This window comes from Rattus rattus, chromosome 5 (assembly GCF_011064425.1).
Source record: "Rattus rattus isolate New Zealand chromosome 5, Rrattus_CSIRO_v1, whole genome shotgun sequence".
NCBI classification, from domain to species: domain Eukaryota; kingdom Metazoa; phylum Chordata; class Mammalia; order Rodentia; family Muridae; genus Rattus; species Rattus rattus.
In genome coordinates this window covers 9,410,936-9,552,419 of record NC_046158.1, presented here as the reverse complement: position 1 = coordinate 9,552,419, position 141,484 = coordinate 9,410,936, and the positions used below count along the sequence as shown (strand labels likewise).

Here is a 141,484-nt window from a genome sequence, read left to right as displayed (position 1 = left end):
CTCTGAAATGGATAGGTTACAAATCCAAATCTTGAAAGTCCAAGGGCTCTGTGGGGCGAGGCCCCAGTGGCTGCCCTTCTTAAGCAAGGGTTCTTCTACACACACACACATACATGCAAGCACTCACACACACAGACACATGCACACACACACACATGCATGCACACATACATGCATACACATATACACACAGACACACACATGCACACACACATACACACGCACGCACTGTAGTATCTACCAGTGAACATCACCACCAAGGTAAGAAGGAAGAGAGGTAGGCTGTGGCTGCCTAGAGGGTGCACAGCAGTGCTTGAGGACCAGCATCAGTAGGGGAAGCAGGTAGAGAGCGACTCATGAGGGTCTCTGGAGTGAAGGTCCCCTCTGAACTGACTGAGCCTAGCCAGTGGTCTGGTTGTGGCCTGGGGAGCCCAATGACTCATGTACTTTAAGAACACTGGTCTCAGGGTAGCTGTGTGGCCAGAGCCTAGTAACTCTGGGACCATCTCGGGCAATGAGGAGGAGAAAGAATAAGGGGGGTCCCCAAAGTAGCCATGAGGGAGGAGTGCTTCTCATATTTCCCTGATGAACAGAAGGAGCAGACTGGAGCACATGAGTGGTGGACATGTGGGAGTCCGTCCTTTCTGTCCCTGGTTGGGGCAATGACATTCTCTACACTCAGTGCTTTCCCCATCCAACTGCTCTGCTCCATGCATTTGCCAGGGACAGACAAGCAGGTGCCAGGACCTGCCAGGAGCCCACACATCTTTAGGGCATCTGCAAAGGGCAAAGGATCCACTCTGCCTGTGCCAGCCTCTCCTCTTCTCAGGGAGGGTGAGCAGTCGGTGGCCTCATGCCAGCCTTCATTAGCTCCTCTGTGTCTGGTAACCAGACAAGGGGTGAGCCTGGGGCAGGGGCCTCCCCATACCTCAGGCCCAGGCATGCCTGGGTGATGTGGGGTCACCACATCAGGGAACCACTGCCTGCAGGATCTTGGCAGGGGGGTAGCTGGGTCACTGGGGTCAGCAGATGTCCCTGGTATTCTGGGTAGCTCAGCAGGCTTTCTGAGGGGAACATCTGGACTTGGAGTGGTGGCTCTGGATGTTGCATCGATTGGTCCATGGCAAACCCTGTGTGTCACTAATCTGAGACAGATGGGACCTGGGCACTCAGCCGGTCATAGTCGGCACAGGAGGGGCCACCCTCTCACGGTGAGGCTGGGAAAACTGAGGCACAGTAGTCAGATGGCGCCTTTCCCTTCGCTGCCTCTACTCTCCACTCAGCCCCAGCTCAGGCTCCAGGTCCCAAGGAACTGCTGTGTCCTGGCTAAGCTATGGGTTGGTTATGGTGCAGAAGGATGAGTCCTGGGTGATGAGATTCCCTGTCTCTGTCATTATGGGGAGCCTCATTATGCACCTATTTGTCTGTCTGTCTGTCTGTCCGTCCCACACCAGTGCACCAAGACATGTGGGGTAGGTGTGAGGATGCGAGACGTGAAGTGTTACCAGGGAACCGACATTGTCCGTGGATGTGACCCACTGGTGAAGCCTGTCGGGAGACAGGCTTGTGACTTACAGCCGTGTCCCACAGAGCCCCCAGGTGAGAAAGACGAGTCTGGGCATAGGGCATGGGGTGTCTAGAGGAGTTGTGGTCAGAGCCAGGGTCTAGAGGACCAACAGACATCCATCAGGGAAGCATCGAGAGACACAGAGGTGTGTCTATAGGAGGGGTCTTCTCTGAGGGGGATGGCCTACCTGAGGCTCAGGGAACCTACACAGAGACCTGTGTATTGGAAAAGGCACTGACCTAAAGCATGGTTGGGGAAGCTGTGGGACCAGGGACCTGGTCTGCGCTACAGGTATTGACTCTCAGGAGGCAGAGAGGTCTCAGACACGACACCTGGAAAGATGGTCAAAGTCCAGTCTTCAAAGGTGATGCCACATGTAAGGGAAAGTGAATGTTGGGAATGCTGAGGGAAGGGGAGAGGAAGTCACCGGCCCTGGAGGTGTTGGGACTTTTCAGAGGGGATCAGGGACTCTCCCAAATTCTAGGTTTTTGCTCCTCAGGTGATCAGATCAAATCACTTAATGGAATCCATCTTTTCCACAAGAGGGGCTTGGATTAGATTAGCATAGGGGTGGCTGAGATGGAAATGGAATCCTCTGGACCAAGACCGAGGCGCTTTTCTGTTGACCTGCTCATAGTGGGACAGCTGGGCTGCCCTTAGTGAGCTCCTGCCTTTGTGAAGATGGTATGGCAAGGGTTGGGGACCCTGGGAGCGCTTCTCCTTTGGTCGTCTGGCCTTTCACCATTCCCTTTTGCACTGTGTCCCATCTCCAGATGACAGCTGCCAAGACCAGCCCGGCACCAACTGTGCACTGGCCATCAAAGTGAACCTCTGTGGCCATTGGTACTACAGCAAAGCCTGCTGCCGCTCCTGCAGACCTCCCCATTCCTAGCTGCTGCTGTAGCCCCCAAGACATGAGCACACCATCTGGGGCTTTCCTTGGACACCCGCCCTGCAGGGGATTCTGGACTGTGAAGACTTGGAGCACAACTGACAGGAAGGGACTTCGACATTGTGGCCTTGTCTCTGCCCTGGGTGAGAGCCTCCAGGGCCCGCAGGCCCCTTCTCAGATGGAGCCACCCTGCTGCGGGAAACTGTACATGCACTCCCAGGATCCTGTGTCTGTGCCCATCCCAGAGAGCTCAGAGGACGGAAACCAGAGTAGGCAGTACCTGCCCATTCCCCAGACCCAACTCTGATGTGACAGAACCCTCTCAAGGTGATTTGCAGGTGACACAGGAAGGAGAGAGTCTCTCTTCTTTGGCTGTCTTGTAAGGAGGGCTCCTGGGTCAGCTGAGGAGCCCAGGCTGCCCTGTCTCTGGAAGTACTGAGGTACCCCTTCCTATGGCATTAGTGCCACTGTTCCCCTCCCAGAGTTCTTGTGCTAGCTGGGAGGGACAGCCCGTGTTCCTGGTGTCCCTACCAGCCTCCTCACTACTTACTGTGCATGTTAATAAAGTGCCTGTATTTATGGCAGCATGCTGGGGTTTCGGTCACTTTTGGAAAAAATGGGGGGTAGCCTCAGGGACTGTATGGGGTTCTTTGCCGGGCAGCAGGTGCAGAAGGGATGGGTAGGAACAGGGCAATCAGGTACAAAATGTAGACAAAAGGCTACCAGAAGAGCAGGGAGTGCAAGGGAGAGGCTCTGTGGGCAGCAGGACAGGGTTGAGGTAGACATTGGCACGGATCTCTCACCATCTTTAGCTGTCCTGGGTCTGGGGCTCATTGTGAGGATGGAACACAGGGCCATAAGAATGCTGGTGGAGCAGACGGCACAGGAAGGCTACGAGGTAAAGGCGAGGTCTTCCAAGAGTTCCTGCAGCGTGGGCGACTTTGGGCTTCTGGTACTTCATCAGGTTTCACCTAAGGCCATCTACTACTCTCAAGGACCATCCTCAGGGCTGTGTGTGCAGAGCCACACGGGGCCTATTGGGGGATGCTGCTGCGGACTGCCTTTTCTAGAGCGAAAGAGAACAGCACATGGATGCACATGCACATACACACGCACATGTGCACACGCTCATGTGCACACATGCACATGCACACACTCACACACATGTGCACCCATGCACATGCTCACACAGTGCACACACACACACACATGCACACACACACACATGCACACACACACACACACACACACACACACACACACAGAGCCCCCGGGGAGGCAGGGAAGACAGAGCTGAATCTGAGATGACCAGGGTTAGGGTTAGTCAGTCTCAGCACCCTGGAGAGTCCTTCAGGCCCAGGTTGTAGGGAGGCTGGTGGCTGTCTCCTGTGCTTTGTGGTCAGTCTGTCCAGGACAGGTCTGACAAAGAGCTTTGTCTCTGAAGGGCTTAGTGTTTGGAGGGAAACTGAGGCAGCAACACAGTCCATTGCGTTTTTCCTTCTGTGTGAGCCTGTACCACAGGGGCTGAATCAGGATGGCTGTCCCTAGAGATTTTATTTTAGGCCCTTAAATCCAGGAGTCAGTGGTTTGGGAGACAGTTGTGCTTCAGGTCACCAGCTGGGCTCAGACAGAGCCGTGTCCACGTGTCTCAGGGGCTGAGGCCTCAGGCACACCTGAGTTCACCACTACCTCTCCACGTCCCTTCTCTCCCCGACTTTCTCCATCTCTACTTCATCCCACAACCCTTCCTGTTAGCCTTCAGGGTGAAGCTCTTACGCCAGGCTCTGTGTCAGGTGTGCCACCAGCAATGGCTGTCTCATCTTTCTGAGGTGGGTATCATCAGTCAGCAGCTATGCTGAGGAACCGGCAGCCACTTGTCCCCAAGAAAAACAGCCCATCGTGCTCAATCCCTTCTTCTGATTGGTTAACAGCAATCATGAAAGCCCCTGGGCCCTGGAACAAGGGTGGCTTGTTATGACGCCCCTTTGCCTGAGAGCTGCTCCCAGCTCTGGATAGAGCTTAGCAGCTTGGGCTGAGAAGGTGGACTCCATCTGTGCCTGAAGGTGCCCAATGGGTAGACAGACAAGCAGCCACGCACCGAGCTGTGGGAAACAAATTTATTGGCTTTTGCTTTTTCCAGGGTGCTGTGCAGATCCCTGGCAGGTCCCGTGGTGGTGCTGATTGATAGGGACAGATGTTTAATCCACTTTGAAAATGTCTATGGATCTATACAGAGATGGTGGAGGTTAAAAGGGAGGGGTAGGTAGGAGGCGAAGACAGAACAGCCCAGAGCACCCCTCCCTACCTCACCCATACCCCAAGCAGTGCACAGGACGATGCCACAGGATGGAATGGGACGAAGGGAGCGGAGGGGGAAGAAGTAGGTTGGGGACGTCTGTGAGTCTAAGGGTGGATTCTGTTAGCAAGACCAAACTGAGGCAGGAAAAAGAAAAGGAGAAAGAATTCAGAGTGCCAAAGACAGCAGGTCCTCACTCGCATGGTTCAGCTGCCTGTAATGAGTGTGGAGGTCTCTGCTGTGGGATCTGGCTCAGGAGTGGCCACTGTCCTACAGGAAGGCACCTTCATGGGGACACTTGCTCCGTCTGGAGCTCCATGGCAGGGCCTGGGGATGAAAGATGCCCCGAGGGGAAGGAAGCTGAGGCTAGGCCGCCAAGAACAGTTGTCTCTTTTTGGAGCAGGAGAACTGCATTCCTGATGGCTAGGGCTCTGGGCTTGGAGCATCTTGGTCACCTGACACTGATTTCTCAGACAGTTGGGAGCTTGGAGCAGCACGAGTGGAGACAGGACTTTCATACAGGGGCAGCAAGCTCTGGCTGGCTGGGCCTGTGGTGCCTCATTCTGAGCAGGAAACAGGAAGTAGATGGTCTATAGCTCAGCTTCCCCAAAAGACCTTAGTACCCACTGAGGACCAGAGTTCAAAGGGCTTTCTGCAGCCAGTCCCCCACCCCCCCAAAACTTACATGCATGGGGAGGGAAGCCCGTGGATGGGCTGGTCTGCCTAAGAGTCACGGTAAGTCAACACCTGAGACCTCTAGTGCATAGCCGGGTCACCTCCAGTGCTTCTGCAACCTCACTGGATGTGTCTGTCAGATGTATGGGTTTTAGGGCTAAGCGCCGGATGTGTAAATTTTAGTGTCAAACCCTCCCAGAGCAGGGGCCTCTGTGCGTACGCCTCTTCTCTCAGGAAAGAGCAGACTGGGTAGAGCAAGCGTCCACGTCCACTATGACTCCTACACTCTCCCTCCTCACAGGGAGACTTGTCCATCTTGAGGAAGCCAGAGCAATGGGCATCTCAATCTTGGGGCAGATGCTTGGTATCTAGGTTCAGGGGCCTGAGGCAGAGAGGCTCGGAGAAGGAATGAAGAGAGGGTGGGGAGAAGGATGGGAAAGGGGAGAAGATGGGGTGAAGGAACAGAATATTTATTTGGTCCACAGTCTCTAAGGAAGGTTCATGCTTGTAGGGTCACTGGCAACCGGTGAGACCACTGCTCCCTTAAGCAGGTAGGAAGCCCGAGGCCTGGGGAGGGACTGACAGCTAAGACCATGAAGCCAGAGACAGACAAATTGTTAGAGACAGTATCCATCTTCTCACTTCCTGGAAATAGGACCAGGCCCCTGGGCCCCAACGCAGCCTTACCTTACCCTCCTGTCCCTTGCCTCCCTCCTTGTGACAGCTGTCCCTACTCACAGCTGCCACATCTGGCTTTATCCTTGTAGAGGGCCCAGGGGTTCCTCATTCCCGGAGCCCCTAGGACAAGGATACAGGGAAGACTGGCTGAGCAGAGGTCTGGAGATGGGGCTGGGGTGTGCCGCGGGTATCCTGTCATGATCTCAGGACCCAGGGCCTGGTGCCTCAGCAGGATAGAGGCCCGTCACACGTCAGTGCTTACGCTCCGGCTTCGGGAAAAGGCCTCCCGCATGGCAGAGAGGCGGTTGGGGTTGAGCGCCTGCAGGCCCCCGAAGCTCGCGGACGGCAGCTCCACATCTTCCTGGCTGATGCTTTTGTAGGCCACGCGGCCCCCGCCGTTGCGCACGCCCTCAAAGTCGTCATCCTCTGGCTCCTGCAGGAAGAAGGTGGGCGGCTCGTAGTGGGAGCAGCTGCGGCAGAGGGCACGGGCCTGCGGGGACTTTTGGCTGAAAGAGGTGGTGGCAGCCGGGTAGAGAGCTGGCCCGTTGGTCAACACGAGGTTGCGGTTGGAATGAAGGGGCGGCAGGTGAGAGTGCACAGCGAAGTCGGGCTCCTCCTCGTCCTCCTCCGATTCGTCCTTCTTGCAGCAGTAATACTGTGGGCAGAGGGCCAGGTGACCACAGTGCACTTCCCACCAGTGTCCGCTGCAAGGTGGCCCTTCTCGGTCACCCCCACCTGCTCCAGCACCACCCGGCGTCTACCCCCACCCACTCAGGGCTGAGGTCCCTGCAGTAAGGTGACCCTGTGAGGTCACCCTCACAGCTGAAAGTAGCTCTAACTTCTGATTCGCAGGCAGAGAAACCAAGGCACAAATGGGTAAGAAACCTAAAGGCGGGCAAAGATGGGTAAGCCACGTCCTATCCTAGAGTTGAGCCACAGGCACTGGGTGTGCCTTGCACACGGGTTTCTCCCCTGCCCTTGGGAAGACATGGGACCTCGAGAACCTCTACAGCTCGGGTGGCGAAGGATATGCAGACAACACACTGTTCACTGTTGCCATCCTGGAGGGCTGTGTGTCCCTGGCTAAGTCCTTGGTGGTCTCTGGACCTCAGCCAAAGCCTTCAGTGAGTTGCATAGCTGGGCCACTGAACAGCACAGACTCCGACCCCACTGCAGAGTGTCTCCCTTGAAGTCTGGCTGTATCCTCCTGCACTCTATCCTGGATCCTGGCAGATGACTCCCTCTGCAGAGTCACCCTTCAGGCCCCGCTCCAACCCGGTCTCCTTCCCCACCCCTCGGGAGTACCCGGTCTCCTTCCCCACCCCTCGGGAGTACCTGGTCTCCTTCCCCACCCCTCGGGAGTACCTGGAGTCGACAGTAGCACAGAACAGCGATTATGCAGAGGAGGATCACAGTTGCCAAGATGCCCCCAGTGATGACCACAGTCCCGGCTGTCATCCGCCCACTTCTCCATCAACAGCCTGCAACAGACACCACAGGCACCGTGCTTAATGCCTCTGAGACGCAACAGCCACCTGTCTACCGCCCAGGACCATCCGGAGGGGAAAAGGCAAGAACGTGCTCACCACAGACACCAGCCTGCAATGGGGCAGACAGGAGGAGACTCCAAGCCTCCAAGCCCTGCGCCACCTCTTAGCCCCAGTTTCCCCGCTTGCAAAAGGTGAATGCTAATGGCCTGGCATTGAAGTTTGTTTAATTTTTATTTGTATGGGGTCTTGCCCCGAATGTATGTCTGTGCACAATGTATGCTGTGCTGATGGGGACTGTAAGGCTTTAGATTCCCCTGGGACTTGAGTTATAGACAGCTGTTAGCTGCTGTGTGGGTTCTGGGAGCCAGGGTCCTTTGGAAGAGCTGCTCACGCAGCTGTCTCTCCAGCCCCTGACCCAAAATACACGCACTGTCTGTCCATCCACCTGTCCATCCGTCTGCCTGTCTCTCTGTCTCTGTGTGCAGTGTCTATGCGCACATGTGTCCACGACATGTCAGCATGGAGGCCACAGGTCAGTATCAGTATTAGCTGTCTTCCTTCGTCTGTTCCTACCTTACTTTTGGAGACAGCCCACTTACTGAGCCTGAGGCTCACTGATTGGCCAGCTGCCTGGCCAATGAGCTCATGTGTCTGACTCCTCAGTGCCGGGGGTCCCAGATGTGTGCCACCATACTGAGCTTTTCCATGAGTGCTAGGAAGTGGAACCTGGGTCCTTAGGCGTGCAAGGCAAGCATTTTTCCGACTGAGCCATCCCAAGTCCTATGGCAAAACTTTCCTGAGCACATCTTCAGCATTAGCCACAGTTCTCTCCCTTCCAGACTAGCCTGACACCCCCATTTTTTTAAAAAAAAAATGCAGGACACAGTGACATGTATCTGTGACCACAGCAGGGAGACGGGGGCTGGAGGGTCAGAATTTCGAAGTCATCTCCAGCAACAGAGCAACTCTGATATCACTCTGGAATACGCAGACCCTGTCTCAAAACTGCAAATAAGTGGCAGCCCCAGTCCAGCCGAACGCTGGCTTCGGATCCGGTGTGTCTGGCTCTCCGCCTATCTTCCCACATTCATACATTTTCTTCCATGGTGTAATTCTTGACATATCGCACCACTCAACAGAGCCAATTCCACTTACATATTTAGTGGTGGTAAAATGCACAACACATAAGTTCACCATTTTTACTGCCTCTGTCTAGCTGTGCATGGCTCCGTGTTGGTTTTGATACATGTATGTGCTGTGTGTGAGGTCAGGGGTCCACCTGCCAGTCTTTATTGGAGCTATCCATCTTCCTTTGTTTTCTGACTTAAGTTTTTTATAACATCGATTTATTTGTGTGCATTCATCATTTGGGGATCCGAGAGCGAACTCTGGGAGACAGCCCCCTCCTTCAGTGCGTGTCCCGGGATGGAACTGGGGTTGCCGGGCTTAGCCACACGTGTTTCCACCGCCTTCAGTGTGGGGGGGGATGCAGGCGCGGTGGGGAGAGTTGTCCGGTTTTATCTTGTTTTAACAGGTTCTGGCACTGGCTTGGCACTTACCAAGTAGTTGAAATGGCTGGCCAACACGTCTTCTCCCACCCATCAGCTTCTCCCCACCTCCCCAGCGCTGGGATTACAAAAGCACACCACCTCTCGCTTTTTTGTTTCCTTTTGTTCTGTGTGTGCATATGTGTGCATGTCTCTGTGTGTGTCTGTGTGTGTCTCTGTGTATATGTGTGTGAGCATATGTGTGCATGTCTGTGTGTATGTGTGTATATATGTGTGTGCCTATGTGTATGTATCTGTGTGTATGTGTCTGTGTCTGTGTGTATGTGTGTGCATATGTGTATGTATCTGTGTATGTGTATATGTGTGTATGTGTGTGTTTATGTGTGTGTGTATATGTCTCTGTGTGTATATGTGTGTGAGCATATGTATGTGTGTGTGCGCATATGTGTTTGTACCTGTGAGTGTGTATGTGTGTATGTGTGTGTTTCTGTGTTTCTGTGTGTGCCTCTGTGTGTATATGTGTGTGAGCATATGTGTGTGTATGTGTGTGTATGTATGTGTGTGTATGTGTCTATGTGTGTACGTGTGTGTTTGTGTGTATGTGTTTGTTTCTGTGTTTCTGTGTGTGTCTGTGTCTCTGTGTGTATATGTGTGTGTGCATATGTGTGTGTGTGCATATGTGTACATGTGTGTGTGTGTGTACAGCAAACAATGACTGAGCCATCTCTTCAGTCCTACTCTCACCTACGTGTCCAGTTTAATACCACAAGTAGATTTTCTTTCTAGAACTTTCTCATCTCATGAGACTGGAAAAAAACCAATTCCTTTTTATTTAGAAAATGTATATATTAGAAAACTATATTCCCAGTGGTGCTGTAGGAGGTGATGGGGAGACACTCGTGTTGCAGAACCAACCTCCATGACTTTCTCAGGACAAATTCTTAGAAGACAGATCTCTGCTGCCCTGGTGGCCTGCATCATATGTGCCACTTGCAGGTCTCGTCCCAATGGGCCATGCTGATCGACAGCCCCACCCTCAGGACACAGACTCTCCTTCCCAGTCTCCCCTTCCTCATCTGCAGGGCAAGCATTCCCGTCTTGGCCAGTGCCATTTGAAGCCAGGCTTCACAGCTTCCCACAGCCCTTCCGTCTTCCAGGGCTCCTCCCTGACCAGCCCCGGTACCTGGGCAAGCCCAGTCCTCCCACCACTAACAGTCGCTGGTTTCCAGAGGGTGTGGGTTTTCAGAGGTGACACTGAGGGAGTGACCAGAATATTTTAAGGGAAAACAGCCTATCTCAGTGCACCCATAAACATTTCTGTACAGATGACAGAGGGCACTCAGAAAGCCTCCCCTCTGCTTAGCCTCCCCGTCCTTACAGTGGGTCTGCTTGAGTTATGACCCGCTTGTGTTAGAACCTTTTATTCCAGAGTTCCCAACTGCCCTACTCTTACCTCCATTCCACATCACCTCACAGGACTTCCTATGTATTAGAGTTGGCATGTTTTCTCATGTGGCAGTTAATAGGTTCTTCACGGCCGCTTGGAACTCTAGGCTGGCCTCCCGATGCATCAGGAGACGCCTGCAGTGGGTTCCCCTCCTTGTGATGTTGCGTGGACAATGGCTCTGCCTGGTTCTTTCATCATGGGATTCCCTCCTAACTGCCACTGTTCCAGCAATATCACAGCAAATGCAAAACAGCCATTTTCCCCAAAGTTCATTTCTCTCACTTTATTTACTGGGGCTCTCCCAGACAAAGTTAAATGAGTTTGCTGACCTGGCAATGGCAAAGTCTCACCTGAAGAGGGGAGGACACCCAAGCCCAGTTCTTACCCCATCACCTCCTAGAGGGGACCTAGCTCCCTGAGGCTTGAGGCTGTGTCTGAGGCTCACTGCAGCATGGCTGACTGGGACTGTGTGTGCATTTGGAAACCTCTCCGTGGCTACTGCTGTGCCATCCTGGGGACCTCACGAGCCCTTGGTGCCATTTTACAGGCGGTACTCACGGTCTCAATGTTCACAGCAACCAGAGCTTGGGCTCTTTTACTGTGAATGAACTCATCAAATCATATGTGTGCATGCCTCATGCCCTTGAGACAGGGCTGCTCACCGAACCTGGAGCTCGCTGTGATTTGCTAGGCTGGGAACCAAGACATAGTGATCTCCTGTCTCCAACCCAGTGCCAAGGTTACAGGTGCAGGGCCACGCCCCCAGCACGAGTGCTGAGTTCCTAACCCCAGCTCTCACCCACTGAGCCATCCCCTTTTATCTTACTGTTTTCAAGACACAGCCTAATGTAGACCAAGACCCCCAAGCCTCCTGACCCCACTTTCCCAGTGCTGAGACCGCAGGCGGGTGTCTCCTGCCAACATGCTCCATACTTCCAGAAGTGAGGACCTAAAAAGCGAGTATTTGCACTTAAACTCTGGGATTCTGTTTCTTGGTTTGAGTTTTTCATTCATTAAAATTCAATCCTTTACTTCTCTTTTAATAACCTAAATTTGCTTGTTCTCCCCCTTGTATGGGCAGCAATTTTGAAATGGCACTGCTAAGATCCCCACTGAAGCCTTCTGCAAGGCCCCTGCTTGTCTCTCTGCGTCTGCTCCCATGGGGATGGAGTCGAATCAAAAGACTTTCGAAGTCACCACAAATGATTCTCAACAGTGGCCCCACCGACTCCACACTCAGGCTCGTTTTCTTCTTACTTGTTTTTAACCTAAAAATTAACTAAAAATTGCTTTTCAGTTATGGAAAGTGCTTGGTCACAGCACAAATCCAGGTGCACGTGAAGCCTTTCCTTCCTTCCTTCCATTCTTCCTTCCTTCCTTCCTTCCTTCCTTCCTTCCTTCCTTCCATTCTTCCTTTCTTCCTCTGCTCTGCCCTGGAAGCAACAATCTTTCTTAGCTCTGCATTTCTCCTTCCACAGTCTCGTCCTAAGCACATGCACGTGTGCACACACACACACATGCACACAGGCGTGCACACACACATGCACATACATGTGCACACATGCACATACGTGCACACATGCACACACACAAGCACACACATGCACACATGCACAGACATGAGCACACATGCACACACACATGCACACATGCATATACAAGCACACATGCACACATGCACATACATGAGCACACATGCACACACACGCACACATACATGCACACATGCACATATGCATATACAAGCACACGTGCACACATGCACACTTGCACACACACACACACACACACACACACACATGCGCATTAACACTTTCCCCTTCTCAAGAAGCTGCCATTAAGACATGTTGCGCTTTCCTTTGCTTTGTGTGGCAATCTAGCCCTGTGCTGGTCTTAGGGAGCTCTCTGGATCCACTGTGGAACTTCCTGGTCTCTTCACACCCAGGCCACATTCCTTTGGGCCAAAGAGCCCACGCCCTCCCCACTGGGCCCCACAGACACAATTACCTACCCTTAACCGTTACAGAAATGTGCAAGGAAACTCCCTGTGGAGCATGTTTCTAAATCTCTGCTAACCCTGGGCAAAAACTTGCTGGGATTTGGTTGCCAAATCCTCTTCCAGGGGAGTATGAGAGTAACTGACAGACCGGTGTTTTGCTTCTGACAGACGTGTACTTCCAGGGAGAGTCTTGCTCAGACCATGCTTTGACACAAGGCTGGGGCTGGAATTCAGATCCGGAAGACAGATGGACAGACAGACAGATGACAGGCAGGTCCAGACTGACCCAGAGGAACAAGGCAAGAGATACAGACAGACACAGGGACAACTCCAAACACAGGCAAATCCAGACAGCCCTGAAGTGTGAGACAATGGGGTACAGACATGCTGGAGAGACAGACACAGAGGGAGCCCCAGGGACCCTACACATTCCCGGGCATGCTGCCTGGCATCTCTGCCCCCCTCAGTCTCTCAGGAGGCTGGGGCCAGCTGGCTAGCTGGCCTTGCCAGGGCGGTAAGCCTGAGGAGAAGGAGCTGGGAGCAGGCAGGCAGTAGATGTGGCTGCAGGGCTGTCCAGGTACACGGCACGCACATTCTCACAATAGGGTGAACCCAGACAGGCCGTCACTGTGCCGGCAGAATCAACTGTCCTGCTCTCACCCTCTGTTGGGGTGCAGGGTTGGTTTTTCTGGGGTTACTGAAGAGATCCAAGAAAGCGTTTCTCAGGGGTCAGAGAAGCCGGGAAGGGTGAGGCAGCTACTGCAACTCTGATTCTCTAGGAGGAGGACTGAGAAGGGTCCACCCGGGGGGACCCAAAGCGAACCATGTCCCAATTAAGGTGAGGCTGTTCTGTGTGTGCTAGCCTAGCACACAGTGGTGTCTTACGGTTGAAAGACACGACACCAGGGACAGGGCCTGGTGGTTATAAGAGGAGAGAGGAAGAGTAGCCAGGGTCTCTCATGCACAGAGGCTGCCTTCGTCCCTCTCATCCCACCTGCTTGTCAGACAGACGCTTCCCTCTGAGATGACGGAGTCCCCATGGTTGCTCACTTGTGACAATGTACAAACCGCAGCATGGAAACGGGGAGGTGACCTGTTCTACACCAGCCCCATCAAGACGAACACTCAGGGCCAGGTTAGAGCCAGATCTACGGACGTGCTCAGGGATGTGTAGGGTCTGTGGGACCCCCTCCATCTACCTCAGTGCACTATGTCCTCTGCTGCCCTCATGACTACTGAGACACAAATCTCTGTGCTAATGCCCTAAGTCCTACAGCACCTCATGGAAACATGCACTGCGGCAGACAGTTTGGGGTACAGTCCAGCCTTGCCCTGGCTCCCACTCTGGGCCCTGCCTCTGAGCCAAGAGGCTCCGGTGGCTGCATTTATGTCCTTCTTGCTTGTCCTTGGATTATAAGATGGATATGAATGGGCTCGAGGTGGACACAGACCCTAGGGTTGGAAAATCTCTCCTGGGAATCAGACTGGCATTAGGAGAGCCGCTGCTCCCTGCTGGTCAGTGTGTAAAGACACCTCAGGCACGGGCTGGCATCCTCAGGTAAGTGTGTGGACAATCAGAATGAGCTGCAGACAGAGAAATAGACACAGTCGTGGAGCTGTCCTAATGAAGTCTCCAGGACCCTCTGAGACTGTAAAGACGACATTTTAAGTGGGTTTCTGCTGTTCACACCCAGGACAGATGACTAGAGATAGCCCCAACAGGCCACCATACTGGTGTGAACTTGCTGCACTCAGACGTCAAAGAGGAAGTTGAACTTCAGTGCCCCGAAGGTCAAGATTCAGTGTCCTGCAATGACCCTCTACTGGCGTTCACATGCAGGCTCCCTGATGGCCACAGGAACTGGGGCTGGCTTATACGGACAGCATATGCCCTCATGGATGCTGGGCTGGAGCTGAGGGGAGGAGAGAGCTCACAAGAGTCATGGCGGGGTTGAGGGAAAGATGTGCTCTATTCAATGTCCACAAACAGACCTGGATACCAGCCTAGCGCCTCTCCAGTCAGTCACTGGCCAGGCCCAGATGCCTTTGTTTTTCATGCCTCAGTTTCCTCCCTTGGAAGATTTGAGAAACACTGAGAATCCTGTGAGGGGCAGGCTGACATCATCTTATAGGCATTTGTCCTTCCTCAAGTCTATCTGGCCACACTCACAGTAGAGCCTCTCCCAGGTCTGAGACACGCATCCCTCACTTGGCCCTCAGGATCCAGGCTGCCTTTTGCTGCTTCTTCGGGCCTGGGTCCTCTCCAGCGGCAGGCAGCCTGGCGGCATGATGGGAAGGGTGCCAGCTCAGGCCAGGTGCCCAGGGCTGTCAGCAGCCCCTGCTCCAACACCCAGGCCATCCAGCTGGAGCATCTCAGCATCACTTTGCAGATACATACACACCCGAGATGGGCGCCAGGTCCCAGGGCTGGCCCAGCGCAGCTGTACAGCTGTGCCACCGGCAGCTGTGCTCAGATGCAGCCGGACATCATCTCTAGTTAACCACCAACTGTCTCGGGGGGGGGGTGACCAGGCTTCCCTTGGCTCTATCCACCTGCCTTCCCTCAGGGATACCCTTTTCCCACACTTCCACTGCCATCAGAGACGAACATATGTTCGCTTAATCCAGAAAGCCTTCCCGAATTCCTTCAGTGTGTACCACGCACTTGGAAAACACCACGGGAACCATGTGGCAAGCTTCTAGTCAATGGAAGGAGAGTAAAGACCAGAGGTCACTTCCTTCCACCTCCTTAAACTTCTCCTCAAGGGCTAGGACATCCACGGCCGCTCCTCGGCCCCCAGCTCAGGTCAGAGGCCTCTTCCTGGGTCCCAGCTCCCTCCTCTGCAATGTGGATTTGGTCCAGTTTACCCATCTACTCCACATTGTTGGATTTTTAACCAACCCGCAAGGGGTCTTGGTGACCTAAATGAACAACCAAACGTGAGGGTCATAGATGTGAACAGGGTCTGGCACCGAGCCAAGGTAGCAGGGAGAGGGCTTCTGATTCATTTGTCCTCGCCTGAGGGAGATCTTCCCGACAGGTTCTGAGAAAGGCTAACCTGAGTGCCCAAGAGAAATAGGAACGCTTTGCTGCGGCTCAGGGAGGAAGTCGGGCTGCACCCACTGGGAGAAGAGGCTGGGGAGCTTTTTGGAACAGGCTGCTATGCTCGTCCTTGAGGGATGGAGTAGAGAGAGAGAAAGAGCCCAAGGCGCCCAGGACAACCTGGCAGAGACCACCCTACAGCCTGTCTGCAACCCTGAGGCAGTTCTGCAGTCTTCTTGTGCCAGCCATCACAATTTGGCAAGGCTCTTGCTGAACTGTTAATTACCCCCCTGGGACCATAAATGGGTTTACTGCCTTATAAACCCGAGCTCTCCCTCCTCATCTCTATTTCTTCAAGGGCAAAGAGTAAGACGGAGGCACTCCGTGGACCCTCCACCCGCTGGATTTTGGGATCCGTACGTATGCTGGGGGGCGGGGCGGTGTTCTGGTGAGTGACAGCATGTTTCCCATACCCATGTCTAGGCAGTCAGCCTGGACAGTGGCCATGTTACAAGCTCCCGTTGTCTCCTGTGTAGAGGCCCAAGCGGCAGGGGCAGGGACAAGGCAGGAAACACCTGGCAGCAGAACCAGACGCCTCCACCTGCCTCCTCCAGTGAGCTCCCTCCTCTGGCAGGAGCCCCCCACGTAGCTGCCATCTGGACTGTGCATCCTGTGTTTAACCCTCTCCTTTCTCTGCACTCCTCACTGTGCCCACTTTGCTCGCTAGCCTTAGAAGACTTGCACCCAACTTCAGCCCCTGCCAGGGCCCCACAGAGTTCAGGGCACATAGAACGGTTTTGTGAAGGCCAGTGCTCCAGTGCCAAGGGGAAACCCAGCTGCTTCACTGCACCCAGGGACTTCCAACGCCACAGGGCACCAGAACTGAGAGCCTAGCAAACACAGCCACTGGGGCCATGGTGGTTCAGCGTGGGATCCTGAAACCTGCTAGTTGAATGAGGGTCTCTTCCAACCCGGTGAGGTACTACAACTGCTCACTCCAGGTGGAGAAACTGAGGCAGGGAGAGAGAGAGGGTTGGCTCTGTCTGGGAATCCAGGCTGGCTGCCTTGCAGCCTCCTTTCCTTGCCAGAGTCTGGGCAAGAGCTTACGGGGGAATCAGAACCCCCGCCCTCCCCCAAACACATCTGTCTGGTTACAAGTATGTCTGCTACCTGGAAGCCCAAGGGCCCTGCGGTCCTCAGCAAGCAAAGAGCGGCCTACAGGGTTCCTGTCTAGACCTCCTCTGCATTTGTTCCCAATTTCACGCTCTGCGGGCTCCCAGATTCCTGCGTTCATTCAATAATAAATAGATGGGAAAGTGTTCAGCAGCTCTGTGTGGCTGGGTTGGTCTTGGAGACACTAACCAGAGCCCACCACAAGGGAGGGCTCACAGGAGGCAGCTGGCTGGAGGGCAGCTGCCAGCAGCGTTAGAGTGTATCCCCCTGTAGCTCTAAGCTCCACCAGTGCCCTGAGGACCCAGAAAGGTTTCCAGGGGTTCATAATCTATAGAGGACCCCATAAAACTCCCACAAACATGGGGACTAATGCACCTAGACCTAGGGTTGGTTAGGGAGATGTTGGCACAACATCTGTCTGAGCTTGCCTGCTTGGTGGCTTACAGTCCCTAAGTGGTCCCCAGAAGGAGCAGAGGGACCATATACTCCTTCAGCCTTCCTCAAGGTGTTAATAGGTGGAAATCTTCTCAGACTCCAGCCAAATAGCTCAGCATCAACCCAGATCACTGAGCCTGGCCATGCCTGGTGGGCTGAGCCCATCTCACCCTAGGGCTCCCTCTAGGTAGATGGCCCTTCCTGGTGGCCGAGTGAACCCACCCATCAGCAGATGCACCCCAGGCCTTCTCAAATTCTTTGCAGAGATAACCTGACCCATATTCTATAGGAATAAACCAGCCTGGAGAGCGAAACCACCCACTGAGCAAACGGAGATGCAGATACACAATGGACTCTGAGACCGTGAGCCCGGAGGAGCCTTCCTGGAGCTTAATGCCTTGTGGAGTCCACTCTTGGAGGCTGCATGCTGACCAGCTCCAACTGACCCAAAGCTAAAATGTCTCACCTAGAGAGGATTCCTAAGGGAAAAGTCCTGTCCCCATCCACATGGGTATGGCTCAGAGCTGGGCAGGAAAGCCTATGGGGGGTGGGCGGTAGGGGGTGGGTGTGAAGACAGGAGAAGAGAAGAAGCCGAACTTCTCCAGGATGAGAGCATGCCCTAGAGAAGGAGCCCAGGCTGATGGGGAAGCAGGAAATGGGGGCAGGGACTGAGCTTTCCACTTCTTGAGATCCCTCCCCAGCTGGGGTTGTCTCAAACCTCTGGAGAGAGGTTCCACTCTGCCTGAAACCCAGAGAAGCAACTCCCCACCCCAGAGCCGTAGTAAAGGACCCAGGCTTGGGTATGGGGGTTGGGAACTGGAGAGAGAGAAACTGAGAGAGAGAGATTTAGAGATTTAGAGATTTAGAGATTTAGAGATTTAGAGAGAGAGAGAGAGAGAGAGAGAGAGAGAGAGAGAGAGAGAGAGAGATTGAGAGAGAACTCAAGTGAGCGAGCTTTTAGGCAGGGTACAGAGGGAATGAAGCTGCTGCCTGAGGGTTGTAGCTGGGTCCTTGGGTGGGTGAGTGGTTGCTGGCCTCACAGGCATGACTGGATCCCTCTGGGCCTTGTTTTGGTGGCTAACTCCAGAAGCCAGCAGATTTTGTCTTAATCATCAGCCTTTGCCTGATCTAGGACTCAGTTTCCTAGACTGGGGCCTGCATGCCCTCTCTTGGGTCTCTCTGAGGCACAGAGAGCTGGAGAGAACATGTGGAGGGAGGGCAAGAGCAAGAGGGAAAATGAGGGCTGAGAAGATGGTTCGGTGGTTGCTGTAAAGCTTGAGGAACAGAGTTTGGTCTCCAGTACTCATGTAGAAACCTGTGTGGTGGCTCAGTCTAGAACCCCGATGCTGGGGAGGTAACGAGTCAGATAGTCTAGTGGAATCAGCAAGCAGGATTCAATGAAAGATGGTGCCTCAAGAAATAATAGAAATTATTAAAAATAATGGAAAACAGTAAAGGAAGACATAGTGTTAACACACATACACAGACACACAAGGAAAAACATGCAGACATAGAGAGAGAAACATACATGAAGACATGGTGTTAATCACACATACACAGACACACAAGGAAAAACATGCAGACATAGACAGAGAAACACACAGGAAGACATGGTGTTAATCACACACAGACACACAAGGAGAAACATGCAGACATAGACAGAGAAACACACACAGACACCCAGAGACAAACAGGCACCCAGAGACAAAGATACACAGACACAAAGACACACAGAGACACACACATAGATATACATAGACATACACACGGACACACACACACAGAGACACAAACAGACACACAGATACACAAAAGACAAACACAGACACAAAGACACACACAGGCATACACATAGATACACATAGACATACACACAGACACACAGATACACAAGCAGACACACATGCACAAACAGACACAAACACACACAGAGATACACAGACATGCATAAAAACAAAGAAAAGTGACAGACAGAACCTACAGGGGAACCCTGGACCTATCTCCGTCTGATTCACCATTGCACACAATCAGGGAGAAAAGCTCGACAAAGTCCCCTCCTTGGGCTGAAGAACCTGATATAAAAGTGAACGCCATTGGCAATCAGGCCTGGATCTGTGGCCTCAGGCTAAAGAGGCTGTGTAGGCTGTGTTCATGTGAGGTTCAGTGCTAAGTGGCATAGGAGGGTACAGCTTACTTCCTCCTGTGTAGAGAGGGGCTTGCTCGGCCCCACTACAGAAGGAGCTTTGCTTCAGTGAGGGGCAAACTTCTTCTGTGCTCAATGGAGTAGGAGGGAAGGGAGGTGGGGAGCATAGTAAGGGACTCTCTTAGTCAATGTTCTATTGCTGTGAAGAGACCCCATGACCAAGGCAACCCTTATAAAGGACAGCATTTCATTGGGGCTGGCTGACAGACAGTCCAGAGGTTTAGTCCATCACCATCATGATGGAAACATGGTGGCATGCTGGCAGACTGGTGCTGGAGACGGAGCTGGAGTTCTACATCTGGATCAGCAGGCAGCAGGAAGAGAGTGACACTGGGCCTGGCTTGAGCTTCTGAAACCTCAGAGTCATCCCTATGACACACTTCCTCCAACAAAGCCACACCTGCCAATCATGCCAGTCCCATGAGCCTATGGGGCCACTTTCATTCAAACTATATAGACAGGTTTCTGGGAGCTGAGCTCGGCTGCTACTTAGAGTTCTACCCTTCCCGCACCCTGTGAAATAGTCACACACCTGTCGAGGAGTTTGTATACACTTGGCTTTCATCTCTGGAGTCGGCCCTTCAACTGCTAACCTTACTGATTCTAACAAAGTTGAGATAGCCAGTCTTCAACAGGAGGACGACCAGAAACATCCAAGGCATGAGCAATCGCTCAAGCCAGGAAACATACAAGGCATGAGCAATCGCTCAAGCCAGGAAACATACAAGGCATGAGCAATCGCTCAAGCCAGGAAACATACAAGGCATGAGCAATCGCTCAAGCCAGGAAACATACAAGGCATGAGCAATCACTCAAACTGGGACTCTAACCTTGCTGTCATATTGCTCCACTGGGCTTCCCAAACCCAAATCTTAACAGGTCGTCGCCTCAACTCAAATACCCTGACTGTGTTCCCCGTGCCTCTTTGTAACCCCGAAAGCACACACTCCATAGTTAGCCTCTACGCCAGGAGAGAAGTGATAACAACGCCCCCCTCAGCCCCAGGGCATCGGGCAGGGCTGTTGTTACTCTACACACAGGAGATGGCACAGGTCAGAATTGGAAAGAAAAGCACACACAGTAGAAACACGGGTGAGTGAGGGTGAGCGTGCTACTCAGAGCCGACGTCTTCTCTCATCCCCAGACCCAGATGCGAGGACACAAGTTCCCTCATCACCAACCCCACCCAGGAAAGACGACTGCCTTCCTACCTGTTGGCAGTCCTCCAGCCACAAGGGGGCAGTACTGTAGCACTCAGTGGGGCGCTGTATCAGAATGCAGTTGTGTGGGCTGGGTGGGTGGGGAGAAAACACTAGCGGGTGCTGAGTGAGTGTAGCAGTAGCACAGTGTGAGGAGAGGGTCTGCTTTCGGGAGGCCCTCCCCTCCCCTGCTGGAGAGGCCCTGAGACCCCGATGATGCACCCCCAAGGGCTCAGTGATGTGAAGCCTGCAGGGCTAGCTTCTGGAGCCTCTATATGTTGGCTGTGGAAAGGGAAGGTATCAACCTGTGGGCAGGGGAGGGTGGACCATTGAGTGCAAGCTGGGTGGGCACCGTCCAGTTAGTCTTCCCCATCCTAGCCTGAGATGGAGAGATGGTGATGGGCCAGATCCCTAGTCCCCTCTCAGCTTGCTTGACCTCTGGTTCAGAGCCCACTGGGGCCTTAGATCAGACACACCCACTCAGTCTGCATTTACCAGGCCCCTGTCTGCCCCTCCATCTCTGCCTAACAGTCCTGGGATGCAAGAGAACCCCAAACCCCAGCTGGCAGCACGGTTTAGAACTCTGAACCCAGCCAGGAATTTTAAGTTGTGGTGAGGATCCCTCTGTGAGAGGTCATGAGTGCAGAGCTGCTGACAGATCATGTGTGGAACAGGATTGAGAGAGCCACTGGGGACGGACACACACACACACACACACACACACACACACACACACACACACACACATTTTCTGTGCCTTTCAGAAAATGAACGCATCAGGACGCTGAAGGGAGCTGACTCGGGGGCTCACTGCTCTGCTTCAGCTCGTAGGCTCTCCCAGCATTCATGCAGAGCCCTGAAAAAGGTGTGAGCTCAAGACTGGGACATTATGGGCTGTTCTCAAAGGTCTGGCACTCCCTCCCTGCTCCACTCTCTCTCTAGGATACCTTGCAACACTGCATTAGCTCGCTGTCTCTAGGCTACCCTGCAGCGCTGCATTAGCTCACCCTCTCTAGGCTACCCTGCAGCGCTGCATTAGCTCACTGTCTCTAGGATACCCTGCAGCACTGCATTAGCTCACTGTCTCTAGGCTACCCTGCAGCGCTGCATTAGCTCACTGTCTCTAGGATACCCTGCAGCACTGCATTAGCTCACTGTCTCTAGGCTACCCTGCAGCGCTGCATTAGCTCACTGTCTCTAGGCTACCCTGCAGCGCTGCATTAGCTCACCCTCTCTAGGCTACCCTGCAGTGCTGCATTAGCTCACGGTCTCTAGGATACCCTGCAGCTCAGGCACCACACTATAAGAAACCTATGCTAACCAAAGAGCCCCAAGGCAAAGCCAGGCCCAATAATGCTCTCAGAATACAAGCCTTACTCCTTGGGTACCAACTCTGTCCCTCCGAGGCCTGGCTGGCTGCCTCTGCCTCAGGACAGGACAGTGCTGGACATGCAAGTGGAAGGCCCAGCCAGGTCTTTCCTTGTAGTTTTGCTGTATGCCTAGCTGATGCTGGAGCATGACTGGGCTGTCGTCCCCACCACCACCACATGTCCCAGAGGTGCCTCTGGGATAGTTCAGGGCTTCTCTCATTGAGCATAGTCACAGGTCTCTGCCTTGATACTGGGTCCAACCCTGGATATGGGTGGGGGCACTGGAAAGATGGGGTAGGAACCTAAATATATCCAGTGAGGGCTGAGTCTGGTAAGTCGGGAGGGCTTTGGAAAAGGAGTGAGCTTTGGCCAGACCAGGGGATGGTTGGGAGTGATGGCTGACAGGCAGGAATAAACACTGTCACCAGAGGCAGTCCAGCTGAGAAGCAAACCTGTCCCTTCAGTTTTGCACAAAACCATACTCCTGTGGTGTGCACCAGGCCTAGGCACTAGCCACACCTACCACATCAGGGGGCCTTGTGCTCCAGGCAGCCCATACTCGGGTCTCTGAGCATCAACTCCCCCTCATACTTCTGGACACCTTGACATCATGTCTGCCTGGGTATCAGAAAGACTCGAGCAGAAACTTAGACATCCTTCCTGTCATAGTGTCTTGTGTCCTGATAGCTTGTGTTGTTTACTGTGGCAGGATCTAACCAAGCAGCCCAGATTGGCCTCAAACTCAGGTTCCTCCGAAGTGCTGCAATGACAGGAATGTGCCACCACTCCTGGTGCTTCGGTCCCTTATCTTAAAACTCTTCAGGCAGCCTCTCCTCGTACGGCATGCTCACTGTGAGATGAACACGGGGTTGTATTTGGTGTCTGGTGACGAACCAGGACACAGTCCTGCCTGTTGAGCCCCAGGAGGCAGGGCTGTTGAGCAGGCTGGACTCATCACTAGCTCAGGCTTCCTGTGTAACTACGGTCTGGCAGTATGTGGCACTGACTTCTCCTCTCTGTTTCCTTTGCAAAGTCTGAGCTCTGGGCAGGCCTGACTGAGTCACATTCATTTCCCCTGACCCAGGCGCCAAGGCAAGAGGACAACAGGACGGGTGTTCAGTTCCCGAGGTCTGCAGGCTGGCGAGTGGGGATGTTCTGTTCTCTGTGTATAAGAACACGTGTGACAGGCAGTGGCTCACACCTTCCCGAATGCCCCCTCACCTGGGCTTTCTCTGGAGCACGTCTTCCTCTTTGGTGTCCCCACCCATCTCTGAGCATAGAACTGCTCGTTCTAGGTCTACACATCTGTGTCCTGGGCTCTCCGTGGTCGCCTTTCCTTCCCATCCCCCACCACCTGTTCTGCTTGGAGCCCCAGTATCTCCCAGGACTCCTCGAATTCATTTAGCAAAGAGCTTTTTCCCCTTGCCTGGCAATCACAACCCTAGTCTTTTTCTTTTTCTTTTTCTTTTTCTTTTCCTTTCTACACACACACACCTTTTTCTTGTCTTAGGAAATTTGACGGTCAGCCCTGAACTCCTTCTAGCTCTATTCAAAACCATCAGTCAACCAGTTCCTGGAGCAAGTCTCCCCTGAATTGCACCCTTGCTCCCTCTTTTGGGCTCCAGCGTCAGTCACTGTCTACATCATCTACCCACAATTCCAGTGAGATCGGGCACTTTCAGGGTGTTAAGGCCATAGCCATCTACTTACAATTTGGCAGCAAGTTCTCACTAAATTCTAGCACACCATGGCCCTGGACCCATGCCCCGACATGTGCTAACTGGTTTTATATCAACTTGACACAAGCTAGAGTTCTCTGGAAGGAGGAAACCTCAATTAAGAAAATGTCTCCACAAGATCCTTCTGTAGGGCATTTCTTGATTAGTGATCAATAGGGGGTAGGTATCCTAGTCCTTTCTGGGTGGTACCATCCGTGAGCTGGTGGTCCTGGGTTCTCTAAGAAAGCAGGCTGAGCTAGCCATTGGGAGCAAACCAGTAAGCAGCACCTTTCCCTGGCTTCGGCATCAGCCCCTGCCTCCCAGTTCCTGTCCTGCGGGGAGTTTCTGTCCTAGCTCAGTGGACTACAGTGTGGAAGTGTAAACCATATAAACTCTTTCCTCCCTAACTTAGACACCACCCTTCTGTGCTTTTAGTCTTGTGGGCAACGTGAGCTTTTGTTAAGACTGTGGAATGGAAGGAGGGCGCCGTCAGGGAGAAGAGATCGAGGAGAGGGTAAACAGGATGTCAAACCCTGGAGATAACCCAGGATGATGTGGGAGAGAACATCCCACAAAGAACATGGCCGGCACAACGGCCCAAGGCAGGCAGAGCATGGTGGTTCTGGTTATCAGAAAAGTTCATTCTGGGGCTGGGAGACAGCTCAATCTGGATAGAGCCTGCTATGTAAGCATGAGAACTGAATCTGATTGATCCGTAAAATCTGCTCATCATGGCTCCTGCCTTTAATTCCAGTGTTGTGCAAGTGGAGACGCTTCCAGGACAATCGGTCTAGTGAGCTCCGGTTTCGATGAGACCCAGTCTCAAGAAAAAAAAATCCCCATTACCTAGGAAGGCATGGTAATCCCTGGAATACTGGAAAGTTCTGGAGGGCTTGGACCAAAAGCTACTCCGGTCTTTCCTTACAGAATTCTCTCCTCTGTGGGTTGTTTGTTTTCCTGACAACAGGAGATTGTTTCCTGGGTACCACACGTCGTGCATGTTTACCTGGTTGGGAGCTTAGATATTTGTATATTGTGATATGTTTTTGTGCCAGCAAGATGGCTTGGTGAGGGAATGTGCTTGCGGGCAAGCTGGATGACCTGAGTTCAATCCCTGGGACCCACATGATGGAAACAGAAATGACTCTGTAAATTGTCCCTTGTCCCTTTCAAGCAAACCTAGTCTCTCTCTCTCTCTCTCTCTCTCTCTCTCTCTCTCTCTCTCTCTCTCTCCACACACACACACACACACACACACACACACACAAAATAAACAAATATTTTTTAAAAAATGGTTTCCAGTTTAGATAGCATTGATCCATTAGATCCCCGAAGCTCAACAAACTGCTAACAGGAACTTAAAGACGCCTCAAAGTTTAGTCTGGGTTCTCAGGTGAGAAAGTCCCAGTCTGGCTTATGTCAAAGTGGGGTACTGGAGACAGGCACTGAAGTCACTACAGACAGCGCAGGGGTAACGTGAACCTCAGGTCCCTTTAGGGGGTACACCTCATACTAATCAGACAGGGGTGCCCTGAGATTTCCGTCCGGCAGGACCCTGGCCTGGTGAATAGTAGGGTTGGTGCCCACCTATGTCCCGGACCCTTCCCTCCCTTTCACCTAGAGTCCCCTTGTCTGCTCCCGGTCATGGCCACTGTCTCCCTTTCTGGTGGGCCCATTCTCTCCTCCATTCTGGTCCCCACTACCTCCTTGTTTTCACCTGTCACCCCATGTCCCCAGATCCACTGCAGACCTAACCACTGGAGGCTCCTCCTCCAGTCTCAGCTCAGACTGGACCTCTGGGGGAGCTCCCTTGCATCCCCTGGGCACCCTCCCAGTACAGGGCCCTTGTACCATGTGTGATGGCCCGAGACACCATTCCAAATGCACCAGAAGCTCTGTGTCCAGTGACAGCAGGCGGGGTAGATCCGCCTAACTGCCTGTCATCTCCTTCTCCTTGTTTTTCACACACACACACCCAGGCTCTGCTGGGAAGGATATGCCTCACCCTGCCTCCTCTCCACATCACCTCCCTCCATCTCCTTCTTCCACTGTGACCCATGACTTCGGTCCTCATGTGGCTGCAGCAGCAGCACTGGAGAAGTTCTGAGCCAGCATGGGGTGAGGTGGATCCTCACTCCTCCACCTAGGCTCTCCCTCCCCAGTATCCATTCAGAGCCAGGTCTGCCAAGCCCAGGGAAGCAATGCCAGCATTCACCCCATGAGCATTTACTGAGAGCCCACTCTGTGCCAGCCATTGGTTTTACCAGCTGTGACTTCTACACTTATTCCCTCTGCTCAGGTTGGAGGGACGGTGAGGGAAAGAGGCCTACTCCCTGTTCCTTCCCCATCGCTTCTCCAGATCAGAGGACCTGGGACAGACCAGACAGCAGGTACCAGCCATGAGCTTGGATCTCTGTCAGACCTACCCACAGTATCATACCAGGAGAGCTGGAGCCTGGCCACTCTTAGGAACGATCTGAAAACACAGACCCAGCAAGCTCCCTTTCTGCCCTGTAATGGACCTTGTACTGCCATGGGCAGAGCAGAGTCTTGCCTTGGTGACCATGGCCTTGTTCATATGACTTAACCAATGAAACAAGAGCCAACGGGATCACACCCCAGTTCTAGAAAAGTCTTAAAGGAGTATGAATAATTCATCCCTGGGATCCGGAGAGTGTGCTCACAGACTGGAGTTCTGGAAGAGGCCTGAGGACCTAGAGTGGACACCCATAACGAGTAGACCAACTCCAGCTACTCATAGGCCTGTGAGCAAGAAGAGCTTTGCTTAATGTCAGGACAGTCACTATGCCAGTAAGTAATCAATACATACATGGACTGTCACCCTTGCTACTCAGGCTAAGACATGACAAGTGTTACAGTGGAGTAAAGGTGACTAAGAGATGCCCAGTGGCACTTTGTTACCTAAAAGGTGGAGCCTGATGAATTGTCCCTAACAGTTAGCTGTCAGAGAACACGAGAGTGCATGCTGTTAAACAGCCAAGTAAAAGCAGCCCTCCAGGAGGCCTAGAATCTTCCAGAAGCCGGCATCGTGTGCCTGTAGAACAGGAACTAGACAGTGTCTCCAAAGGGAGGCTGCCCTTCCCGTCCTGTGTCTGCAGAGGGCACAGGGTGAGACTGGGTATTTCTCTGGGTGTACGTCTGTGTGCACACGTGTATCTCTGCATGTGTGCTGTTTTCTTGTACTGCTGGATAGATCAGGACCTCTTGCATGATAAACAAGCAAGACTGAGCTATATCACCTCTGTGTGCACATGAGTTGCATGTATGTGTATGCATGTGTATCTGTTATGTGAGTGCATATGTGTACTTGTATGTTTCTGCATGTGTGTCTTCATGTGCATGTCTCAGTGTTTGTCTTTTGTGTGTATGTGTATCTGTCACGCATGTGTGTGTCTGCGTGTATGTCTGTGTTTGTCCTCATGTGAATGTCTTTGTGTATGAGCTAAGCACGTGCTATGTGTGTTTCATGGGTATATTTGTGAATGTCTCTCTGTCTGTCCATGTGTGTGTGCGCATGTGTGTCTGTGTGTCTGCTGTGTACTTGTCTTCCATGTGTGCATGTATGTGTTTAACTGTGTTCTCATATGAATGTCTCTGTGTGTATCTGCTGTGTGCATGTGCGCTTCTGCCTGTGTCCCCATGTACATGTCTCTCTGGGTACCACGTGTGGGTTTTTTCTTTTGTTTCTTTGTGTGTCTACTGTATGTATATCTGTGTGTACTTGTGTATTTCTGCGTGTGATCTGCATTTGCCCATGCTGTACATATCTGTGTGTGCATGTTTGTCTCTGCAAGGCTCCACACGTGCATGCTTCTGCAAGTGCCTGCTGTGTGCATGCATGTCTGCATGTGTACTTGTGTGTACGTGTCTCTGTGTGTACCCAGTGTTTGTGTCTGTGCTGTATTGCTGACAGTCATGGAGGAGATAGGAGCAGAGTGGGGTCCAGGTTCCCAGTCGTCCCACAGATATTAGCCAGCCTGCTCAGCAGTGACGGGAGGTCTGCCAGGCCTCTAACACCAAGCTGGGTCTCTAGCCACTCTCCCTGATCCATGCCCAGAAACTCCAGAATCCACAATGTTCCTGTAGGGCCCTGGGATCACCCCTGTTGACAGAACAGGGAACCACCCCTGCCTGTCTTTATTTGCCAGGAACCTGGAGCAAAAAGAGGGTTAGGAACCTGGCTGTTTTCACCAACAGGCCCTAGATAGCTTCTCAGGGTATGGCTGGCTGCAGACCGCATCTCTCCCCACGCTTCCCCACTCTTCTCTCTTCTTTTCCTCTGCCTATCCCTATTTTCTGATCAATGAAATGGGGGCCCCCAAGGAGAAAGCGAGACACGACCAGCGGGAATATGAACAACTGGGACAGTGATTTCCCAAGACTCTGTGCTGGGAAACAATCTTCTGCAATGGAGCTCTGTTTTGTAATTAGGGGGTGTCTCATGTGGGAAGCTTCATGAAGGTAAAAATCGCAGACAACTGTATTCTTTAATTCTGTAAGTGGGTTTAGATGGCGCTTCCCACGTAATGACTGTTTTAACCAAACAAACGCCAGACACAGGTAAACAGCAACAGTCCTAGCGTCAGCCACGTGGCAGAGACATTCTAGAGAAAGAGACAGCTACCTCCCCTGCCATACCCCATCGTCTTTCCAGGAAGATGTGATCGAGGCCTCTCACACAGAGAGGGCCTGGTGCCAGTTTGGGGGTAAGCCAGCCTGGACTGTGGGGCTCTGAAACGGGCTCAGAAAAAAGTAACCCTAAGTGGGTGTCTGCCTATAAACTAGAAAACGGAACATCTTTATTTCGCTTTAGGAAAGTTCCTGAATGTTCCCAGTGAGATTGTGTATGCCAACCCTGAGTGGAGAGATTTAGAAAACACGGTATAAATATTACATTTCAAACACTGCGAGGTGAGCCCCAGACACATGTTACAAGGAGTAAATGATACACTCAGTGTCTTCCTCACTGCCCCCCACCCCCAGAGCTCTGTAGCGTTTCCCTCCACAGCCACTGCTGCACCCAGCACACTGCAAACAAACCACCAGTAAGGGGGCTGCTGCCGGGCACAGTGGGTGATCCAGCAGCAAGTGAAATGGCTGGGCAGGGATACGGGGGAGCCTCCAGTAGATGGTCATTTGGCCAGTGCCAGAAGGGAGAGGTTGGCTAAGCCTGGCTCAGGAACCCCAGCTACACCCACAGACACATAAACGCCAGTGAGGCACCTGAGACCAGCCCCATCTGGTGCTTTCTTTGCCTCAGAAAAAAATTCAGGGGCATTTCAAGAGCTCACTGATTAAGCATTTCAAGTTAGCATTCGTAGATGGCCTCCCTTGCCTCCAGCGACGGCAGCAGTGTCCCTTGACTATACACCTGCCCAGTGGGCTCAGCTCTGACTGCATCCAGTATGCTTAGCCTACTACTCCAGCCTGAGGTGATTTTCATGGAAGCTAGAGTATCCGCCTCCATGCCTCATGCTGCCAACCACACAGGACCTTCCCACACTACAGTTTAATCCTCTTCACATGCCTCCTCCTACTCTCTCCTCCCCCGGCCAGCCTCTAGGGCCTTCCACTCAAGGCTCACACCTCAGGCAAGTCTATACCAGACAGAACCAGCGGATGGCAGGCCTGTCACCAACCCAACTAGGTGACTCTGTGAGTCAACAGCTGCCCTGAGAAGTCTAGACTGGGGAGTCAGGCTGGGGCTCGGGCTTTGTGACGGAGGATAAAACCCTGAAACCCATCCCACCATGGGGGCACAAGCACAAGGGAGGAACACTCATGAGCAGAAGCACTGAGGTCCAGTGTAGCCTCGGGAGAGCATGTAGACCAGAGTAAAGGATTGGAGGGCTTTTAATCTTCATGTAATTAGCCAAGGAAAACTGGATTGGTTTTCCTTTTGCAGCAAACACACATTTCTTTTAATAAAAATATTTGAATATATTATAAAAACGAATGTATATTAGGTAAGCACACACAATGCATAACATAAAAAAGACCAAACCACCAGTAACTGCTTTGTGCAAGCAGGGGCTGTTCCTAGGGTGGTGGCTGGCATGGGAGGTTGCTATCCCAGAGTCAGGGAGCCAGAGCACCCACTTCCAGAGATGGTAGCTGTTGGGTCCCTAGGTCACAGACCAAATGCCAAAAGCAAGCAACACCAAGAGACATGGACTCCTCCCCAGACCTAGATGCAGGCCCAGCTCCTGGGCATCCTGAGAAGACCCAACAATCGACGTTGTCACTGGGCAGCCTGCAGAAAGCCTTGAGCTGGATGTCAGAGCCGAGCCACAGGTGGTGATGGCCTTGTCTACTGTGGGCTTCACTGCAGTAAGAATTTTGGAATTTTTGTTTCTTGAAAAAAACACAGAAGTATTGTAAGAATACGTTGTTGTTTAACTGCAGGTGTGGGGACGTGGGGCTGCTTCACAGCAGCTGACTGTGATTTGCCTCGTACTCTAGCAGAGGCGTGGCTTTGCCAGCAGCTGATAGTTTCTATGATTGTTTGGTGTTTGGAATTCTGGGAACTTTTCACAGAGGTTAAATGCTAGGGGCCCCCAAAGGTGAGGTTGGTGGTTACTGGTCATCCAGAGACGCCAGATGTGGTTTGTTACTACTCATGCTCAAAGAGGAAACAAGAGAAAGAAATTAGATTCAAGGATCTCTCATCCCCCCCCTCTTTCTCATCTATCTAGTGATAAAGAGTGAAACTTGCAGGGGTGGGATAAAGAGTGAGAAAAAACCCACAAAATACCAAAGACCAGCTACAAACGAAGAAGAAACAAGAAAAAATTAGATTCAGAGATCTATCTCTCTCTGTCCTGTGTTTCTGTCTCTGTCTCTCACACTGTGTGTGTGTATCTCTGTCTCTCCCCTCTATCCTTTCTCTCCTATCTAGTGGTAGGGTGTGGAATGGGGGGGGGAGTAAAGGGCAGGAAAGAAGGAGAACCCACAAAGTAGCTAAGACCAGCGACACTTGACCTGTTTGACAAGGAAAACCTTGTCTGGTCTGAGGCCATCTTTTGGATGGTCAGGAAGCGACCTCCATGGGAACTTCCCAGCATATGCAGACTCTTCTAGGAAGCTGGACCTACATAGAGGGTCAATAAAGAACCCAGGGACCAAGGGGTGAAGTAACCTCACTAGGGACACATACTTTAGACAGAAACGCTGTTCTGGTCAGTTCCTAAGGCTGAACCACCCTGCCACTTCGGAAGCCACAGGAGGTGGTGAATGTGACTGTGACCCTAGGAGTCTGGCTTGTTCCCAACCACTGCTCAGGTCATTGTCTAATCCTCTTATGACTCCCAGACAGCAGTGCAACCCTCATCCCAACCAGCTCACTACAGAAGTGCTTTTAGGTGCATGCGTGTGTGCGTGTGTGCGTGTGTGCGTGTGTGCGTGTGTGCGTGTGTGCGTGTGTGCGTGTGCGCGTGTGCACGTGTGCGTGTGTGTGCACCAGAGGACAACATCTGGTGTCATTCCTCTGGCTCTATCGACTTTGTATTTGAGATTCGATCTCTTGCTGGCATGGAACTTTCCAAACAGTCTAGGGTGGCTGGCCAGTGAGCCCCTAGGATCTGCCTGTCTCCAGCTCCCCAGTTCTGGGATTACAGGCATTCACCACCATGCCTGGCCGTTCCAGATCCCCTCATGGGTCCTAGAGATCAAACTCATGTCCTCCTGCTCATAAGGCAAGCACGTTACCAACCAAGCCATCTCCTCAGTCCTACGACTGGAGAAGTTGGACACAAGCACAGGCTTGATCTGGTTAGAGCCCTTCCCACAGATGCCCTTTTGGGTAGACTGGGAGGACCCAGAAGACAGGTAGCATCCCACTGGGGTGGGATGTACAATCAGGTGCTACCTTGGTGCTGAAGGGAAAGCCCTGCTCCTGGCCCACAAGGGCTGCCTCCCCACCCACTCACATAGTCCACCCCAGATCCTAATGTAGGCCAGTCGGGGTGATGTTTGTTTAGTCCCAGTATGCATTCACATCTACTCCAACCCACCACAGCACCCAAATGCTGGAATTTGCTCATTGTCATCCATCCTGGTCCAAATGGACATGGTAAGTTCCCCTGAGTCCCCTTGCCTTTCCCCTCCAGTCAGACTCTGTGTCACAGTCCACAGTGTTAAGGCCTGGTCTGACCATTGCCCACCAAGGTTTACACTTCTGCATCAAGCCCACAAGCACAGGCTTGATCTGGTCAGAGCATAGCTTACAGCCTGGATCTGGCCCCCAGGTCATCTCCAGCCTCCTCCCCTACAAGACCCCTGGAAATCAGGGACACAGTCGCTATGTCATGTCTTAGGGATGCAAATTAGGAGCTCACACGCCAGGCTCTGTACCCAGCTTTCCTTTGGTTAAGGGTTCTGGCCATGGCATCCCTGTGGCTTGGGTTAGCAGGGCTTATCCCTTCTCAGGCCTATAGGGCAACCCTCAGCAAGGGAGACACGGCAGAGGAATGAGTCAGGGGCAGCTTCAACAACTTAAGCCTCTTCCAGGAGCCCCATTCCTGGGGGAATGGAGAGATTTGGGAGGCACTGCAGCTCCAGCCTGAATGAATTTCCTCTGGGGTGAGTCCAGACAGACGGAGACTGCAGGGACCTCACAGCAAGTGTAGCAACAAGGCAGACAGGAAGCCCCTCCTGCCCCACGACTTCCTTACAGTGTTCCAGGTCATGCCTGCACAGGTGCCACCAAACACCTACAGGGAGGCAGAAGCGCCCGTTTTTGTAGATGAGGTTTCTGAATGATTCACGCGAAGCCTGGGTCCTAAATCCGCATTCCCACCACACAAACCACCAGTTTCCTGCCATCCAGGTCAGAGCTTGAAGAGGAAGAGGGGGTAGTGGCTGGGTGGGAGCAGAGTGGACAGTCTGGGCAGCCTGCCATTCTGCCTTCCACCCAACCCTTGAGAGTTTAGAATCCAATATAATTGAGTGCGAGGTGACAAATTTCTGCTTGGAGCACTATTATCCCTCCTCGTTGGATTGCTGGGTTTGCAGGCACGGGTCCCTAAGCAGTAAGCCTCACTCAGAACCAGCCCCAGGCTTAGACTCCTAGATCCAGCCCCAATGTACAAAACCTACACGGTTAGAGGATGGGACGGGCAGGAATGGGGAGGGCGGCTGAGAGGAACCCAAGGGCATGTGAGACCATCTACTCTATCTGAGGTCTAGAAAGGGACAGGGACCGACCCAAGGTCACCCAGGAAGATGATCAGAGCTCCGGACTCCTCCATCTGTGTCCACCGACTCTTCAAGCTCTTCGTCCGTTCTATCCTTGCTGGCATGGCAGAGGCCTGGGCTCCAGGGATGTCTCCCACTTGCAAGACAGACAATGGCGGAGAACTCACAGCACACCCTGGGCTCCCTCGTCTCGTGGCACCGGCTTGCTCTGAGAGCCAGTGATGCTCTACGGCTCCCCAGCCCCAACAGGTATTCAGGCACCCAGTTTGGAAGCTGTACCTCCTCCTAGACCCCAAACCCTTCAGGAGGCATCTGCAGACTTCGCAAGTGGCTCGATATCACTTGACAGGAGCTCAGGTGATGGGGCACAGACACTCCAGCACAAGACCACTCCATCGGTCTTTTCTATGGCATAAGGCCAATGACCACCCAAGTAAGGGATGAAGGGAGAGGGGAGACAGGAGTAAGTCCCTGGCCTCAGGAGTGGAAAGAACTTCTCGAAGCTGCACCAAGTTGTATGCACCCGGCAAAGGCCGTAGCCCATGTGCCCACAGACAGTTTCAACCACCTTCCACTGGCCAGAGGTCTCAGTTCTGGCGAGTCCTCAAGAGCCTTGGCATGGAGTTTTCACTCCCAATTCTATCTCGAGAAGAGGAAGGTGGGAAGATGGGCCTGTGTGCTTTTCTGTAACTTCTGGGAGGTGTAAGCTGTTCCTGGAACCCTACTAAGAATTTGACCAGTATACAGAGGAGAAGACCACAGGGGAGCATCCTAACACTACCCTGCAGACCCCTGAACTTGAGCTTGCCCAGAAGGGGCAAGGGACCCTGCAGAGAGGCCTGGGAACTTGTCACCTAGGTTTCTTGCCCTGGAGTCATATCAGCAGAGCCATGTGCACCCATGTGACGCTGGCCTTGGAGGATAGGGGTGAGAGTGGAACCAGGGTGGCGGATGTGAACATGCTTTCAGAATTCTGGTGTTTGGCTGGAAAAACACAGCTGACTTGCCCCTCCTGCCCTCACTACCTAAGATGAGGTTTCCAACAACATGGGAAAACAGCAACAGAAGTCCTACCACCTGTTAACCGTGACCTTGGACATGAAACCAACTTTTCTAAGCCTCAGTTTCCTCATCTGTCAAATGGAACCCCCAACCCTTTCACACACAGGCTGGACAGAATGGATGCCAGCAGTAGCCCAGGGCAAGCATGCAGCACCAACATGGTGGGAGGCAAGCCTCACCACATGAAACCAAATATCTCAGCTCCAGGCAAGAAAGGATGAATGGAGCCAGGTTTCCAGTCTCTTCGGACAAACTTTCTCTCCCCACACCCTTTCCCTCAGGCAGGGCATCCTTGGAGGGAAGTAGTACCTCTCTTCTGTCCGTGGGTTCCTCTGCCTCTCGCCCAGAACCCCACTGCCCATCTCAGGCACTTGGACGGTGGATCGCAATGAAATGGGTGAAGCTGTACAGGCACCTGTATAAATAGGGCACCTGATGCAAGGTGGCCAGGGCAGGCTGCGGTAGGTACTCTAGACGAGGTAGGCACAGAGCCTGGGCTTCCCAGCCTGCGCAGCCTGCTCTCACACCGTGACCTGCGCACCCGCTTGACCCTTACCTTGAACCATGGGAACCACACTGCCCCGGCTGGCGGAGGACTTGGACACACGTGACGGGGCGGACGTCCCTCTGTCCTGGGCACAGCAAGTAGCGGCAAATGCAGCCCAGGCCAAGGCCGGTGGAGCCTGCTGGGGCCGGACTGGCAAGGTGAGCGCCAAGAGACTCCTGGAGGCCCCAGAGGAGGCAAGTGCGTGGCCAGGCGAGACTCCCTGCCAGCTGCGCGCTGCGGCCACGGCTCTGGACGCCTAGCTGCCTCTCTGCCAGCGGCACGCGCGACTCCAGCCCAGTCCCGGGCGCGGGGCGCGCGCAGGAGGGGAGGGCGCGCGCGCGCTAGCCTGCTGAGGAGTGCGCGCTGCGGCCCTGCGCGCGCCGTCGGCGGCTGCGGGGAGCAGGCGAGGAACTGTCCCTGGTGCTGACGCTGGTCCGCGATCTCCCTCCCCCCTCCCTACCCCCCCCCCCTCCATGCGGCTGAGCTCACATGCTAGGTCTAGGGACCCACACTCCTGTGCGCGCCCTGCAGGGTTCTCCCTGATCTCCACCACCAGCCCATTTCTTTCTCTTTGAGCTTTGGTCTCTGTGGCGATGGGATTTACCTGACTGTGGAAAGCACAACCTTGGAGCAATCTTTTTAAGATGAAAGGTGTAGATGTCCACAGGCATAACACACCCTAAGTACTTGACAAATGCTTACCTTTGCTCTGTTTTTGTTTCTTTTCTTTGGGTCAGTCTGGTGTAGTACTGGAGGGCAGTGTATAGTCTGTACTGGGCTGGTTGGTGACTGGGGCTTGTGGCTGACTCAGGTTTCTAGCCACTGGGAAGGAAGCAAATATCTGCTACTTTACCCACAGAACAGCATTAGGTCAGTGGTTGGAAGTTAAAGCAAGTCAGATTTGAGCTAGAAATAAAGAAGAACTTTCTGGCCTTTCCCGAGATAAGCCCCATCCTGGAAGATATTCCAGAGTGGGCTGTGGCTACAGACCTCCACCTAAGGGGAGCACGTACTGAACAAGGCTGTGAGTTAGCATACACCACACTCTGAGAACCTTCCTGGATCACTAAGGGTGCTGTGTGGATGCTTGATTGTGCCAGGAATGACTTGATGCTCTGTAAGAAGCTCTGCCCTCGTGAGGAGGGCCTATGTCAGCCCATACTGAGGGGCTAGGGATCTGGTGGGATTTCCCTCCTCTTCACCCACTGGCTGGGCATAGAAGGTCCAGCAACTCATTCCAAGACACGCCACAGGGCCAAGGAAGCAGGTGCTTTACCCAGACACCTACACATGCACGTGCACGTGCACACACACAGACACACACAGAGAGACACACACAGACACAGAAACACACATACACACACACAAGCACACAGACACACTCAAACACACACACAAACACACATACACACACACACAAGCACACAGACACACTCAAACACACACACAAGCACACAAGCACACACACAAGCACAGAAGTACACACACACACACACACATTACTACTCACTTACCTGCTGGTCCTTCCTAAGGGTCCTCACTGTACTCCTCAGCAATGATCATATCCTTGGCGCTCAAGAGTTTCCTTATAACAGACTGGGAACATCCTTTATCCCACTTAACCAGCAGGAAGAGCTGACCCCGCCTTTAAGTATCTCTGTGCCTTTGGAGATGGGTAATTAATTGTCACCTGCCTCATTTCTCCAGGGACTGGTGGCTGTGTTTGATTCATTAATTAACTGTACTCAGAGCCTGCTCGAAGCAGGCTCTTATCTCACAGTAAACATCACTTGCTATGTGCTCAACACATTTCAGATGCAGTGCTAAACACTTGCACACATTGTCTCGTTTAGCCAGCTCAGCAACGGCCAGGGAGAACCAGCCAGAACTCGTCCTACAGGTGAGAACAAACGTCAGGGTCCTCGGCAGCAGACCAGAGCTGGTGCTTGATGGATCCCAAAATCCCCCACACTTACCGAGGAGGTCACATCCAGAGACTGGACAATGGGCTCCATACGGATGATAAGAGTAGGTCAGAGAGCCCTGGAGAGTGCCAAGAGGAAACCACAGGCCGGCCAGCCAATCAACTCCTACAACCATTTCCACTCAGCTTCAATCAGGGCCGTTTGCCTTTTAGTGAATTGTCTCAGATCCTTAGATGCTGTCAAGCATGTGCCAAAATCTTTCAAAAGAAGCCTCACCATCAAACCCTGCCTCATCCACCAGCTCACCCACACTACCATTTGGTCACACAACCACATCTGCTCCAAGAAGTGGCTTGGCCTTTGACTCTGGGCTCTGAGTTACCGTAACTCCTTCCCATGTGGAGCAGAGATGCTGTCCCAGTACTTGTGATGCTCTGACTTGATTTACTGATATTTGTCTCATTTAAACTGTGACTGGCTTCAGTGACTCACGGCAGTAGACACCTTGCGTGTGTGCATACATGTGTACCAGTGTGCTTGCACGGTGTGGTCAGAGGTCAACAACATTGGCTGTCTTCTTCCGTCACTCTCCTGCTGTTTTGGTTAAACTGGCCAGCTAGCAAGTACCCAGGACCCTCCCATCTCTGCTTTCCCCGAAAGCCGAAGTTACAGACACATCTTGCTACACCCAGCCCTTAGTGGGTGCTGGGAATCAAGGCTCAGATCCTTGTGTTTCTGCAAGTGCATTACCTGCTAAGCCATCCCTCCAGCCTCCCTTACCTTCACTTCAAAACATTTACAGAAGGACAGTGTGACATTCTCAAAGCCACACAGCCAACAGAGAAATGCACGGAGCAGATATCACAATGGTCACCACTCAGCTTGCTTTTTGTGTATGAAGGCATGCCTTGATTTTATTTTTCAAACTCATTTGTAAAAACAGAAAAGGGAGGAATGAAATGCTAGTTGACTTCATAGCCACAACACACCATCAGGTTTCCTGAAACGGCAAGTTCTAGTACAAACAAAAGAAATCTAGCCTCCCTGAGTTCTCCAGGTTGGGCAGCAGCAGGCTAGGAGGCAGGACCAGCCATTCCTCTCCAGCAGGCTTTCCAGTTGCATGGCAACTTCTGTCCTGTCCTCAGCATCTTTTCACAGCGTACAGTTTAGTGGATGTAGCTCAGAGCCAACAGATGGCGGAGATGTTGAAAACTGTCCAACACACAGCAGCGTGCGGGGCAGTTTGCAAGGCTTGCTTTCCAGCCTGGGCAAATTCGGCTTTTGTAAGAGCAGTCTTTTATGCTATGAAAATGGGACCTTTGAACGTGAGCTACTTCGGGGATGAGGGATGAGGCAGAAACACCAACTTCTCTCCAGTGTTCTGCAAATATCCAAGCTCAGGGTGCGCTCTCTGGTGGGGTGTGGGGAAAAGTGAGCATAGGGGATTATGGGTACCCAGTTCTATTTACACATCACTTTGGGTTAATATCTTCAGTTAACCCAATGGCAAGATGTACAATCACTGAAGAGACAAACTTGTAAGTGTGTCTGTGAAGGAGTTGTAGAGTGGCTTAGCTGACATTAGAAAACACACTGAGTAGGAGAATACTCAGCATCCTGTGGGTGGGATCCTGGGCTGGATAAAAGGAAGATATGAGCTGGATGGTAGCGTTCATCCCTCTCTTCTTCCTCACCTCAGATGCAATGCTGGCTCATGTGTCTCCACCAGGACGGGGCAGACCCTCAAACTGTGAGCCCCCATAAACACTTCTCTCTGCAAGCTGTCTTTGTCACTGTAAAATGGGCAGTGGGTCCTCTGGCTTGAAGGGCACCCACCCAGCTTCTGCTCAGGACTGGGAGTGTCATTCTGCAGACCAGAAGGAATAAAGCTCTCCTAAAGGAAGGAGGCTTCCAGGGTCAGAAACAATGTTCAAGTCTCTTTTGGGGGAAATGCTAAGGAAAGAGACAGCTTAAGACTCCAGACAAACTGTAGTGAAGACTGGTGGGGACCTAGGAGGTTTTGAAAGGGGTGGTGTTGACTGGTTGGCAGGTATAAACAGTTTCTATTGTTGAATATCCCTGTGGTCTCAGGCTCGAGACGGGGGCGGGGAGGAAGGGTGTCAGAAGTTGATTGAGCATGTCAGGTGGCAGAATCACACATCTACCCGACTTCAAGTGATCTGCTCAGATCAAGTCCATGCGGAGAACGAATGAATGAAAAGGTTTGAAACAGAAGTTATTTTTGTGATGTTCGAGGCAGAATCACTCTCACGTCTCAGATCAAGGCCTGCTAGATTGCACAACTCTGAGGGATGGCCAAGAAAATCAAAGTGCACAAGATTGCAAAAGAGGCCAGCGTGCGCGAGGATGGGGACTGAGGGCAGGTGGGGTGCACGTGTGGAGCCCAAGGTGCATCTGCTGCTGTAGCTCCCAGCAGAAGCCTCATCTCGGCAACCACCTGCGGTGGCTTTAATTACTGCCACATCCTAAAACATTGTGACAGTGAGCTCAATGTACTCCTTCGTGAGAGAGCTGAGGAGGTGACACACAGAAATCAGCCCAGGTCTCTCGGGGTTCCTCATGTGAGTCACAAGCTGGAAAACCTTGATGTGGGTGTGGCAGGGGAAGCCAATATCAGGGGATTTATTGTTCCTAGACCTACACTGGCTCTCAGAATGCTTCACCCAGAGAAACCTTAACCAGGAGGGTCCTGATCAGTCCTCCACTTCCCCCCAACCCCCGGCAACGGGCTCCAACAATCCAGATGGAGCACTTGTTCATCTATCTATTCATTCATTCATTCATCACACACTCTGCAGACCAGAGTAGGAACCCCTGTATTCTGGAAGCTCTGAGTTGAGAAAAGCTCAAAGAGACGAGGTCTTGACAGCATGAGGTCCTTTAAGTAGGAAGTGTTTAGTGGCAGCTGGGCATCTCTCCTGTGCTGTTCTAGCTCTGAACTATGTTGACAGTGGTGAGTGGAGAGCCAGTCTTTCCTTTGACAACCTCACAGCAGGGAACCTGTCACAACAGCGAGGTCCGCTGGTCTCTGAAGTCTTTGCTGGCAATATCCTAAGCCCAGAGTGGTACCTTCAGTCTATCCTGCTAAATAAAATAATAATAATAATAATAATAATAATAATAATAATGATCAGCCATGAAAATGAGAGACTGGCTGAGTTATGCAAACCCCAAGTCAGAGCACCCCCCTGTACCTTCTTGCTCCCGTAAGCACTGCCTTGTGAGGAGGTGAACAGTAGGGTTAATAAAAGCGTGATACAGAATCCCTCGTGTGATTGACACATGCAGATCTGGTGAGTTGACAATAGAATGACAAGACAGACTGAAGCTCCTGCTCTCCAGGGAAAGACAAGGTCATTCTCTTGGGATGGAGGCTCCATGGAGTGCACCCAAGGCAGCTCTGCCCCTCTAGGACCTGCCCCCCGCCCTGACCCAGGACCCCTCTTGGGCACAGAGAATGAAAACTTGGACGCATTCCTTGTTCTCTTGTCAGAATCGATCACTGTCTGACACCTGCTGACGATCTGGATTGGGGTGAGAGGAGGCAGCATGTGGAGGGGGAGGAGGTGGAGGAGGAGGAGGAGGAGGAGGAGGAGGAGGAGGAGGAGGAGGAGGTGGAGGTGGAGGAGGAGGTGAAGGTGGAGGAGGTGGAGGAGGTGGAGGTGGAGGAGGAGAAGAAGGTGGAGGAGGAGGGGGAGGAGAAGGTGGAGGAGGAGGAGGAGGAGGAGGAGGAGGAGGAGGAGGAGGAGGAGGTGGAGGAGGAGGAGGTAGAGGAGGAGGAGGAGGCAGAAGAGGAGGTGGGGAGGAGTGGGATGGAGCAGGGAAAGCAGAAGGAAACATGGCAGACAAAGCATGAGAAATGAAGGCAGGAGGGAAGCCCAAATCCCAGCACTCTGGCTGGGGCTCTGTAACAAAAGGGTGCCAGTGTGGATTGCTAAGCTCTGGCTGTAGGGACTGTCACAGTCCTTCACCTAGGTGGCCTGGAACAGCAAGAGAAACAAGCGTCACCCACTGTGACCCACCATAGCAGGAGGGCAAGTGACACGTCTGGCCTCCCTCTTCTATCTCTCTACCTCAGTGTCTGTGCGTCTCACGACACACCAGAGCTTCCTGGGATTCCCACCCTCTGTCCTGGATGGCAGACCATCGAGGACATCTCTGCAGCCACTTCCTGGATGCATGAGAAACCTTTACAAGAGAACGCACTTGCCTGAGGCTCAGTGGTGTCCTGCGCACGTCTCCAACAAGCACCTTTAGTTCTGGGTTTCAGCCACAAGCAGTGTGAGTGGCAGAGCGTCCCCGGGGCACACTGAGGCCACCAGCCTTGGAAATGCTTCATGTGGTATTGGCAAGGACAGGTGACTGGCTAGGCATAGAGGTAGCAGGCAGCCTGGCAGTGCCAGCTGACAGATTTAGCCTTCCAGTCATTTTCTCAGGACCGGGATTACAAATGTGTGACCACTGTGCCTGGCTCTTGTGTGGCGGCTGGAGTCAAAGTTCAGCAGGTCCTCATGTTTGTCCAGTAGTCACTTTATCCACTGAGGCATCTCCCCATCCCCCACCCTGCTCCTCCTTCAGCTGGCTTAGTTCTATTTGAGCTGGGTATCTCACACCAAGGGGACAACATGCTCACACACTCGGTGAGTACCTACTGTGTGCATGTATACTGATGGGTGCTGGGAAACAGACTAAGCAGGATGCTCTCTCTGCCTTGCTCCCTCTTAGCTCATGGCCAGACCTGTGGCTGCAGTCAGGGTGAGTCTGCAAGAAGCTTCAGGACAAAGTCCCTCCTGCCAGAGTCAAATAGTGGGTGACTCAAACTTGCATTGCACCCTTTTCTCAGGAAGGCTTCTTCCCTTACTGTTGGACCCTAGTTTCCCACATGCAGCATTGAACTGCAAACCTTTCTGGGCTGGGCGGAGTGACCCTCAGACTTGCTAGCTCAGCTGGGCTCGACTAACAGGTGCTCCTGCCTTGGGATCCCTGTCTCCCCTTCTGGGATCTGCTTTGGGACGGCAGTGATGGCTGTGGAGCCTCAGTGTGCTGGAGGTGGGGGAGAGACAACCCCAGGCAAATGGCCTTGGTGGCTCTCATAAAAGTTAGGAGGGCAGAAGGCTCAGGCTAGCTTTCTCTGCCCCTGGCTTTGTCACTACCCATCCTGTGGGCTGCCCCTCCTCCCCTGGGATAAGAAGGCTTTGCCTTCTTTCCCTTGGCAACGCTCTGGTTCCTGGGAGGCTGGGGGTGGGGAGCTGCAAACAACCGAGCCCTGGAACACCTGCGTGCAGAGCCCTGAGTCACCAGCATGGAGAACACTCGTCCAGATGTAGATTTACCCACCCTAGGAGAACCCTTCAGAAAGGCTCAGCCATACTCCATCCTTTCCACCCCGACCAGCATCCCCTGGACATAGGGTCAGCATCCTCTAGAGGTGTGGGTCTGGCCCATGAGTGAGCCTCTGTCAGTGCTTCCTACCCTAATTTTCCTGGCCAAGGAGAGAGCTATGGCCCTGCCCTCCCATCCAGGACAACACCTTGCCCTGCCTTTTCCAGTCTCTCCCTTGTTTGCTTTTCTTTAGTTTGATGAGAGGCCTGGGGTGAATGTGACACTGTGAAATCAACTGCAGTGTCTTGTGTGCAGACACAACAAGAGCTACAGAGCAGACTGCCTGCCAGCCTCAAGGCTTTCTTGTGTAGCTAGGACCCCTTGGAAACTTGGGGAAATATGGGCTTACTTGGGCTGAGTTTCTATTTCTCCTCAAAACCAGGCACTGAGGACTTCACACCTTCTTTATGGTACTTGGCTTACGGGTCCTGAGAATGGGGGTTGGAGGGGTCACAAGAGTCGAGAGGTGGGTCACCTGGATAATAAAATGAAAACGGTCACTGTGGTGGTTTGATTATTCTTGGTCCAGAGAATGGCACTGTTAGGAGGTGTGGCCTTGTTGGAGGGGGCGTGGCCTTGTTGGAGGGGCGTGGCCTTTGTTGGAAGAAGTGTGTCACTGTGGGGGTGGGCTTTGAGAGGCTCCTCCTAGCTGCCTGAAACACAATCTGAAGAGGCAAGCTCCCTGAGGGACCCCCTCCCAGGAGACTGAGAAGAAATAACAAAAAGGCTCAGGGTTGGGTAACCAGACAGGACCAAGAGGGGCAAGGACCCAAGCCAGCATCCAGCCTTCTGCCTCTCACAACCTGAACAAATAAGTTGTTACTTTTCTTTTCTCTGCTGCCTGGCTGTCTGTCTTCCCTGGTGTCTGTTTGGTTGTTTGTTCATACCCCGATAAGAACTCAGCAATTCCCTAAATCACCTCTGGGGAGACTCCATCTCCCTCCTTCACCCCATGTGCTCACCCATGCCGCTTGCCGCCTGGACCACTGCTCACCCACCGCCTCTTCCATTAAAATCTAGCAACCCAGCTCTGGGTGACTGCCCCTCCTCCACAGAGATGTGCTCTCTTCCTGGCCTCCGGTGGAACCATCCCTCTGCACCTTCCCTACTGACACTGGGAATCCTTCTCACACCTTTTCTGCCCACCTTCATGTCTTATCTCCATGTTGACCCCAGATGCTGGTGCATAAAACCTTGCTGTCAGGGATGAAGTGGATGGTCTTTGCAGAATCTTCCTTTCAAATTTTTTTAATCACATTTGTTTATTTATCTTGTGTACATGTATGGTGCGTGTGTGGAGGTCAGGGGACAACTCACGAAAGTTGGTTCTTTCCTTCCACCGTACGGGTTCTAGGATGACACTGGGGTCAGCAAGATTGGCAGCCCGTAGCTGCTGAGTCATCTTGCTGGCCTGATCGCTTTTGACTCATCGACGATCTTGAGAGCTGCAGGCAAATCAGAAGTTTAACCTTTCTCCTTGGCCCTGCATGCACAGGAGCTGGCTGCGTTCTTCTTGGACCCTATGCTATCTGCTTTCTGGATGACGATGCGTTTTCTCAGCTCTGCAGGGTAGTGTCACATAGAAGGCAGACACTCCCAAGCCAGAATGACTCTTATAAATCAACCTGTGAGGTTTAGTTCTCTGGAACTTTAATTAAGATTGGGTTCAATTCTCAATTAGGCGGAAGACACTGGCAGAGGCAAGGGGCAGAGGTTCAAAGGAACTAGCCTGGGTTCTGTCTATCTCCCTCACTGTGTGATCTTGTATACGTTAATTAATGTGTCTGTGCAGCTCCTTTATCTGTAAAATGGATTAATAATATATAGATTCTTCTTGTAGGTCTGGCATGAAAAAGCCAATAGGCTAAAGCTATCACTAAGTCTATTGAATCAATGTCTTTTTTAAGATAAGCCATTGTCATCATTACTACTAGAAAAGGAAGAAAATGGAGCTGAGAAATCCACGATGCACCCCTGATTACAAAGTGATGCATTTCAGGGGTGTGCATGTGTTCAAGACTTTCCTTAGAGCCACTCTAGTGGCTGTTAACTGGCATGCTGGCACCAGCCCCGGACAGCAAGCAGCCATATGTGGATGTAGGAGCCTTTCCGTCACCTGTGAGTAAGACTTAATGGAGTCTTCACACTCATTCTCAAGGGTCTTAGGAAGGCAAAGGGATCTTGAACTCAAGCTGCTTGCAAGTCAGAGTCCTTTAATCTGGGCTTCAAGGACACTGAGGAAGCAGTTCGTCAAGGTTGGCACTCTCTGGTGGTGCAAACCGGCAGCGGTGAAAGGCTATCCAGCCGGAAGTAAACAAGCTGAGCTGTGCGTGCTCACCCCACAGCTTCCCCGAGACAGGAGGATGACGGGTCTGAAAAGACAGAGGCAGAAATGCAAGTCACAAATATCGACCCAGAAGAGGCCCAGCTCTGAAATGCAGAAAATTCCGCTTGATAAATCTGAATGGACGTACTGAAGATTTACTGGGGTAAATTATGAGTTTAGCAGGATGACAGATACGACACCTTTTTGAGATTAACTCTTTGGGCTGTTGAGAAGGTTCAGCAGTTAAAGGCACTTGCCACCAGGCCTGGCGCCCTAAGTCAGATACCCAGGACTCACACAATGAAAGGAGAAAACTTAAGTCCTGTGTAGAGGGTCCAACTGCTACACGTAAGCCACAGCAATCACCACCCTCAAATAAATAAGTACAAAAATAAATAAATAGGCAAAATTTAAAATGCAATTAGGGTTCTATGCTAATGTACATAACCCAGTTATATGACTTTGAAAAGCGGTTGCCTACCAGAGGTCTAAGCGAGGTTCGCCTGACTCTGTGATGCAGATGCATCATACGAGACGTACGCATCATCTGGAAGACAGTGAGCAAAAGAGCCTCTGTGACGTCATCGCCCACAGTGTTTTTCCTACAATTAAAGTCTTTCAAAAACACAAAGAAAGCAACAAGCTCCACCTCCAGCCGTCGAAGGGCTCCTTACGCTTGGCGCTATGTCCCCTGGGTTTTACTGTCCCCTCATACTCATCCTTGGCTTCGTCTTTTTTCGTTTCATCAGAATGAACCGTGCAGCGACTCTTTCAAAAATTAACTGAGTCTGCTTCCCTTTTCTTTCCAAAACTAGAACGCTGGGTTTCAGTGTTGCCAGGAAGAATCTGGTATGGGTCTCTCCTCTGCCAGGGCATCTCCTCTTGTACCCAGACTCTAGACATTACTTATTGGTGTGCAAAATACATATTTATAGGAATGAGGAGGAAGAGGGTGTAAAGGTCAGAGGTCAACGTTAGAGCTCTTCAGTCACTCCGCGCTTCGGTTTTCCTTAAGAGTAATTTTAATTAACTGTTAATTAATTTATTTCGATCATAAATACATATCATGTTTATTAACATATTTATCAATTTGTTTTAACTCTGTGTGGGTACAAGTATCTACGTGTGGGTATGCACACATGAGTGCAGATGGCTATAGAGGCCAGAGGCATCTAATTCTCTGAAGCTGGGAACCCAACGTGGGGCCCTGGGAAGAGCACCAAGCACTTCCTGTTAGGCCACCTCTCCAACTCTGAACTTCACCCCATTTTTTAAGAAAGATCTCCCCCTGAACCTGGAGTTGGTCAGTTGGATGAGGCTGGCTGTCCAGGGAGCCCCAGGGACCTACCCGATGCCTCCTAGTGTTAAGCTCACCACACCACAGCACCCCGCTGTTTGTTTATGTGGATGCTGGGGTTCGCACTCAGGACCTATGCCAGCTTGGCAAACACTCTGCCAGGAGTCCACTCCCCCGGCCCGCTCCTCTTACTCCCACTTAGCCTCTCCAGGACTTTCTCTTTCTGGAATCAGACTCCTAGTCCTATTAATGGGCTACTGCAGGTCCTGCAGGCCTGTTTTTTATGTTCTTCCCAGCAATGGGTTAATCAGCTTTGAAGACAAGATTGTCCTGTGGCTTGGAAATACTTGGCCGTTTTCTCCATTCTTGCCTTACCTCTCTTCCTTTAGGCATGGCTGCCACGCGATGAGGGCCTCTGGAGCTGGTCCAAGCCCCCACCTTTCCCCTTCTGCCCTTTGCACTGAACTGCTCGGCTGGCACCTGCCTGATCTTCCAGCTCACTAATTTGCTCCTCAGATGTCTCTTTCTGCTTTTCAGACCGTCTATTTTAAATCTCCATGATCTCTAATTAGTTCTTTTATATAAAAGCCCATTCTTGCTTCGTGAATACAATAACCACATATCTCTTTAAGGATAGTAATTATACTTATTTTAGAGTCTCCTTCTGCTGATTCGATCAACGCTGCTTCCTCAGGCATCGGCCTTCCTGCCTCTTTCTTAGTGGTTCCAGGCTCACACATTCGGTCCTACGGGCAGCGGGCCCAGCTCCATGGTCGAGTTTCACCATTTATCTGACTGCCACTGCGGAATCCGTTTCTGCACTTCTAATTGAAGTTAGAGAGGTATAATCCCTTATCTTATGGGGTCAACCTGGTCAAAATAATATTCAAGGGGAGATTCCAGAAATAAAAATAAGCTGCAATGACTTACGAATATGGCATGATAGGAGCTGTTATCGGCCTCTTCCTGTATTGGACATGAATTAAACTTGATCCTAGGTACAGGGCTCCCCAAACATGTGCATAGTGGCAGCTGTGCGTGTGTCCCAGTGGGATGGAGAACAGTTGCTCTCTTTGCATTGATGTCAGCAGCTACCAGGGCACTGCTCTGCCACGGTAGCCTTTCTGGGTCTTAGCCTGGAGTCAAGGGCTGCAAAGAACAGCCAGGAACAAGTGAGTCACTAAGCTGCTGGGGGAAGCAAAGGCTGAGTGACCCTGACACAAAACTCAAACAGCTACTTTTCCATTCACACAAAGATCACTGTTCAGCCCTCGTAGGTCCACTGTCAATGCCACCACAGAACCATTGTCCACCCCACCCATTGCCACTGTCCACCCCACCCCAAGACCACTGTCCACCCGACCCATGACCACTGTCCCCCCCACTGTAGGGTACAGAGTGGTCATCTGTGGGGTGGACAGTTGCCATCATTGGGGTAGACAGTGGCCATCAGTGTGTGGACAGTGACCAGTGGTGGGGTGGACAGTGGTCCCGGGATGGGTTCGACAATGGCCATTGGTGGGGTGGACAGTGACCATCATCAGGGTAAACAGTGGCCATCAGTGGGGTGGACAGTGGCCATGGGTCGGGTGGACAGTGGCTATGGGTGGGGTGGACAGTGGCCATCGATGTGGTGGACAGTGGCCATCAGAAGGGTGGACAGTAGTCATGGTGTGAAAACCCTACCCATAGCCACTGTCCACCCCACCCATGGCCACTGTTCACCACACCCCATGGGCACTATCCACTATTCTCCACAGCCATTCTCTTCCCTAAGCCCTGGTCACTGTTCATCCCACAGTTGGCTGCCAGGACTTTGTATCAAGTCCTATACCTTCCAGTTTACTGGTGAGCATCTGGAGTCAGCCGTCCTGTTACTGGGTGAATCCTGCAGGAGTCTGATCTGCTGAAGACTCTTCGTGTAGTCCTGGTTGCTGAAGTCCTGAAGCCAGCACCACCCACAGGCAAGTCAAGTGTAATGCTAAAGATAGCCTCTCTATGGTGGCACAGCATTGGCGAGTCCTCTGGATTGGTTGTTTGGGTTATACCTGAGCACTGAGGAAAACAACTGAGTGTTTTCAACCACCGGAAACCAACTAAGATGACCAGACATAAGACACAAGGCTCACACTCTTAGGCATGGTCCATGACAAGCCAGGTGCAGAGCCACATGGTGTCTGGAGAAGGAGCTGAGAGTTCTACCTCAGCAGGCAAAGAGAAAGACTGAACCTGGTTTGAGCATTTGAAACCTCAAAGCCTACCCGCGGTGACACGCTTCCTTCAACAAGGCCACACCCCCTAATTGTGCCACTCCCTGTGAGCCTATGGGGGCCATTTTCATTCAAACCACCACATTCTGTTTCCCCATTGCCCTTCAAGACACACCTCTGTCCACTTTGGAGAATAGCTGGCCCTCCCTTCCATTCCAAGGAGAGTCCTGGAGAAGAAAAAATGTTTACAGTCAGGAGGACAACTGCACAGACAGGGAAATTCTGTGAGGTGCACCCTCTTCAAGCCCTGCAATGGACCAGGAATTCTTAGCAGCAAGCGCTGGTGGCCTCGGCCATGACCAGTGCTAAAAGCTGTGACTCAAAGATTCTTGTTCCAATAGAACAGGCCTTTGGCTCAACAGTGCCTGTCCTTCTAAGATATCCCATCCCTCCAGACACCGACAGGTCGTTACCCAGAAACATGTCATCATCAGCACCCAGGCTTACACGTCTCCTCTCCACCATGAAGCTCCTCTACCCTAGTCATTTAAAGCTGCCCTTTTCCCGGGGCCTTAGGCTGAATCTCTCTTAACCTGATCAGCAATGGGGAAATTGGATCAGGACGTGCAGATCAAGGCCGCTCCTGCTGTATGAATGTCAGAGGCCCCTGGGCTCATAGACCTGTTGTTTTCTAAAGCTTCATCTTTGACAAGCAGATGGCGAGCCTTATTGAATTTGTATTTGTGGAAATGATGCGTCAGATTATCGCTGGAGGGAAGCAGTCCAAACCAGAAGCTAATGTGGCCTATCTATGAGGCTTAAATCTACTTACCTTTAGGAAGGCCGTGTGCTCCATGGGGACAGCTGGATCTTCTGGCTGGTGCCAGTAGAGTCGGAGACTAAATGTTCTCCTTGACCATGCCTTGTGACCCTGGGGACTGTCCTCATTTGGGAGCTGAGATGCAGCTTGTATGTCCAAAGTGGACATGGAAAAGTCAGCAATAAAACAAGGACGGTCCCCGGAGCTTGTCCTGTGGTGGTTTGAATGACTCCCCAGTTGGTGGCATTGTTTGGAGAGGCTTAGAAGGTGTGGACTTACTGGAGGAAATCTGTCACTGGGGGAGGCTTGAGAGTTTAAATCCTCATACTACTCTTCCTGGCTCTCTCTGATTTTGGCTTGTGGTTCAAGAACTCTCAACTTCCGGTCCCTGCTGCCATTCCTGCTGTCTCGGTCTCTACTCTACTGCCATAAGGAGACACCATGACCAGAAAAAGCATTGAATCAGGGCCTTGCTTACAATTTCAGAGATTCAGTCTGTTATCACCATGGTGCATGCAAGCAGATGTGGTACTGGAGAATACCACAGACTGAGAGTACACGTCTGACCTGAAAGTTGCAGGCAGAGGAAGGGGCAGACATGGCTTTTGAAACTTCAAAGTTCACCCTCAGTGGCACACTTCCTCCAGAAAGGCCACACCTCTGAATCCTTCCTAAACAATTCCACCAACTGGTGTAAGGTCATCTTCATTCAAGCCACTGCACTTGCTGCTTTCTGCCACAACCATCGTGATTCCTCTGGAACTGTAGACCAAAATATACTCTTCATTTTATAAGTTGTTCATGGTGTTTTATACAGTAACAGAAGATTAACTGATCTACCCCTTATTTAAAATTAAAAACCCACCTACTTCATTTCACACTATGAACCCAACAGTCGAAAAGTCGAAACAGGCAGGAGGTGACTCAGTTGGTAAAGGTTTGTTACTTGTGGTTTGTCAATTTGATGCAACCTGGAATCACCTGGAAAGATGGAGAGATTGTCTAGATCAGCTGGCCTGTGACATGTCTTGATTTCCTTAATTGACATAGTTACTCTTAGTAACTCTCTGTTGATGTGAAGACACCACAAGCAAGACGGCTTACAGAAGAAAGTTTGCTTGAGGTTCACAGTCGAGAGAGTGAACCCATGAGCATGGCGGCAGGCAGGCATGGTGTGAGGGCAGTAGCTGAGAGTTTACACCACAAAACAGGAAGAGGTAAGAGAGAGAGAGCAAGAGCCAGAGAGAGAGAGAGAGAGAAAGAGAGAGAGAGAGAGAGAGAGAGAGAGAGAGAGAGAGGACTAACTGGGAATGGTATAGGATTTTGAAGTTGGCCACAGTGACACACCTCCTCCATGAGGCCACACCTCCTAAGCCTTCCTAAACAGTGCCATCAACTATTCAAATATATGAGCATATGGGGACCATTTTCACTCAGACCAACCCTGCAAGTGAGTAATACCATCCCCTGGATTTGGGTCCTGCATTGTTTAAGAATAGAAAAATTAATCTCAGCATAAGCATGCATTCTCTCTCTGCTCTTGAGTGTGGGGCGATGTGACCAGCTAGCTCAAGCTCCTGCATGATGAACACGGAATTGTGAGCTAAAATAAACACCTTCTTCCCTAAGTTGTTTTTTTTTTTTTTGTCAGGACATTTGGTCACAGCAGCAGAAATGAAACTAGGATACCATGTAAGCCAGCAAGAGGAGCTGAGCTTGATCCCCGGCACCAAAGCCAAGCATGGTGGGACACCAGTGATCTCAGTGCCGCGGAGGTGGAGACAGGAGGATTCCCTGGGCTCACTGGTCAGCAAGTCTAGCCTACTTTTGAGTTCTAGGTTCTATGAGGAAACTTGTCTAAACAATGAGGTAGAAAAATGATTGAGTAAAGACACTGGATATGAACTTCTGGTGTCCACACCCACAAGTGCCTGTGCACACACTCATGCACGCAAGTGTCCATCCACAGATGACAGGTATGCAATGTCCCACACAGTGGGACATTATTTAGTCTTAAGCAGGGATGACTTTCTGACACCTGTTGCGATATGGATGAACGCTGAGAACACCGTGCTGTGGGAAGTAGCCCAACACGGAACATACATGTGCTGTGTTGTTCCACTTGTATGAAGGCCCAACAGTCCTGATACTTAGCACAGAGGTGGTAGAGCCCCAGAGATCTGGGCAGAGATCTGGGGGACAATTACTGGCCTGCAGCTCTCTCTGGGGCCCTAGTAATGTCAGCTCCTTTGAGGTACAGCTGAAGCCAACGAAGCCCTCTTTCCTCCTCTCCCACCCCCTTTTCCTCTCCCTTCTCCTCCTCTAGATGAAACAACAACCCACCCTACCCAGTAGGTGCTCTGCCCTGCCATGGACAGCGCTTTACAATTTTCATGTGGCTTTGACCAGCAAGGAGAGATAGAGCCAACACACAAGGACATCCAGCACACACACACTTGGTCATCTAGGGAAGACGCAGGGTTGCAGATGAACCCAAAAGAGAAGGCACTTGAAGGCACAGGTTAAAACTGTGACAGCCGTCCTGAGCGGGTTCCTTCCATGTGCCAAGCAAGTGCCCAGGACACCATCACTCATTTCCCTCTCCTGGGTCCACTGCAGGGTCACCCGTGGCACCCACAGTTCCTGTGGGTGTCTGCCCACCCTCACTCCCCAGACTACCCTGCAGACAGGCACCTGACCACAGAGAACTTCTTTTACTGGGGAGGATGAGACTGGCTCTTTGCCATCTGTGTTTGGGGGTACACTCCAGTCTGGTCAAGTTGTCCTTGGAAAACTGTTCCCAACCGTACCGTTTCCTCATCTCTCTGCCTCTCTGCGTACCCTGGGGTTGTCTTTCACATAACCATCGGATGTATCGGGTTTCTAGCCAGCATCCGTTTCTAGCCTGACCTGAAAGTGCTTAGTGAGGATGGTGCTGACTGAGTTGGGAGAGGGGTAAAGCCTGTGGAGATGGGAGGTTGGAGCATGTGACCCCACTGGTCACTGCGGTGCACCCTCAAACATGCAGGACAGGCTCGTCCTGCGCCTGAAGAGAGACTGCCTCTTCCTCATCTAGAGGTTGTCACATTCCCTGGCTTGTGATATCAAACTGGTGATGTCTCTTCCCTCTGTTGCCACATCCACGCCGACTCTGAGCCTCCATACCATTCCAGGGCTTCCCTTCCTCTTCCGGGTTCACTGGATAACCTAGGACTATCTCTCACCTCAAGTTCCTCAGACTGGCGTGGAGAGTAGACGGCTGGTAAAGTCTTTCCTGTACAAGTTCAATGCCCAGGACCCACTGTCCTGTGGCATGGTGGCTCATATTCTGAGTGCTGGGGTTCAGGCAGAAGCAGGCAGGTCTCTAGGGATCACCGGCCAGCCGGCCTAGCCTACTTGGTGACTCCAAGCCAGTGAGAGACGCTGTCACAAAAACAACCAAATCATTCCTGGCACGTGAGGAAGAATATCCGAGGTTGTTCTCTGGCTTCCACATACCCATGCGTATGCACCGCCCCCCATGCATACACATACACACATACACTAAATCACACCTACAAGGTTCCTCCGCCCTGTGACCTTACCTGTCCCTGGGATTCGATGCAGATGTTGGAGCGTGATCATTTAATCCCACAACACCCTGGGAACCAGGCAGTGCCTTGAGGGTGGGGGTGCCAGTCACGTGCCTCTCTGGTTCTCTCCTGGCCTTGGATCCCTGGCCATCCAGCTCCTGTGGGATTATGCCAGTAGATGCAACAGGGTTATCCTTGGTGAATAGGCTTCACCTCCTTAGATTGGCAGATTTGGGTCGGCAGTGGGTGAAAGACTACTGTGGAGTTGGTGATCTCTGAGATGACTAAGCTGTTGGCCTCCACGTGCTGCGTGGCCTCAAGAAAGAGGCAAAACAGTTTGGTAGTGTTGTGTGTGGTATATGTGTGAGGGGGGGATGTGTGTGGTGTGTGTGTGTAGTGTGTGGTGTATGTACGTGTGTGGTGTATATTGTGGTATGTGTGCTATGTGTGATGTGTGTGTGCTGTATGGTGTGTGTGTGTGTGTATTATATATGGTATGTGTGTATGTATTATGTATGGTGTGTGTGTGTATGTATTATGTATGGTATGTGTGTGTGCTGTGAATGGTGTGGGGTGTGTATGAGGTGTGTATAGGATGTATGTGGTTGTATGTGTATGGTGTGTGATATGTGGTGTGTGATATGTGGTGTGTGGGGAGAGGCTGCCTCCCCCTTCGCCCTCTCATTCCTTAGTATACCAGAAAAGATGGACCCTGAGGAGAGACGCTCGCTCTTGAAGGCATGTTCACAGTGATCACTCAGCTTCACATGGGGTTGCCGGATGCCCCCAGTACAAGGCCTTGCTCTCAGATGTAGATTCCCGGCCCTGCCCCTGGATCCCGCCACAGATTCCAGCACCGCTGGAGTGAGCTCCTGCTGATCCTTTTGTGGCCGCTGTTCCTGGTGCTGGACATGTCAAAGAGCAGAGGCCTCATGGGTTCATACTGCTCCATCCTGGGCTTTGTCCCCAGGAGAACATGCGTCTTCAACCTTCAATCACAGCCACTGTGCTTAGGGTAAAGGGACAGAAGCCAGCTCCCCACAGAAGACATGTTACCTGTCAACAAGCTTAATACTGGTCTGCCCCCGGGAAGTGCCAGCTTCAGCCTGGGAGAGTGTGGTCCTGTGGGGCTGCCTGCCCTGACGAGTCTGCACCAGCTGTCCAGGATAGCCTCCACGCCCCCTCTCCAGTAGCTGCACCTCTGGTTGTCACCACCCACGGTCAGGACGTAGCCACAGATGGCCTCACGTGGCAGAGCTGGTGGGGGATTACAGCTCCCAAAGGCCTCCAACATCAGAGACATTCGGGAAGGCAAGGGGCGTATTAAAACACTGAAATTGGCTCTAAATGAGGTCAGCCATCGTCAATGAGGCTTGGAGCGAAGCCAGGCATTTAGCAGCACACCAAGTCTATTTCCTTACGTGGTGACAGTGATGTCCTGGGTGCCACCCCCAGCCCACCCCCACCCGGGGAAGGCAGCTGACATAGCAGAGTCACCAGGGTGGGGGTGCAGGTGAGAGCAGGAGAGAAGGAAGAGCAACACCTCCATCACTGGACTTCCCAAGCACTACAAGGAGGTGCGTCCGGTCAGCTCGATGCTTGTAGCCATTCAGAGCACCTGGGTCATGGACAGGACAGCTGACCACTGTTCCCTTTCCACGATCAGATCACTCCTCTTCAAGATTAACAAGAGGAAGGGCAAGTAATGATATTGATAATAAATAAAACTTAAAAAACAACAACACTGAAACGTAAGGGCTGGGGAGATGACTCAGGCAATTAAAATGCTTGCTCCTGAGCACGGGGACCTGAGCTCAAATTCCCAGCACCCCGGCCTGGGTGTGATGTCACACACTTTTAAATCCAATACACAGGAGGCAGTGGCAAGGCAGACAGATCTCTGTGAGTTCAAGGTCAGCCTGCTCTACATCGTGAGAATCTGTGTCAAAAATAATACATAAATATATACACGCATACATACATACATACATACATACATACATACATACATACATACATACATACATACAAAAGTCAGCTATAGATGCCCATAGGCCCTGTTGGCCTCAACATCTGGTTTTTCTTCCAGGTTTCAGTTCTGTTCAGCACATCTACATGACTCCTGTGAGATTTTTCTGATTTTGGCTGTGTACTCCTACCCCTTATGTTGCCAAGGGAACCCAGTTTTGGGTCCCTGAATGCTGTCCTGCCTATGCCCTACCCTGCCCTGCCCTGCTACTGATGGCTGTGTGGCCCTGGGTACCTTCCCCTCTATCCCCTTGTGTGTCAGATGGGGACAAACACAGGCTGGTCTCTCAAAGCCAGCAAAGCGAGCAGGCCTGCTTCCCTCTCCTGGTAACTACCAAGACTGGGTAATTGTTACTTCTGAAGTCGGCTGAATCACTTCTGCCAACGTTCAGCCTTGTTCCTAGCTGCAGAACGGGAGTGCTTTTTGAATTTGTTAAAAATAAACGTGTGTGTGTGTGTGTGTGTGTGTGTGTGTGTGTGTGTGTGTGTGCCACTCTGCTGTTTACTAAGAACTGTGCTTCTCCTCCTCTAAGACCTGAGCACAACTGTTGCTCTCACCCTGGATCCAGGAAAGAGCTGCTGCTGTCGGGCTCCTGCCCTGCACCCCTACCCTTCTTAGGAGAGAACCTGGAGCTTCACTGCCCCGGGTGGTCCTAAGGGCTCACTGAAAACCAGGCTGTGGCTGGCTAAGCCATACCCCACTCAGACCTGTGACTCTTGTCTTGACTTGTGTAGAACAATGTGCCCATTAACCCTGGACATTCTGCCTAGTCCCAGGGCAAAGCTGGGACTATGGAGACGTCACCTGTGTGCAGGACGGAGGTCCCTTTTCCTCTGTGGAACAAAGCTTAGTGAAGGATCAGCCTTGCTGGCCAGAGGCTCAGGCTGGGCTCCTGTGTTTCTGAGAAGGAAGCACAAGGAAAGCGAGGAAGGAAAAAGAGGGAGAGAAGGACTCACAACTAGGTTGGCGGGACCTACAGTCACAGTGAGGTACAGCGGTGGATGGCTTCGGATACAAGTAGAATGTTCTGGTGTTGGGGTATGGACAGCACCGGCCCTCATCGTGACACAGACAGGGCTGAGCAATAGGAAGGTCAAAACTTCGGACTGGTGGTCAGCCTGTGAAGAGGCCCTGTGGTAGGGGTGGGAGAAATGGTGCTGGGGGTGGCTGGCCCGAGAAGCAAGAGGAAGTCCTGGCTTTGAGAGCTTTAGTGAGATGGGAACAGGTGTGTCCCCACAGCCACGAGTGCCCATTCACCCCCTTCCTGCCTGCCCTGTGCTGTCTCTGCACCCACTCCTTCTGTAGCAGCCGTGGCGCCAGCTGGAGCCCGTGGGGAAACAGGAGAAAAAGTGGGAACAGCAGGCCTCGGAGAGAGTGTCTAAACACGGACTATTTGGGGACTGTCTTTTATTTTTAGTTTGAAACTTATCCATCCTCCAGCATTGTAAAAAAAAAAAAAAAAGGATCCAGGAACCCACCACTCACTGTCACTCAGGAAGGAGCCCCTTGAACCTCAGTTGGAGCAGGTAGAGAGGCCCTGACTGCCTATGAGGCATTCAGCAGGGCCTGGCTGGAGGTGTCCTTGGGACCTATGTCTGCAGAGAGTAGCTGTTTCCAACAGGCGTCAGAGATCCATTGGAGGACATGGCCATTCTGCTTCCCTTCTCTTGATGATGTCCATGCGTCATTAGTGTCAATTAGGGGAGGATCGGAGCAAAGTGTTTGCCCCAGGGCATGGGCTGGTGGGAGAGCCACCAGGACAATTGAATTCCCCACCAGACAAATGTGATTAGGTACAGCCTGGCCCAACCCCACCGAACAGACATAAATGGCCCAGTGGGGCTGGGGTGCTCATCCCGGCCATGCAGCCTTACCTCAGCCACCAGCCTTGCTGGAGCCTCCCCAGCCCCAGCGTCCGTGAGGCAGCTTCCATGTATGGCACTGCTGTGGCCATCTTCCTGGTCATCCTGGTGGCTGCACTGCAGGGCTCGGAGCCTGCGGAGAGCCCCTTCCCTTACCACATCCCCCTGGACCCTGAAGGGACTTTAGAGCTCTCGTGGAACGTCAGCTATGACCAGGAGATCATCTACTTCCAGCTCCAGGTGCGAGGCCCGAGGGCTGGGGTCCTGTTCGGAATGTCGGATCGAGGCGAGATGGAGAACGCAGACCTCGTCATGCTCTGGACTGACGGGGACAAGACCTACTTTGCGGTGAGTCCTCTGCCATCTTTCTGTCTTGTCCTCACGCCCATACCCCGAGCTGGTTATCTTCATACAGCCAGGCCCTACGAGCAGCAAAGCAAAGTCGCCTACTGCTTCTGTGTTTGATGTCACTAATCTGAATCAAGCCCTTCAGCATCACAAGGACACTCACTAGACGAAGCGACAGTAAGTGGGCTCTTCCCGGAGTCCTTGACTGCACCCCCAAATACTGGTTACAGCAATCCCAAGGACGGTAAGAGCATAGGAAGGACCCATATGCCATGCAGCCCCCCTGCCCACCACGTGAGTACAGACCTTGCATATCCTCCAGCGTTACAAATGACAACTCATACCACACTGCCATGCATGGGCACCTGTTGTGGGCCAGGTGCACTGACTTAGTAGCACAGGTGGCACGCACACCAGCCTGGAACACAGCACACACAGGCCTTCTGTGCTATTCCTGATGATGGTTGCAGATAGCATTGCAACCCAGGTAAGGGACAACCCCACCCTCCTCACACGAGATGAGCCCAAGACGACAGAATAGCTCTGGTTCCTTCCGTTCAAAAATCTTCCTGAACACCCTATTATAGGCTAGAGGAGCAAAGGGGAAGTCTCCTACTTAGTGGAGCATCCTTCAGGGGCCTCTACAAGCCACAGGGATCAGTAGAGGAGGGGGAAACACCCACACACATATCCTCGTGGCTCTACTCTTCCTCTGCAGAGGGCTTCTTTGGGATAGACTCTTAGTCTCTGCATCTACAAGAGAAGAGGTGGTCAAAGATTTTCCTTATCAAATCAGAAAGTACTTTCTTCACCCCAGGCTAGCCTCGACTTTGTGTTAATCCCTCTGCCTCAGCTTCCCCAGTGCTGGGATCACAGGTGTGATCCACTAAACCTGACTAGGAGATGCTTTCCCGAGCCGAGCATGGCAGCCACCCTCCCTCCCCAGTCATTTGCTCAGAACTCTCAGGCGGGGTGACAGAGCAGGGCTGGCTGTACAGTGGCTCTGGATCCAGTCCATCTGAGGTGTGTGGGAGACAGAAGAGCCTTGTCGGGCCCCAGAGGGGTTGCCGTTCCTTTCGCCTTCCTGGCATAGCTTTTCCGTGCAGCAGCTCCCACCAGGGAGGCCTGTTCTACCCCTGCCCCGTTTGTTTGCACAATGAATGTCTGTGAACACAGACATCAGAAATGGAGCCCCGTGGGCAGCAGGATGCTCAGGTATGCACTGTAGAGTCCCGGCAGCAATGCCAGCTGCCTGGCTGCTCCTGCTCTAAGTCAGCAGGGTCCCCAGCAGGAGCTTCACTATGAGGCTGTCCCCAGGGGAAATTTTGCTAATTTCTTGCAGGCTTTGCTTTCCTAAGCCCTGGAGGTAGGACTAAACAGAAACAGCCCCAGCAGTCCTCACAGCAGAGGCCTGTGACGCTCATGAATTCAGAAGGAGGCCCACTTGCTGGATGCTACCCCACAGCCTGCTTCCCTTACAGAGAAGGCAGGGAGACCTGGACTCGTGATCTAGGTTCCAGGAGCTATTCTGGGGGAAATGCTCACTCTTGCTGCCAATGCAGTCTCCCCAGCCCAGACCTCAGTTTACTCCCTCCAGGCAATGCTAGCCCTAGAATGAGAGGTTCCCATGGTACAGTAGTTAAGGCAGCTTTTGCTCTCAGCGTTATGCAAGCATGGAGCGCACACCTGGGTGAGTGAGTGCCACCTTAAATGCTGCCCTGCCTTTTCCCACTCTGCTCCATCATCATCTGCCTTAATCCAAGACTCTAGTCTCAAATGTCTAACCCTGGGGTCAGTCCTGCCAGAAGCCATGGTCTCTAAGCCCTGAGAATCTGTACGGTTAACTGTCTCTGGGAGTTTCGGGTACCCGACTTACGTGTGGCAGGTTGAAAGCAAGCTGGGTGAGGGTACAACTTTAGGCAGGACGGGTAACAGAATGTGATATGGGGGTGCTAGAAAGCTTGGTTTAAGGGAGGCCTGATCCCTTTACATACACTGGGCACTGGGTTTGATCCCAACATTAAGAAGAATGAGAGAGATAAAATCCAACAGGGGCGTCGTCGATCAGCAGCCTCTTGGCCTCTCTGGGTGTCCCTGTGAAGCTGGCGACTCACTCAGTTAATGGACGTGATCTCTAGTAGAGAAGTGCGCTCTACTGTGGGTCGGGGCTCCTTCCTGCTCAGATCCTGAGCCTGTCCCTGCAGGACGCCTGGAGTGACCAGAAAGGGCAGATCCATCTGGATACCCATCAGGACTACCAGCTGCTCCAGGCCCAGAGGGCGTCAAACAGCCTATCCCTGCTCTTCAAGAGGCCCTTTGTCACCTGCGACCCCAAGGATTATGTCATTGAGGTAGGCCGCCCGGGGACTTTCCTGAACCATCCCCGCATCCTAAGGTGTCAGGGAAGCCTGAGGCAGAGTTCACACGTGAGAGAGAGCCCCTTGGCAGATGGAAGCCGTTTTGAGAGAGGGGCTCTAGCTTTGTATCCAGCAGCGAGGGGTTCCAGAAAAGCTCCCTGCAGGCATGTATCCAGTGTTCTTTCCAGATGTGACTGTTGTTTGGGGCCTTCTTGCCCTGGGATGTATTCATCAGCCTGTCATGTATGAAGACCAGCATACCCGACTTTCTACCCTGCTCAGTCCCTGATCTGCTTTGAGGCTCGGGGCTGGTCCCTTTCTCCTCCAAATCTCAGTCTACTCGTCTATAAGGCTAGGAGCTGCTGGATTCCCAATAAGGAAGGTCTGCAGTGTACTTCATGGGTGCCACATAGTTCCAAAGCACCTGAGCTTCTTGACCACTTCCGTCAGGAAAAGCCAGTCTGTCTTGCCCCTGATGGAAACCTTACGTTCTTGTTTCCTTAGTTAATCTTTCCTGATGGAACAGACAGGAGCTGGAAGTTTGTGGTGGTGCTGAGAGACAGAGTAGAGATGCTGGTGCCACGGGAAGAAACTCATTTACTCGCAGTCCCCCGGGAGGGGCCACCAGCATGTAGGAAGCCCCAGGCTCAATCACTAGGTGGAATCGAGAAAAGAACCTTGGCAATGAGCTCCACTGGGCTTATAAGGGCAAAGGCTAGGAAGGTCTGGAAAGCAGCAGGCGGGATAATTCTGACTCTTCAGGGCTTCGGGGTGCTCTCTGCTTACCAGTTCTGGCTCTGAGGCAATTTATGGCAGGGGAGATGGTGGCTTGGAGTAGAAAAGTTGTTCAAAAAGGTAGGTGGTGATTTGGGTCCGGCCGGACTGCAAGATTCGGAAGGTGGGTTGTACTCCTCCTAAGAATGGATCTCGAGGAAGGGTAAACACATTTGGCCATTTGCTTAGTTCTGTGATTGATTAATGTATATAACTCTAGATTCCAAGAAAATAAATGAGGAATTTGGCCAAAGAGGGGATAGAATAACCCAGGAGCTTGCGACACACAGGGGCTAGGGGTTGGAAATGGGTCATTTAAGTCCCCGCCCTCCTGTAGACAAGGCAAGAGCAGTCAGAGAACCTTCCAGAATGCACCACAGGGCAGGCCGATGTTTATATGTTCTGGGGCCAGAGACTTCTGTGTAGAACATGCAAGATGTCTTTCCCAAGAGCAGCCCTTGGGACTCCTACCATGGTGGCTATCTACCATGATGTGCATCCTTGGGTGCCCAGGAAAGGGCTGCTGGCATTTCCAGCAAAGTATCCACCCAGAGCTGCCAGCCTCTATCCATAGCAACCTGTGAGGAAACCAACCCATCTCTGTGGTCTGTTTGGGCTCTCCATCACAGCAATGACCTGTAGACTTTTACATGTCCAGCTTCTGGGGAAAACTCAATCACACAGCTCCCTGTCAAACTCAGAATTCCCCAGATTGTTTTTTTTTTTTTCTGCCTAGACGGTCACTGACTATTCAGTTGTGACCAATACCTTTCCCCTGCCCCCCAGTGACCTTGGGGTTCATAGAAGAAGTAAGAGTCCCTTATGGGTTGGAAACATGAATGGATGCCAAGCAAGTGAAGAGTGTGTGAGAAAGAAAAAAGTGTTTCACAGGTGGGCACAGGATTTCAGAAACAGCCTGGGGCCAGAGCATTTGCTGGCTCTGAGTGGGCAATCAACTGGTTCTGTCTGGGCTACAGGATGACACTGTCCATCTAGTGTATGGGATCCTGGAGGAGCCATTCCAGTCTCTGGAGGCCATCAACACCTCAGGCCTGCATACAGGGCTACAGCGGGTGCAGCTTCTGAAGTCTGAGGTCTCCACTCCAGCCATGCCTGCGGATGTACAAACCATGGATATCCGGGCTCCTGACGTCCTCATCCCCAGCACTGAGACCACATACTGGTGCTATATCACTGAGCTACCCCTCCACTTCCCCCGACGCCACATCATCATGGTAAACGGGGAACAGGGTGGGGGTGTCCAGCTCTACCCCCCCCCAGGGCCCAGAGTTGCACAAATCTGAGGTGCTAGCCCAGCTCCCTTAGAATAACACATATGCACTAGTCCCCTGTGCCTCCCGTCCCCACTCACCATCCGCCTCAGGGTCCCTGAGATGAATATTTTCTGTCTTACCTGCCTGGAGCAAAGCAATAATTTCTTTACTTCTGCAATTGCCCTTGAGGTTAGAACTGCTGTCAATCTTTCTGGCCACCTCCTCTCATGTAAAAGTAGCTAAATTCGGTTGCTCCAAAGCTGCAGCTAGGGACTTCGTCACAGAAGTCCCAAATGCTGCCCCTGTTCCAGAAGATGAAGCATAACCCAGAAAGGTCATGTGAATGCCCAGGGTCACACAGCAAACAGCATAGCTGTCCTTGAGGCCCAGGCTCTAGCCTGGAGTCCATTCTGTCTCCTAGTGGAGCTTCATGGGCCCAGAGTCACCCGTACACACAAGGACAGTTGACTTCCTAGTCCATCTTATCAGGAATAATCAGTGTAGGTCTCTACTTTTTTTCTGGAGCTCTGTGGGTTCTCTTACTTCCTGGCTCTGAACTGGAAACCCTCAAGTACCCGAAGTTGCCTTCTCATTTATAGCTGGTCCAGCCAAGTGGGAGGGTTAGGCAGGTACTGGACCCCCAGTTCAGGGTAGTCTGTCCCTCTGCAGTATGAGGCCATTGTCACGGAGGGCAATGAGGCCCTGGTGCACCACATGGAGGTCTTCCAATGTACAAATGAGTCTGAGGCTGTCCCCATGTTCAACGGACCCTGCGACTCCAAGATGAAGCCTGACAGACTCAACTACTGTCGCCACGTGCTGGCGGCATGGGCCCTGGGCGCCAAGGTATGTACATATGGCTGTACGCCTCTTCTAGTTTGTTTTCTGTTGTTGTGATATACCATGGCCAAAATCCACTTGGGGGAAGAAAGGATTTACTTGGCAAACATTTTCAGGTCATAGTTAGTCCTTCATGGAGGGAAGTCGAGGCAGGAATCAAGGCTTGAGGTACCACATCACCTCTGACCAAGGAACGCATAGCCAAAGAAGAACAGCAGAACCACGGGGAATGCTGGCACTGGCTGGTCCTCAGGCCATCTAAGGACTCAGATAGTGTCCTTACACAGCCCAGAGGATGGCGCCGCCCACAGTCGCCTTGGCCCTCCTAAGTCAGTGAAGAATCAAAACAAACCTCATAGATGAGCCTCCAGCCAATCTGACAGAGGTAACGCCACAGCTGAGGCTGTCTCTGGTGAGTCTAGGCTTTGCCAGCTTGGCAGGACACAATTGCACCATCCCCTCCTTGGGAGTCCTCGGGATTCTAACTCACTGCACCCGTCTCCTAAACCACATCCTGAAATGTCCCAGGAGACAGATGGGAAGGAGGCATACCAGGCACCCGCAGAGTGCAGGTCACCTGCAGGATCCTCCTGCTTTTGTTCTTTGGGGGCCACGAAAGCTCCTTGCATCCTTCTATGAAAATGCACACGACCATGGGTATGCACCTCTCATCCTGGATTAGCACTTACAAGGCTCTGGGTTCTGTGCCCAGCATGATCCCAGGGCTGCCTGTGGATGGGCAAGCTGTCAACAGACCATGCCCGAGATTCTTATCAAGCCCCTCTTCGGTCCCCAGGCCAGAGGATGACCAGGACAGGACTGGAAGGCCTGGGAGAAAGGCTCAGCTCAGGTTTAGTGCTCTCACGATAGGACCTTTTGTGTGTGACAGCAAGGTCTACTTAGCCCCAGGAGAGAATCCTTTTAACCCAGCCACTTGCCAAGCTTCTGTTCGGGCCCCTGTTGCTGACCAGACTTGTCCCTGAAGGACACTTGTCTAACACCCCTGTCCCACACAGGCATTTTACTACCCAGAAGAAGCCGGTGTCGCCTTTGGGGGCTCAGGATCCTCCCGGTTTCTCCGACTGGAAGTTCATTACCACAATCCACGGAATATACAAGGTACGAGTGCCGTGAGCACATCCCCCGACCCTGCTTCAGTTTCTCAGGTGCTCGGGAGCAGCACAGAGGAAACAGGATGTACGGAAATAACACAGGCCTTTGCTCCTTGTGTACTTTATTGTAGTCAACACCCTAATGAGTTCCCAGCCTAGGTTCTAGGTGACTTCCTCAAGCCGGTGCTCTAATTGATTAGTGATGTCTGCCATGGACCCTGGGGCAGGGTTTGGTACCATGCTGTTGAGCATCTGAACACTCAGTCAAAAGAGAGCCTCACAGGTTCCTCAGAGTAGGCACGATGTCGTTTACCTCCTTGCAGGGCATGACAGCAGGCACTGACTGCTCTGGACAGGTTCTTTGTCCGGCTTGTGTCATGTGTTTAGATGGCCCAAGATGTCCAGTTAGCTCAGAAATGCCCAGGGCAGTGCCACACCTGTCCACCTGCTTCTGTTCCCCAACCTGGCATGGAGCTGGAGAAAAGTCGTGGACGGATGGATGGGCCTGAGAATACTGTGTTAGGCCAAGGGATCTCAAGGGAGATAAGGCACATCCATGCTGCACAAAGCTTCTAGAAGGGAGACAAGGGGTGTACTGTGTGCCTGTATGTTGCGTGTGTGTGTGTGTGTGTGAAAGAGAGAGACACACATGCACACACACACACACACACACATAGAGAGAGAGAGAGAGAGAGAGAGAGAGAGAGAGAGAGAGAGAGGAGTTATGGTGCCATTTAGTACAGGTATTGCAGGCTTAGCACAATCTCAGTCACTATCATGGCTGGATCACCCCGTGCCTGAAGCTGAACGGCTTGAGTGGCTCATTACGGGGTCTGATAGAGGACACCACATCAGACACTAAACATTTCCTTGCTCTTGGGCCCCACCTTCTGTCAAATGTCTCCCCTTTCCTTTCTCTCCCTGGCCTCTTCTCTCTCCCCTCCCCCGCCCTTTGAATGACACTTATCCTCGTCCATGCAAACGAGGAGTAGAAAGACCCTGAGGGACATGGAGGCTTTTCCACAGTGAGCAGCTACTGCAGCCAGTCCCCAGCTGGACGTGGAACTGGCAGTGCAAACTTAATGTCATGCGGGACTTCCCCCTTGGCTGTGGCAATGCCTCCACCGTGGGAATTATCTACTGCATGCGGGGGAGCGGCCTGAGCACCCACAGGGGATTTATTGCTCATTTAAAACCCGAGAGCAAAGGATTTTTGAAAACTCCTTGGGCGTCAGGGAAGTCTGTCTTCCTTGATCATCCGCGTGTATTTATGGATCTTTTGCCAAATATAAGGGTGCTCCTGTCAGTTGGTGAGTTCTGAGACAGGCTGCATTTCTATTAATACCGAAATCCGTGATTATCTCATTATTTAATCCCCACCTAAATTTTAACCAATTGCTTCTTCTTTTTATTATTTGCCTCTGATGTCATCAGCCTAGAGACACAAGGGCTGCTTGAGTTTGAATGTTGTTTGCCTGGGGTTGGGGAGGTAGAGACAATACAAAAGGAGGTACTCTCAAGTGATGAGCAGGAGAGAGCCACGGCCTGCCAGCAGCATCCTGCATCCCAGCCTGCCGGTCCTGGGTTTGAAGCCAAGTTCAGATGCTTCCCAAACCTTTGGTCTTAGGCAGAGTCTTCCGTTCAGCCTTCCGCCTCAGTTGCTCCATCTGTAAATGGGTACAGTGGTCCTTACCAAGAAAACACCCCATAGAAGTGACAGGTGCGCTAAGAGTGGCTTCTGACTCCATTCCTTCTTGCTGTCTTCAGTCAGAAAGGGTGACCAAGCACACTTTCTCAGGGGTATCTCAGGGGCTGCTGCTTACCACACGCCTCTCCCTCAGGCCGGCGCGACTCCTCTGGCATCCGTCTACACTACACAGCTAGTCTCCGACCCAACGAGGCAGGCATCATGGAGCTTGGACTGGTGTACACGCCCTTGATGGCCATCCCCCCTCAGGAGACCACCTTTGTTTTGACTGGCTACTGCACAGACAGGTGCACCCAGATGGTGAGTGGAAAGGGCCTTACACGCAACCCACGGTTTGCAATGACCAGGGGAAGCAGCAAGAGGACTCTGGGCCCCTGACCCCAGAATCAAGGTTGTCTGAGTCTCTGACCCCCTGTCTCCAGCAAGAATTGGACAGTGCCATGCACCCACCCTTCTGAAATATGTCACTTTAAAAATGTTTATTGATGTGTTTGATTATATGCTCCTCTCCTCTCTCCCACCTCTGTCTCTGTCTCCCCACCCTGCCCCTCTCTGATTCTCTATCTCTCTGTCTCTGTCTCTCTTTCTCTGTGTGTGTGTGTATGTGTGCGTGCATGCGTGCGTGTGCGTTTGTGTGTGTGTGTGTGTGTGTGTGTGTGTGTGTGTGTGTGTGTGTTCCAGCTGGGAAGTAGGGGAGGCAGCACAGTACCCAGTGTCCCTGAGGCTGTGCAGGCACGAGGTGACACAGCAGGGGCCTTGGCTTCTGTAGCAGGTGGACAGTGGCTCCTAGCCTGTGCCAGGCTGCCCTGGCTCTCAGCTGGACCACTGACTTAGCTGGGCTCACCTCCCACCTGGCATGAAGGTCTAGAGGAGGGCACTGCTCAGTAGGGGTGGGGGGCAGTCACCAATGGGGATCTCACAGAGCCCTCTCTAGACTCTGTGATGGCTTCCCACTCACACTATGGCCAGTTGTGATGGTTCCCCGTAGTTTGGGAGGCGGGCAAGTGCACAGGCCTGGAGCTCTCAGTTATCCGTAGCCTCTGTTCACTCCTGTTAACGTCTGTTCTCACCCTTGGCGAGTTTCTCTGGCTGCCTGCCATCAGTCTTACTGTCTGGAGCTCTTCGATGTCACAGATGTGACTTGATTGTCTGCTGTGTGTCCTGTGTTCTCTGCTGGCGGCCTCCCTGCTTCTTGCAGTGACCCTGTCACGGAATGGTACATATTCCTGGATCGCAGACAGGGAGACCCAGGCCTGCCGAGAGAGGACACATAGCTCAAAGCTGCACCACGGAGCAGGTCTCTTTGTCCCAGAGCTCATCGTAAATGCTCCTTCCCAGTGTACTCATGGGATGACGCCCGTTCTCAAGAGTCCTCCGTACCTGAGCACCTGGTCTCCGAAGTGTTAGCGAGGCCTAAAGTTCTCAGGCTGAGATGCTGGACACATCTGTTCTCGTACACAGTCAAAACCTTTAGCTGGGGGCAGGATGAGAAATCAACTTTCCTCCCAAGTCCAAACAGACAGGTTAGGAGGGTTCATGCTGGCTTCTTAGACCCGTGTCCACAGATCACGTTCTGCCACACGCCTGAATCCCTGGATCATAGCAAGGGCCCAGGCCCGGCATGTACAGCCACAGTTTAGTCAGGAAGACCCTGGTTTTCGTTGCAAGGGGGATAAAGATGTCCGCAATGTGAATGGCAGGGACAGTAGCTGGCCAGAGCAAGACGGAAGGCTCAGAAGAAAAGGCAGATGAGTCAAAGAAAGCACAGCAGTCCGGAGCCACTGAAGGTTAGCGGCCAGCACCAGGATCTTCAGCTCTGGCCGGCAGCACGGGGCAGGGGGAGGACCAAGCAGGGCAGTGGGATGGTCGCACGTATCTAAAGGCATAAACCCAGATGAGGGAAACGACTGTTCCTTGGAACTGCCCTAATTCCTTAAAGAGGAAGGGGGCCTCCCTACATTAGGGCTGGCTATCTTTCTGCCACTGGCTTTGTGGTCAACATCAGTGCTGTTGATCAGGGTCAGGGTGCCCTCAGGGGGAATCTGGCCTTTTGTGCACAGATCCCTGCCTGGGACCCTGCATGTAGCCCAAACATCAATTGACAGGGAGCCCACAGAGAAGAAAGGTCCTATCCTGCCAATGTGGGAAGGGCTTCAAAGATCTGCTGGTTGAAAAGAAGGAGAACTCAGCTTTTGGGCACTCCAAGGAGACCAAAGGACACGGGTGTCATCTGCCCTAAACGTGTTCTAGGGTCTGGCCGCCAGTTGGGTTTCAAAGTCCTGGACTTCTGGCCACCGCACAATCTCTAACAAGCCATTCTCTGGCAGGTTTATCATAGGGATTAGAGAGCATCATCTAGAAAAAGCGAATGTTCTGGTAAGGCAGGGGATGCTGCCTCTGCTCTGGGTCCTTGTCACCCACCCCCCTCTGGGGTCTGATTCTCATCCTCCCACAGGCACTGCCGAAATCTGGAATCCACATCTTTGCCTCACAGCTCCACACGCACCTGACTGGCAGGAAGGTGATTACTGTGCTCGCCAGGGATGGCCAACAGAGGGAAGTGGTGAACAGAGACAACCACTACAGCCCCCACTTTCAGGTGGGTGTTGGCCTCCCAGGCCTTCAGCATCCTAGGGCTGACCTCTGACCTTTGGTGGTGTACCCTGACCCGGGCCTGTGGGTGCCAACAATGGCTTGGTGACAACTTGATTGACCTTATCTTCCCCTGACGGAAGCCCACACTTAGTCAGCCCTGACTTCCCCCCAGAAAGATTGAAGCAGAACTGACAATGCAGGGAGGCTTTGGTAGGGAAGAACAAGGTGGCTGGATCTGGTCCCAGAGCTGTTTTTCACTCCTCTCTTCCCAACCCCAGGAGATCAGAATGCTGAAGAATGCTGTGACTGTCTACCAGGTGAGTGCCCGGCAGGGACAGATGGCTGGGGCACGAGATATTGGGAGAGGACTGTGCCCAAAAGAAACAGAAAGCAGAGGAACAGGAAAGACAGGGCGGGCACAACAGGGCTGGGTAGGGTACACGAGGACTTCATGGCACAGAGGGGACATTGTCTTGTATCCTCAGCTTAATCACAACCCCAAAGAATTTCATTCCCTGACAACACTGGGAAGAGATGGGGTTACCAAGATGTAGTCTTTGCCTGTGGGGATCTGACATGGCTACAAGCCCAGGGATGCTTAGATTCCGAACCTCACTGGAGTGGGTGCTGGGCTCCTCTTGGGAGATCACACATCACAGTGGCTTGGTCTGAGCACCCCGTCTGCTGCCTCTCTCTCCAGGGGGATGTCCTCATCACTTCGTGCACATACAACACAGAAAACAGGACAATGGCCACAGTGGTAAGTCACACGAACAGCCCAGAGTCTGCTTAAAGATTTCTAACCATTCCCGTGGTTGAATGTAGGTTGCCAGAGGCAGGACTGCCCCTCCTACATTCCCCAGATGGACTGACCACTCTCGGGGGATGTTTCTGAACCCCTATCTCTAGCAATCCTTCTCCCCTAGTCACTCAGGCAGCATGCTAGATTCTGCACTTGCTGCACTGAGTCCAACATGGAGGGAACACTGTCAATACAGCCTCAGGACCTCAGCTAAGAACCACTGAGGCGGGTTCTCCTTGGTACCCGCGTGCTCAGTGTCTCTCTGGCATGGGAGGGAGCCAGGATATCCTTCAGAATTCAAAAGTCCAGCTGGAGAGATCTCTGCTACAGGAGGTATCCAAAATGATAGGGTCCCAGAAACTTCAGCAGACGTCTCCCAAGAGGAGACAGGGAGGATGCATGCGAGAGTCGCGGAGGGATGGAAAAAAGCTTTGGCTGGGGTGTGTGCCAAAAGTCTCAGAGGACCAAAGTTGTCCGTAGGATGAGGAAATGTTCAGCTGTAAGGGAGTGTGGAGATGTGGCTACACCAGACAAGTAGATGTGGTCAGCCACTCCAGGGAAGTAACAGGGGTCTTGTTTTGGGCTGGATTGTGGATAGTTCAGGGAGGAGGAGTACCTCGTGGGAGGACTATTTTCAAGGTGAGGTATGCAGGAAATGTGTCATCCAGCTGGAGCCCGTTGGGCAGGAAGAGGGATGTTTACTGGTTTCCTGGATCCACACTATTCCCAGTCACCAATCCCACTGGCCTTCTAACTGATATTTGTGCAATCAGTAACAAACACATCAACTGTGAGGTTCAGAGTGGGCCAGACCTGGGCTATACCCAACCCTGGCACCCCTGAACCCTAGGAACTCCTACCAATACTGCAGCCCTGTTCTCTGCACAATGTCTCGTGCCTTCAGCCATGGTCCAGGGTTCCCCACTCTGTCTCACGTGTGTTCTTTAAATAGCCTTCTTGTGAGATGATTCACATACCAAACAGCTGAAGTGTGTGAAGTGTGCAGCTTGTTGCCCGGAAGCCTGCTCACAAATCCATGCGCACAGTCAAGCCACACCTAGTGCCTCCCGGTCCCCTCACCCAGCCCAACGCAGATCCACTTGCTCTAGCTGTTTCTGTTCTGGACACTTCTCATCACTGGATTTACATATTACGCAGCCTCTGTGGCTGGATTCTTTCCCATACATTTAATCCATCTTAATCTCCTGCCAGTCTCCAAGGCAAGCATTTTCCCCAGACACTTCCACGGGCATAGTCTCCTTTCTCCAGGTGCTGTGGGTGGGGGCAGGGAGGCCCTGCCAGTCATTGGTGGAAGGGAGCCCCTAGGCCTGCTCTGCTAGAGGCACTTCTTGAGGGCTGTATTCCTTCCTTGTCAGATTCGTGGCCAATAAATAGTGCCTTACCTGTCTTCGGATGTTGATGGCCACTGGTCTAGCAAGCAACTAAAATATCAGATCCTAGGTCCTGAAGTCCAAGTCTCAAGGACAAGATACCTCCTTGGCTATTTAGGACTCGTGAATTCTTGGTGGTGGTGGTGGTGGTGGTGGGAAGGTTCACCTGCGATCAGAAGAAATGGGAACTTCTAGGAGCTTCCAGAAGGCAGATCTGAGCTTCCTGCCTCTGACAACCTGTGGATCTAAGGAGACAGTGGCCTTTGAAGTGCAGCTTCCTTCCCAAAGTGAGTGAGAGCTCTGTCCCCTGAGATCCTCAGACTTCACCTCTGAGGGGACAGAGCTGGGGGGTGTGATGTGGGAAGGGGGGGTTGTCCCATGCTCATTGAGATCTATGAATGCTGAAAAATAAGAGCTTGGGACAAGCAGACCCTGCAGGAAGACCCATCTAGCACACAGGAAGCAGGCCAACTTCTTATGATGAACTTCCTCTCCCACTCCTCCATAGAGACACCCCAGGCCCCAACCATTCGACCAGGGACCAACTGAGCTTTGCATCACCCTGTGGTCTGTCATGAATTAATGAAGGCCTTTCTCCCTTTCCCAGTTCTAACCAGTCAAATAAAATCTCTCTCCCAACGTCTTGTTCACAAAGAGCCAGGATCCTGCGAGAGGCTGAGACAGCCTTGGGCTGGGCTCCCTGCCTGGTTCCAGACCCTCATGCAGATGGAGCTCTTTCTCCCCCACCCCCAAATCAGGGTTAGTTCACTAATGAGCAGGACAACGTGACCTGCTCGGTCCCTCCCGTATTGTGGATAGGTGGCCGAGGTTCCTGAGACTTCTGGATATTAGCATCTTTGCAGTACCAATGTGTCCGGTAGCCAGTGAGTTTGCAATGTGTAGGGAGGTCAGTTCCCACTGAGGACCACAAAGACTTGTCCCCTGCTCCCTAAGACTCCGTTGCTGCAACCCATACGACAAGAACAGCAAGGCCCTGTCTCTTTGTTCCTGTTTTTTTGTTGTTTTTTTTTAAATCACTATCTGTTGCTTGTTCACTGGGCTTCTGTCTGTCTCTCCTGCAGATCCCATGAGTGTTGGGGAGTGGGAGAACCCCTCCCCCCTCCTAGCTCTATCCTGGGGCCAGGGGAGTTTTGGATGCAACCCTGCTGCAGGAAGGGAAAGGAGTAGTCACAAGAAAGCCACAGACAGGCAGGGTGCTGAGAGCGATGTGTTGTGGGCTGATGGCTTCTTTTCTCTCCTGCAGGGGGGGTTTGGAATCTTGGAGGAGATGTGCGTCAACTACATACACTACTACCCCAAAACAGAGCTGGAGCTCTGCAAGAGTGCCGTGGATGATGGCTCCCTGCAGAAATACTTCCACATAGTAAACCGGTGAAGCACTTCTTGCTTTCTGCCCCCGGGGAACCCAGCATGGACAGCCTCCATACCCTACACCATACTCTCTGACCCACATCCTCTCCTGTTGGGAGGCTGGGTGGCCAAATGCAGACTTTGAGCTAAGTTCTTGGAGCAAAGTTAGCATGCACGCCATCAGACCTTCTGTGTCTTTGGAGGTGCCTGTGGCAGGCATCGCTAATCAATCCCTCAACTTACAAGCTACTGCCAGAGAGACCACTTTCAACAAGCAAATATAATATAAAAGACGGAAGCAGGTGGTGGCTAAAAGAAGCAAGGCTAGGGAAGAGGTGAAGGGTTACTGTTGGGAGCCATGCTGCCTCTCTATCCCTCAGTTATGCCTGTAAATTGAGTTTTTCTCTTTCCTTCCAGGTTTGGCAATGAGGAGGTCTGCACCTGCCCTCAGGCCTCTGTCCCCCAGCAGTTCGCCTCTGTGCCCTGGAACCCTTTCAATCGTGTTATGCTCAAGGCTTTGTATGACTATGCCCCTATCTCTGTGCACTGTAACAAGACCTCTGCCGTCCGCTTCCCGGTATGACAGCATGAGGTTGAGTGACATTCAACACTAGCTCTCCCCTATCCAATACCAACAAACCCCACTGCTGCCTGATTCCTCCAATCCCAGGTCTGTTCAAATCTTGAGGAGAACCCCTGGTAGGCTGAGGAAGGGCACCCTGGACTTCTCAACAAGCAATGCTCACATGAGACTGAGAAAATGGCCACTTAGTGATAGAAACAGGCGTGCAGAGAGATAGACGGTAAGGGAACCAGCCAGGGATACTGCCAGGAAGGTCAGGGAGGCCACTTCTCCTGGGCACAGTACAACAGAGGACTAGCCTTGGCCCTGTCTGGGTGGTATGTGACTGAGTGTCAGCACCCTCCTGAGGGAATAAAAATAGAGCTATGGGCAGAGGAGGCAAGAAACCAGCAGTCTGTGACAAGAGCCCCACAGCACAGCTTCTCCCTCCTTATCTGAGGCCTGCTGGGATTCAGAGGCACCTAATTTATTTCCCAGCAGAGCCAGCCAGCAGCAGCGGTACCAGCCCAGAGTGCTGGTCAGCCGACCCAGTCTGCTCTGCTAGGCTGGGGCGGGGGTTTGGGGGGGAGGAGGCACTGCAGCAGGAGGTGAACAGACCTTTCCTGGCAGCATCTGGGCACTGACTGGATTAATTGCTAACCCAAACACCCACGCCATGGGGAGGCTTGCTTACCCCAGAGCAGTTTGGGGCACTGCCGGTTATGGCTAGATCTTGGCTTTTACAGAAGCCTTGTTGAACAGTGGCTGAAGCCACAGCCAGCCTCCAAAGACTCGGTCCTTTCCTGGGGGTATACAATTGAGTGAAGGTGCAGACATGGAGGTGGAGAAGCCTAGAGGGTTCCAGGTTTCTGACCAGAGAATACAACGGCTTAGGGCAGGGACATGGGTCCTCTAGTGGTGACCCTCAAAGGCTGACTTGCAAGAGGTGGGGAGTGTTCAGCACGGGATAAATGAATTTAAGGACAAGAATCCAACCAGCTAGGGAGATAGCACCTTGCTTGGTCCTTCCAGCCTCAGTTTACCTCCTGGTTCCTTCCTTACAGGGTAATTGGAACCTGCAGCCTCTGCCTAAGATCACCTCCGCAGTGGAAGAACCTGCCCCACGCTGCCCCATCCGACAGACTCGGGGACCCGCCGGCCCCTTCGTTGTCATCACCACGGAGGCAGACGCTGAGTAATTGTTCTTCGGCCCCTCCTCGTTTTGTCCCTACTGGGCTCACTCCAGCTCTGCGCACCCCACATGAAGACCCCCTTCCATAGAATAGTGCTGTTCACCTAGGAGGAAGGGGGTATCACCTTGGAGACACCTGCACGGCTGCATCCCATGAGGTCTGACTGGACAGAGCAGCTCTGGACATCATCACTGCTGGCTCCACAGAGGGACAACTCAATGTGGGAGTCCAGATTCAACTCCACAGGACCTCCCTTGCCTCCAGAACAGCCTTGCCAGGCCTCACAGTCCTGACCCTGTTGGCCCTCTGGTGGTAACTTGTGTTGGTGTATGCCATGACAACACTGTTTAAATAGTCCTTTGCAGAGTGGCTCATGTTTCCCAGTGGGCGTCCTCCTTGCAACAAGACAGGACAAGTCGTTTAGCTAGTTAGAGACTCGCCAGGGGAACTCGCTTCGTGGCAGAGTCAATAGATATTTTCGCCCACCTAGAGGGAAACCCCAACATGTAGTTCCATCACGGAGAGCCAAGATGGCTAGAGCCAGGCGCTGTAGGGGAATGGAATGATCAGAACCAGTTGCTGCTCCTGTGACAGGCCGGGCTCTGAAATAGGTAGGTGAAGAGCGGGCTTGGGCCCTTAATAAGAGTGCCTAGGTCAAGCCTCTCAGCTGCCTGACCTTCAGTCTCCTTGTCTCTTAAGTGAGACTCGCCCTTACCTACACTAATTGTATGCACATATGCATGGCCAATATTCCTGCCTGTGCTGAATCTTTCTGGGCTCTATAGTATCACATACGTCCCATGTGAGTGAGGTCTGCTTCTACAGTTCTAGTCACCTCTACCCTGTTTTCTCTTCCTCAGTCTCCTGCCGGAAGGGCCAGCTCAGCTCTTTGATGGCTTTGGAAGGGAGTAGGAGTCTGGGCCTTTTCAGCTATTTCAGCAAAATGCAGCCCAGACTTCTTCAGGCAGGGAGGGTGATGGATGAGCCTCAGGTCTCCTGCACCCCCACCCCACCGCAGACATCAGCTAAGCACTGCCTCCCCTTCAGCAAGGCGCTTTATTACTAGGGAACAAAAGTGCCTGGGCTCTCTGCGCCTTGTGGTATGAATCATGGCTCCAGGCACCCATAAGTCAAGGGCGTAATCGGTGCGAAATGCCAGGCCTGACGGCCCAGAGCAATGCTCTGCCCTCTGTCATCTGTACTGCCTGAGAGAGGGGGGAGGCAGGCAGTCCCCATAGCTGAGCCTTCCCTCTATGGCCGCCTGCCTGAAGAGCCTAGAGTCAGAGAGTACGAGAAAGGCTCGCGGAGGTCTGAGGAACCGGACCTTCAACCCAGTTACTCTACTTCTAGTGGTGTGCCAACTTACAGACAGGAAAACTGAGGCTCATGGGTTAGCACTTTTCCAAAAGACCACAAAAGGACCTACCTGCTGCCCATGTGTCATGTCCAGACCCACAGTCCCCTGCTCCCCATCTAGGCTGTTATGCTACTTCCCTGCCCTACATCTGTCACAACAGGCCTCACTGGGGTGACCAGGGTTGAGGCACATGAAGTCCCCACCAACTACCTAAACCTTTAAGGACTTGTTATGTCTCTTCACTAGAAGAGGAGACTGCAGCCCAGAGACCTGAGGTTGGATAACAAGGTCCCCATAGTGAGCTGTAGAGCCCAGGTCTGTCTGACACCAGCATCTTGGCTCCCAGCTCCATAGCCTTATTTTCCAGGCAGGAATCATGGGCGAGCTTACAAGGACTGATCCTGAGGATGTAAGGGTAACAGGTCCTTGAGGTCACATTCCTCCTATATGCTCTAAGCCAAAGCGGTCTTCAGATCTACCCTTCTTCTTCCCTGAGGAAGACAGAGCCTGGGGGTGAGGCACTCCCGCGCCTGCTGGGTGCATCGCTTTCCCTTGCTGGGCTTGGGTGTCCCATGGAGCTGAGGGGTTTCTAGCCTCCCAGAAGCCAGTGCCAAAGGACAGGGGCGGGAGTGCTACTCTAGATCAGTGTTGAGAGGGCCTGGGGTACAAATTGGGTGTCCCCAGGCCACGGATAAGGTTTAAATGAGCTGGCCCTAAACTGCTCCAGAGCAGTGCCCCCAGTCTCAGTGGCTATTTCATTTTTATTTAGATTAATTTAAGCACCGTGGTGAGGGATGTGGCTCAGTTGGTCGAACACTTTAGCCTAACAAGCACAAAGACTTCTAACCCCAGACCCACACAAAACTGGGGACAGTCACACGAGCACACCCGCCATCCCATCTCTTGGGAGGTGTAGATAGGAGGATCAGAAATTCAAGGTCATCCTTGGCCGTACAACAGAGTTTAAGGCCTGCTTGGTCTACATGATATTCTGTCCCAAAACTGAGGCGAAGGTTGGCTAGAGACACAGCTCTGTGCTTAAAAGTTGTCATGCAAGCGTGAGGACCTGAGGTCACTCCCCAGAACCCTTGTGAAAGTGCATGTTGATCATCCTAGCACTGAGGTGGAGGGAGGTGGGGATCCGAGGCTTGCTGGCTTATTAGCCTCGCTTAACCATCAAACCTCAGGTTCAAGTGAGAAGCCTTGTCTCAGTAAACAAGGTAGACAACCAAAGAACAAAAGCCAAGTCGACCTTTAGCCTCTATACACATGTATGCACACACACACACACACACACACACACACACACACACACACACATACACATACACACACACAGAGTGAGATATTCAGTCCCTTTCTGGTGTCATTCCCTCATGTCAGGCAGAACGGGACTCATGGCTGTCACACCGGATGGGCATCCACACGGCATGCCATCAGTGTGGGGAACTGCTCGAGATTGTTGTCTTGGGGGCTAGGGACACCCACCACCTGTAATGCAGAACTGATGGTACCCCTTAAGCTGAAGTGACCTCCACAGATGTGGCAATGAGCTCGCACACAAGTCCCTGGGCTTGCCAAGTTATCTAAAGACTCCTTGGTAGGCCCCCACTGTAGCCTGCAGAGCAATGGGGATCTGAGACACTGGCCACCCATGCAAAGTGCTTACCTGTAGGTAGAGCGCCATTAGGTCTTCAGTGGAAGAAGCTGGAAGTCTCAGGGCCCGGCAGTCCAAGCTTGGCATTTACATAGTTAGCATATTTATACAAGGGCTGCTCTAATGAGGACAGGGGAGAGTGAGGAAGACTGGGAAGCAACCAAAGGCAGAGGGGGCCACATGCTGAGGTGTTCAGGGCTATTTAACCAGATGGAATCCACAACTGGCCAGGAGTGGCTGGGCCAGCAGGAAGTCAGGGAGCACACTGGCCATTTTGCATCTTGACAGAATGGTCACCTGATGAATGAGTGTAATAGCTTGACTGAACCATCTTCCAATGCCCACCTTTGTCTGTCTCTTACCACAGCCCAAGCCTGGTCCCCTCTGCCCACTCAAAAGTCTCAGCTCTGCCTGTGGGCTTTGTCTAGCTCACTTCCCATAAACGCAGTTCCCATAAACCACTTGACTGCCTGCTCTCTCCTACCATCGAGAGTCACAGGACAGAACTCAGAGCTGTCCTTAGCAATACATCTGGCCCCTGGGTCCCCAGTGGGGTAGAGGTAAGGCTCAAGCAGGCTGCATGGAGCTCCAGGAGGCATGGCTGGTCCTCCAGGCGGAGTCCCTAAGCTGAGGCAGAGCAAGACAGTCCCATCTCTCAGTCCCCTCTGCAGGTCGGGTGGTTGACATACCACCTAGAGCACGTAGCATGCTGGTCAGACCTACCTCAGGGGCACGGCGCATGAGTGGCTTGTAGTCCACCACCTGTCTGTGTCTCCCTCCTCTCCAAATGTTTCTGCTATCTTCCACGAAGGCTAAAAGGACGTGGCCTTGTGATGGCACCATGCGTAGGAAGCCGTCGGAAGTGTGGGAGGGAAGAGATTGGACGTGACCTAGACATTTTGCTACCAAGGCCTCAGTCTTTATCAGAGAAATGGGCATCTCACCCTGCCAGAGGACCCTCCCCATCTCTACTGGAAGGCATGTGGTGTAGTATGCTGGCCCTGCTCTACTGCAAGCATTCTCTCTTATATGTTTGGTTGTGAGCCTAACCTCTATTGGCTGAGTCATCTCTGCAGCCCAAGCATTCTCTATGTGTGTGCACTTTATACATGGGTGTGCAAGAGACCAGAAGTTGATGTCATCTGTCTTCTTCTGTCACCTTCTTCCTTATTGTCTGAGATAGGCTCTCTCATTGTCTTAGTCAGGTTTTATCGCTGTGACAAAACACCATGACCAAAAAGCAAGTTTGGGAGGAAAGGGTTTATTTGGCCATCACTGGAGGAAGTCAGGACAGGAACTCAAGCAGGGAAGGAAGCTGGAGCTGGAGCTGATGCAGAGGCCATGGAGGGTGCTGCTTACTGGCTGGCTTCCCATGGCTTGCTCAGCCTGCTTTCTAATAGAACCCAGGACCACCAGCCCAGGGATGGCACCGCCCACAACGGCCTGGGCCCTCCCACATTGAGCACTAATTGAGCAAAATGGATCTCATGGAGGCATTTCCTCAACTGAGGTTCCTTCCTCTCTGATGACTCCAGTTTGTGTCACGCGGACACACAGAACCAGTCAATGCACTCTTTAAACCTGGATCTCACGGGCTAAGCTCCGTAGCCAACAGACTAGAGATCTGCCTATTTCCAAGTCCTTCCCGAAGCCCAGTGCTAAAGTCACAGAAACGTACCACCACACCTGAGTTTTACTTGGGTCCTGGGGATCCAGATTCAGGCCCTCAGGTTTACATGCCAAGTGCATGTAAACTACATGCACTACAGGTCATCTCTCCAGCCCTGAAGAAAACATTTCTGCTCAGTGTAAGAGACCAGGCCAGGGGCAGCAAGCCTGTGTATATGTGCAGAGAAAGAGGTCTGACGCCCTCCTCTGCAGTGACGGCTGCTTAGGAACCTCTGAAGCCCAACACTGTGGTATCTCATGGAGACATCTGAGGGTGCAAGTCCTCTCCCTCCACTGCTAGCCACACACTGCTCTGCACACTGTAGGGACTTTCCTATCCGTTTTCCAGTGCTCTCTGAGAGGCAGTGCTCAGTCACAGTTAGGACCATGGTGTTTGATTTTTCCAGGGGGGATTTTTTTTTTAATATAGCTATGAAATGTGAGTCTAGATTACCAGTGCCGGAAGCCGGGCGTGAGGGCTCTGTAAGGCATGCAGGATGGGATGCCCTGGTCGAAGGCACTTTGGGGACTTTCCAGATGAACAGGTGAGCCTGACAGCAGCTCTCACGCAGGCGCTCAACACCCTTCCAAGGACTGTGTATGTGGGAGGCAGGCAGGCAGGCAGGCATATGAAGTCTGGAGAATGAGTTAGGCTGGGAGAGCATTTATCCCCAAGGACAGCTTGTAAGCTACACGTGGTCATCCTCCAAAGTCGGGGGTCTTGGCCAGACTACAGAATGGGGAGGGGAGGCTGGGCAACGGGGCAGCCACCTTCCCTCTCCGTCCCTTCCTGTCTCCTCCCTTCCCTCCCTACTCCTTAGTTCTTGCTCACTTTCCCCTTTCTCCCTCTCTCTCCTCCTCCCTCCTCCTCCTTCCTTCGCCTCCTTCCTCCTCCTTCCATCTCCCTCCTCCCTCGTCTGGCTCCACAAAACTCATGTCATCCAAGAGTCAGACCCATGATCCCGAGAGACCACAGGTGTTCCTTCAGCCATCCAGAGGCTCCTCCACACCCTCCTGCCTCCAGCCCATCCCCAGGCTCCGGGGACCAGATCTGCTTTTGAAAGGCTAGCCATACCCCACACGCCTTCCAACGGTTTCGTAAAATTTTATTAACTTGACCTTTTCCAGCACAGTGTGTGGCGTGTGAATCTATGAAGATCCAGAGCCCACCCAGGACAACAGTGCCCACATCTCCCCTCTGCTGACTTCTTTGGGTTTAAGACACCCAAATCCATACTACAATGGCCTCCTTCTCTCCTAGACTACAAGGCACATAAGGCTACATGGTGATCTTTGTTTGGGGAGCTACAGCAGCCCCATTTCTCAGTCAGGGCGTGAGACAGAGGAAAAAGGTTGGGTCTATAGAAAAGTGATGGCTGTTCACCCCAGGAAGGAGAGGCAGGGTGCCCCTGATATGAGGACATATGTGGATGGTTACACAGGGTGGGAGAAGAGGCCACTCTATCTCACAGAGCAGAACTGGAGCAGCCCCTCACTAGAGCTTGATCAGGAAGCCATGCATCTGTGACAGAAATAAAAAGTCCTTGGAAACATGCATTGCAGCTGGGTTATGCACGAGTGAAAGCTTGGTGTCTCCAGACCCAGGAGCAATGGCTTGAGGGGATACTGAGGCAGAGTATGTCACTTCTTTGTAAGTAAGGGAGGTTCCTGATCCAAATCCCATGCCACATGCCTTCTGTGTCACAGGTTGGTGACTCTCAGAAGGCTTTCTCTCCTGCAGAGCTGGAAGGCTAGGGGCAAGAGCCTGCTTACCCATCTCCTCTCTGGTCTAAAAGGCAACCATTCTGAAGAAGGACTGTACCAGTCCAGCACCTGTCTCTGTGTCCTCCATCCTATACCCATGGCAGACATTACTCATCAATCCCTGCTCACTCTCCCAATCCACTATCCTGCAGACACTCCAGCTACCCACTGCAGTCAGCCAAGTAAGGGACAGACAGGATGCCTGCTTGCTTTATGGCTTCTATCTTGGGTTAACCACACACAGGGACCTTGAGCCCAGACATCTGCAGGGTGCATTTTGGGAGGACTAGAGTGGATTGGAGACCACTGTGTGGTCTGTGAGCAGGAGGAACATAGTGGTCCATGCGGTACTGGTTAGGAGCTGTGGCAGTTAGCAGGACCAGATGGAGGCTCAGGGTGGGAAGTCTGTGTTTTGCCCTTATCTTGGGTCTCAGGACACAGGGCTGTTTGTACAGTGTAGGAGTCCACAGGCCGTGTGGGAAGTGTGGCATTGTCCAGGGGCCTGAGCAGCTGTAGCCTCCACCCTGCAGCCCATCAATAGATTCCCTTCACCCGCTTGTTGTCAGGGTCAAAGGGAGACTTCAGGTGAACCTGGGCAGCATAGGTGACCCCCATTCTCTCCAAGGCATACTCCCCATTCTTCACAAAGTCCAGAGAGACCTAGAAGCAGATCATAGTCAGGATTACTTAGCTGTTACAGGGGTCTATGGTTACCCACTCCTACCCACTAATAAACCAACCCGTGAACCAAGGCTTTCCCTGAGACGGAGAGCTTCCAAGGATAGCAGATCACACGCCCTGTGCTGTGCCAGACAGGAACATCTGAGCCCATCAAATCCTAGGTTCGGTAGCCAACAAGACCTCTTCCTCTGCATGGTCTGTTCCCATGACCTGTTCCTAGCTCCCTGGGAAGGCAGGTCTGAGGCAGGAGCCTGGATGGATTTTAGAGCTAGACAAACACATCATTGCTATAGGGCAGAGGCCAGTGGCCAGATGTGTTCTCCTGAGGGACAGGGTGAATGGAACAGCTTCTGGACAGCTTGGCCCCCGATTCCCCCCACCTCCACCCCCCACCCCTCTCCATCCCACATCTGGCCCCCTCTTCTCAGCAGCCCCTCTGGAGCTGTTAGGCTTGGGAGCAGGTGCTCCTCGGGCTGGGAAGAGTAGCCCGAGACTGTATCTACTGTGCTGGAGGGAGGAACTCTGCTAGGCCACCCAAGGAGCTGACTCTGTGTACAGTGAGGACTCCAGGCCCAAGCTGGAGTGGTCTAGGGTTTGTTCAACCCCCATTCCAGGTGGCCCAGGACTATATCTAATAAAAAGGAAAGAAAAGAGAAGGGGAGAGGAGGGGAGGGGGAGGGGAGGGGAGGGGAAGGAAGGGAAGGGAAGCAAAACACCCTTTAAAGCCAAGGGATTTTTAGGGGTGAGACCTCTGGCATACACTTCTCTGTGTGGCTGGAAGGCTGGTGGATCTCAGCAGAGTAAAGGCAGGCATTCTGGGACGAGCTCAGTCCAGCTAATAAATACCCAGAAGCCACAAAACTCACCCTGGTTCCTTATTCTTACTTAGAAATGTGGGTTATCTCAGCACAGCTCTGGTACATAAGTGGAGGGGGGTTTGCTTTGCAGCATCTGCCCACTCTCATGGCATGAATATTCCAGAAGCCTGATCACATCAGCAGGGCGTCAGCTTCTCATGCCTTTGATCACCCTCAGTGTAGGGCTCCTTGTCTGTGTGGGATTTATGCTGGGCCCCCTGGGCTCCCTTTATCAGAAACCCAATGTTCTTTTAAAGAAAGGGCTGTGGATTCTCCCCTGCCCACCAAGCCTGAGCACCTGTAAATGAACTTCTAATCTTGCCTTTTCTGGGACCCAGACTATGGCCTCTGAAGCTGATTTGCAATGTTTGACCCCTGCCAATCAACTTCCACCCAGAGTAGCGGTCCATACTGGAGGACGGGAGCCTGTCCCCTTCCTATAGTTACAGCAACTGTCCCAGAGCACAAAGAAGCCACAACCTCAAGTTAAGCCTGCGTCCTGAGCCTCCTGCTCCATCACAGGACTCCTTCCTACTTGCAACCACCCCATCCCCACCCCCACCTCGGCTCCAGAAGTCAGGCTACCACCCAGGCCTCAAGAGAGCCACTAGTCTTTGCCTCTTCCCTAGCCTGGACCCTCCTCCCTCCAGTCGGCTGGACACTGGTCCAACTTGTCTTGGTGCCAGGCTATAAGGCAAAGCCAGGTTAGCACCTCTGGGGCTGGAGTTGGTACACAGGAGACCTCGGTGAGACTTGGGCAAAGGTACACATCCCTCTAGGAATGCTTAGGTGGGTGTGAAAGTAAATGGCACTACTCATTGCATCTCTAAACCCGTATAGCTGGAAAGCAGGAAGGGGGAATCCATCTCCTTTCCCCTGGGGACACAGCTGCCAACCTCCTTGTGGCTGCCCAAGAGTCTGCTTGTCTCACTTGCTAGGGCTGAAGTATTTGGGGTGAGGAGGAAGGGCAGAGATGGTCTGCTGGAGAGCAGGACTGGGAACCCATCTATCCTTCCTGGCTTGCTTCCTCTGTGTTCCCAGCATGCACAGGCATGGTGCTGAGGATCTGGTGTAAAGGCTGGGAAGGAATTGGGGTACAGGGCTCACTCACTGGCCCTCCACTGGGGTCTCGGATGTAGCCATAGGCGATGGTCTTGTTCACGGTGAATCCAAAGTCAGCTCTCCGGACATGGCCCACCACTTGGCCATTTCTCCAGATGGCCTCTAGGCCGAACATAGGAACCTCCCTAGAAGAAGCAGAAAGATGTTTGGAACCTTAGGCTGTGGTGGGGACACAGCCTAGGGAAACGAGGCAGCTGGACTGTACCTTCAAAAGCCATATGGGTACAGTACCTTACCAGGTCCTTGCAAGCCCCACATGGGTACAGTACCCTACCCGCATGCAAGCCCCGATAGCCTAATAGCTGACTTGGGATGACCGGACGCACGGGAGTGAATGGGGAATGAGTAGAAATCTAACTTTTAGCAAAGTTGACCAGAGCCCTGGGGCATCAGAAAGAACCAACTTTATCCCTGTTTCATTTCATTTTAAAGTCTGTATTAATTATAGAAAATAGTGGGGGTTAGAGAGATAGTCACTAGCTAAGAACGCTTGCTGCTCTTGTAAAGGATCCCAGTTCGGTTCTCAGTACCCACACCAGGTATTCATACTCTCCTGGGCAATCTTATGTCCTCTTCTGACCTCTGTGGGCATAGCTCACCCAGACAAACATGTACACAAAATAAAATCTCTTCAAGAGAAAAATACTCTATTTCATTGTGAAATCATCATTTTCTTGCAGTCAATGCAAATTCAGGGCTGGGAAAATGGCTCAGTGAGTAGGAGCCCTTGTATAAGCATGAAGACCTGAGTTTAAACCCCTAGCAATGTAAAAAGCAAGGTATGACCGCATAGGCCTGCAACTCCAGCCTTGGGAATGGAGACGAGTGGGTCCTGAGAGTTCCCTGGCTGGGCAGCCTAGCCCAGTCACTGAGCTTCCAGTGATATGAGAGACCATGTATGGAGGGAATAAGGTGGAGAGTTAATAGAGGATGCCTGATGTCCTCTGCTGGCCTCTGAATATGAACACATGGGCACACATCCAATATGCAAGCAAAATAAACACGCTACACGGAAATAAATAAAACAAGCTGGGTGTGGTGGTACACACTTTTTGTCCTAGAACTTGGGAGTTTGATAGAGGTGAAGCTTGGTGAGTTCAAGGACAGCCTGGGCCACATAGAGAGTTCCAGCTTAGTCATGAGCACTTGCTGCTCTTTCAGACGACCCCAGTTCAGTTCCCAGGAGCTCGTGTTGACCTGTAACTACAGCTCTCTAGGGAACCTGATAACTTCTGACTTCCATGGACACACACACACACACACACACACACACACACACACACAAATAAAACTACAATTCCATTCTTATTTATGAGTAAATAATACACTGTTGTATATGTATATCACATTTTCTTTAAAATTCACCCATTGGACTGTGCATGGTGGCACACAGCTTTAATCCTAGACCTCAGGAGGCAGAGGCAAGCAGACCAACATGAGTTCAAGGTCAGCCTGGTCTACATATTAAGTTCCAGACCAGTCAAGTCTGCATAGTGAAGCCCAGTCACAAAAAAATAAATTAAAAAACAAAATAAACCTTATCCATTGATGGATAACTACTCTGTTCCCTGTTCTGGCTACTAAGAACTGCGGTTACATGGCTGTAGGGTACTTCTAGGGCATGCCAACTCAGAACCCTTCAGTAGACACCACAAGGGCACAGCTAAGTCACAGGAAAGTGCGTTTGCCACAGTGACTAGGTTGGTGTCAGCTACTCTGATGGGTGAGATGGAATACCAGCATGGTTCCGATTTGCATTTCTTCATAACTGCAGACCTGGAGCAATTTCTCATATGTTTATCGGCCATTTGCATTCCTCTTCTTCCTCAGGGTCTGTCCTCACTGGGTGGCTTGGATCATTTGTAGGTTTGGTGTTTAATTCTGTTGTTGCTGTTTGTATTTTCTGAGAATTTATTGTCTGTCAGAAGAGTGGCTGGCAAGAATTTCTCCATTCCCGCAGGATGTTTCCTCCCTCTGGAGATGGCTTCCTTTGATGTGAAGCATCTCTTTATTTTGTGCCACCCATTTATCAGTTCTTGTGCTGAGTTCCTGAGTCACTAGAGTCCCACTCAGGAAGGCGGGGCCCATGTTTATATCCTGAGGCATCGTGCCACAGTGTTCCTCTGTAAGTCTCAGAATTCGAGGTATTGTATTCGGAGCTCATCCACTTTGGGATTGATTTCATGCAGGGGGAAGCAGGGTCTATTTCATACTTCTCTATGTAGACGTCAAATTTTGCTGTTCACTACAGAGGCTGCTTCTCCCTAGTGTGGCTTTGGACCCATCTTTGTTGAGCAGTTTGTTTCTAGGTCCTCTACTCTGCTCTGTGTTTGTGCCTGGACCATACTGGTTGTGTCACTATGGCTCTTCGGTATAGTTTGAGGTCAGGTGTGATAATGGCTCCCCCATTTTGCTCAGGATTGTTTTGGTTATTCTGGGTCTTGTGTATCCATATAAGTTTCAGGATTTTTTTTCCTAGTTCAATGAAAACTTAGAGTTTTTGATCGAGTTTATGCCGAATATAGTTCATTTAACCAAGTGGACTTATTTTATAGTGCTGTGGTCATGTTGTTGTTGTTGTTGTTGTTGTTGTTGTTGTTGTTGTTGTTTGAGACAGGGTTTCTCTGTGCAGTCTTAGCTGTCCTGGAACTCTGTAGATCAGGCTGGCCTTGAACTCAGAACTCGGAGATCCATGTGCCTCTGCCTCCCGAGCGCTGGGATTAAAGGCATGGGCCATCATCTCCCAGTGGTAATCTGCTTTTTATAGTATATTTACCTGAAGAATTTTTCTTTAGTCAATATACTATATTAAAACTACAGTTTTTGAAAATTCAAAATGACAGACAAGAAGAAAAAGAAACACATTAAAGACCAGAACTGTCAATGCCCAGATATGGTACCACTTGGTACCATCTGAAGATTGTTCTCCAGGACTAAACCATTCTCAAAAATGACAAAGGTCAGAGCAGGTTCAGATGCCCTCGTGGGTCTCCATCTCACAGCCACACCATCTGGGTTCTGCCCAGCAGAGGATGGGGGTCAGGATAAAGGTGTGATGAGCATGTTCACCCCCTCCTCTCCCATCGAGGTTCCAGACTCGCCCACAGCCCCTCAAAGCAGGTACATGTTACCATGTGCTTTGCAGCCAAGAACTGCAGAGACAAGAAGGGGGTCCCTGAACAGGACAGTTACCAACTTTCTGCTCTAGATCTAAGCCTTGGCCTTCAGAAGTTTCATAGAGACTCAGGGGACCGACCATGACAGGGGCCCACCCGAGAGGCCCCTGCTGCCCAAGCTGGGCAGCCATCAGGGAAGTAGGTGAGATCTCAGGGAGAAGCCACAGTATGATGACAAACCGTAACTCTGCTCATTGCCTCTTATTACACTTGACACTCTGAGTGAAGTGGCAGCATTTGTGGCTGCCTGTCAGCTGCAAAGCAACGAGCCCAAAGCTGTCTCCTGCTCCTGGAGACAGTTGCTAGGAGAATTCCTATGAGTGCCACTGTGAGCTGCCAACACTATCCAGTGTGTAACTCTGGCCCCCAGCATCCAAACTCTCCCAGTGATGTGTTCTTTCCTTCACCTCTGCCACATGGCTGGGTATACGTTCATATCTCTGGGACGTAGTGGCCATCATTTATAAACGGAGGACAGTTCTACCTAGTCAGGCTTTAATGGAACAGGTCAGGAGGTAAAGAGCCACCAGCTTGTAAGTAGGGTCCACCCTCCTAAGTCATGAGGCCTGGCTTTACTCAGAAGAGGAGCCACCCCAGCTATAGCACCTTTCTCTCCTAAGTGCCTGCATCAGAGAAGGTTAAGCATTTTATATGTCTCTGGGGCGCTGATACTCCCCCATCTCTGACCCATTTCCGGCCCACTCAGCCCTTACTGGATCTGGATTTGCATACAAGTTCTGCTCATACCTACACAAGACGTAAATCGCATAAATCTTATGTTGTACATGTAGATAGAGCCCCTGGACCTCACTCTCCCAGTCCGAACTTCAGTATTGTGAAAGGGAGGGAGACCTAAGAGATCTGCCAGTCCCAAGGGCTCTCACCAAAAATAGTAAGTACCACCCTTGCCCAATGGGCCAGGATACTCACTCTTCCACAGTGAGGCACACCAGGCGTCGTCGGAGGCCTGTGGCACGCTGCTTCTCCAGGGCCTCTCGGCCTAGGAAGGGCACTGAGGTCTTGAGCTTGCAGGTGAAGGCCAACCCTGCCTCCAGGGGGCTGTCATCGGACCTCAGGTCTGCATGCCAGTGCCGATAGCCTGTGGGACAAGGAGGTTGCAGGTAAGTATCTAGCCAAGCTGTGCAACCAGTCTTTAGAAGATAAATATGGGTGCTGCCCACGCCCACACTGCCCAGTTCCCAAAATGTCCACCTTCACTGTTGCTTAGCAACCTGGACAGCCTGGATGGGGTGGATCCTGGTCTCTAGAAGGTTCACTATATGAGCTCCTTGCACCATTAGGGCGGAGTGTGGGGTGGACCTGGAAGGTGGGCTGAGCTTCCTTGGGGGAGAGCAGACTCCACTCTGAACTTCTATTGTTCAAAGGTGACCACTTATTAAAGCCACCCTGCTGAGCTTTTACCTCTCAGGAGATATCTAGGTGTCAGTAGTCGTAGAACCTCTCACTCATGGGAGGCCCCAGATTCAACCTCTAGCACCAAATGTTTCAAAAGCTCAAAAAAAAAAAAATCTTTCAAGGAGCCCACAGTGCTCGATTTGATCCCTCCCTCAGGATTCTGGCAGTGTTTCCCCCCTCTGAGTCCAAGTATGTGTAGGTATTAGGGACCCCAGCATCATTTTTGAGGAGACCCTGTGGATAGATAGGGAGGGGGTTTGAGAAAATGCACAAGGCTGAAAGATAGAGTGACTTATGATGTGAAAATCTAAGCACTAGTGACAGAAGCACCCCCAACTTCTTCTTTGTGGCATGGCTGGCTTCCCAGAACCATAGCGACCCTGTGCTCACCTTTCTCAATGCTCAGGGAGTCGATGGCACGGTAGCCTGCATTGACTAGGCCGTGCTTCGCCCCTGCAGCCATCACAGCCCGGTACACAGGCAAGCAGGACGCTCGGGGCACATGCAGCTCCCATCCCAGCTCCCCGACAAAGGATAGCCGGATGGCTCGGACCTGGGGAGACAAGCGCATGGATCAGCTACGGCTGCTCGGATTGCTGATGCCCAGGCACAGACTGCCACTTGCCAGCAGCCCCTGAGAAACGGTGCTTTCTGAGGAGTGCTCACATAAGCTGAGCTGAGAATCTTCAAGTGAAGGAGGAGAATTCGATGTAGAGAGAGGGAAACAGACTCCACCTCCTGGCTTCAAACCCCAGGAGTGACCAACAGGTTCCCTGTGGTCAAGCAACTAACCAGAAACCACATGGGCTTAAACCAATGGAAATGAACTCCACGTCTATCTTGGGGCTTCCCAGCCTCAGATAAGGCTATGGCCGAGCCATGCCTGGAGGCTCAGGAAATACCTCCTGGTTTCTCCCAAAGCAAGGGTTCCAGTAATGCTCCACAGGTCCCTGTGTCACTCTGCATCTGCTGCCCCCTTCCACTGCCAATCTGTGTGTCACTTTGGTTCTTACCAGGACTCTGACATTGGGCTTTGGACCTATGTGGACTCTGAAGAACCGCATCTTAACAACTGGGACAGTCGATACTATCAACACGATAGAATCGAGAGTCGCCTAGGAGACAAAGCTCTGGGCATGTCTGAGGGAGTTTCTAGATGGAGTGAACTGAGGTAGGAAGAGTCGCTCCCAGTGTGTGTGGCACCATTCCAAGGGCTGAGCTCTCAGACAGAAGAAGAAGAAGAAGAAGAAGAAGAAGAAGAAGAAGAAGAAGAAGAAGAAGAAGAAGAAGAAGAAGAAGAAGAAGAAGAAGAAGAAGAAGAAGAAGAAGAAGAGAAAGCACTAGAGCATCAGGAAGGAGAAAAAGAAAAAGCAAGAAGAAGAAGAAGAAGAAGAGGAAAGACAGGGTGTCTCTGTGTAACCCTGGCTGTCCCGGAACTTGCTCTGTAGAACAGGCTCTCCTTGAACTCAGAGCTCCACCTGCCTCTGACTCCCGAGTGCTGGGGTTAAAGGTGTGGGCCACCCCTGGCTTTCCTTCCTCAAGACGCTTTGGCCAGACACTTTGTCACAGCAGCAAGACGGTGACTGTGTGCACATTCCCTCATCCAGTCCCATCTGCCAGGACCTTACTCCCAAAGATGGCCACACCCCCAGGTTCTGCCATGTTGAGCCCAGGCTCTCGGGAAGCAGGTGGGAAGTCGATATAGTTCATGTCCTGCCAGTGCCAATCCAGGGTCAAATCCATCACTCAGGAAGCCACATGAATAACCAGTGTGCCTTCCAGAAACTGAGGCTCACAAACACAGGGATGATACCACCATTTATCTGTTGTCCCCGGGCTGAGACCTTCACACACACACATCCCACTTAACCATAGCCATGCAGGAAGGGCATCGAGGCCCATGTGGGAAGAGCAGGGGTCTGGGAAGGCATATCCACACCCACACAGCCAATGTGAAGGCTCCCCTTCCCAGAAGAATCATTCTTTCCAAACATTTAGCCTAGGGACATGGACCAAGCCCAACACACCCAACAACTGATGCCCACTTCCCCCAGCCTGCAGGCAAGCTGTGGGATGTGAGTGAATGTCCCCAAGAGCGCATAGAAGCCCTGGGTCACTGCTCAGTTCATCAAAACACCTCACAGATAGAGGTGGCCAGGCCAGTGCACCACTCCTGTGCTGTTTGGAGAAGGGAGCTACCCTGCCGTCTGACCACAAAGCCAGCACCCTGTGAACCTTCCAGTCTAATCACACAGCCACTGAGAAACCGGGTCCTAGAGGCCTTTGAAGCAGCGCCATTTGCCTGGCCTTGTGAAAAAAACCTCACACTGTTGTAGAAACTGTGCTGTTGACATTTCTCTGCCTCCCTGTACAAGCTGTGAGCCCCTGACAAAGCCCGCCTTGTCACCAGGGTGCTAATTTTAGACAGCCCCGAAGGAGCTTGGGGCTCAAAGCCAGCGTCATTTCGAAGCAGGGAAAGTCATTTTTAAAGTGCACCCAACCTCCCTGTTCAGACACTCCTCATCCAAGCCAAGCACACAGGTGGGGGATGCCCACGGATGCTTGAGATCTCCTGACCTCAGTGGGACACAAGGTGGCCAACTTCTGGGTCTCCACTACAGAGCAACGTGGCCCATGGCAGGTGCCAAGAAGAAACTCCCGAGAGAAGATGGTAGGTTCTACTCCCTACTGGCACAGTGAGAATTTGGAGAAGTCTGTGTGCCTTCCAGGTCTGTAGATTATGGGTCGCTGGGTGTCTTACATTTTTTCCCCTTGATGCAATAGAGTTAAGGGCAGGTCTCATTTCTTCTCATAGTGACCCACAAGGATGGGGCAAGACTGGGAACAAACTCATTTTTTTGGGCCAGGTACCTCGCAGCTCAGCCTTTGTGCCCCATCTAAGCAATGAGCACGGATTGTTACAGAATCCACGCAGGCACACATTCACCTGCCATCAAATGCTGGCCCGGGCACTTGCACAACTGTGTTCATTGCTGCTTGAGACACACTCACAAGGAAACAGAGCCAGCCTAGATGCCCATCCCTGGATGAGTGGATGGTACAGTAGAGTTTTGTTCATCCATAAAGAAAAATGAAATATGAATGCACAGACCTGGAAAACCGGGGGACAAACATCAAGGACAGGGACAAGGATGACATCCCAGCTCAGGTGACTTTAAGATTAAGAAAGGGTTGAAGATACAGCACAGTGATAGGACACCTATCATGTCCTAGTATGACCTAACATGTCTTATCATGACTTAGTATAACCTAGCATGGCCTAGCATGACTTAGCATGACCAAGCATGAGTTAGCATGACCTAGCATGACTTAGCATGTTCTAGCATGACATGACATGCTAAGATGCCTAGCATGTGGAAGGTCCTGGATTTGATTCCCAGTACCAAGATAGTACAAAATAAAGAAGGCTTAAGAGAAGACAGCACTCCTTGAAAGATGCTACTGGCAATGGATGGAGCTAGAATTACAAAAGGTTGGCAGGAAGGGCCTTGAACCGGGTTTTGATAAAAACCCTGTCTCGCTATAATGATTCCACAGTAAACAGAACCCCCGGTTTCAGGGCCCAAAACCAACATACAAAGTCATCTGTTACCAACGAACAACCCAGAAATGGAAATTAAGCCAGAAATGTACCATCCCATCTGCCATCCCAGAGACAAGAGGTGGAGGCAGGAGGATTGAGGAGTTTAAAGTCATCCCCAGTTACATAGGAAGTTTCAAGTCAGCCTGGGCTTGATGGGGTGTCTCAAAACTTCAAAAACAAAAGATGGAAATTAAAACAAAGTTAGTCGTACCAGCATTCAAATATTTAGGAATATTCGCAGCCGAGAGGTGAAAGGATTTTCAGATAATAAAGACGCCCATGGTAGGGATTGGGAGACGTATTATTACTAAAACACCCGAACACCCAAAGCAGCACAGAAGCTACACAGCCCCGGCCGAGTCCCACTGGTGTTTATTAAGTTGCAGACGTAGAAAAACAACCTCTTACAGCTCATAGGAACTCTCCACTGACCCTAAGAGCCACATCAGACTCGAAGCACTGACAGAATTGGGGAATTCACTCGGTCATTTCCAAACAGACAGCAACTAGGCCATGGCAGTCAAAGCAGATGTCATAAGGACAGAGAACCAGAGCAACGAAACTCAGTGGAGCATCTGGACATAAACTCCACGGAGGCACTCACACACCCACACGCGGGGACACACAATTAAAACCCAAGTCCGGCCTGGCGGCGGCAGTGCGCTCAAGAGGTAGAAGCAGACAGATCTCTGTGAGTTTGAGGCTAGCCTGTTCTACAGATCGAGTTCCAGGACAGCCAGAGCTACATACAGAAATCCTGTCTCCAAAAAAAAAGTTTGTCTGGAAAAAATAAAAATTAAAAAAAAATCTTTCAAACCCAGTAGTGGTGGTGCAATGCCTGTAACCAGAACAGTGGGGAAGCAGAAGCGAGTTGATCTCTGAGTTCCGGGCCAGCCTGGGCTACACGGAGAAACCCTGACTGGGAAAAACAAAACAAAACAATTTTTTTCCCTTTTTTAAGCAAGCAGGGTGGAGATGGTGACTATGGGAAAAGGTGCTCCTGAGTTCTACCCCTAGGCTCAACATGGCGGAAGACCAGAACTGACTCCTCCAAGTTGTCCTCTGACATCCACAGACACGACATAACATGTGTCCTCACACACACACAAGCTCCAAATGTAACCTAGATTTTGCAAAAAACAAAGCAAAAGGTAACAGATGCTGGCGAGGATATCGAGAAACCAGAAGTTTTGTGTTTGCTGGCAGGACCAAAACATGGTGCTGTTGCCATGAAGAGCGTGACACCCTCTTGAAATGTTAACGTAGACCTAGGTGGTGTGGCCCAGCTTCTGTGTAAACACCTCACCCCCCCCAACCCCAGTGCGGATGGGAGGCAGCGCTCACAGAGGGATTCTCACACTGGTATCACACACAGCAGCTAGAGGCGGGAAGCAGCCCCAGAGTTCGTTCACACAACAGGACAGCAGTCACCTTAGGCAGGAAGGATGGCCTGACACCTGCTGGGATGAGGACAAAGCCCAGGCTGTGCTGAGTGACACAGGGCAGTCTCATAGGGTCTACACTGCAGGGTTCCACAGGGCGCTGCTTTCCAGGACTGGGCTTTGTCCTGCGGGCTTGAGTTTCAGCTGAGCAATCTTACAACAGGGTGCGTGCACTCGCTTTACTGGATAGAAGGTTTAAAATGGTTGAAGCCAGGCACAAATCCAGTTCTCAGGAGGCTGAGGAAGCATTGTGATTCAAGGACAACCTTGTCTGTCTAGATGGATCCTGTGTCCCTCCCACCCCCACAAAGTTAAGATGATGAAAAACCAACAGATCCCTTCCAAGGATAGAAAACAGACCCGAGGGCCTGGGCGAGGTGTGCTTTGTCTGCCTTTCGAGTTCTAGAGACCTGACAGGGGCAGCAGACAAACCAGGAGCGGAACACAATGGGAGCTCCATGCAGTGCTCAGTTGTGGGTTATGGAGCAGATCATGGAGGGGAGAGAGACAAGCAGAGCTATTGAGTGTCCCAGCAGCTATGTTTTGGGAGGAAATGAAAGTTGTTTGTTGAAGATATGCCGATACCACTGTGTTCATGATGTCGCTCAACATAAATGAAATTCGTGTACCCAACAGAAAAATATCCAGCCAGGCAGTGGTGGTGCAGGCCTATAATCCCAGCTCTTGGGAGGCAGAGGCTGGTGGATCTCTAAGCTCAAGACCAGCCCAGTCTACAGAAGGAGTCTAGGACAGCCAGGGCTACACAGAGAAACTCAAAAACAAAATAAACAAAAAGGTTAGCGCTTGTCACTGGTAAGTACAACAAGCCAGTCACTGACAGGTAAGTGCTGGATGATCTTACTTGTAAAGTATGGCATCCAAACAAGCTCATCTCGGGGCACGGGAGGTGGGTCATGCAGTGAAGGCGCCTGCCACTCAGCCTGACAGCCTAAGTTCAGTCACCAGAATCCATGTAGCAGATGATTGATAGATGGATGGATGGATGGATGGATGGATGGATGGATGGATGGATAGATAGATAGATAGATAGATAGACAGATAGATAGAGAAAATAAATGAATAGGTGAGGAGATGACTCAGCTGGCAAAGTGTTTGCAGTGCAGACAAAAGGACATGAGTTCAATCCCCAGTTTCCATGTAACAGCCAGGCATGGAGGTGCACATCTGTAATCTCGGCGCTAGAAAAGCTGAGACAGAAGGATTCTCGAGCTCACCTGTAAAAGACCCTGTCTCACAAAACAAGACAGAGAGCAATTGAGGAAGACACCCCATGTTCTCCTGTGGACTCCACAAGCATGCACACACCCACACACTCTCATACCTGCACATACATGTGCGCAAACACTGATATGGGCAGTCACATCCAATACACACACAAGCAAAAGTAGGTATCGAGGAAACAGAGGAAACGGAAGTGTATATAGCCTGTGGTAAACCTTGTGTCCATGCCTCAAAATAGCAGCTGTGCCTCACCATCACATGATGCCCTGCCACAGTACTCACCATGGTCTACATCACCCACAGTACCCCAGTACTCACTGTGGTCTACACCACATGGTACCCCAGTATTTAGTGGTCTACACCACACGGTACCCCAGTACTCACCATGGTCTACACCACATGGTACCCCACCACTACAGTACTCACCACATGGTCCCTCCATAACCCAGCACTCTACCACTACATGGTACCCTTCTGCCACATAGTACCCCACTACCACACAGTACCCCATTACTGCATGGTACTCCATCACCACACAGTACCCTGCCACAACATGGTACCCCACCACCACATGGAACCTTACTGCCTTTCAGTATAAAACCACCACACGGTACCTCTCTGCTCCACAGAACCCCACTATCACACAGAGCCTCATTAATATGACCATTTTGTGTGTTCTACACATCTATTAAGATTAGTTAAAAAGGACAGTGGTGGGGGATTCTCTGGGACTGAAGAGAGTGAGTGAGAACCGCATGAGCAGAAACCCAAATCCCTGTGTAGGAGACATGAGGAGGGCACAGCTCTGGGGAATGACAAGGGAGGGCTGTCCTGAGGAACCCCCAGTCTCACTAGAGCACCTCAAAACACAGCATCTTTAATTAGACCCCAAGGAACATCTCCAGCATGCCTGTCACCCAGAAGCCCACCCTAAGTGGCTGAGCACAGGCTCAGGACTTGGGTAATTTGTGGAAAATACACTGCTGAAGAGAAATATGGAGAGCGCAGACTCTGAGGGCCAGGCAGGCCACCCTGGGGTTGTCTGTGCAAAACATCCTGTCCCAGGCCAGCTCTGCCTCCTGTTTGGAAATGGGCACTTTGAATGGCCAGCTACGACAACGGTCTGGCAAGGACCAGAGTGGATTTTACGTCAAGCAGAGCCACAGTGGCCTTCTGGGCCCAGAGCCTTGAATGGTAGGATGCGGCTGGTTGAGAGTTGTGTCTGAAGAGGCCAGTGAGAGGGCTGATGCTTGGAAACCTGCACACCCTGACCCATACCGCCATCCCAAACCAGTCCAGGATCCCATTCCCCTGGAAGGTCCTGGATGTCCTGACAGGAGGGTTCTGTCGATTCCCTGTGTTATTCACGCCGTGCAAGTGGTGAGACAGTTGCCCATTAGAACGGGAACAAAAGACCTCACCTTGTCTGCCACCCAGCACTGGGTGCCCAAAAGCCCCCAGTATAGTGGTGGACAGACTCAGCTCAGCCCAGCAGGTGAGAGCAGGGCTTCCAGGCCACCGGCCCAGGGTTCTTTACAGAGAAGGTTTTGCCATATCTGCTCCATTCTAGACAATTCCACTGAGCCAGACATACACCCAGGGCAGAACAATGGCTCTGAGCCCCCATTTCATGATCAGCTACCTTCAAACATCCCACTGGGTCAAAAACACAGTCCCGGGATTCTAACCTATGGCAGTTCAGATACACTGTCTAGCCATCTTGGCAGTCAACTGACAGGACAGACGAGGAGGCGGCCACCCTGCCAGGGCAGATGCTGTAAGCCAAAATCACAGGACGGCACAGAGAGAGCTTTGAGTTGGAGCCTGCATGGCTCTCCCCTGACAACCTGGAATCTCAGCTTCTGCCAGCAAAACTGCAGAGAAACAGCCTTTGCCTCCCTAGAAGCACGTCACAGACACTCGCCCTGAAATATGGGCAAGTAAGGAGCCCAGGGAGGAAACACTTGTTCAAAGCCTGGTGACATCTCCGAGGCAGGTGACTGAGAGACGCTGGCAGGTAGAAGTGTTCTACAACCCCTAGCAATCCTCCTGGTGTGTGTGTCAGCCAGCATGGCTGCTCTCAGGTGACTCATGATCGAGCAGATATCCCATTGTTAGCACTGGTTCTGTAAGCTGGATAAGTGTCAAAGTGGCCTCAGACTCTGGCGAAACAACAGGATTTGCCCTAATATTCCCAGATCCAAGACCTGAGTCCAGCTCTGAAAGACACGCCTTTGCTCTTGAATGCTGACATCTTCAGTAAGAGAGAAGGCTCTGGGATTCCAGTCAGAGGGTTGGGGGATTCGATCCCGCATCGGGCACACTGCTTAACTCCACACCAGCTAGTATGGAGAGGTTCAGAACCGCATTCAGCCGAGCCTCAGCTTCAGCTTGAAGACCATGGTGGTGCCAGGACAGGGAAGGCCAAGCCATTCCTGGGGAATCCCCCGAACATGTACCAGAGTGGGGTCTCGAGAGGACAGGTCCTGCTAAGCCTTTATAACCACGCGGTCCCACAGGAGTCTCGGTATTTCCAGCACAGTAGGTACATGCTCCAAACTCAGTCATTCTTAAACAAATGAGGACCCTGAGAGGCCCAGGAGGAAGGATGCACAGAGGTTCAAACCCACAGGAAGGGAAGGGACTGGAAGAAATTCCATCCTAACCCTCAGGAGACAGCCAAGATACTCTAAGTGCAAAAACACTACCGTGGGCAAGAACTGGATCTGTGCACTGGTGTGGAGGCTCGTGGGGTGGGAGGGGAGGACGGCAGTGATTCTCATGAGGATGGCACCAGTGTGGGGGCAGGGAGGTAATGGCATTGGTAGTGGTGATGGTGCTTGTGGTGATGGTGAGAAGGACAACGGCCACCATAATAATCAACACTATCATAATGGTGTTGGTACTGATGATGGTGGCAGTAATAGTGGTACTGGTGAGGCAGGGTAATGATGGTGATGGCAGGGATAGTGGGAGTGGTGGCAGTGGCGGTGGTAGTAGTGATGTCAGTAGCAGTAATGGTGGCGGTTGTGATAAAGATGTGGGGATAGTAATGGAGGAAGTGGTGCTGGTAGTAATGGTGACAGTGGTGACGGTGTTGATGGTGGCTGTAGTAATGGTAAAGGTGGTACTGGTAGTGATCATGGCGTCGATCACAGCGATGAGGAAATGACAGAAGTGGTAGTGGCTTTGGTGGCAGTGATGGTGGGGCCAGTGACAGTGATGGTATAATATGGCGGACATGATGGTCACAATGACTATAATCCAATCTTCTAGAAGTGGGCATAAGCAGACAGTACTTAACCCACGCTGCTTGAAGTCTCTCCCACAGTTGCTGGCCCTGGGGTCTATCCTTCTGGCCTTAGGAGAGCCAGCCACTCCTCTGAGGAGACCCCTGCTCCAGCAGCTCTGACCTGAGGTCCTTCAATCAAGCCGCTGGTGAATGCCTGCACCCACAGACGAGAGCAGCGGGTCACAGAAACCTGGACAAAAATTAGTTCTAAACTGAGCACACACTGGGGTCACACAGGGTGACCCCACCTCATTCCAGCCATGCTGTGTTCCTACATTTTTCTGGCAGGCATTTTATCCTCCGCTGACAGCTGGAATAGTGGCAGGGACACATGCCCAGACTGCGGATGCCGTATCTCTCTTGGCTGCGTCACGGAATTAGAGCAGAACATTCTACGGCTGTCTCAGGAAGGGATCAGCAGATCCGTGCTGGCCTCACAGCACAAGCTTCTAGGCAGCTGTACTCTATGTGAATGCGTTCTCACTGGCACTCCGTAGTTTATCAAATGCACGCACCGGGAGCCTCTTCTATCCTGAGCAAATGGAGTCACAGCGGTGACAAGCTTGGGCTTCTTCGCTGCCAGGAAAGAAATCCAATTTCCTCCTGATTTGAAATTAATTTTCAGAGGGAAATTGCTTTATTGTTATGTCTCATGATGACTCCCATCCTGGAGCCTGCTGGTTCGCTAAGAGGGGCCTGTTCTCTGCTTGGGGGCGGGGTGTCCTCAGCCAAGGTGCCGAGAACACCATGTCTGACCCAGTCCTGGCTGAGCTGAGCTCTGGGAGACTCGCCGGGAAAGCTCTCCCCACTAGGGAATCTCGCTGGCCTTGAGGCAAATATGTGAGGAGCAGAGACAGCTGGTCTGTTGGCCGCTGAGTGGACACTCACTTTCCCCGGCCCCCTTCTTCCTCTAGGAATCCAAAGACTGTAGATGTCTGGCCCAAGCACAAGCATCTCGGAGAAGGGCTATTGCAAAAGTCAGTGACGTGTGGCTGGGCATCTCTGACCAGGTCCTGTCATGAGCAGAGCTTGGCAAACACAGCAGGGTCCTGGGCCTTGGTCCACAGGCCAGGGTCTGCGGAACTTGGCACTCACCAAAGTCATTGCTCACGTCTCTGCTCGACCTGGCATTTGCTGACTACGCAGACACACACATTCCTCTCCCACAGCTGGTGGGCTAGAAGCCAACTGATCTATAAATTCATGGCCTGGCCCCAGATCCTCCACACGCTGATGGACAGTTCATCAACACAGTTTTAAGCCAGCACAAGATATCACTTAGAATATGAAATTTCCCCTGGATTCCAAGAGGATTCAGTATTTGAACAGATATACAGGATGCACCACAAAGCACTTTTGAGATTGTCTAGACTTGTACCACTACTGCCAGGGAAACTGAGGCCTAAGAAGGCTGGTGAAGGACTGAAGACCAACATCTACCTCCTAGTTCTGAGGGTCAAGGTAGCACAGAAGTGTTGGTCTACACTACCCCTTCATGTCTGTGGCCCAGCTCCCTGTTCCCTCCTCCACTCGCCTGTTAGCCCCACCTCTGGGGCCAGGACAGTGGCCAGCCAGCTTCTATAGCTTGAGGAGTCACCAAAGGTTAAACTGCCACTTACTGTTGGCCAAGGGATGGAAAGGAATAAGCCACTGGGATGTGTGTCCAGAGCCACACTGAGAGACAACTTTCCAGGTCAGCCCAAACCACAGCACGGATGTGACAGGAACAATCTTGTTCTCTTTGGCCTAACCCTCTTTCAGGCCCTTGGGAGAAGGTGGGGTCACTGGGACAGGACCCTGGCAGGGCACGGTGTTACATAACCTTAGCTGCAGCCTGTGGAGATACTCCTACTCTAGCCTGCATGTCCCAGCTCTGTTCATCAGTTACCTGGCAAGCCCGGTCCTCAGAGATCCTCCCAATCTGTGCGGCCTTGACCTCTGAGGAAGTAGGACGCGAGAGACTGACTGGCGTCAGAGACAGGCGTCAAATGTTTCTGGGTGGAGACTGAAGCACACCACGGCAGACTTCTCTCCTTATGTTATAGTGAGCCACGTGCTATGAGGCTGCTCACCTTGAGGAACCAGGCCCAAGCTCGTAGTTGCTGACAGTTGGGCAACAACAAGACACTAGCATCTCCATGTCAAAGTTATCTTACAAAGACCCAGTTCTCCCTGAGCATTTCCAGGGACTCTCAGGCTGTCATTCCCTGGGCAGTGGCAGCCACTCTCCACTGCTCTGGGCTGCAGCTGCAAGCTCCCTTGAGCCTATGGGCGGGGACGCACACACAGAGAGCGGGCTGCACCTTCCTCCTCATCACTAGGGTTGGCCCAGTCCCACAGGTGCTCCTCGCCAACACATCTGGAATTCATTCGAGAGCCAGGGGAGGGGCTGCTGCGGGGCAGGGCAGCTGTACAATAGGAAAGCAGCATGGGTTCAGACCCAAACACTCGAACTCTCCCGATGGTCCACAATGGTGCCGTGTGTACTTGGTACCAGGAGGTACATTAGCAATAACGGCCATGGGTCAGCTTTGCTGAGGCATTGCCCACGTCTGGCCTCAAACATGGGCCCATCCATCTAATTGCCTCATTGTGATCAGCTAGTTGAAATAGAACCTGGAGTCTTCCCATGTTGAATGTTCTCTCATGTACCATGTATTCCTAGGCATGCTATCCTCAGGGATCTGCAGGGTTCTGGGCTTCCCAGCTCACCACACAACCAGTCTCCCCAAGACAAGAACCCTGGTCTTGAAAACAATGTCTTCTCCTATCCTGCCAGATCTAGAACAGCACTGGAAAGGGATGGGGCCCAGAATAAATGGGTAGGGCAGGCTGTCTCTGACTCAATGGGTTCAGTTATCGGTTCCTTTCTTAGGACAGAAAATTCATAGCCCCGTGTACAAGGACACCTGCCACTAGGCTGCTTCCGAGAGAAGAAATGGACCCCAGGATGTTTGAACATGGGTACTACTAAGGCAGGGGGTGGGCACAAGTTCTTGTATGTTGCAATGAACAAGCAAGGATTGCAGCACCACCAGAGAACAAAGCAATGTGCAGACCACGGCCACCATGCAGAGCGCAGGCCCGGCCTGCTTACAAACAGGCAGACGTTGTCATGGAGTAGACACGCCAGCCTCTAGGGATGGATAGATGAGCTTTCTTGAACTTTCTCATGTTTTACAACACAGCCAAGAGTTTGGCGACATGTGCTGGTCAGTGCGTCTTTGCCACATGGAGAAGGCCATCTTTATGTAATCATGCCATGGGCGCTGGACCATGACCCTATTCCAGGGCTGAGAGAAGCAAGGCCCAGTGAGGTCAAGGTTGTGCTGCAGAAGGGAGGTCTGGTTTGGGCTCAGTACCCAGCCTTCGCTGTGCGGCTATGGTTGGAAACAGAATGATGGTGTTTGGTTCTCTCTCTCTCTCTCTCTCTCTCTCTCTCTCTTTGTTTTTTACAGTGTTGGGGGTTGAACCCAGGCTTTCACATATGCTAGACAAGCACTGTACCACTGAGCTCTAGCCCGGCTCTCTTTTTACTGGTTATTTTAAATCAGAATCTTACTAAGTTGACCAGGCTGGCCTTGAACTTTCAGTTCTTCTGCCTTGGTGTTCTGCATAGCTGGGATGACAGGCCTATGCCCTGAGCCAGGCTATAATTCCATATGTAGCGTATGTCACCATAAGTCAGCCTGGCAGGAGACACAAGTAGCCAGTGAATACATCCTCCCCGAACCAGACACCTTTTTTGGGGCTTGGCCTGCCCATGACCCTGGGCAGTGTGCACTGTGTCAGCTCAGCCTGGGCCCTGGCCTAACTCCCAGGCCCCAGGTGAAGATTCCCAGGCAGCCTGGGAGGGCTGAGGAGGCAGCCATGGCCAGTACAGGGTCCCATGGGAGGGAGCAGCTGGAGTTGGGAACCCCACGCCGCTCCCCCCAGCCCACGGCGGTCCTGCTCGTGGTGGGAGGATGCTGATCTTGACAGGAGGGGATATATTCCCACCTGGTCTTCCTTCCATGAACATCCAAACCACACACAGACTGAGGCTATGCCAAGCCTCAGCACAGTGGAAGAGACACGGCTTTCCTTCCTCCACACAGCAGGACCCAGCCCGGACCAAAACCGGACTCTGGATGTTGACTATGCCAAAACAAATGGCACCAGGATGCCCTCGTGAACAACCCAAGCTAGAGTCTGAAGGTCCAGGGGCTGCCGTATCCCAGGATCCCACCATACTACTCTTTCAGAGCGCCCACACTCTCTGGTCTGAGCAAGCAGCTCTGTACTCGTGAAGCAGGAAACAAGCTAGACAGAGAACCCCCACCCCACTTCCTGAACCCTGGTGCAGCTTCCAGAGGGGAGGTGGAGTGCAGCCCACGTGGCGGCCTTTATCACCCATCCTCTCTGGCAGCGTTCTCCCTAGCACTCAGCGCCACTCTGTCTACTTGCTGACAGGTTCCAGCCTGGTCCCAGAGTGTCTGGCCCCTCTGCGGGTAGGGATCTCATTCTCCAACTGGTGTTCCTCCCCATCTCTCCGCAAAAACCTAGAGATGGCCAAGTAGAGAGGACAGGACATGCCGACAGTGTCCTTGCCCTCCTGCAGGCATATGTGTCACCAGCACAGATCTTTGTTTTGGGGGCCATTATCATTTGGGCAGCATGGGAAAGACATCCAGATTCTCTAAATTCAGTTTAGGGAAGTAATCCTCATGCAGCACGGGCTGGGGGCCCTGCAAAAGCTGCAGGAAATGAATGATCCAGGATGGCCTTAGTGGGCAAGCCAGCCTCGTCAGAACACACTTCCCGTAGTCACCGCTATGGGGTACTGCGGTATCTATCAGCAGAGGTCGGGGTCTCTAATCTCCCATGGGGGGGAAGATGATACTTGGTGTCTGTCACCATCAACCTCTCCCTCAGCCTTGAGAATCCCAGAGGAAACTACAATGTGCATTTTCCAACCTGGAGACTGAGGCCCAGGAAATGGAGGAGCCAGTCAGGGGCTAGGGCCCAGATTCCCTACCCAGGGTTTCCTAGAAAGCCCCTGGAGTCCAGGAGACCCTGATGAGGATGCTAACCATAACCTCGGAAGAGCCGGGCTTCATCACTTAGCATTGGACTTCTAAATTCTACAGTAGAGGTGAAATTGGGGGCTGACCAGGCTCCCCCACATCTACAACACCAGGACGATATTGTAAGGACGATATCGCAAGGAAGGAGAAGTAGCCTCCTCGGGGGATGTGGGAACCTGCAGAGAACTGTCAGCTCTCCCCAGCCCTGTTGTTTGTGGGGAAGCAGAAAAGCAGTAGTCCGGCTTAGACGGACATCCTCTACCACTTTGAGGAGAGGGCACAAAGGCATCTGTCTGTGCAAGCAGCGAAGCTTCTCCCCAGATGAGACCGGCACAGGCCAGGCACCAAGAAGAAGACACATGACCCCATCTTGACCCCACCATGCCTCTCTGAGCTCCCTCCAGGGTCAGGTTGGCTGTCATCATTTCTGACTGACATTGGGAGTCGAGGCCCAGGGAGATAAAGAGACTTGCCCGAAGGTACCAGACTCCCAGGCCCACTCTACCATTGCCCAAAGTTGCCCAGAGGCCATTGCCACCTACCAGGTGTCCAGCAGCTCTCACCAGCTGGTGGGTGGAGAAGGGGAAGGCTTCATTGCTCAGGTCAGCATCAAGCACATCCTGGAGAATGGCACGGCTGTGAACAAGGACAGGGTCAGTGAGTCACACAACGCCAAGTATTCCTGGACAATGGGGCCAATACCAAAGGGAGGGGGACAGCAAATGACATTTAATCTAGACAGTCTGGTTGGTAAAGGCCACAAGGGCCACCATGTGAGAAGGCCACATTTCTGTGGGCTGTAAGGGAAGGCAGGCTACAGGTGAGCTCTGGTTGTGGATGGCCAACTAAAACAGAGTTATCCGGCCACCAAGCACTCTGGACCCCACCTGAGTCACCACAGTGGTCACTGAGAGAGATTGGCATGGTGCCTGTTTTATATAGGAGAGTCAAACGTCAAGCTGTGGTGAGTAGACAGGACCCAGCAGGGAGCATAGGACACTGTACTGTACCTCCACCCCCATTACCACCACTGCTGCCACTGCCACTGCCACCACCATCCCTCACTCCCCAAAGCCACAGCCACCACAGTCACCACCACCACCGCCTGGTGCATCTCCCAGCCAAAGCCAAGAGTCCTCACAGGAGTCACACAGAGGTAGAGAGATTAGAGTCCCGTCCTCCTGGTGGACGTGAGAACAGGGGCCACACCTAGTGCTCATGGCTGGGTATCCTTACAGCACTGGACTTATCTTCAAACAGTGTCACATCACAGTGGCTCATACTGTCGTGTCCACTGCTTTTCTAAACCACAGCACTGTCCATTCTCACATTTCCACTGACACTAGGTCGTGCCGTTGAGGTACATTCTACTGTTCTGCACTGGCCTCAGCCAGTCTCTCTCTCTCTCCCCTCCCCTCCCTGCTGCAGTCCAGCTCAGGCCCTGCTACTGTGATATGGACAAAATCCTGCAGGCTCATGCCCCAAGCTCACCTCCCATGAAGCCCATGCTCAGGTCACCTCTCCTATGTCCCGCCCTGCTCCCTGTCATATTCGACCCTCTGTCACCCTTCAGCTCTTGACTCATCCAACAGTCACCTCCTCTAGGCAGTACCCCTGGATTCCCTCCCCAGGGGTCCCTGTATGACCACCATTTTTCTCTAAGCCAGGGGTTCCATGCCAACAGGACCCTACACCGCCTACTGCTTGGTACAAAATTATCTAGTGAGTGGTGCCAATTGCAAGCATCTGGGCTCAACACAGGCAGAAAAGCAAGTACCCTAGGACTGGAAACACCCCCACTTCTACCCATCAGGGGTCCCAGAGGGCTGCAGCAAGTTGCTCAGAAGTGCAGCCAGCCCAAATCCCCACCCCACAGAGCTGGGAGCTACCACCCACGCCCGCCTGAGGTGCTCAGCCGCTGCCTTCTGCCAAGATCCTTATGTAACCCCAGCCCCACGTGGTGTTAGCCCTAGAGGTTCAGCTCTGCTCTGCTGCCTCCAAACCTCCTAGAACCCAGGCTCCCACAGCCCCAGGGCAGCCACACAGCAGAGAGGTAGCCTGGCAGAATTCAGAGCTGTGCTGTCTTCTTCACGAAGCATAGATGTTACGTACGGCCTCTGAAGTGGGGCTTCAAGAACTGTGACAGAGGGTGGGGTGACAGCACCAGAGGACAGCCACCCAAGTCTGCCAAGGCTTGGAGAGAACAGGTGGCCTGAGGAAAAAGCCCCCTGGAGTCCTAGGGGAAGTCCCAGCCCCTCCTGGGCCTTGGCCCTAGCTGCTAAATGGAGATTTAGCCAACCCTCATAGAACCACAAAAACATGTGTCTATCACCTGCGGCCCATGCTGACAACTGTGACCATCCCATATAGCTCTGTGCGTCCCTAGCAACTACAGGAGGCTATCTGAACTGAATGAAGCTCAACAAATTGAGGAATGCAGCTGACAGAGGGGTCAAGAGCCAGGTAAAGGCTCAGCAGCTGCTGTACCCTAGCTCAGGGATAGCCAATTTCCAGAGTAGCTCCCATGACCCAGGGGTTGTGCAAAGTGCTCCCCACAGAGCTCAGTAACAAGGCTTGTTTGTGCTAGTGACATTACTACCCAGATGGGAAACAGGAGAGCCTTCTGGAAGAGGTGAGAAAGAGGTTGGGCGAGTAAGGAGCTGCCAGCCTGGAGGTTGCCACCCAGCTGTCCCCTGAGACTGAATCTTGATCAGACTGTCTGGTAGCCTCACCCCTTCCCTCCCGCCTCACCCACTGGCCTCCCTCACTCTAAAAATAGCCTGTTCCTGTCCAAGGTCACCATGCAATGAAGCTGGAGCCTCCTGCAGGACAGGAGGGACCTGGAGAGCAGCAGGTGGAACTCTACTCCTTCAGGTTGACAATGGGCTCCCCCTCACCCAAGGGGGAGTTTTGGAAGCCATGTCAGCACTACTGGCCCTGCAGCCAGATGCTAATCAAACCCTCTAAATGCTGGAATAAATGGTTTCCTTGTCCTCATGTGGCAGCCTTACGGAACTGCCCTCACCTCCTATCCCTCCCTCCTCCTGGCCTCCCTGAAAGGCACTCAGCAAAGGCTTTGCTTGACCTAGTGCCCCTCGTGCTCTCAGAGCAGTGGGTAGGATCTAGACTTAGCAAGAAGTGACTGGTTTGGTCAACCCCAAAGTGCCAAAATAGACACCACAGGAGCACACAGTCGGGGTTCCAGCAGGACACCCAGGGAGGAAAAGATGTCACCGAACAACCAAGTTTGTCATACTGATCCCCTGGGGGTCCCTACCTCCAAGAAGTGGCCCCCCTTCTTCCCTGTCTTTCCCTTCTTCCCTTTGTTTAACGTTCCACTTCCAGTCTAGGCGCAGGGCCTCCACCAAGCACAGATGCATCTGTGGGCCGAGCACACAGCAGGCCCTGCTGGTTACCAAGGAACGGCATCTATCCAGGTGCAGCTGTTCATGACAGTTTTGACTTGGTGACTAGCATGTGGATAAGGATATGAGAAGACCTGATAGGCTAGGAGGTTTCCCACGTCCTTCTTCCTCGCTTCCCAGAAACTGTGTGGCCCCGGCAAACGTCTCTACCTCAGTTGCATCAACAAGAAAAAAGCATTCACGACCACCTGATACGGTCAGCCTTGTCACTCTGCTTGGACTGGGTGGAAACTAGGAGATTAGGAGGGAGAAGCTCCAAGTCCCTGGGGCGCTGAATGTGGGCAGCATGGGCACTGGACAGAGTGAAAAGGGAAAGGGAATAAGTTCTTCTCACGTGATCTCCTTCTCTCTCTCCCTCTTCTTTCCCCGTTTGCTCTTTCTCCTCTCTCCTCTTTCTCTCCCCTTCTCCCTCTCTTCTTTCTCTCCCCCCTCTATCCTTCTCTCTCTTTCCCTTTGAATCTATCTGTCTTTGTCTCTGTCTCTCTGTCTCCACCATGCCTTAGGTAACTGTTTTACAGACATCCAGCATCAGAGCATCATCCCCACCCCTCTCCTCCACAGGTCTCCCATCAGCAGTGAGTGGAGGCCAGGTCAGCTCTACAACTGGCTGGACTTGGTGGCTGTTCACAATTCGTCTGTTTTTCCTTCCTGTTTCCCCATCCTGTCCCTTCCCCCAAGCTCTACCAGAGTGGTCTTTCCAAGGTGTATATTTGCCACACATCCTTGTGCCTCAGACCCTCAGTAGCACCCAGGGGTCCTTACGACTCCTCCTGCATCTGGAACAAGGCTCAGTTAAGAATTAGAGGGTACTTGAATGGTGGATGGCCTTGTCTGGCCAACAGAAAGAACCAGGCAGCCTCTCCTCAGCTCTCCATTTACAAATTGGAGGGGGTCCACCCATGGCCTGGCTCTATCCACTTGTGGGGATGAAGATTCATGGCAACCAGAGACTCTAAGGAGTCATCACTGAACACAAGGCTGTAAAGTCAAGCTGCTCCTGGTACAGGGCTAGCCTAAACCTGATACTTTGAAAATTGCATTCATTCAGATGAGTGGTTGTACCCATGAGCTGGGCTGGAGGGACTGGGCCTAGGTGGACCCAGATAACCCAGGTGTCAGGTTCTTATTCTCTCACCTGGCTGGGCCCTGGATACTGAGCATGCCCAGATCTTCAGAACAATCCGTAAGCTGGCACCGGAACTCCTGGTCCTGCAGCACCGTGTTTATGTGGGACCAGTTGTGTTGGGCCACAGCCCCACCAACAGCTAGGTAGTAGCCATCCCCTGGAGGAGAAGCAACAGGTTTAGAACAAGACCTTGGGACAGGAAACATGGAGAGGGACTCCAAACTCTTACTGAAGAAAGTGTATAGCTTGCTTCTGGCAATGGGCAATATCAAGGGCTTCTACCTGCTTCTTAGAGAAAGGGTTAGAACACTGGTGCCTTCAGGTCTAGGAGGGAGCGTCTATCCTGCATCAACCACTAGGGCGAAGTGGACTCACATAAATATTTTTCGCTCTCAAGTCTCATGTCCTTACTAGTCATCATAACTTCCCATCATAACACACCCCATATGCTTGGGCTCCCTGACTCTGCCCTTCTGAAGTTCACTGGGCTGAGGGATGCGAGAGCGAGAGGCGACACTCCCCTCGGGATGGCTAATCTTGACAGTCAATTTGAGAAGGCCTAAAATCACCTAGGAGACAAGCCTCTGAGCATGTCTGAGGGGTCTCGAGATTCAGTTAGTCACACTAAGAAGACCCACCCAGACTGTGGGTAACAGCGTAGACCAGGGTGCTAGACAAAGTTAAAGAGAGAGAGCAAGCCGAGTCCAGCATTCATGTCTCTCTGCTTCCCGAGTGAGGATGCCACATGGGCCAGTCTTCTCAAGGTCCTGCCACCACATTTCCCCACTCTGCCCTCAGACTGTGGGCTGATGAACCCATTCTCCTTTTAGATGCTTTAGTCACAGGAATTAGAGAAACGGCCAATACAACCTCCATCACCCAGGGTGTTAACAGAGCAACTCCCCCAGGCTTCAGAAAAGGAAACAACAGTTTAGAGAGGAGAGATGTGCTGGAAACATATGAAACCCACTGTCCCTATGGCCTTAGGGCATCTACAGAGCAACGCTGGCCCTGGGACTCTGCCCTTGGACACCAACTCACTTCCACCAGGCATTCTGGGAAACCACGGCCTCAGAGCTTAATGACCTTGGACAGCTCTGTGGCCTTAGATCCAGTAAACAAGTTCACCAACCTCCCGGTCCCATCTGGAATTCAGGGTTCTCAAAATTGTCTGTCATTGTCAAGGGCACTAGGACCTGTGGCAGGCAGGTACCACCCTCTGGACTGAGCCTGGCACAGGGGCGGTAGGGGGAGGCTTCAATGTGCCCCTCCCCCATCTTTCTGACTTCCTTCTTCATTGACTCCTACAAGGTTCCTCTGTGTCACAGTGCAGGCTCTGGAAGCCTCTGGGCCCTGGTCACTTGCTTAGGAGACGGGATGTAACTGGAATCCCTTTACAGGGCTGCTGGGAGGAGGCAAAGCCATGGCAGGCATAGGAAGTGGTGTCTGGGAGGCAGAATGGCGATATTTTACCCACTCTGCTCCCCGTCCCCTTTAAGAGTCTCTTCCTGTTTGTTCTCCCAACTTGGGTGCCAATGTCCTTGGAGGGAAAGGGGAGGGTGGTGCTTACACTTGGTAGGCTCGGCCCCCGCCCCAATCATGCTCATAAGAGAACCAGATAAGCTGCCGCCTGGAGGACGCAGTCCTGAGAGCATCCACAGTCTGGCTGCGACCCTGCCCTGTGAGCACCTGAACTTCTTCCTGTCTAGGGAAGGGACGGCTAACAGCAGAAGCCAACGGCCTTGGTCTCTATCCAGGAACATGGGTCCTGATGGAGGTTCTGAGGCGAGGATGACCTAGCAACCCTGCCTAAGAGCCTCGAGCTAGTCCCTTCCTTCCTTCACTCGGGGTTTAGCTTTACTGCCATGCCAGCTAGAAAAGGAACAGGAAATGCTCCTATGGAGTCTAGCACCCTCCTCCTTCCACAGACCACCAGCCCTGTACTCCCCCTGACCCTATCATTGTGTGCTACGACACCTTGCCTGCTATTCCAGATCCATCCCAAAGGCCTCTGGAAAGCCCTTTTCACAGAAGAGCCCCTTGGCATCCCTCGTGCCTCCCTCACCCCCACATCCCATGTGCACCCCAAGTGGCCCCAGCCCCTGGTGTGTAATCACTGATCTGGTCAGCCTACACTCACACTTCATGGCCCTAGGACCACCCAAGCTTTCCCAGAGCCCTGGCATCCTCGCCACCAGCCTTTGAAGCCCGCCCTGTGGGACCTGGCTCTATTGAGCTCTATTTGATCCTGCCCAACTCTTCTCCCTTATTTGCTGAGCCTCGACCTCCATGGCCAGGCAGTGTCATCTCCTCCTGGAGCCCCTCCCACTCCCCACCCTGCACAGCTCGGGAGCAGTCCCAGTCTATGACAACCAAAGCCAAGCACTGTTCCTGCCCCTCATCCAGGCTGCTCTCACCAGTGATGCACTCTAAAGAGTATCCTCTGAGCCAGCGGTGGGCAGAGGCCTGTCTCCTCAAGTCTGGCACCTTTATTTTGGAGACACCTCACAGGAACACACACACCCGTGGAAGGATGCCGTCTTGGGAGGTACACAGGCTTTGGCCAGCCTGTCCCACAGCAGTATCTGTTCATCTTCCCGAGCTTCTCCTGTCTTGTACAATGGGCCTGCCTCCAGCACAGGGAGCCTTCAGGGGCAAAATGCTGCCAGAGCACCGATCAGAGCCCACCAAAGCCTCACGCCCTTCCTCCTCAGGAGGAAGAGAGACTGTGGGGGATAGGAGAGAGGGAGGGAGGGGAGAGAAAGGGAGAGAGACATCGAGAGAGAGAAAAAGAGAGAGGGAAGGGGAGAGAGGAGGGAGGGAAAGAAGGGTGACAGGTGGATAGGAGGAAGGAGACAGGGGAGGGAGAAAAGGGGACAGGGGAAGAAAAAGGAGAGGGGAGGAAGGGAGGAGAGAGAGAGAGAGAGAGAGAGAGAGAGAGAGAGAGAGAGAGAGAGAGAGAGAACAAACAGAAAGCTCCCTGGTCCCTGCTTGAATTCTGGACAGTGTTCTTAATCCCAGTCCAAAAGGTATCCTACCATAACCAACTCTCAACACTCTCTCTCTCTCTCTCTCTCTCTCTCTCTCTCTCTCTCTCTCTCTCTCTCTCTCTGTGTGTCACATGTATATCTCGGCCCACATCCGGCTACCAGCCTGAGTTTCCTACCAGTTGGTCTGAGAATAATGTGCCTGCTTGCCCTGGGCAACCTCCCCATTCGTCTGCTCTACTGAGACAGAGCAGGGCAGATCCACGTGAGCCAAGGGGCAGAGTCTCACCCCAAGCTCCTCTCTACCATTTCCAGATGTGGGGCGAGCTCTGTGGGTGGCAGGTCTCGTATGCCAATCTCATTATGTCGGTGTGTTTCTGACAAGCAAGCACACCTTTTATAATATTAAGAAAGATGAATAAAGATTGATTTAAAATTGCTTCCGAGATTGACAGCTGCTTGGCACACAGCCTTGATCGCATGTAAATCATCACATTCTCTTGACTTACTGGAGCTCTGGGCCGCATGCATAATTAACATGCATATTAAATATACACATACTTAATGAGATGCATATTCATCAGGGGACCTGTGTCAGTGAAGGAGCCGTTTCTCTGCTGCTTTTGGGGTATCCCTCGGATCCACAGCCTCCAGGGGATGGGGCTCACTGGATCATCTGGTCATGCCCTCTGGGTGTCTCCCCCAAGCACTCAGCCCCAGGAACTGTGCACCGGGTGGGAGGCACAGGGTAATATATCACAAAGCATTTCCTTGAAAAATTCCAGCAAGGTCCCTATTGCCAAGATAAGGAAACTGAGGCTTGGGAGGCTCCTGGCTCCTTCGTTTTTACTCATTCCTGTAGCAGCTGGGCAGGTAGAGAAACTGAGGCTCAGAGAGCTAAGGTCTCAAAATGTAAAAATTGCAAAACAGGGTGGTGAGGATATAGCTCTGGGATAAACAAAGTACATGCTGAGATGTGCTTGGTCCTCGCTTTAACCCCCAGTTAAATCAGACCTCTGGCCATATCACACACAGGGATAAGGGTACTGACTCCCCCTCTGTCCCATGACCAGACTGGAGCTTAGTGGCGCCTCATTAAGTTCCACTAAGACACAAACAGTGGGGAGAGCTAGGAAGTAGTCACATCTCCATATGGGTCAGCACTGTCCACTGTCAGCCTCTTGGATAGCAGCTCAGAGAGCCACATAGTTGTTACCTCCTCCCTGCAAACCACCCTTTAGAAGTACCAATGCCTTTCTTGGAAAAAAAATACATGCCCACTCTGTTCCCTCTCTTCTCCTGGTGGACATAGGCCACGGGACAGGAGGCAGAGCTGGCCCATAGGAGCTGACAGGTGGGATCCAGGGTTGGGGTGACAGGAGGAAGTCTTGTCTACATGTAACAGCTGAAGCTGTGTGAACAGGGCTAGAGTGCTGAGCTGCCCGTCATTACGGGTGTGCAAGGAGGAGTGGAAGGACACAGAGGGGGCACTGAGCCCAGCATCGGGGGACCTGCCTGAGACGGGCAGCAGCTCACAGACTGGGACTAGCCCAGATGGCACGGTGGAAAGAGACTGAGCTCTGAGTGGGAGATGTAGCCTGCTCTGGGCTGATGCTAGCCTGGGTAGCTAGGCTGAGTGCACCCACGCCAAGGCTGCTCCAACATGCCACAGCCCCAACAGGTTCAAAGGCATAATTACACAGTGCTCAGAGCGACAGCACAACCACCCGAACACAGCCTGCACTTAGCCTGAAATGAGACCAATAATCTCTAGGTCCTGACCACGAGTGGACATGACAGGTAATTACACAGTTGTCCTGGATAACCCTCCCTGACCTTCTGGACACTGGTAACTTGCCAGTCCTCTGAGCAGGTCACATCTGTGCCAGTGCCACTTCTCACGACAACCTTACCTTCAAAGGCAGGGGCCAGGGGACTGGCCTGGGCACCAGGGGCCAGGCGGCTAACAGTCAGGTCGCTCTCGGTGCCTCCCCGTTGGTTCAGCATGCATGTGTACACCGTAGAGCCTGGCAACAAGGACCAAGATGTGAGCTCTACCAAAGCTCGTTCCTCCTCAAAGCCTGGAGGACCCACAATATGAGGTCTCCCTCATAAGGCCTCCTACCCTATTACAACCAACCAGATCATTGATGAGGTTATCCGTGATTGCCATCTGGGGAGGGATTTCTTTGGAAATGGTTGCCTGGCTCCTCCCTCATCCCCATCTTCATCATCCACATCAGTGTGCCTGATATGGCAGAATCACTGTCTATGGGGGAAGCGGTCATGTTGGTGACCCGTGGGCAGGAAGAGGAGTGGAGGGGGTAAATGGGATGGGTAGAAGGGTGTGCACCTGGTAGATAGGCAGAGATGTGTCTGGTAGGGAGGGATGGAGGACAAGCTGGTGGTGGAGGGGGTGAGCAGGTGGGTAGAGCTGATGGAAGATTCACAACAGCAAAACCCAGCTGCACGTGGGGCTGCTGGGATGCTCACTCGGGGTGTCACAGGCTGAAGACAGACATGTTAGAGGTGTGACCCCAAGACTTGTGGGTGAGACCTTATTTGGATATGGGGCCTTTATATCCCTGTGCGAGGCAAGGTTACTCAGATGGGCTCCCACCTAGTGGGACTGTTTAGAAAGAGAGGAAAGTTGAGGCCTGGGGAGGTTCAAACCACAGGAGCCACGTGAGAAAGTCAAGCATGGTGGGGCACACTTGGAATTCCAATGCTGCGTCCCTGGAGCTCACTGGATGACCAGTCTAGCCTACTTGAGGAGCTCCAGGTCAGTGAGAACCTTTGTCTCATAAAACCAAGATGGATGGTTCCCGAGGGGTGACACCCAAGACTGCCTCTGACCTGACTTCCCTCTGACCCATATGCATGCATGTACATATGCACACACACATGCACACGCAAACAAGCATGTGTGCACACATGTGCATGCACACTCACACATGCACACACAAAGAAAGGACAGGGAGTGCGGCCCGTAGCATCAGAGGCAAGGAGGAATGAAACAGCTACAACCCAAGCAAAGCCAAGGCTCCCAGCCTGCACCAAACTGGAGGAGACAGGCAGGACCCCACTCATAACCTTGGAGCAAGGACACTCAGCTAGCACCCCGATTCTGACCTCTGCCCTGCAGGACCACGAGTTAATCCATTTCTTATTTGAAAGCGCCCATCTTGTGGGACTTGTGACAAGAGCTATGGAAAAGGAATGAAGACGAGGACAGCAGGGTGGACAGCGGGGTGGGCGGGTGACAAAAAAAGTTGATTATCCCAAATATTTCATAGGATACACCACAACAAAAATTGTTCATTATTTACTCAAGACTCGATTTTTAACTAAGCATTATGGATTTTTGATTCTGGCAACCACGCAGGAAAAGCGCAATGATAGTGGGGGGGAGTGACTGGGTTCAAGTGCCAGCAGGTGCCACCCTCTGAGTACTGCGGCCCAGCATTCCTTCTGTGAACAAAAGAGGAAGGCGTCCAGGAAGGGGAAAGAAGAAAGGGTGGAAGAGGGGAAGACCCTGGGTTGGGGTGGGCGACAGGGCATAGAGGGCCAGGCCGCAGAATGGTTAGACCCGGGGAAGAACAATAGGCCACCTGTCTGCCCCTCGTCCCTGTGCCCAGGGAATTCCATCTGACTCTGAAGCAGGAGAGCACTGGGCCCAGTACCTGGGGGTCGGTTGACATCTGCCGAGAAGAGCCAGTCTGCAGCTTTCCTGGCGTCTGCCCCCAGAAGGTAGAACTTCCCGAAGTAAGACATGTTGAACACCGCAGCAGCCGTTCTGCAGGCCACACATTCCTTCTGGATCTGAAAGGCCCCGTGGAGGAGAGGCTTTGTGGGATAACAGCCCTGGGGCCGTCAGGATGGGCCTCCTGACACACTTACCCAGAGCCCCCCCACCGCCTCCCTCCCAGCCTCTCAGTCATCCCAGCTCAGGGGTCACCCGGAACAGAAAGCACACAGAGGACGTTGGGCACGAGTCATAAGTAGGCTCTAGCTCTCGAAACAATTGCCCTAAAAACCAGGTATGGTGGCACAGAGCTAGGGAGGTGGAGGCAGGAGGACCAGAAGTCCAAACTAGGGATGCAGCCTTCCTCTTCAAGAAACCAGAGAAAGCTAAACACACAGCAAGCCAAAGGAGAGACGACCAACGTACAAAACCCACTGCAGGTCTGTGCGTTAACATGGGGCAATCTAGAGGAAAAAAAAAATTGTTCGTTCTCCACAGCCCCCAAAGCGATAAAAATACCAAGACATAAGCTTGACAACAGAAATGCAAAGTTCTTATTATAAAAGGTAAAAATGTGTGTGCGCGTGCACATGTAGGTGTGGACACCATGGGTTGATAGCTGGCGTTTTCCTCGGTTGCTCTCCGTGTTACTTTTCGAGACAGGCTCTCTCACTGACCCTGAAGCTTGCCGATTGGCTAGACTGGCTTGGTCAGCGTCCTCCAGTCTCTGCCTCTCCAGGACCTGACTCTTTATGTCCAGCCTAGGGATCTGAACTCAGTACCTCATGTTTGCACACCAAGCCCACTACTGACTGAACCGTCTCCTCGGGACCTAGGAAGGATGTTTTTGAAAAGAAACTATAATGACCAAAAACCAATGGAAAGGCACCATACGTGTGTGGCAAGAAGGCCACACTCTCGGGTTGACCTGCAGACCTGACTCAGTCCCTATCACAGCCTCAGCTGGATCCTTTGCAGAAGGTTAGCTCATGCTAAAATTCACACGGAGTCTCAAGGGGCCAGACTGCTAAACAACCTAAAAAAAGAAGGACCAAGTTGATGTGGTCACACTCCCTGATTCCAACACTTGCTGGGGCCCGGGGAGGGGGAGCTACAGTAGACAAAACAGTGTTGGGCTGAACTAGGGATGGAGGTGTGGCTTAATGGGCAGCGCCCAGCCTGGCAATCACTGTGATGAAGTTGATGGAGACTGGGCTTTCAACAAGAAGCGCAGGGAATTCCATGGGGATACAGAGCCCTCTTAGCAAATGGATACCCACAAGCAAAACAGTGACATTTGAACACGTCACTGTGCCCCACCAGACTCCAGACAGAAATGAGAAACCCTTAGAAGAAAATCCAGAAGTATGTGCACATGTGGCCCCAGCCAACTTTAGACATGATGTTGAAGGCATACACAACACAAGGCTAAGAGATGAATTGGGACGGGGTTGGGGATTTAGCTCAGCGGTAGAGCGCTTGCCTAGGGAGCACAAAGCCCTGGGTTTGGTCCCCAGCTCCGGAAAAAAGATGAATTGGGCGTCATCAAAACGTTATACATTTGCACAAAAGAATCTGTTTGTGTTGCAGATGGTTCCAGAATGACAGCAAAACGGGGGTGGGAGAAACATAGGAACTCTGCATCAATCAAACCAGGGACCCACATCCAGGATGTGTATTTATTTTAGGCTCTGTATGTGTGTATGGTGCATGTACATGTGTATGGGCTGTGCCAATATACGGTTGCATGGGCCAGAGGACATTGGGGGTCTTAAGCTGTCAATTTCCATATTTTCCTCTTGAGACAGGGTCCCTCACTGATCCTGTGTCAAGGATGGAGTAGGGGATGGATGGGGGTAACTCCTAGTGACTGTGGGGCTTCCTTGTGGAGAGACGAAGCTGCCCCGAGGACTTGCTGGGGACAGTGAATGGAAAGTTTTCAATCAATGAACCGGGTGCGGTGGAAATTATCTCTCAATAAAGCTGTTGACCACGAAAAAGAGTGCACACCTCGCTGCTTCCTCCTAGCCACTGCCCGGCTGTGCCAATCTCACTTTCATTCCTGAGGGCACAGATGACGGTGGTGGTAGGGGCCACTGCCATGGCTGGACAGCCAGTGTGTGTCGGAAGCTGGACTCGACTCACCGACGAGTGAGATGGCTGCTACCAACTCTTGGTATCCCCAGGGCTCTGGACTTCAGAGCAGTGCAGTGAAAAGCCTCAGAAATGTTCCTAGCATGGCCACAAAGGGCCCTCGTCACAAGGGTGACAGTGAAGGTCTCCGGAACCACACCCATGGCTGAGCCAGGCAGAGAAACCAGCCTTTTAGACCTTGTAGTAGGCTTCTGGGCAAACTCCATGCCTTGGCACAGCATGCTGCCTCCTTAGGCCTCAGCTCCTCTGCCTCTCCCCAGACATCATTAAGGATGGCTCCCTGTCCAGCGGGCTTTGAGGTGCCTTTTCTGGCACTGTTAGAGCTGCTGACCCAAACCCAAACAGCTCCCCCGGCTGACACTCTGTCTGCCTGGCTGGGAAGCTGCCAGCGTGGAGAACAAGTGTGCGTTTCATGCAGGGACTGTCTCTGGTGCGCTTTGCGGAGGCTGGATGGAGCTGCTAAGCCAAATTGGCATCTCCCCCAAGCTTCCACACACTCCAGGGCCGGGAGTCCCACAGGCTGTAGAAGCTGCAGGTGTTGAGGTGCCAGACGCAGCCATGCACCTCCTTGAGGGGGTTGTGGGGACCGGGCACCAAGCTGGCTCGGGAACTGCTTCGCTTTACGGAGCTGCTGACTTCTGCAAACTCCCCAGAGAGCTCTGACCTGCCTCAATAACTATTTGCTTCCCACACGAGCTTAGGGGAAAGCGGTGGGAACAAACGGGCCCTTGCTACCAGCACTGGCCACAACGTGCCATTGAGTCTGGAGAGACACAGTGACAGTGACATTGACCGTGAGGGGCCCGAGTGATGCCGTCCCTGCCTGTGAAGCCCTACCCTGGATACCGTGATGCCCTCCTGATGCTTTGCCCACAGTCTAGGGCCCAGGCTCTGCACCGACCTAAGGTGCACATCACATGCATGGGATCCCAGGAGCTTCTGCCTAGTGACATACCCAGACAACTGGAGTCCTCGGAGGAGCTAGGGAGGCATGGCAGGGACACTACCAATGCTCATTCTGTGTGGGCGGCCTGTGGGGTACAGGCTGCTGCAGGGATGCCTGGCCCCCAGGACTCAGCACCTCAGTATTCAAAGGTAGAGAACCAAGGACTTTGGAGAAGAACGGCAAACTGCCCGGCCAGCTTCACCTGCTCACTTTCCCAATCAATGAACAGATTCCAATAGTGCAGCCATCCCAGCCCTGGTCTCTTCTGCTTTGTCCTTCCAGTGGCCTTGGGCACAGGGCCAGCAAGCCCTCCTTGCTTTAGACCTTCTCCACTACGAGGAGGTTGGAGGCTTCTGCAGGCCCCAAGAAGAGGAAGTTGCATCCCTCCTGGATCACGGGGGTGTAGTCCTGGCCCAGAGCCGCTGACCGAGATTTGTCTGTGTGTGTTTGTTTGTTTGGGTTGGGTTTTTGTTGCTGTTGTTGCTGCTGTTCTGGGGATGGTAGTTGTGTTTTATTTTGTTTTTGCCCACTTGATACAAGCTAGAGTTATCTGGGAAGAGGAACCTTGGTTGTTGTAAGACACTTTCTTGATGAATGATTGATGCAGGAAAACCTCGCTCACAGAGGGCTGCACCCCCCATGGTAGGTGGTCCTAAACTGTCTAAGAAAGCAGACTAAGACAGACATGAGGAGTGAACCTGTGAGTCTGGTCCCTCCGTGGTCTCTGCTACAGTCCCTGCCTCCGGGCTGCTGCCCTTCATGATGGACGACAGCTGAAAGCTGAAGTAACCCCTTCCCTCGGGTTGCTTTTGTGATAAAGCATTGTGCTGCTCAGTCCTCAGTCCTGCCTGTTGTTACCCTCCAAGGGCAAAACCCTCAGACCTGAGTGCTGGCAAAACTACGGTGCAGAGGAGAGAGGGAAGGAATAGCATTACATGGTTCCCACAAAACTGTGTTAACTGGAAAGGGGTGAACTCGAAGCAAGCAGGAGCCCCTCACAGCCCAGGACCCCGCAGGCAGCTCAGCAGAGGCCTCTGCAGGAGGAACAGAAGGCGTCCGTGGGCTCCACCCAGCCGGGGCTGCTTACCACACGGTGGTGGGGTGGGAAGTCGAAGGTATACTCATCGCCCAGCAGCCTGCTGTAGGCGTAGTCCTTGTGTGCCTGGTGTCCGTAGGCCCCATAGTAGTCGTAGTCTAGGACCTGTCGCAGAAAATGAGGTCATCTTTTACTCTGCCTTCCTCCTCCTTCCCTGTCGTAGCCTGAGGTAAACACACACACACACACACACACACACACACACACACACACACACACACACACACACACAGGCTCACATTGGAGGTGGAGGATGGGAGGTCGAGACTTTATGGCTCAGTCCCACTTCCTCTCTGCTCCCCCCTTCCTGTCTGAAGACACGGTGTGACCAGCTGCCTCAGTTCCCACCACCATGCCTTCCTGCTAGGACACTCTGTCCTGCTGATAGAGGGGCCCCTCCCTTAAGCTGTTTCCCATGGCACAGCAGTAAGAATAGCACCTCACGCACTCCTCCTCTCTCTCTCTCCTCTCTCCACAGCAGGCTTGGGCCCACTGCTCAGTGGACGCTCACTATGTTCTGCAGATACCAGGGTGAACGTGACACAGGCCTGGTCCTGTCCTCCATAAATCTCCCCCGGAAGTTGGTTAGATTTGTACGGCTCACGTAACACGTGGATGATTGTTCGTATAACAGCTTAATCCCTGCCTTACTGGTTCTGACTGGAGGATAGAGAAAAGACCAGATACCGAGTGAGCTGGAGAGGGACTTGGGCAACTGTGAGGGCTTCCACCTGATGCCAGGACATCGGGTGCAGGGTGAAAGTATGGGTAGGAACCACCACAGAGATGAAAATTCATGACACCCCCAACCCCCACTGACAGTGCCCACAACTCCCAAGGAGGGCCACCCATTCTGCAGACGGAGAAGCCGAATCCCAGGTGGTTAAGCTCGCCCCAAGGTGCAGACCAAGCTAAGGAGCCAAGGCATGAAGCTAGGCAGGTCTGATTGGTGTCTGGTCCTAGGAGATTCTGGGAAAGCTACAGTGTCTGGTTCCTCTCCCCTGTTCCACCCTCTCCTGAGTTCAGTCACATTGGTCAGATGCCCTCCCTGTAACTCTGTGACTTCAGTGACTTCTTCCCCCCTGCAAGAGTAAACAAAGGAGCTGTGGATCCCCCCAACCCCAGCTACAACAATAACCACAGGCTTCACTCACTTCTTGGAATAAGAGTTGAGCTCCAGGAGTGGGAGGATCTGCCTTAGTCAACCTGTTATGCCCAGTGCCCCTGCCAGCCATGAAATCTTCAAGGCCCTTCCCAGTACCTCTCCTTTCCCAGCCAGACGTACTTCCCCTGGACTCTGGGGCCCTAGAAGGAATGTCCCACCTGCTTTAGCCCTACAAGGTTTTCCAGACTGGCTCCTGGGTAGGGTATAAAGTCTTCTCATCTGGGGACCAAGGAGCCTGATGAGAAGCAATTCTACTTGCCTAAGACCTCCAGAGCAGAGGTGCTGAACCCACCCTGCCCACTCTGCCTCCAGGACCAATGAAAGACAAGACCCTGTTACTGAGTATGCCCTGCACTGAGTCATGGATCCGGGTAACCAAGGAGATGGAATGGGATGGGACACTGCATCAGCAGCAAGGGGCAAACTTTCACACACCTAGATGTGGGCCTCAAAGCCCCTGTGGTCTGCTCCCAGGGGCTGTTCCTAGGAAGCTCTGGGGAGGCCCCTACAGCATCCCAGAGGCCAGCATGTGGGATGGTTCAGTGGATAAACTGACACACCGAGGCACAATTCCTCCCACTAACAGCAACTAACAGTTGGTGTTGCCAAATATACATTCTTGAGCAATGTGTGAAAAGGGCCTGCATTCCTCCTAGAACCAGGGGGATCCTCCAGTCTATCCACACTGTGGGTCTGTGCTGGCATCCAGTGCTTGCCCACGTGGGCACAGAAAACCTGACCACTGTAAGCAGGCCAGCCTTTAAAGGAGCCTCACCACTGAGGTGCAGATCACTCTCCCAGCTTCCTGGGTGCAGACTACTGACCTGTCGCCACAGCCCGAGGCACACTGGAGCAGCCTGACTTGGGTGGCTGGGAGGATGTTGAGATGAGGAAGGGTATGAAAGGCCCAGGGCCTCCCAGTTACATAAACTAGTGGCCTGGTGTCTTCGCTCACCTGAGCTGTTTCTTGGGGGTTGAACCATCCTGGTCGTTCCCAGCCCTGTCGTTCTTGAAACACACAGCCTTGTCCAAGCAGCTCCTGGATGGAGATGAAGAGGGCCCATCACACAAGGCCTGACAATGCACAGGATGCAGAGCCAGGCCACCCACCACTCATACCCAAGAGTGCTCAAGGAAACAAGGTCCCAGCATGTCACTGCTCCTCCCCAGAGCTCCCACAGCGCTCTCGCCTCACAAGAATCCATAATCTAGAGAATGACCTGCCATGAGCTGAACTGTGGCCCCCAGCAGCAAACAAGCTGAAGCCCAAACCACTGTGTCATAGTCTGGAGACTGAGCTTACAGGGAGAGCATTGGGGTTAAATAAGGTTATAGAGTGGGTCCTAGTCACAGAGGACTGGTCCCCTTCAAAGACGAGGACCTGCTGAGAGGACCTCTGCTCTAAAAGCACGTAGTAAGACAGTGGTTATCCGCAGCCAACAGGGCCTTAGTCAGGCACCATGTCAGTGACAACTTGATCTTGAATCTTCCAGAAAACAGAGATGGCATCCCAAGAATGTGATGTGAGGTCTCTCTCCACACTCCCAACCTGGCTGCTCTCTGACACATGCATGTGCATACTTACCGTGCCCTCTACCATCCAGACCCACCTCCCACACTGCTACAACCGTGTGTGGGGGGTGTGTGTGTGTGGTGTGTGTGTGTGGTGTGTGTGTGTGTGTGGGTGGTGTGTGTGTGGTGTGTGTGTGTGTGTGTGTGGTTGTTTGGTGGGTTTGTGTGGTGGGGTTTTTGGTTGTTGGGGTGGTTGGGGGTGGTTGGGTTGTGGGTGTGGGTGTGTGTGTGGGGTGTGTCTGTGTGTGTGTGTGAGTGTGGTGTGTGTGTGTGTGTCTGTGGTGTGTGTGTGTGGGTGGGTGTGTATGTGGTGTGTGTGTGTGTCTGTGGTGTGTGTGGGTGTGTATATGTTGTGTGTGTGGTATGTGGTGTGTGTGTGTGTCTGTGGTGTGTGTATGGTATGTGTATATGTTTTGTGTGTTGTGTGTGTGTGTCTGTGGTGTATGTGTGGTGTGTGTGTATGTGTGGTGTGTGTGTGTGTGTGGTAGTGTGTGTGTAGTAGTGTGTGTGTGTGTGTGTGTAGTGTGTGTGTGTGTGTGGTGTGGTGGTGTGTGTGAGTGTGTGTGTGTGTGTGTGTGTCTGTGGTGTGTGTGGTGTGTGTGTGTGTGTCTGTGGTGTGTGTATGGTATGTGTATATGTTGTGTGTGTTGGTGTGTGTGTGTGTGTGTGTGTGTAGGAAGAGGACAATCATGGAAGTCCTCATGTGCCATCCACCTTGTTTTATGGGACAGGGTTTCTCATTGAACCTTAAGCCCACTGACTAGGCTGGGATCCTCCTGTCTCTAGAGCCTCCCCAGTGCTGGGATCATGAACATGAGGCACAAGGCCCCACCTTTTATGTGGGTTCTTCATGCTTCCACGCAAACACCATCCCGCCTGAGCTATCTCCCCCGCCCCGAGTCTGCTTTCAGGACATCTGCCTCTCCACTTGGCCCGAAGCCCCTGTGGAAGCTAAGTCTCTTCCACCCAAAGCCTGGCACAGCGCCCCACCCAGAGCTCAGGGGACACAGCCCACCAGTGTCCATTACCCCAACACCCCAAGCCTCTAGCTCCTCGGCTCGCTCATGCCTGATATACCTCGTGCAGGGGGTCCCTCCTCATGTTGCGGCCTGCCAGGGGCTCATCGTGAGGGAAGACGACCGAGTAGTTCTTGGCATAGGACTCATGGCTGCGCTCTCGGATCCAGCGTGGGTGGTCCGTGAGCGAGTGGTGGAAACGCCTGCCACCGAGAAGGGGAGGGGTCAGCGCTTGTGGACAACCTGTCAAGGATCCAACCTGCAGCAAGTCTGGGCTAGCCTCTTCACTCGGTCACAAACCGCCTCTCTCAAAGTAGCCCAGCTAAGGATGTCAGGAGACCAGCCCACAGTAAGGGACATGTGTGGGCTCAAGATGTCCCAATACTGAGCTTTTGTCCTTTGCTATGTAATGTAATGCTAAGTACTACCCCTGATTTAGCTTAAACCTTTCTACAACGGCAGGGAATACGAGTGGTTCCATCTCCCATCTTACAAATGCAGAAATTGTGGCTGAGAGGAGAAGGACTAGCCCAGGGCCACACAGCTGGGGGTGTGGTCTCACAACAGGACCCATCTGCTCTGCTATATGAGAAGCATCTGCTGTGGTCTGGGTGTCCCCTGGTGCTAAGCAAGCAAGTCCTGGGACCTTCCCTTGCAGCTGGGGTCTAGACATACCTAGGACCCAAGGCTGGCTGCACTACACAAACATGTCCCTTACTGAGGGTCCCTCGCAGAGGGTGTGGGAGCATATTTTGTCCTTGACCTAATTATAAACAGGTGGTCCATAAGGGGAAAAATAGGCCCAGAAGAGAGATAGGCTTTGGTTCACACTGCCTCCCCCCAGCCCCGCTCTCTCTGTGTGTCTGTCTCTCTCTGTGTCTCTGTCAGTCTGTCTCTCTTACACACACACACACACACACACACACACACACAAGCTTGTAGTCTATAGTGGGTCCCCAGGTGTGCCATCCAGGTACAGGTGACCCCAGCTGATCTGGTCCCTGCGGCTGGCAGGGTGGCACTGAGGATGGCTCTGTGGCTCTAATCACACAGCTGGAGGGGGTGAGGTCATCCCACTCTATTTTGCAGTGGGAGGAGTGCGAGCTGACCCTTCCCTAAGGTCCCTAAAGCTGTATCATTTCTAGAACATTCGGCGTCTATGGGAGGGAAGCTTAATGGTGACTACACAGTCTCTGAGGAGATACAGAGCAGACCTCACAGCGCCAGAAGCCGGGTAGGGGTGGCATTCTGGGGTTTTCAGAGCCAGCCATCTGTCTTTGTAGTGGCAGACATCACCTCCCTCATGGGTGCAATGTTCCCATCCAGCCAAGAAGAGACAAGCTGGCAGGGCTGCAGGACATCCTGAGCTGAGCCAGCAGTCCCTTCCCCCCACTCTGTCCCTATAACAGGTCAACAGGCAGCTGGGTCCCTTCAGGGGACTGTTGGCCAAGAGCACATACTCACTGCAAACACAACAGGCCAAGAAACAGTCTCTTGCCCTATGGTGTCCTCCAGTCCCTAGTAGGGCCATACTGCACAGGTCAATGTAACTATTCCAGGAATGGGACATGGACCTGGGTCACACAGAACAGGATGTCTCCTGCTTCTTGCCTCAGAGCCCTCGCAGCAGGCCATGGGGCCCTAGGATGCCTTCAGGCTCCTCCCATCAGCATCTGGTCCAAGCTACATGGTTCAGTGCCCAGAACTCCCCCACAGACCCAAGGCACTCTCTGTACCCATTCCCACCTGTCCACGCTGCCTGCCCTGCACCACAGGGCAGAGGCTGCCCGGTGTTGAGCCTGACTCATGTCAGGCCTTGGATTGAAGGAAGAACCACCAGTCTCAGCTCAGCTCCTGGTCCTACACACTAACAGTGATCCTAGCTGGGCCTACTCCCTAGCCTCTGTCTCCCCATCTGTGGCACAGAATGTTGGGATCCTATTGATGGGAATAGTGGGTCAGGTAGGATCTAGGCTAAGAGATCCTGGACACCACAAAGTCTGTAGCCTGCCCAACCCAGGTGTTCCTCCAAGACGTCTACCAACCACTGCCTTCTCCCCTCCCACCCTTGATGCATCCACTTCCAAGAGGTCATCTGGATAGCAAGGAAGGTTCCTTCCGAAAACAGATTCATCCCTTTGTCCTGCTCTCCCCACCCGGCCACCACACTTGCCTGATGTCATAGCTGTACATGTCCTTCTCTGGGCGCCCATGCACAATCCAATGGGCCAGCTCCTGTCCACAGCCACCACCCAACATCATGCCTGGTGAGATGGAAATTCAGGGCTGCAATCTGCTTCCCATGCCCCCCTCATCCAACTTTAAGCCCCTTTCTCCATGGCGGCCTCACATAAGCTCTGCTCTCATGCCTGGGTGTTGAGGGGCCGCATGCCTTCCAGCAGGGCTGCACTCTGCACCCAGCCTCCCTCTATCTCTGTACCACCAGGGGGTGCCTCCTGGGCTCAGGGACATGGAGCCTCCCCCTCATCTGCCCCCTCACCTGCACTGTTGAAGCCACAGCCAAGGAAGAAGCCTCGGAGCTCAGGAGCCTCCCCCATCAGGGGCTTATGGTCGGGTGTGAAGGATTCTGAAAAGAAGGGGAGGCCTCAGATTCCTCCAGGCCTCAGACACTTGGGAGTAGTCTGTTAGGACAATAGGGACTGGGAGGCAACCCTTGGACACCTCCTGCATTGAAACCTCCCATCCTTATAACCCAAGGTAATAATACAGTTACCCCAAGGGAGCCTACCAGATCACTCCTGTCCTTGATCCTCTAAGCACTTGACCTATGACCTAACCAGCTCTACCCCATGGGCCCAGATTCATCTCAGGAACATTGTCACTGTTCCACCAACAAGTGGCATTCCTCTGATCCAGCATAGCGCTACAACTCTCCTCAATGAACCACACCATCTTCCTGCGTCGTTCTTTGCCCGCTGAACATTAAGGTGAGGGCCAGACCTTGCTAAAGGCCATGTACCCAGGCTTAGCACGGAGGCTAGCCAAGTGCTCCATTTGTGCTCTTGAATGAATGAATGAATGAGTGAGTGAATGAATGATTAGATTTTCTTTGCTATCAGGGTGCCTCAGAGATCAGAGGAAATTGCAACCATAGTCATAAATCCATCTCTGTTTAACTCCTCAAGAAAGCCGCCCTGCCTCTCTGTGCCTTAGTTTCTTCTGTTGGTCAACCAGGATCCCAGTACCGACTCTACAGGGTTGGGTGAACCTACAAACATTTGCGCCCCTCCTACCATGTGCTTAGCCCTGGGAGGAAGCTCTAAGCAACACAAACCACCCCCACCAGAGCTGATGGAACAGCAAGACAGACAGAAACCAAACAGTCAAATAAGCCAAAATTAAGTTGTCACGTAGAAGTGCCCTGAGGTAAGTCAGATGCTCCCCACAGTCCTGCATGCTATGAACTATTACTGCCCCGTGCTTTACCACAGAAGAGAACGCTGCCTGGCTGGGGTCAGCTGCCTCCAGTCACTCAGCAAAGGTGCACAGATCCAATCCCGTGTACTTAGCATCTACAGGTAGGGAACTGACACACCCATCCTGCTCCCCAAAGGGTGCTTAGGGCCTGAGCTGCTGAGGGGCAGTGTCTAAGCTTAGGAACAGCCAGACATGGGGCAAGAAGAGGGAAGCTTTCACACAGTAGGAAGCTGTGGGACCAAAGGACCAAGCTCTCGTTCCTGTGGAGAAAGACTCCACAGGAAGGCCCATCCCTGGATCCCAGTTCCAAGACATGTAAGGCCAAAGCTGGACATCGTGTTGAACAGGAAATGGTCCCTATACAGGCTGCGAGAGGCCAAACAGAAGATCTCCTGAGCTGCCACACTGCACACGCTGGCCAAGTATGAGCTCAGCATACAGCTCAAGGTTCCATATCGGCTCTGCACGTGTTCCGAAAGGACTTAGCGTGTGAATGAGCACACTCTGAGACAGGGCTCAAAGCCAAGCAGACCTGGGTGAGCCAACTGAATACAGTGGAGATCTCTGAGATGCTACACTGAAAAGTCCACAGGGAAGTGGAAGAATTATGTCCGCAGGGACAATGGCTTTTGGCCCTCCTAGTTGAAGGCCTCACTGAGGAGAAGGCCTGTGATGGAGCTCAAGTGACTCTCCAGCATCCTGTGTGAGGCTGGACTGTGTGAGTGAGTGAGGGTAGGGGCAGCCATCTGAGTAGGACCACGTTGGCTGGAGAAGGTGACAAGAGCTATGCCCAGATCTAAAAAGACAAAAAGAGGAGTCCCAGGTAGGTCTGTGGGCGCTGGGGGTAGACCTTTAGTCAGAGGGGTGGGTGTGGAGTACAGGCTCCCTTAGATTTTTAATGTGGGCAAGCCTGAGAAACTTAAGGATCCTGGAACTCCCAACAGCGTGGTAGAAATACTTTTGCCACTTTGGCTCTGAATTCTCAGCCTAAGCCAGTGAACTCCATCTGCCCCAAACCTCCCCAAAGTCTAGGACTGGGACATCTCTGATTTCTGGAGGCCCAAGCCTCTGAGCTGTCTGGCAAGGAGAAAAGCAATCCCACCCCCACCCCTAAACCTACCCCACTGCTAAGAGACCAGACCCAAGTTGTCTTTGCAAGCATACTTCCCCAAAATAGGGCCCCATGGGGGAGTGACAGTTTCCAGGCTAATTAGACAAAGAGAGCCGCTGGGGACATTCATGCCCCCTGGGATTCTTCCTGTGTTTCTCACCATCGGTCCCACTCTGGCTGAGCAGGGACATGAGTCACAGCCAGTCACAGCCCTCGCCCACATCCCAGATAAGGCGTGCTCTCAGCCTGCTCATGGGGGCTAGCTGCCGGCTCCATCTGGCCTCCCCAGGGCTGCACCCGGTGCTACAAACTGAGCTGGCTGCTCTGTAGTCACCAAGGACTCCCAGACACTGAGGGCTGGACTCCCCAGAAGGCCACAGCACCCTCCATCTGGGACCCTTTATTTCTCCTGAGATGGCCTGGCCACTTTGCCCCATGGAAGTCCCTTGGCCTCCAGGTTCCCCTTTCATCCATAAGCCTTTGCTACCAGCTTGGCTCCAGCCTGTGACTTCTCAGCCCTATGCTACCTCTGTTGAGCAGTGTTCTGTCCCTACCTCCCAGGTTACACACTATGGTGCCCAGGGGTTCCCACACCTGGATAGCTCAGCCTATCAAGCTGAAGACAGTTTCCTTTTGGGCTATCCTGTATCTCTCTGAGTTTGACTTTCAAGTCCGCCCTATGGTAAGGAGGAAACACACTGCTGAGATTCTGCTGAGACCACTTCTACCCGGCCACGTGTAAGTTCCACCTCAGCCCAGTGCTGACTGGCTCTGTGATGGCTGACACTGATCTTCAACTTGGCAGGATCTAGAATTACCCAGGAGGCTAGCCGCTCAACTGAGTGGAATTAGGTTAGCTTCGAGGCATGCCCATGAGAGAGTGGGGAAGACTCCTCTGCCAGGCTGGGAACCCTTGCCCAAGAAAAGAATTGACTTTGGTAAGAAAGAGTTCACACCCCTAGGTGTGCGGGGCTGCAGGGCCGCACCACACTTATCCCAGGGTTGGCTGCCTGTATGCATCACTCTGTATGCATCAGACTGCAGGGTCAGCATGGACGACTTTCCAGATTACCTCCTTTCTAGGAACTTCTCTCTGGGGTGGAGCCTGGGGTGCCCTATGGACAGCGACTACTCTGTTGATAACCTAAAGAGAAAGGGTCTGGGAGCTAAACTCATCCTTCTTCTCAGCCTCCTGGAGACCAGAGAGGAGACAGGGGCTTGGAAACTCCTGGCCAGAAATCTCTCCATGCCCAGCCCAACTCTAACCCTACAGAGTCCTGGCTACCCAAGAACAGTGGTTGGGACCCTGGTTGGGGAAGTGAGGACTGGGGTGGGGTGCGGAGCTGGGGGTTCCACCCGGTGATCACTGTGCTAGAGACAGAGTTAGCCTTCCTGTCTTTTCTCTGCCTCACATGGTGCTAGGACAGGATTCTACGTTCCCATTTAACAGACAAGAACCCCATGTTCGAGGGACAAATGGAGTCTAGAGTCTCATTGTGGAGGTCAGAGAGTCATGGGCTTCATGCCACGGATATATTGCTGTCCTTGCTTGTCGGGTTTTCTTCTAGAGAGGAAAATTAAGAGTCACCTAGCTAAGCCCATGTAACATGAGACCGGCCCCTCTCAGGAAAGTGCTGGCATCCAGACTGACTGAAGGACGCCTCTGCTCTGGGCTCAGCTTCCCCACTCACCAGGGCCACAGACAGTGGACTTGATCCCCGTTTTCTCCAACACGGGGACACGGTTAATGGCACCTTCAATGTGCTGAGTGAACACATCCCAGTCCAGGTCAAAGAGGCCAAAGGCAAATTTGTCTGACACCTGCAAAGGAAGCACAGAGACTGTCAATCAGCCCGGAGAAAAGCTCTGATCCTGTCCAGGCCCACCCACGGCACAGCTCCAGGCCCTAGTCAGGTAAGGAGCCAGGTCAGACGAGGCAGAGGATGGGATTTACCTGTGGGCTCTCAGTCCACCCACTCCCCCTCCTTCCTGGTTTCACCCCATCTAGTTTTCCTGGACTGTTTCTGTAGTTTCCAACTGGGCTCCAGCTTCCTGCCTCTAACCCATTCTCTCAAACCATACAGTGACCCACCCTTCTCTGGAGCATCCAATGGCTCCCAGTTACCTACCACAACTGCTCAAAACCCTCCATGTTCCCGCCTTCCTAACCACTCCCCTGTCCTCGGCCTTCTGACGACCTTTCTGATTTTTAGAAAGCAAGCACAGCCAGTCATGGTACCACACACCTTTAATCCAAGCACTCAGGAGGTACTGGGAGTTCAAGGTCAGCCTGGTCTATATAGTGAGTGCCGGGATAGTTAGAGCTACACAGAGAGACCTTGCCAAAGTGGGTGAGGGTGACTTATCTCAGGACAAGCTGGAGCTGCTCCTAGGCCACCACGACCTTGGCAACTGGCCATCTAGCCAACCTGTGCCTTTAACCTGACCTCTCTGACAATCCATAGCCCACTTACTACACTTGGGGTGCAGTCACCACCACATTGCACTACTCAACCCTGTGAACTTTTGTTTGACTCCCTACCTCTGGGCGGCTAGCCCCCCTTGCCCAGAATCGCCCTCTAGTCATTCTGTTTGTGGACATCTGGATAGGACAGCCATGTTGTCCCCTAAATTGTCCTCCAGCCCTGAGGCTCCACTGTGGCCTTAGAGAGGGGCAAGAGGGGCAGCCAAGGGCTGGGTGGTTTCTAAGTTCTCCTAGAGTCCCAGCCCTTTGCCTCATGCTGAGGTGGGCAGCAATTCCACCCTGGCTTCTGGTATACCTGAGCGCCAGCTCTCAGAAGCTCTCAAGTTGGGTGGGGCCAAGGCAGCTCTGTCTTTCCACCATGGGACCCTTGGGGGTGATCTTACCTCATCCCAAAAGATGGGGTTGGCCTCATAGCCACCCACAGACAAGGCATCCCCCTGCAGGCGGAGGTAGACAGAAGCATCATGATCCCGGACATTGGGCATGTTCTGGAAGGCAAAGCAGAGAGGCCACAGGCTTCAAGCAGCCCTGTTGCACTGGCCCCCATGCCCTGGGGCAGGCCCACCTCTGGGTGGACCTGTGGCGCCTTCTCCTGCACTGGAGATGAGTAGGGAAGGAGACAGGCAGAGACAGACAGGAGCTCCTCGAAGAGGCCCTGTTCATTTGTGAGGAGTAATCAAAGCGTCCGAGTTAAGGACTGCTTTCAGAAGCACAGTCATATTTTCAGTAACTAGATAATAACAGTCAGCCCTGCCAGGACCATCACCCGCAGCAGCGACACTCCAAAGAGAAAGGAATCCCAGAGCAAAATAGCACAGGATTGTGGAGACCCCTGGCGGCCAGGGAAGCCCATGCCTCCGGCCCAGCAGGATGGTACCCTGGCCCTCGGAACTGCCTCTCCCAGGCCCCAGCAAGGGCTAGGCTCAACACACACATGTGCACGTGCACATGCACGTGTGCACGCGCATGCTCGCACGCTCACACACACACACACACACTCATACATACCATACACACTCAAACACATACACACACACACACACACACACACGCACAAAAACATACAAACACACACACACATACAAATAAAAATAAGTAAATAAATTGTAAAATGTGATGAAAATGTTAATAATGGAAAGGGAGTCCCCGGCTTAGATCTGTGACTGCACTCGGTAGGCTGAATGGGAAGATGTGACTTCTAATCCCCAGTCCCTCTCAGACTTGTGCTTGGCATCTGCACAGGGTAAGCATCTCCCTGCAGAAGCAGGCAGAAGGAGGATAAAAATGTAAGACGGACAGAACCATACCCTGAACAGGCCGTCCCTTGGCCACAAGGAGGTCAGGGCAGAGCTGGCTGGGACCAGGGCAGCTTCTCAAAGCTGGGAGATCTCTTAGCTACCATAGAAGATGGGCGCCCAAGCCTTGATTGAGCCCTTGCCTATACCCAGCGCCTGATGCTATGGGAAGACAGTCTCCTGCAGACCATGACTGCCGCGTCCGGGGAGCTTCCTCAGCTGACACGGGCAAGAGGACACACGATACAAACCCCAGAGCACGTCCTAGCTTTAGGACTCTCCTCAGCACAGAGTGGGACCACAGCAGTGGAAGCAAGACCGAGGCTTGGCTCTGCCTCCTGCCTAGCTAGCCCCAGCACTAGGTGGGGCTAACCTCATAGAGCCTTCTCTATGGAGGGATGGGGCCTGAGAACTCTCTCATCACACCAGACTGTAACCTGCAGTGTTGAAGCACTGGGAATGGTGGCCCCCATCCATGTACATATCTACAGGCACTCGGGGACCTTGTGGCATGGCTCTGACTTTGAGATTCAAGGGAGGGAGATAGCCAGCTGCAGGGGAGCATTTGAAGAAGCTAGCTAGGAGTGAGGTGTGGTGCCCCTCGGTGGACACCCTGTGGAACCCAAGACACATCCACTGCTCCCCCACTTACACCGCAGACTCTCCTGGAGGCCTTCATGGTCAGAGAGTGACCCCTGGTGGCCACCTGAGGAGTGGGCGGTCCCCATAGCTCTGAACTTCGGTAAGGGGTCAGCATGGATGTTTTTCCTTGCACACCAAATACAATCCAAGGTAGGTGTCTCTGTGAATAAGGACCTACTGTGTGTTCAGGGGGAGTTACCCTGGGAACAATGGCAGGAACCCACCAGACCCAGGTTTTTGCTGTGCCATTTCCTACATTCACACTACGAAATGCCCAGGGTCGACATCTTGGAGGCTGGAGGGAAACCAATCTCACACAAGGTGGGAGAGGCAGGCCCCAGGGACAAGGCTGGGGTGTGCAGGCGTCCAAGACTCATCGCTGGGCTCTGAACAAGAGCAATGTGGCTTCTCACACTACGAAAATCAAAACTAAATGCCCTGCTCTATGACCTTCTCCATCACCCTCAAACTTCCAGAGGTGTGGACTTCTCCTTCTCCAGGGAGCTATCAGAAGATCAACTGGTCCTCCAATCTTGGTTGGGGATGTCATACAGCCCATGCCCAGACACATTTGATTGGCCTAAGGGAAGTCAATTGAATGTCTTTGTATGGTCTTTTAGGACAGGATCTGCCCTGCACCAGGTCTCTGAACCCTGGAACCGTGGGAGGGTTCCCTTCCAGAACCCTTTGAGCTTCTTTTTTTTCCCTGCCCCCGGAGCTGAGGACCGAACCCAGGGCCTTGCGCTTGCTAGGCAAGCGCTGTACCACTGAGCTAAATCCCCAACCCCCCCCCTTTGAGCTTCTTTGCTTCTCTGTGGGATCCCCTTTTCTCTTCAGGATGAAGATGGGTCTCTCTCTATTTTATACCACCTGGAACAGGGCCTGGAACATGAAGCCCTTCCAGTCAGTGTTGGCTGGAGACAGGATTAGATGCCCATTGGAAGGAATTAGCAAGTAGGTGAATGGTGGTGGAATAGAGAAAGGAAAAGGTGAGAGGAGGGATGGGTCATGGATGGGTGGGTGGAGGGAAGGAAATGAAGAAGAAGGGATGGAAAGATGGGTGGATAAGAAGATGGGCGAATGGCTGGAGAAATGGAAGAAAGCATCGAGGAGGAACGGAAGGTGGGAGGGTTGGCAAGAAGTGTAGAGGGGAAGAAACGAATGTCGAGATAAAAAGATGGGAGGGCGAGAAGAATAAAGGGGAGCTGCAGATGGCCCAGAGTTAATGACTGATTTCCCAGAGGACCAGGGTTCGATTCCCAACACCCACATGGCGGCTCACAGCTGGGTGCAACTCCAAGATCTGAGCACCCTCGCCCAGACATGCATGCAAGCAAACACCACTGCACACAAGATACTCTCTTAAAGGACAGAGGGGTGGATATACGGGGGATAGAGAGAGGGAAAGGTAGAAAGAGAAGAGGAGGATGGAAGGAGAGGGTTTAGAAGGACCGACGGAAGAGGAGGGAGGGAAGAAGAAGACATGCTCAGATGATTGGTGAGGGGAAGGAGGTTCGGTGTTAAGGCACTAGAAAACTACCAGCCAACAACATAGGAAAGAAGAGCCAAGTAGACCAAGAGAGGAGAGAGCAGAAGGCACATAACTCTGGGTGCCTGCAGGTATACACGGTCAAGATCCCTAACCAGAGGCTCTCGAGAGGTGCCGAGTGCCAGGAACCAATCATAAGGATGGACTCCACGTTTGAGTTCTCTGAACTCGGGACCCGGATGTTGAGCTGGCTGCCCGTAGCGGGGGCAGTAACCCTGGATACCAGACGGGAGATATCAAGGAGAAGCCAGAACCTGGTGACCAAAGTAGCCTGCACCATCAAATTCACCATGTCAACTCAGGTTACGTCTGTCACCACCCAGAAGTCCCCATTGCACGGAAGCAGTGCCTAAGGCTGAGGGCTGGGCTCACCAGCCACCATCGCTTACCTGGATCCCCTCAATGCGCTCAGTGACGACGTAGGCATGGTGCATGGCCACCAGCGGGACCTTCACTCCAGCCATCCGGCCCACGGAGCTCGCCCACACCCCTGGAGGCAGAGTGGAGAGTAACTCAGCTGCTACCTCAGAATCCCTGCCTATCCTGACTTCCTGCCCCAGAAAGGCGCCCTTTGTGGGTGGGACCCAAGCGGAGGGAGTCAGAGGAGCAGCGTTCCACCTGCACAGTTGACCACGCAGGGTGTCTGGATGGAGCCATGTTGAGTCTCCACAGCTGTTACCCGCCGCACTCCAAAGTCGTCTGTCCGCACACGGATGCCAGTCACGGCACAGTTTTCAATGACCTGAGGTGGGGGAAAACTGCCCCTTAACCATGTGGGGCTCTCGGACGGCCTGACCGCCATCTGTGACCCACTAGATCGGACCAGAGGATACTGCTCCTGTGAGGAAGTCTTCCTGATTCATTTGACCAGAGAAATAGAAGCCATGTCACAAGACAGCAGAGCCCACTCCCTTCCTTAGTTGGAAAATCTGTGCAGATGTGGCAGGGGTGGGAAAACTCATTCGGACAAGCAAAGAACTGATGGCTTTTCTAGTAGGTAAGGTTCATTTGAAAAAATAGAAAAACACCCATGCATCACCTTGGTTTTTAATAAGATATGTGTCATGGGCACTGGGGAAAATTCCCTGAACAGAACACCAAGGGCTTATGCTCTAAGATCAAGAATCGACAAATGGGACCTCATAAAATCACAAAGCCTCTGTAAGGCAAAGGACACTGTCATTAGGACAAAACGGCAAGCAAGAGACTGGGAAAAGATCTTTACCAATCCTACATCTGATAGAGGGCTAATATCCAATATATACAAAGACCTCAAGAAGTTAGACTCTAGAGAAACAAATAACCCTACTAAAAAAATGGGATACAGAGCTGAACAAAGAATGCTCAGCTGAGGAATATTGAATGGCTTTGAAGCAGCTAAAGAAATGTTCAACATCCTTAGTCATCAGGGAAATGCAAATCAGGGAAAAACAACCCTGAGATTCCACCTCACACCAGTCAGAATGGCTAAGATCAAAACTCAGGTGACAACAGATGCTGGTGAGGATGTGGAGAAAGAGGAACACCCCTCCATTGTTGGTGGGATTGCAAACTGGTACAACCACTCTGGAAATCAGTCTGGAGGTTCCTCAGAAAATTGGACATAGTGCTACCTGAGGACCCAGCTACCACTCCTGGGCATATACTTAAAAGATGCTGTGACAAATAACAAGGACACGTGCTCCCCAATTTCATAGCAGTCTTATTTATAATAGCCAGAAGCTGGAAAGAACCCAGATGCCCTTCAACAGAGAAATGGATACAGAAAATGTACATCTACACAATGGAATATTACTCAGCTATCAAAAACAATGACTTTATGAAATTCATAGGCAAATGGATGGAACTGGAAAATATCATCCTGAGTGAGGGAACTCAATCACAGAAAAACACACATGGTATGCACTCACTGATAAGTGGCTATTAGCCCAAAAGCTCAGAATACCCAAGATACAATTCACAGACCACATGAAGCTCAAGAAGAAGGAAGACCAAAATGTGGGTGCTTCAGTCCTTCTTAGAAGGGGGAACAAAATAGTCATGGGAGGAAATACAGGGACAAAGATTGGAGCTGAGACTGAAGGAAAGGCCAACCAGAAACGACCCTACCTGGGGTTCTCATATGCAGCCACCAAACCCAGTCACTATTGCTGAAGCCAAGAAGTGCTTGCTGACAGGAGCCTGATACAGCTGTCTCCTGAGAGGCTCTGCCAGAGCCTGACAAATACAGATGAGGATGTTCACAACCAACCATAAGACTGAGCACAGGGACCCAATGGAGGAGTTAGAGAAAGGATTGAAGTCACTTAAGGGGTTTGCAACCCCATAGGGATAACAACGATATCAACCAACCAGACTCCCCCCGCCCAGAACTCCCAGGGACTAAACCACCAACCAAAGAGTGCACATGGGGGTATCCATGACTCCAGCCGCATATGTAGCAGAGAATAGCATTGTCTGGAATCAATAAGAGGAGAGGCCCTTAGTCCTGTGAAGGCTCATTTCCCCAGTGTAGGGGAATGCCAGGGTGTTGCGAAGGGAGTGGGTGGGTGGGAGGGGGAACATCCTCATAGAAGCCAGGGGAATAGGGATGAGAGAGGGGGAACCAGGAAAGGAGACAGCATCTGAAATGTCAATACATAAACTATCCAATAAAAAAATAAGATGAGTGTTTGTTTATTCCTTCATGGAAACAGAAACACGCTAAAATGCCCAGTCCTGCGGGACTTCTTTTTAACTTCATGCCTCTTTGTCTTTTTGTGTGTGGTGTGTGCATGTGCCATGTGTGGTGTCTCAGTGTGTGTGTGTGTGTGTGTGTGTGTGTGTGTGTGTGTGTGTGTGTGTGTGTGTGTGTTGAGGGGTGCAGGTGCATGCACTGTGCTGGTTGGCTTTAAATGTCAACTTGATTCATACCTAGAATCACCTTGGAAGAGACTTAACTGAGGAATTATCTAGATCAGGTTGGCCTAAGGATATGTCTATGGAGAATTGACTTGGTTGTTAATTGACCTAGCCCATTGTGGGCAGCACCACTCCCTATGCCGAATCTGGACTACATGAGTGAAGAAAGATAGCTGGGCAAGTAAACAGATAGCATGGGTGCACTCATATCATCTATCAATCATCTACTCTCTCTCTCTCTCTCTCTCTCTCTCTCTCTCTCTCTCTCTGTGTGTGTGTGTGTGTGTGTGTCTGTGTGTGTGTGTGTGTGCCCTCTCTCTCTCTGTGCCCTCTCTGTGCCTCTCTGTCTCTGTCTCTCTCTCTCTCTCTGTGTGCCTCTCTCTCTCTGTGCCTCTCTGTGTCTCTCTCTCTCTCTGTGTGTCTCTCTCTCTCTGTGCCTCTCTCTCTCTGTGCCTCTCTCTCTCTCTCTCTCTCTCTCTCTCTCTCTCTCTCTCTCTCTCTGTGTGTGCCTCTCTCTGTGTGCCTCTCTCTGTGCCTCTCTCTGTGTGCCTCTCTCTCTCTCTCTCTCTCTCTCTCTCTCTCTCTCTCTCTCTCTCTCTCTCTCTCTCTCTGTGTGTGTGTGTGTGTGTGTGTGTGTGTGTGTGTGCCTCTCTCTCTCTCTGTGCTCTGTGCCTCTCTCTGTGCCCCGCCCCTCTCCTGAGTGTGGGACGTGATGCAGCGAACTGCTTGAGTTTCTACCTTGATAAAACCATAACCTGGTTGTAAGACTAGTCCGTTCTTTCCTTCCCTAGGTTATTTTTTTGTCAGGGTGTTTTATCACAGCAACAAAAACGAAAGTGGGGCGTGAAAGCACATTTAGAGGCCAGAGAAGGACATTCGGTGACTTCCTCTGCCACTCTCTGCCTTGTTCCCCTGAGACAGACTCTCTCACTGAACCTGGAGCTCACTGCTTCCACGAGGATGGCAGACAGAAATCCCAGCAACAGCCGCCTACTACATGGATGTTGTAAATACAAAACTAGGTCCTCACGCCTGTGCATCAGGCACTCTTATCCGGTGAGCCATAGCCCCAGCTCCGGTTTAGCATTTTAGGTTTTTCTACAGTAAGTGCAAGGTTGAGGCAAAAGAAGACAGAATAATAAGAAGGGACCCAGGGGTTTCTTTTGTGACAGAGTAGGATCCTTGTGAAGGGACGGGACAATACAATGGATCCAAAGGCTGAGAGGTCCCAACTGGCCCAGGACCACATATATCAGGCCAAGGATGGTGTCTGTCCTTTGGCCTCAGGGTTTGTAGGAAAAGGGGGTGGGTGGGCAGCTATGGGTACCTGAGCTCCCCTAGCCACTGCTGCTCTGGTGAGGGTAGTGCAGGTGCCAGCCGGGTCCATGGTACCGTCCCGAGGCACATACAGGGTCCCATAGAGGTCGTCCACATTCATCAGCGGATACAGATCCTTGGTCTCTGCGGGGCTCAGCACATGGGATTCTATACCGTAGGCCTTGCCCAACTAGAAAAAACCAGAAGAAAGTTCATGAGCACGTGGGAAGCAGGTCTTCGTGGGACTCACCTGACCCAGAGGCCTAGGTACACCCCCACCCCTGCTGCCTCTAGAAGCCTGGGCAGGTCTCTGTGCCCAGAGGACCCCTTAGGTCATCTCCTTCAAGGCGAAGAGGATGGAGCCGGTGCAGAGGCAGAGTCTGGAGCCACGCCCCTTAGGCTGTAGCCTCTGCTCCAGTGGATTGGTTCCCTCCCCTCCTAAGGGAAATGGGAGGACTGAACGCCCACTCCCAGAAATGAGCAGATAGTAAACTGTGCGGTTGGTTAGGAACTTAGACAATAAGGAACTACAAATTATTAGTGTGTCATAATGCAATCCCCTCACACTCTCATATGTTAGGTCTGATGATTCCGGATTTTTCCCAAGAAACAGTAGCATGCTCCTAGCTTGATGGCACTGCCAAACAGGCCATCCCCCATATTTAACTGAACCAAGGACAGTCAACCCAATGGAGGTGACGACCTATTTAATAGGCTTTCACCCACTTAGCACTGAGATTCTCTAAGGACATTTTTCTCTTTGAGACAGGGTCTCATGTGTTCCAGGCTGGCCAGAAACTGTACAGCCAATGACGACCTTAAACTCCTGATCTTTCGGACAGGGTAAGAGGCATGCCCCACTACACCAAGCTTCAGGTTACCTCAGAGGTAAAACTCGGTGACTCCGAGCAGTTCTAAATCTGAGAGCAGAGTTGGGGTGGGACCCAGGGCTTTGTGCACACTGGACAGGCATGCGACCAACTAAACCACATCCCCAGCCCCCTCCAGGAATTTTGAATGAAGAGCATGGCACAGGCTCTCCACCCAGGTAGCCCAGCCAGCAAAGAGGGTTTGAACTCAGATCTGTAGGCACCGGCTTCCAGTGCCAGGGGACTGCTGCATGTACTCACTGCTGGGGCCTCCTTCACCTTGATGGACGCCCACGAGGAGCACAGCGTTCATGTGCGCTCCCATGAGGTGTGCACCCCACCTCTCCCTAAGAGCGCACCCACCGACATGAGCCTCTTGTATTCATCCAGGCGCTGCCGGTTAGAGGCGATGAAGAGGCCACCATTCTGGATCCAGCCTGTGTGAAGCCCAGTCTCCTCTTCCAGATCACGGCTCACCACTTGCTGTGTGTGTGCCAGAAGCTCTACCTCCACATCGCTGGGCCGCAGCTGCCACAGTAGGCCTGGGCCAGAAAAGGACAACGTCGGTCCCTGCAGGGTGGCATCATACCCCTCTTCCAGGGAAATAGTGAGGAACAGTGGGGAGCCCAGGGAGGTTAGGTGGGACACGGCCTGCCACAGGTGGAGTTAGGGCTATGCTGGGGCAGCTCCTAGTGCCCTGGCTAGCCTCAAACTTGCTAGGTAGCCAAGAATAAACTTGAATTCTTCATCTTCCAATCTCCGCCTCCCACAGGCTGATATGCTAGACCTAGGCCACCCTGCCGGGCTTTGAAAGTTATTTCATAGGGAAACCCCACAGGCACCAACTGGTTGAATTCAAAGTCACAGAGCAGGTGAATGGTGAAACTGAAAACTGACTGGACCCAGAAATCCCTGTCTTCCTAAGACAGCAGAGGCCGAGGGATAGTGGCCAGCAGTGAGGCTGCTGTGTCACGGAGGGGCCAGGCCTGACAGCCCAGCCAGCCTGACCTTGGGAGATGGGCTGAAAGCCGTGGTTCTCAACCTTCCTAATGACAAGACCTTTCAATATAGTTCCTCATGTTGTGGTGACAAAATTATTTCATTGATACTATATAACTGTAATTTTCTACTATTATTAATCATAATATAAATATCCGATGTGCAAAAATCTGATACTCAGCCCCATAAAAGGTTCCAACCTACAGGTTGAGAACCTCCAGCTTAGAGGCAGTGCACTCTAGGTATCAGCTCTCCAGGGTCCAGGTCGAGCGCCTCATGTTGGCCTCTTGACAGTCACCGAGGTGCAAGTGTTTACAGCACATCAGACCGGCAGCTGCTCTCCAGGGCACCACTGGTTAAAAGCGGTGAGGACATGGAACTGTGGGTGCTTAATGGGCATTCACGGGATGAGTCAGGAGAGTACCACAGAAGGTACAGCCCCTCCTACACAGGGCCATCCATCCTCCAGGAGATGTGCCTCTACCTACTGGCTTCCTCTGGGAACAGGGACTCTGCTCTTAGTACAGACAACTCCTAGGTGCAGCTTCACCCTGACCCAGGGGGCAGCCTCTCCCCAGCACAGCTCTTCAGAGAGGAAGGTCCGGCTGGCCTTCCACATCCATCATACATCTTCCCTCTCCAACTCTACTCCTCACTCAGACTGACCCCCAGCTGTGTCCCCCCACCCGCCTGCACCCAGGCTCCTACCTGCTGTGTGCCAGGTGGTCCCAGAGGTCAGTCGCTCTCTCTCCAGCAGCACAACTCCACCTACACCCAGCTTGGCCAAGTGGTACAGAGTCTGGCAGCCCAAACTGCCCCCGCCAATGACCACAACATTGGCTGTGCTAGGCAGGGGCTGGCTTGGTCCTTGGGGCACCACAGAGGCACCTTGGGCCTCCTCCTTCAGGGTGCGTTGGTATGGAACACTCTTCTCAGTGGTGGGCCTGGCCTCCCTGGCTAGGGGCTGTAGCCCCAGGTTGCGAGCAGATCTCCCTCGAGGACAGGTGGCAGCTACACGGAGGACCCGGCTCAGTGAAGCCATGGGGACTTAGGGCTCCTGTACCTTAGGGAGCCAATAAGAGAATCAGGTTGGAGTGCAGTGCAGACATTGTGGGGGTTAAGCTAAGTGAATGCCCAAATACCTGAGGCTCCCGTGCTACATCCTTGGCCTTCCTTCTGCTGCTTCCCTGTGATGTGTGTTCACTCACTCATCCACTGCTCCATTCATTCACTCCCTCCCCCATTCACTCATCTACTCTCCCATTCACTCATCTACTCTCCAATTCACTCATCCACTCTCCCATTCATTCATCCACTCTCCATTTACTCCCTCCCACCCTTATTTACTCATCTACTTCCCATTCACTCATCTACTCCCCATTCACTCATTCACTCATTCATTCATTCACTCCCCCATTCATTCATTCACTCCCCCATTCACTGACTCCTACACTCACTGTCCCATTCACTTGTCTACTCCACCATTCATTCATTCACTCCCCCATTCATTCATTCATTCCCCCATTCACTCACTTCCACCCCCACTCACTCATCCACTTCTCATTCATTCATCTACTCCCCACTCACTCATTCACTCCCCCATTCACTCATCCACTTTCCATTCACTCCCCCATTCACTCACTCCTCCACTCACTGCCCCATTCACTCATCTACTTTCCCATTCATTCATTCACTAACCCACCTCCCATTCACTTACTCATGTACTCACCAATTTCCCCATTCACTCACTCACTCCCCCATCCCCCACCCCATCCCCCATCCCCTCTTCGGCAGGCTCTAGCTGGCCTCAGGGGAGACAGCTTTAGGTAGGGAGTGGGTGTCAGAGAGGTAGGGTTGGCACAGCTGGGAGATATTCCAAATGATGTCTAAGAAAGAGGGCTTATCCAGAGAGAAAGGGCACCCGAGGATAGAGGGATAGGCAGAAGGTCCCTTGGAGAGGCACTGAATGTCCTCTCGGGAGCATTAGGGACACAGGCAGCATGAGAACACCCAGGGCCTGGTGAGAGCATGTCAGAGCTTCCTGACATTTTGAAGGCCATGTCCTGCTCCGAGGTAGAGAAAGGCCCTAGGGCTGCTGAGCAGGGGCTGGAGAGAAAGACTGCAGCCCCAGAGGAACCAAGACTACATTGATGGGATTAGGTGGGGTCACCTGCACATAGGGGGATCCAGGCAGAGGTGGGAAGCCATGTGGAGGAGGCAAGGAGGCCAAAACCCCAAACAGGCGCTGGCAATGGACCCGGACAGGACCCTAGGGTATCCCCCATGACAGTACCACCCAACCCCACATAAGCTAGTTCTCCTTCAGGGGTTCCCAATAAAAGCCAGTGGAGGCTGAGGTGTCTAGATACCCAGCCCCAGGCTTCTGGATTTCAGAGGGGACTCGGTACTGGCCTAAGGGGTCTCATTTTGCTCTGTCCCCTCCATAGTCCTCCCAGCCCTCTTAAGGGACCATCAAGAGCTTCCTTCAGAAAGCCCACTCCACCCCCATCTCCCTATTCATCAGTGCAATAATACGGGTTTATCAGGAAACCACCTAGTGACACGGCACAGCCTTTGATCCCAGCACTTGGGAGGCAGAGGCAGGCGGATCTCTGAGTTCAAGGTCAGCCTGGTCTACAGAGTGAGTTCCAGGACAGCCAGGGCTACACAGAGAAACTCTGTCTCAAGCCAACTCCCCCTCACACACACACACCCCAAAAAAAGTCTACAAGGACTGATGGTGCCCAGGGTTATCTCCTGGAGAGAGGACCCCTGCCTGCCCAGCACGGGGAAGAGAGAAAGACTCCTCCAGAGGATTGCTCATGCCGTTCCTGGGATTAGCAGGGAAAGCCGAGGCTTTGGCTGAGTGGGGCTGGCTTCCTTAGTATCGATGACTGTTGTCAAGTAACCAGTTAACCAAGAAAGTCACTTCCATCATCCAGTGTGGGTGACAAGCTCTGTGCAGTCACTCACCTGCACAGACTGGTCTGAGGCCCGGGACTCTCATCTCTGTTTTAGGGGAAGAGACTGAGGCAAGGGAAGCTTCGGTCACAGGCCTCTGTCTGGCTGCACTGAACAAACCCCACGGTGATCTGAAAGCCACATATTCCCCTGGTCCCGCCCAGCATGAGGTCCCAGCTTGGGACCCACTGCGGCACCCTCACTGGCACAGTAGGAGAAGGAGTGGGTCAGAGCCAAGCCACCCACCTCAGCACCCCACCCTGCGAGACTCCCGAAGTGGGGAGGGGTTGGATTTTCAGTCAGGAGCTGTCCTTACCCTGCAGTCTCTTGAGCCATCCCCATCCCCACAGTGACAGCTGTCAAGTTTTCTGTGGCTTCCATGAATGAGACAGGAAGGAAACCCCTCAGCAGGAATCTATACATACCTTAGTCTTAGTCCTAGATTTTCCAGAAGCTCCTGGGAGATTCCTAGCAAGGAAAAGTCAGCATGATATGGACCCAATCGAGGTTCTGCAAGTCCAGGCAGTGCCTCTACCTTAGGACACCATGCCAGGCACTGCATACCTGCCAGAGGAACCTCCTTCCTCTCCAAACTGTGCCCAGGGCCAACGCTGCTGGCTGGAGGACCTGCCACGTGCTCCTTCTCTGCCAGCCCAGCTAGTCAGGGCAGGGGTGGGGGATGGGGCAGCCAGGCCCCCAGCCTGCCCCTCCTTCAGAACAGATGCTTCATTAACCTGCCCTCTGGCCTCTGCAACTCTCTCCCTCAGCTTCCCAAGGACCAGGGCACAGGACACAGGGAATGAGAGCTCAGTCACAGGCCTGAGGCCTCAGACACGGGGCTGTTTTCGAAGACAGCAACGGGGTAGAAGGGAACCCAAGAGGGGAAGGCACTGTGCAGAGCCCTCCCATAAAGGAGCCCCCTCCTGCACCCCTACATTTATCCATGGCCTTCCCATCTACTCCATGGTCCTTCAACCAGAAGAAGAGGGAGGTCCCAGCTGTCGAGCGGCTGGCTCCAACCCTGCCCATGAAGGGGCTGTCAGGACACTGCCCCTCCCTTCTTTCCCAAGCTGCATCTGGGTCTAACTGAAAAGGCCACCTACTCCCTTGCCGCTGGTCCCGCCTACAACCGGGGCAGGAATGCACCTCCCACCACCCCAGCTTCCTGGCCAGCCCAGCTGGGACAGCTGCCAAGGGGGCAGTTCTCCTGGCCGGCCAGCAGAGAAGGGCTGTGGGACAGAGCCCAGCTCTGCAGATGACCTCGCTCTCACATTTCCTTCCACATCTCTAACCTGGGGATCTCCGAACTGCTGTGGACCCAGGCATCTTGCCTTCCCTACCTTCCCTACCTTGGTTCCCCTTCCCCCAAGCCAGCTCAATCTATAGTTGGCTTCGTGGGTAGAACTATCCTTCCTTGAACTGAAGCCCCTGGTGAGATCATCTTGGCACTCGTCTGTGTTTCCAACCCCAGCTTGCTCACTCCTGGGAGCAGACAGGCCATGGAGGAAGTCAGGCAGCTGCCCACAGTCTGCCTGTGTCCAGGACAGTGTGCCCATTCCAGGCATGAGTAGATGTCCTGAGTGAATCCAGGAAGAACCAGTATGTTCCAAAGCCTCTGGAGTAGGTACTGGGACCAGATGGTCCCTGGTACCCAGCAGGAGCAGAAAGACAGATTTCATAGGCAGCCCTACTAAGCACATAGCAGTACCCAATCAGGAAGGGATGAGGTGGCCAGCCACCGGTCCCAGCCTCCAGCCACCACCCCTGTCCAAAGTCACAACTAGATACTTGTACTTGCGTGGAGCTGTCCATCTCTCCGCCTTGCTGTCAGCTTGTCTCTCACGTACATTTATTGAGACCCTACTGCATACAAATTAGCTCTTGGGAACCTAAAGACACCTAAGACCCTGGTCTGGCATTCAGGGGCTTGTGAAACAGAAAACAAAGATGGAGGAGAGAGGCCCCTTGATGGCTGCCTACGGAGCTGCTCATTTCAGAAGGGGGTAGCAGAGACGCTGGCTAACACTGTTGCCATAGGTCTCAATGTCTGCC

The 141,484-nt window shown here is 52.5% G+C and overlaps 4 protein-coding genes across 4 annotated transcripts in view; 2 read left to right on the top strand and 2 right to left on the bottom strand.

The window, feature by feature from the left end:
* Adamtsl2 (ADAMTS like 2) overlaps nt 1–3,046 on the top strand; it is a 27,954-nt gene extending 24,908 nt beyond the window's left edge. Inside the window, exons 17-18 of the mRNA XM_032902994.1 lie at nt 1,455–1,599; nt 2,341–3,046. Of these exons, the coding sequence (XP_032758885.1) occupies nt 1,455–1,599; nt 2,341–2,459 (264 nt within the window). The 3' untranslated portion in view covers nt 2,460–3,046. The remainder of the gene's footprint in view (nt 1–1,454; nt 1,600–2,340) is intronic.
* Nucleotides 3,047–4,562: 1,516 nt separating this feature from the next.
* On the bottom strand, nt 4,563–34,843 carry Fam163b (family with sequence similarity 163 member B). The gene is made up of 3 exons (XM_032902993.1): nt 34,528–34,843; nt 7,474–7,589; nt 4,563–6,763 (listed from the first exon to the last, which is right to left on the bottom strand). Exons 2-3 carry the CDS (start codon nt 7,564–7,566, stop codon nt 6,353–6,355), a joined length of 504 nt encoding a protein of 167 aa, XP_032758884.1. The 5' UTR covers nt 7,567–7,589; nt 34,528–34,843; the 3' UTR covers nt 4,563–6,352.
* A 21,119-nt stretch (nt 34,844–55,962) lies between these two features.
* Dbh (dopamine beta-hydroxylase) lies at nt 55,963–72,646 on the top strand. Its single transcript, XM_032901860.1, has 12 exons — nt 55,963–56,310; nt 58,515–58,661; nt 60,419–60,676; nt 61,385–61,561; nt 62,572–62,674; nt 64,509–64,675; nt 66,831–66,974; nt 67,249–67,287; nt 67,671–67,730; nt 70,428–70,555; nt 70,952–71,111; nt 72,161–72,646. Exons 1-12 carry the CDS (start codon nt 55,963–55,965, stop codon nt 72,293–72,295), a joined length of 1,866 nt encoding a protein of 621 aa, XP_032757751.1. The 3' UTR covers nt 72,296–72,646.
* Nucleotides 72,647–78,060: 5,414 nt separating this feature from the next.
* Sardh (sarcosine dehydrogenase) lies at nt 78,061–140,510 on the bottom strand. Its single transcript, XM_032902992.1, has 22 exons — nt 139,997–140,510; nt 139,858–139,900; nt 137,180–137,534; nt 135,836–136,014; nt 134,614–134,793; nt 131,004–131,127; nt 130,775–130,875; nt 127,283–127,387; nt 126,106–126,235; nt 122,366–122,452; nt 122,039–122,129; nt 119,927–120,068; nt 118,233–118,316; nt 116,104–116,217; nt 111,855–111,993; nt 110,085–110,198; nt 105,194–105,341; nt 101,176–101,269; nt 86,378–86,540; nt 85,502–85,670; nt 81,385–81,520; nt 78,061–79,395 (listed from the first exon to the last, which is right to left on the bottom strand). The coding sequence occupies exons 3-22, from the start codon at nt 137,511–137,513 to the stop codon at nt 79,270–79,272; spliced, it is 2,760 nt and encodes a 919-aa protein (XP_032758883.1). The 5' UTR covers nt 137,514–137,534; nt 139,858–139,900; nt 139,997–140,510; the 3' UTR covers nt 78,061–79,269.
* Between the last annotated feature and the right edge of the window lie 974 nt (nt 140,511–141,484).

What these genes read in the sequence shown, in the direction of transcription:
- Fam163b (XM_032902993.1), bottom strand. Translation starts at nt 7,566, where the DNA reads ATGACAGCCGGGACTGTGGTCATCACTGGGGGCATCTTGGCAACTGTG. An exon ending in TGTGCTACTGTCGACTCCAG is followed by an intron (nt 6,764 to 7,473) that starts GTACTCCCGAGG and finishes CTCTGCCCACAG; the next exon opens with TATTACTGCTGCAAGAAGGA.
- Dbh (XM_032901860.1), top strand. Translation starts at nt 55,963, where the DNA reads ATGCAGCCTTACCTCAGCCACCAGCCTTGCTGGAGCCTCCCCAGCCCC. An exon ending in CAGACAGGTGCACCCAGATG is followed by an intron (nt 64,676 to 66,830) that starts GTGAGTGGAAAG and finishes ATCCTCCCACAG; the next exon opens with GCACTGCCGAAATCTGGAAT. An exon ending in ACAGGACAATGGCCACAGTG is followed by an intron (nt 67,731 to 70,427) that starts GTAAGTCACACG and finishes TCTCTCCTGCAG; the next exon opens with GGGGGGTTTGGAATCTTGGA.
- Sardh (XM_032902992.1), bottom strand. Translation starts at nt 137,513, where the DNA reads ATGGCTTCACTGAGCCGGGTCCTCCGTGTAGCTGCCACCTGTCCTCGA. An exon ending in GACCACCTGGCACACAGCAG is followed by an intron (nt 136,015 to 137,179) that starts GTAGGAGCCTGG and finishes TTTCTGGCCCAG; the next exon opens with GCCTACTGTGGCAGCTGCGG. An exon ending in CAGTGGCTAGGGGAGCTCAG is followed by an intron (nt 131,128 to 134,613) that starts GTACCCATAGCT and finishes CCCCCACCTCAG; the next exon opens with GTCATTGAAAACTGTGCCGT.